The sequence below is a fragment of the Asterias rubens genome, chromosome 3 (assembly GCF_902459465.1).
Source record: "Asterias rubens chromosome 3, eAstRub1.3, whole genome shotgun sequence".
NCBI lineage: Eukaryota > Metazoa > Echinodermata > Asteroidea > Forcipulatida > Asteriidae > Asterias > Asterias rubens.
In genome coordinates this window covers 4,739,146-4,883,324 of record NC_047064.1, presented here as the reverse complement: position 1 = coordinate 4,883,324, position 144,179 = coordinate 4,739,146, and the positions used below count along the sequence as shown (strand labels likewise).

At 38.7% G+C, this 144,179-nt stretch overlaps 6 protein-coding genes across 6 annotated transcripts; 3 read left to right on the top strand and 3 right to left on the bottom strand.

The window, feature by feature from the left end:
- Window positions 1-14,587: 14,587 nt before the first annotated feature.
- On the top strand, window positions 14,588-36,310 carry LOC117288357. The gene is made up of 15 exons (XM_033769188.1): window positions 14,588-14,930; window positions 19,398-19,428; window positions 21,383-21,499; window positions 23,241-23,370; window positions 24,291-24,356; window positions 27,004-27,211; window positions 28,159-28,198; window positions 28,602-28,675; window positions 28,943-29,016; window positions 30,743-30,900; window positions 31,921-32,125; window positions 32,350-32,411; window positions 32,818-32,968; window positions 33,432-33,650; window positions 34,287-36,310. Exons 1-15 carry the CDS (start codon window positions 14,816-14,818, stop codon window positions 34,839-34,841), a joined length of 2,205 nt encoding a protein of 734 aa, XP_033625079.1. The 5' UTR covers window positions 14,588-14,815; the 3' UTR covers window positions 34,842-36,310.
- A 5,158-nt stretch (window positions 36,311-41,468) lies between these two features.
- LOC117288283 (disintegrin and metalloproteinase domain-containing protein 10-like) lies at window positions 41,469-64,910 on the top strand. Its single transcript, XM_033769076.1, has 15 exons — window positions 41,469-41,609; window positions 43,849-43,984; window positions 45,821-45,942; window positions 48,533-48,813; window positions 49,984-50,081; window positions 50,684-50,810; window positions 51,701-51,884; window positions 52,258-52,415; window positions 53,550-53,733; window positions 54,387-54,549; window positions 56,545-56,646; window positions 58,039-58,123; window positions 60,739-60,832; window positions 61,552-61,778; window positions 62,330-64,910. The coding sequence occupies exons 1-15, from the start codon at window positions 41,507-41,509 to the stop codon at window positions 62,582-62,584; spliced, it is 2,319 nt and encodes a 772-aa protein (XP_033624967.1). The 5' UTR covers window positions 41,469-41,506; the 3' UTR covers window positions 62,585-64,910.
- A 1,357-nt stretch (window positions 64,911-66,267) lies between these two features.
- On the bottom strand, window positions 66,268-69,108 carry LOC117287992 (protein PML-like). The gene is made up of 3 exons (XM_033768658.1): window positions 68,991-69,108; window positions 67,090-68,777; window positions 66,268-66,308 (listed from the first exon to the last, which is right to left on the bottom strand). The coding sequence occupies exons 2-3, from the start codon at window positions 68,750-68,752 to the stop codon at window positions 66,268-66,270; spliced, it is 1,704 nt and encodes a 567-aa protein (XP_033624549.1). The 5' UTR covers window positions 68,753-68,777; window positions 68,991-69,108.
- Window positions 69,109-70,240: 1,132 nt separating this feature from the next.
- On the bottom strand, window positions 70,241-90,803 carry LOC117288282 (disintegrin and metalloproteinase domain-containing protein 10-like). Its single transcript, XM_033769075.1, has 14 exons — window positions 90,646-90,803; window positions 89,451-89,592; window positions 84,374-84,492; window positions 83,440-83,699; window positions 82,155-82,448; window positions 81,509-81,692; window positions 81,209-81,369; window positions 79,941-80,118; window positions 78,916-79,093; window positions 78,142-78,246; window positions 77,625-77,709; window positions 76,239-76,350; window positions 75,446-75,705; window positions 70,241-75,289 (listed from the first exon to the last, which is right to left on the bottom strand). The coding sequence occupies exons 1-14, from the start codon at window positions 90,692-90,694 to the stop codon at window positions 75,101-75,103; spliced, it is 2,316 nt and encodes a 771-aa protein (XP_033624966.1). The 5' UTR covers window positions 90,695-90,803; the 3' UTR covers window positions 70,241-75,100.
- A 3,985-nt stretch (window positions 90,804-94,788) lies between these two features.
- LOC117288368 (protein disulfide-isomerase A5-like) lies at window positions 94,789-124,874 on the top strand. Its single transcript, XM_033769206.1, has 23 exons — window positions 94,789-94,940; window positions 99,567-99,693; window positions 100,509-100,596; window positions 101,816-101,881; window positions 102,801-102,846; window positions 105,078-105,170; window positions 108,733-108,793; window positions 109,297-109,364; window positions 111,245-111,336; window positions 112,078-112,146; window positions 113,373-113,509; window positions 114,488-114,555; window positions 115,052-115,146; window positions 115,634-115,699; window positions 116,262-116,401; window positions 117,100-117,305; window positions 118,143-118,332; window positions 118,893-118,960; window positions 119,624-119,705; window positions 120,489-120,501; window positions 121,513-121,578; window positions 122,449-122,702; window positions 123,291-124,874. Exons 1-23 carry the CDS (start codon window positions 94,857-94,859, stop codon window positions 123,449-123,451), a joined length of 2,340 nt encoding a protein of 779 aa, XP_033625097.1. The 5' UTR covers window positions 94,789-94,856; the 3' UTR covers window positions 123,452-124,874.
- Window positions 124,875-128,880: 4,006 nt separating this feature from the next.
- Window positions 128,881-134,014, bottom strand: LOC117287722 (trypsin inhibitor ClTI-1-like). The gene is made up of 3 exons (XM_033768223.1): window positions 133,788-134,014; window positions 131,997-132,034; window positions 128,881-130,879 (listed from the first exon to the last, which is right to left on the bottom strand). The coding sequence occupies exons 1-3, from the start codon at window positions 133,828-133,830 to the stop codon at window positions 130,715-130,717; spliced, it is 246 nt and encodes an 81-aa protein (XP_033624114.1). The 5' UTR covers window positions 133,831-134,014; the 3' UTR covers window positions 128,881-130,714.
- Window positions 134,015-144,179: the final 10,165 nt, after the last annotated feature.

Here is a 144,179-nt window from a genome sequence, read left to right as displayed (position 1 = left end):
AAGGAGCACCAGACTTAAGCTTCTGTAGTTTCTGAGAATCAGAGTGTGGGTTCGAGTCCCGGTCTTTAAATTGGTGTGCTTCGTACTTTACCATAATTTGCTTTGTCCTTCGGATCGGATAGGGCATTAGGCGTATGTTGGTAGTGCACTTAGAGAACCCAGAAAAAAAAATGGAATAGTAGGGGAAAACTTTACCTTAATTTGGTTAACAGGTAAAGTCTGTGTTCATTGCCCACGCATGCACTTTTTCACAGGTTTCCTCGGGCGTGCGAGCTGCAGTTATTAAGTTTTATCTATATTATGGCATCCTTGGTTTCTAATACCGAAAACATAATAATGCAATAGTCATGACATTTCGGTAACGGCAATAATAAGCACAGATGGTGCCGATCACTTTAATTTTTAAAGTCTCCCTTTAAAAGGGTGTAATTCAATTTCTCTGATTGTGTGGGCTAAAAAATAATAATAATTCTCAGAATGAATTGGTGTTTGACGTCTTGGGCCGTAGACAGAATGACTACACCGTCGATCCCAATAATGACTTCTTTCTGGTCGAACGAACAGCGTTAAGTATAATCAATGGATATTACACCGGGGACCTGGGATAGTTCTCCTCGAACGTTGTTAATTATTAACGGCTTCTTCGGAATTTGTAAAGGTGAGATTCTACAGCGTTGAAATTGAGTCTTGAAATTAATTTTTTCTTTGTATTACAGATTATTCCATCTCATTCTATCACGCAGAACAAACTTGGCTTTAAACACATTTTCAAAATTTGACTTTTCTCTCAAAATTGTGGGTGAGTTGGTCAAAAGAAGTAAATGAAAATCGAATTTCATTTTTTAGATGTGGGAGGAAAACTCAAACTTGGGAAAACCAAAACCAAGGGCAATGATGTATATAGCTTGGCCTAACAAATGACGAAGACAACACTCACAAACCCAGCCGGCAAATGTCGTCAATTAATGCCTGATTAAACAACAAAGTTAACTACTGATGTTGGAGCAATTTGATCTAAAATATCTGGTTCATGGTTTAAAGGCAGTGGACAATATAGGTAATTGTCAAAGACTAGCCTTCACAGTTGGTGTATATTACCATAAGCATAAAATAACCAACCTGTGAAAATTTGAGCTCAATCGGTCATCGAACTTGCGAGATAATAATGAAAGAAAAAAACACCCTTGTCACACGAAGTTGCGTGCGTTTAGATGGTTGATTTCGAGACCTCAAGTTCTAAATCTGAGGTCTCGAAATCAAATTCGTGGAAAATTACTTCTTTCTCGAAAACTATGGCACTTCAAAGGGAGCCGTTTCTCACGTTGTTTTATGCCATCAACCTCTCCCCATTACTCGTCACCAAGGAAGGTTTTATGCTAATAATTATTTTGAGTAATTACCAATAGTGTCCACTGCCTTTAACTCCAAAACAATGATGTAGGCCAAGCTATCGAACCTTTATATACCTTTTTATGACCTATCAGAGGGCTCCAAACGTTGACCCGCATTTTTCGATACAGAATATCACAGTATTTTGTTCTGAGCTGTAGAGATTATTCTCCTCATATCTTCAGAAAAATGTAGTCCGTTCCTGTCTAAAATCAAGTAAGAATTCAAAGCGTTTAATTGCAGGGAAAACAAATGACATTTATTTAACAATTTTCAGCCATTGAAATTACATTTAAAGTGACTCTCCAATTGCATGCATTGTAAACGCCACATTTGTTTTGTAAACTAATTTCTTGCTACTTTTTGAACTGTTGTGTATTTAAAAAAAAAACATATTGCTATTTTTCTCATGTTTTTTAATCCTGCATTTAAATGTTTTTCTTAACTGTACAGCGCTTTGAAACAGTGTTAAAGCGCTTTATAAATGCATTTAAGTTAAGTTAAGTTAAGTTAAGTTAAACACAATGTGATCAACTCACGAGGCAATTAGTGCCTTTAATATTCTCACTGATAGACATGACCAATGTACCCGAAGAACACGCGGTAATAAGCAACGCATCACTGGATTTCCATCCAGCGCGAAATGTTCTCTATTTATTTATAACTCCCATCCCGCAAGCTCGCGGGATCTGTATTAGCCAGATGATGTGTATTTAGTATGACGTCATACTCGAAGCCACCCCCCCCGTTCATGCTTCGCAGATTCTAGAATGAAGTACGATATGGAAAGTATTTGACGTCATAATACCAGCGTGCAATACCAGGAGAATGACATTTTGATCACTGGCACAGTGCCACAAGAAACTGTTTTCCTGTCCATTTTTGGTTCATTGAATATTTACTAATTCCAAAACCGTCCACCGGTCTCTGCTCTCTATGAAGGGTTATTGTGCCCGCAGATATAGGCTAATTTCCTCACCCCTCCCCGGTCGTTCTGCCCCCCCCCTTCCAACAGCATGTTTCTAGCCTCGAGCCAGGATATTGTGTCTCTTGTTGAAAGTTTCTGCCGGGAAAAAGTGTCTCTCACAATTACATCATGTGCATCAAGTAATTACTTGCTACCTCCCCCTGCACGTGGAAGGAAATTATGTCGCCCTATACACTCAATTTATAGGGCATACATGCCTTTCTCATGTTTGTTTCTCTTTTTGACTGTTTTCCCCTGAAAATTGCCCCTCTCATCCCGAATGAACAGATAATTGTTTTTTGCCGCATTGGAATTTTTGTTTGGGAAATTTGATTGTGGTTTAAAAGAAAAGTTAACGTAGAAGCAGTTTATGGCTAAAGAGGGTCGAAAATAAAACGTCACTCAAGATGGGTGCTGATGCTAACCCGTCTGTTGTCTATTGGAACTGCTTCAGTGGGGTTAAAAACATGATACCTTTATACCGCCCTTTTCATCCGGGTCTCTCTTCGAAAACCCACAAAATAACCTCATGCCATTTCCTTTCCCCTCCTCACCGACCGTCCTTTCACTTATAGGTCATTTGATTGAACTATCGCTTCATCGTCCTTCCCTTTACCGCTAAAATAATCCTCAACACTGGAACGATTTTCGCAGCTTCAAGTTTCTCTTCCGCGCAGTTTCATAATCTGCGCGTAAACCGTGGTGTTGCAGCTTTGTCAAGGCATGGTCAAGGGATAAGACCATGTCCGAAACGGCGACTTCGGCTACAGCTACGGCTACGGCTACGGCTAGATCAGCGCGTCTGCCAGTGTTGAAGAATAGGCAGACGCCGTCTGTAGCCAAAGTCGCCGTTTCGGACACGGCATAAGCTAAAGTCCGGAGATCAAACAGTTTCGTTCTCAGTGGATTAAGCTGGCCTTGATCCTGTTCCATCCCTGGTTCCGGAGAGCAAATACCCCGTGACCCGGACCGTCCTTCTTGGATGCGCAATTCAAACAACAAAACCGCAAAATCCGTTCTCTGAATATTGCGGTTTCAGGTGATTTGAGCTCCTTAAACTAAACACTGTCACATATAACAAAAAGGACAAGTTCTTAAAGACGAACAAGGGGATAAAAAGGACAAATGACATTGAGGGCAGAAGGTTATTCACGATGTTCCACCGCAATCGGATTTGGGTGGTAAACCCAAGTCCTTAACTTGCAAAACAACTTTTGTGAGGGGCTCACGGTTAAAATGAAGGTAAAGAAAAAATAAACAAATCTAAAAACAACCTTGACATTTCAGAGATAAGAAACAAACAGAATTCCTGTTTCTTATGTTGATTACTTGTTGTTTGTAGGGTCAGAACCGTTCCTGGAAAAATGCAACGACTGATTAAACAATACATGCATGACGGATGTTTTCGTCCATGAATAAGTAATTATTTTGTCAAAACAACAAAGATTGTGTGGTATTTATAAAGAAAGGTGTTTCTTGTTGTGAACTGATGAACGGTCATAAATACGTTTGTGTTACAACTGGATGATCATCGTATTATGTTAACTCAGGCGTGGCTCTTGTATTGTCATTAATTAAGTGCATTAATAAACATCAAACGGGTGATGTTTTTTTCTAAATATAACTCGGAACTGAAAGACGTGGTCATGACTGTTTTTAGGAACCTGTCTTAACAACCAATCTTTATAATTATAGTCAAGTTAATTTCTCTCTAGCTTTCGTGTTGTGATGTTTGACATATTTAATTACAAAACCATCATTACGGCCCTGCGGTTTCATTATTGATAAAATGCACTCTAAAAATCATAGTCGTAATTCATTTTCATTATTAATAAAGGGTGTGCACAACATTGGTATAAAAAAATGCTCAAACAAAATGCTCAACAATATTTGCACTTAAAGGCAGTGGACGCTATTGGTAATTACTCAAAATAATTATCATCGTAAAACCTTTCTTGATTACGAGTAATGGGGAGAGGTTGATAGTATAAAACATTGTGAGAAACAGCTCCCTCTGAAGTGACATAGTTTTCGAGAAAGAAGTAATTTTCCACGAATTTGATTTCGAGACCTCAAGTTTAGAACTTGAGGTCTCGAAATCAAGCATCAGAAAGCACTCAACTTTGTGAGACAAGGTGTTTTTTCTTTCATTATTATCTCGCAACTTCGACGACCGATTGAGCTCAAATTTTCACAGGTTTGTTATTTTTTGCATATATGTTGAGATACACCAACTGTGAAGACTAGTCTTTGACAATTACCAAAAGTGTCCACTGTCTTTAACTTACAAGATAAAGGTCATGGTGGACTTCCCTTGAAACCAGTTTCTCTTTCAAGTGTATGTATGCGTGCTGGTGTGGCTAGTCTTTGACATTATCAAATACTCGATGTGCTTTAGTGATTTGATTTTCTTGTGGATTTTCCACAAAATCGGGAAATTACTGAGCATACAGTGCTGAATACACATCGGTATATTAAGGGTGAAACAAACTATACTCTTTATCCCCGATGCAAAAATAACATCTATTGATGAAATTGTGTTATACCCGCCCACAGACAGTCTCATGGTTACTGTATATTTAATAACAGCGCTGCTAAATAATTAGCTTTGAGTCTCCAAATCATTGGCTCTAACGCTGGACCTATATATTAGAAGGATGCATTTCGCAACGGAGTATTGGAACTGGTATGAACGTCTTTATCAGAGAGCTTTCAGAATATAGTATCAATCATCTTTCCCCATCAGAAAGTTACCATTCTGTACTTTGTTTTAATTGACTAATGGTATTTTTAACCAAACAATGAAGAGCGACTGAGGAGTGCGTGCGCTTCGTGCACTTCTGAGCATAATAGATACCAACTCGTCCTTGATACGATCAACATAGTAAAAATAAAACTGTATATATATATACGTTTCATGGTCATGATCGTGACAGTTATCACGTCCATCTGAAGCGACTGATACCACACATTTTATTTCCATTCGTACTGTGTTTGTTTGCTCAGTAATCCCTAAAGTTAAAATCGAGGCCATGTGGTGTGTCGTGGCCGAGCGGTCTAGTTTGTCCGTCCAGTGTTATCAGCAGCAGAGTGTGGGTTCGAATCCCGGTCATGTGGGTTCTAGTCCCGGTCATGTGGGTTCTAGTCCCGGTCATGTGGGTTCTAGTCCCGGTCATGTGGGTTCTAGTCCCGGTCATGTGGGTTCTAGTCCCGGTCATGTGGGTTCTAGTCCCGGTCATGTGGGTTCTAGTCCCGGTCATGTGGGTTCTAGTCCCGGTCATGTGGGTTCGAATCCAGGTCATGACACTTGTGCCCCTGAGCAAGGTGCATTCTTCTCCCCCAGCCAGGCTCCTAGTGGATGATACCCATGCGTATACATCCTTACGGACTGTGAAAGGGGGTTACCCTGTTTCAGCCCGCCCTACCTGGTGGCATTTGATTTGTGTCGATAGCTAAAATCAGTTACAACGTGAAGTGGCCGTCCGTGGATCCATGATGTTGGGCAATGTTTGCAGGCAACTTGGAGGCAATCGACTGCCTTTGGAGATCGCCTCGAACAGGTTGCCTGTAAATTGCTCCGTGTAACATTACTTTACGGTTGCAGGCCTCGATAAAAAGTATACGTTAAGTACATCCTTTTTGGAACCAAGAGTTTTAGGCAACTGTACAACCATGTAGGTAATTAACAGAGCTATGAGCAATCACCGGTGTCTTGGCGCCTTATTAACTAAACGATTGATTGATTGATCGATTTGTTGCAATATTAATTGAACACCGTTATGATGTTAAGTGTGGGGACAGAATAGGGGAAATACCCTACTCCATGACGTCATAGCTGTTGACAAAAGGACACGAAGCTTTGAAATCTTACGAAGATGGCAGCGCGCCTAGTTTGTGTTAAAATCAACGAACGCCATGTCGACAAGAGGGTGTGTGTGCATTTAAAAACGTACTTATCCAGCAATCATGGTTTCCAATCAAGCGGCTGCAATATTGAATAGTGTAGAAAAGACGTAGTCCTACACTGTTCATCTTTCCTTAACTATGATTTATTATGAGCAGCGTAACATTTTGTTGCACGAAAATGCCGTGCCGTACCCATGGGTCACTTGTATTTAGGGCGATATTGCCTATACCCCAAAATATGTGTTACTTGTCCGGCATTAAAATACTAATAACAAAAACCGTGCACTTCCACATACTTCAGGGGCGGATCCAAGTTTTTCAGAAGGGCGGGGGTATTTTGCAGACTTTGAGGGTTAATTTAAAAGTTTGAAAATGTTGAAACGGCTGTAGGCCATAGTGTGGGATCCGGGTGTGGGATAGGGTCCTGCTGGGGAAATGCTTAAGCATGATATATCATGCAGATGCGTGTACAAACTTTGTTACCAATGTAAAAGTAGGATTTGTTAACTTCCCGAAAGAAAAACACCTCACGCATTTACGTTCGAATGTCCGCGCAATAAGTTTACACAGTATCTCTATCCTGCCACCATTGTGGTCATGTTCACTGTATCCAGTAACACCAATAGATGGTAATATTCAATGTATGCAAGAAGGACTAAAACTGGTCGCCACCGTTGAATTGATTAAATCGGTTATTGATTCAGCCTTACACAAGTCCTTTCTTAAATCAAGGACAATATCCAACCCCCTATGCTCCAAATACTTAGCTCCCAAACAAGTGTTAATTCTTTCATAAAGTTCCTCACACTTTAGCTTACCACCAACATTGTTTACTCTCCCCTCACCCACCCCCCCCCCCTAAAAAAAAAAAAAAAATCAAAAAAAAAATCTGGTAAACAACGTGGCCTCGATGGACTTACGTTTCGATCCCAAGGTCTGATTGCGATTACGCCCCCCCCCCCCATAACTCATTATCCCTGGACAGTTCTTTTATGTCGTAACATGACGGAAAGAAAATTTCTTTTGAAAGAAGAAGAAAAAAAAGTAAATAAACTAAAACCCCTCGCACTGTTGAGCAGTTTGGAGAGAGAGAGAGTTAAAGATACTGGACACTATTGGTCATTGTCAAAGACCACTCTTCTCACTTGGGGTATCTCAACAATTGCATAAAGTAACAAACTTGTGAAAATTTGAGCTCAATCGGTCGTCGCAGTTACGAGATAATAATGACAGAACAACACCCTTGTCAAACGAAGTTGTATGCTTTCAGATGCTTGATTTCGAGACCTCAAAATCTAATTCTGAGGTCTTGAAATCAAATTCGTGGAAAATAACTTCTTTCTCGAAAACTACGTAACTTCAGAGGGAGCCGTTTCTCCTAATGTTTTATACTACCAATAGCTCCCTATTACTCGTTACCAAGTAAGGTTGTATGTTAATAATGATTTTGAGTAATTACCAATAGTGTCTTCTGCCTTTAAAGGGACACGTTGCCTTGGATAGGGCGAGTTGGTCTACCGACTAACATTAATCTTCGATTCAAGGTTCGTCGTACCTTGCCCTTATTTTCTTTGGCTCATAGTTCGCCATCGCCCATTGACACTCTATAAAACTATATTTGAGGAAGAAATTTCTGCACACGGTGGTATTAATACAAGAAGAGACATAATTCTATTCACTAATGTGCAGGAATTCTATTTTGATCCGCGGTTATTAACACACAAACACACCTTTGCGGCTTGAAAACAAGTCTATAAGTGATACGTTGTGACGTCAGAGTTATAAAACCCGTTATGTTGACAACTTTGTGAGATTCGCCGGTTAGACTTCTGGTGCATTTGAACGCCTCCAACACTATTGTGTCAAAGGATCCGTGGTTTGGTGTCACGGGAACACGAGTTATAAAATAGTGTGTGTGTGTGGGGGGGGGGGGGGGGGGGGGTGGGGAGGGGGTGCGGGTAGAAATATTTCATAACGTCGTGACGTCACAAATAAGTAAGCTGTGCCAAACGTTGGGCCAGGACTTCGGGCCTGAAAGAAGTGTGCAAATAATTCTCTAACAGAACGTTTAACCTTTGACATCACATGAGCCACAGGGCCTCGACTTTCTGCAGGCCAATAGTGATAATAGTTAAATATCATTGTAATCCACATTAAATTGTTTCACTCACAACAATGTACCCGTTTCGTTATCTGGCTGGTCTCGTCCGTCAGTCTGTCCTTGTCTAGTCCTAGTCTTGTCTGTCCCAGGGTAAATTAAAAAGCACTATATATGCTTCAAATTTTCCCTGCATATTGGTAGTAACTTAACAGAGTATCTTTAACCATGTTATAATTATTTTTCAGTTGATGCTGTAGCCTTTGCTTACATTGCATTTTCATACTCTTTGTCTGATGTTACCAATATAGGAATAAATGTCTAAACCACATGGAAGAAAACATTTTATGTTATGCCGAGTGCACCTTTTCCTGACTTATCTACACGTATTTATACATAATAGATGCTTGCACCACAATAAAGATGCAACTGATTTCATAGAATTCTTAAAAAGAGACCATAATGAATGTCTCCTCAAGTTTCGCACTCGAGTTCAGTTAATCCTGGATCGAATCTAGGTTTAAACTTGACCCACTTCTGTGAGTCATGCTGGCTGCTTTTTCCCGGCATGGGTCCGCAGTGACTCGAGTTCAGTTTATCCTGGTACGAATCAGGGTCAAATTGACTCGTTCTGGGTCCGGACTGCGTCCTTTGTCTGAGAATAGACGATCCTTCCCCTTTATTGGCGTCTCCAGGTAACGCCCACATCGTACCATCGTATACACGGGTGTTATGATAAAGCTGTATAGCTTGGTGTCTATAGACCTTTATGACGGTGTGGTCATCTTGATTTTACTCCATTCCAACTCATTGTAACCAAACTGAGGCTGGACGAAATAATAGTCTGGTGCCATGCGCAACGAATGTTAGCACTCATTAAGCCTACTGTTATTGGAAACAGGGAACATGACCAAGATGGTGACAGCGTGATAAAGGTCTATAAACCTGCATCATGCTGCCTCCATTTTTGGTCATGTTCCTCGTATCGAATAACAATAATGAATCTTAATAATCATCTTGCAATTAGGAGCCAGACTATTTTGTTCTTCCAGCCTCGGTTTGGTTACATTGGTAACAATGGGAGTAATTCAATACGGCTGCACCGTGATAAAGGTCTATATCGGTTTGTCGGCAGTGCACTGCGTTGAATCATTCATTCCCGCAATAAGAATTACAATTGATCGAACGATGGCTCATTATGTTATAATCCAAACACAGGGAGGATCACATCGTAATGCGTGGTCGGTTATGTTCCGCACTGCGCTCACTGTGTTTGAAGGTGATTAGTCTCCATTTTGATATGATCGTTAACAAAAAACACAAATAAAAATGATTACTTTACTTTTTCCCTTTTTTTCAAATATAAATATTATGGATGATATCATTATTAGTACCTTTGGAAATGCTTTAGTCCGAAGCGAGAAGTGAGACACAAACATTCTTAGTTTGATTGGCATAGTAGTGTCGTTGGTTTGAAACCTCTATTGCGTTGGGATACTTTCCTCGTGGTCGTGAGTTCGAATTCCAAACGTATTTTTTTTTTTTTTTTTTTTTTTTTTGTATTATAATAGGAATGTTTTTAATGACTATTTTGTAAACTGTGCATTTCGGCTTTTTAGCCGCTGTAATACAGTGTTTTAATAAATAAACCATGAATAATATGCCTGTGATTTTTCTTCTTCACAGAACTCGGGTAAGTACTGAGTATACAGTGCTAACACACATCGGTTAATATGGGTACACAAAATATGAATATTCTTTATCCCCGATAAAAATTTAACATCATTAGATATTTTTCTCGCTGTGGGTGCGAAAAGTACTGTTGGGAAAAGACAAGAGTCCGATCATTTGGGGAGTAGGGGAATTCATCCAATGTGAATGACATTTTATTAAAACAAACAAATTGTGTTTTACAACCCCTTTCAGGTGGTGGTAGGACGATCCATAGGGAGCTAACGTGTTTGTTTGTATTTTGTTTTTGTATTCTTTTGATGGGGTTGTTTTTGTTTTTTAATTACTGTAAGTCAACAAACTCTCATTCAAAGAAAAACAATCCTCATATCATCATATCAACAACTATCGTGTTTTGTGTTGATGTCGTTTCCTAAAGGAGGTATCACACAGATTACGATTACGTCATCATCACGTCGTCGAGATATTTTTGTTCTAGATGCACGTTGACATTTCGCGCGTAATACTCGGGAAGTACGGGAAAATGTGGCAGGTGGTGGCATGCCGATTCGGTCTCACAAACAACAACATCGCGAAGAGCGAAACGAAGAGGCGACTCGACTCCTTTGACCTAAATTCTGAGGGCAGTTATGATGAGTTTGGCGGTTCGGTAAACTGACGAGATGTTGGGGTGGATGCAGGGGGGGGGGGGGGGGGGGGATGTACGAATGAGAGTTGCGCCAGGCAGCTTATGTAGGCGAAGCACTTCAGTTTCAGAATAGTGTGTTTTTGAGACATCATTTATATAGGCTTATACCGGAGGTTGTGGGTTTTAGCTTCCTTTTCTCTGCTTTTTTTTTGAAGGGATATATAATATCACTATTGACGTCATTTATAAACTATTAAAGATGGTGGCCATGAAGAAACATCACAAATCGCAAGTAGATTTGCAAAATATTTGCGATATCGCAAGTAGGCCTACAATTTATTTTCCAATAATTTGAAAAGGTATTTTGCGATATTCAAAATTTCACCACGTAGGCTATATTTATTGGCCTGATGTTTGGATCCTAGAGAATATTTAATTAAATAATCATATACAAAAAAACATGAGTGTACTTTGTGACTGTTTCAGAATCGTGTTATGGTTATTAATAATATCTGTATTACTGTATTATATATGTTCACACGAGAGGTCGTTTGCCTTCATGTTCCCACCTTCCATTCGTTGTTGTGTAGTTTTTTGTCACGTTCGACGTTTTTGTCTTTTTCCCCTCCTATCTGTCAGGGACCAAGCCGTGCGTAAAGTCAAAACAGGTGAGACGAACGATGGTGCAATTTACCGTGTCCAGTCGCTAAACTCAAAAGAGCAGCACGCCCCAGCGATAAAAACTCCTTGCGTGCCTACGTTCAACGAACCCCTCTCTCTTAATGAATGTATGACACAAAACAACACAAGGAAAAGAAAATAATATCCGACAAGGAAAAGCAAATGACCGGTTTTTTTCTCCAAGTTGCTATACGCGGAAGGGTTGGGCAGACGTTACAAAAACTAACAGGCGGGTTTTTCATTTTATTTTTAAACTGCGCAAAAAAGTGTGATTGACCTTTCTGCGTTAATTGTTTTTGTCGAGAAATTGCTATGCATATTTTTGGTTGTTGACCCTATTTTCCTTTCCTTGTAGGAAGCTCAAAAAAAAGTTGCACACGCGACAACTGGATTGATGCTGGAGCAAACCAACACATAGGCTAAGCATTCTTCTACGTTGAGCATCTATAAAAAGCACCACTGAATTTGTTAAGCGCAGATTATTTTTAGCTTTAGAAACAAAGTTAATTGTGTTATGACTCTTCTAACTCTCAACCGAAATGGAATATTTATTTAAACATGTCTTTGTCACACGTTTAAATCTTGAAACAAGAAAATGGACCGATCGAGGACAAAAAAAAAACTCCGTTCATACAATATTTTGAGCAAAGTTAACCCATATTCCAATACCATGTGTGGCAAATAAGCCAGTTCTGATACATCAATACAGAACGAAATAAATAAATAAATAATCAAACAGTTAAGTTAACAATAAATAAATAAACAAACTCTTCGTTTTTAATGATTCATGGCCAAATACCCCCTTGATGTATTGACTCGTGTCAGAGGACGGCTTGGGATTTCTTCGCGCAATAAAGGGAGTGTATACATTTAATAATCACTCTTAAGTAATGACAGTAACACTTTACTTGGCTAGACGTACAGCCGTATTCGATAGTATGCAATATTTTGAAAACTATTTCACTCCAAAGTAATGATATAAGTTTTTATCCCCAAATTTTGAATCTGATAAATTTTACTGTCGGATACGCTTCTCAGATTGTATACTCCAATGTACGGATTTTTCCCTGCGTGGACAAACACCCAGCAGGGTGGATATGTGCGCATTACAAGTCTTATTATTGTTATTGTTATTGTTATTGTTATTGTTATTGTTATTGTTATTGTTATTGTTATTGTTATTGTTATTGTTATTGTTATTTGTTATTGTTATTGTTATTGTTATTGTTATTGTTATTGTTATTGTTATTGTTATTGTTATTGTTATTGTTATTGTTATTGTTATTGTTATTGTTATTGTTATTGTTATTGTTATTGTTATTGTTATTGTTATTGTTATTGTTATTGTTATTGTTATTGTTATTGTTATTGTTATTGTTATTGTTATTGTTATTGTTATTGTTATTGTTATTGTTATTGTTATTGTTATTGTTATTGTTATTGTTATTGTTATTGTTATTGTTATTGTTATTGTTATTGTTATTGTTATTGTTGTTGTTGTTGTTGTTATTGTTGTTGTTGTTGTTATTGTTGTTGTTGTTGTTGTTGTTATTGTTATTGTTATTGTTATTGTTATTGTTATTGTTATTGTTATTGTTATTGTTATTGTTATTGTTATTGTTATTGTTATTGTTATTGTTATTGTTATTGTTACTGTTATTGTTATTGTTATTGTTATTGTTATTGTTATTGTTATTGTTATTGTTATTGTTATTGTTATTATTATTATTATTATCTACCAAACAAGGTGCCGAGTATATACAAACTTTCAGAAAGATAGGTTATTGCAGTGATGAATTCTGAGACCCCATTATTTAGCACCTTATAAGGGTTTACAAGGTGCTACGGCGCATACAGCAGCAACCCCTTCTCTTTTCGATAAGTGTATTGGGTTCTTTTACATGCGTTTCACAACACATGGGACCAACGGCTTTACGTCCCATCCGAAGGACAAAGCGATGGTTAAGTGTCTTGCTTAAGGACACAAAACTGTTCAAAAACTGGACATAACTGTTCTGGATTTTCAGCGATATAATCCCTATCTCAAAAACGCTAGAACCTCTTTAGATGAAATCCTGGTGGACATTACCGCTCCTGGTTATTTTGCGAAATCTCAAAAACGCTTCAATTTTTTGTTTAATTAAATCTTCGCAGGTATCTGATAGGCCTATTGTGACGACACCCATGGTGTCAATTTAAACAGCCATGTGTTTGCATTGTATACGGTTTAGGCACAGAGCATCTAGTCCTTGGTCTATGGTTTAGGGTCCACCCTCTGCGAGAGTCAGACAGTACTGATGTGACACTAACACTTAAAAGCCCGGAAGGGAAAGGGCTGGAAAGGGTACAACCCATTTTTACCACATTGACATTATTGTTTTGTTTTCCTAAAATAAGCTGGGCTACATAGTTTGAGTCGATTACATAAACCTCTTTTGACATGAAGAAAATTGGCTAGTCTGAGTTTGTCTATGATTTTTTTTAAATTTCGACCCTGCTAAGATGTCAATAGGCGACCCTCATTGCGTTTCTTTTGGCAAAACTAGTGACCCTGTATTGTGTAAATAAATCTCCAGCCAACTCGAGGATTGAACACTAAAGCAAGTACAGAGAGAGAGAGAGAGAGCTAAAGAAAAGAAGGAGAGAAAAACACCAATGTGTTGAGGGGGGATTAGCGCTAAAAATAATACGGTTAGAATCTCTCAGATTGATGGCCTGCCTTGAGAGACTATTGAGCTGTCAAACCATTACAAACAAGTCTCAGACATTTTAACAACACTATACAAGACCACAATACAACCCCCAACAATAGGGGACACAAAAAGGTCTGGGAGACAGTCGTTTCTATTTCCAACAGAGGGGTTTCCAAAATACACAAAGTTACTCAAAAACTGGTTCACTGCAGCAGCGTTACTTTAACAGTTGGGGTTTCCATGACGATTGACGGCAATGCGTGGTTTGATTTCTTCCGGAATACATTTTTTTTCTTTATATTACAAGTTGGACAAATTCCGAGTGACGTGTGAAATGGTGTTGCAATGCAATCATTGTAGCGTTATATCTCTCGTAAGTTCCAGAGAGAAAACAAGTCAGTCAGGCGCACGGTAGTAGGATCACCCCCACCGCGTGACGTCATTGGTCACGGGCTCTCACGAGAGAACAGCAAAGCCTCGTCGGTTATAAAGCGCGCCAGTGAAACCGACATCAGTACAGATACAAACTGGCACGCGAGTAGAAAGACCGCCAGAACCCTGAGAGCTGATTATGCTGCTCGATACCCCACGTGTGTAGTAGGCTCTGTTGACTCACTCTCGCTATACATGCATGACACCACAGCTGTTCTAGTACGCCAACCGGAAGTACTGTACTGTTCGTCGAAAAAGAGAACTCTTTTTCCACAATATCTGTTTTGAGGATTTCTAACAACCGCAAAGGAAGAAAAAAGAGAACAACAATGGAGGCTTTTAGACCAGACACCAGTAGTCCTAAACAAGCACTGCTCAGCTATGTGAACAACAATGTCGTTGGAGGAGAGGCGCAATTCCGCGGTCCGTTCGGACAGAGAAGGGGTGAGTGCCTGTTTTATTGGTCGGGAAGGGGGTGCAGTTGCACCCAGGAAGGGGATGGGTTGTTCGGTGAGGTGGGGTGAGGGAGTTGTCTTTGGGACGGGTATTCCAGACGAAAAGTAAGGCCACTGAGCACAGCCACTTATTGTACACTTTTCATTCATCACTGACACAGCGATTGTTAGTTGATATCTAAATAACAATGAGATAACTTTTACATCAGTGGTTTTCAAACTATTCATGAAATGGTCACGAAAACAAAACGTGTCACTGCGGCTGTGCACCACACTGCAACTTGCTAAGTGCGTGGTGCTGATGTTCAGTATAGATTCAAGAATTGCCATTGGCCCCAAGTGTTGCTCCTGTATAGTGTTACCAATACCTCCAAGCTTATCGGGAAACTAATTATTTCACTTTTAAACAAACAAGAGGAAGAAACGCAAAACTGTTCTCTCTTGGGCGCTTGTGATATTGGGCATTTGTTAAACCGAAGGCAAACATTTATTTTGAAACTTTCCGAGTGCGGTTCGGGGGCAAATATAATTATTGTCTAAATGTATTAACTTGTAAAGGAAATAAATGGAGTAGTTTAGGCTCGATCATAAAATGATTTCAGTCATGTTTCTGTGCAAATTTCTTTGAGGCTTAAGCAGAAATTGAGTGTTGCTGTCATTATGGTTCTATAAATTAACCCGATTGAAGATAACTTCAAACGCACGCAGAAGTTGACATTATCGTGTTATTGTATTTGAGTATCTAGTATAGACTTAACCTGTGGTTTATTTCTGGCAACTTCTCACTTGTTTTCTATCGCGAGATTAAAGGCACTTGACACATTTGATAATTGTCAAAGACCAGTCTTTTCAGTTAGCGGTTTCTCAACAATGCATAAAATAACAAACCAGTGAAATCTCAATTGAACTGGTCGTCAAGGTGTGGGGAAAATAATGAAAGAAAAAACACCCATGTCGCACAAGTTGTGTGCTTTCGGATGCCTTGAGTTTCAGACATCAGCTGAGGTCTCGAATTCAATTCAAATATTTTAGTGAGAAATTACTTCTTTCTCAAAAACTGCATTACTTCAGAGGGAGCCGTTTATCATAATGTGTTATACTAACAACAGCTCCCCATTGCCCGTGATATGCTAACAATTATTTGAGTGATAACCAATAGTGTCCAGTGGCTTTAAAGACCACACACAAGAGAAAACAAAAAGAAGTGGAAAGATTGGACTTATAGAAAAACATCATGTGTTGTAAATTATAATGTGCCATTTTAAGCAGTCATTGACATATACCGTCTCCACGCCTTTCCTAATTCGACAAGAAAGCGTGCATGTGTTTGATAAATTTATACACGGAAGACTCAATCATCCCAAAGACTGTTTGGGCGAACAAAACTTGTCAAATCTCGTGGTCTTTCTAAGATGGTGGGCAGGAGGGGGAGGGGAGTGGAGGGAGGGGGTAGGGGAATCCATGTTGCATAATTGTGACCTACATTCAGTTGGATTGGTTTAGTCATCTTGTAAAGACTTATTTAATGTTTGTAACCATAATTATGCTAATAGGTAATAAATTTGTTTTGGGGTAAAGAATATTCATTTTAGTTTTACCCGTTAAACACCGATGTGTGTCAGCTCTGTCTACACAGTTCTTTCCCGAGTTCTTTGAACAAAATCACAGGCATATTAATCGGGTGGGATTCGAGCACACGACCTTTGCAAGGTGTCTTGCTCACACTCAATGTTATACAACTCTGAGAATAGTAGTTAAAAAAAGGTTTCTGTCCTAAAAAACATCGAATCCAGCTGAGTCAGTTCCAATCGTCATTTAGGAACAGGAATAGGAAGTATGAGAAATTAAGCCATCAAACTTAAACCATTCGAAAGTGTGCCTTCCTTCTTCGCCATTTGACGCACGGCCTAGAGAGCTTAAAACTCTAATTTATTTGAAAGCGCGGCAACTTATAATCTTGTGTAATTGTTTTAGGCGTGTATTAGTCAGTGACACTTAAACCACGGCTGCTGATGCGTGTTGCGTAAATTATCCCGCCAACACCAAAAGTCGAGATTTTGGTTAATCCAGCATTATGCATCCAATATTAGGCCATTCCGGGATTTTAAGGCTTGGTCGTCTACACTGTCGGATGGACGGATACAGTTTGCCTGTCCGAATCATTGTAAATCCCCCTCCCCAAGAAGACGAGGGAGGTGTGTTGCGTATGCTAATCGGGCGGTCTTAAGTGGCATTTAGCATCTCACGCAAGCCCTAGTATAAAAGAGATGTGGCCTGTTGTATTGAGCGCGGGATTGTAAGTTTCCTTTACCGTTATATTTAAAATGTTTGCGGTGAGGCGTGGCTTGGGGCTACGGTAGAGCTCAGACGTTTGGTAATTATCAACTGTCCTCTAAGCTTCTTGCGAAATGTGGCCTACATCAGAGCATGTGCCTGTGACATCTCTATTAACCGAACTCTCAACTACTAATGATGAATCTATCACAATCCCACAGCAAAACTTCATACTGTTCCTGCAGTATATGTAATGCTGAGTCAATCAAAATCAGTGGCCTGACGTTTCGACCACAGCAGAGTCTTTCTCGGGAAAGGAAACATCGTATTCTGCTTGGGTTAGGCCATCAACTACTTTTGTGTAACTATACCATGGGCATTTTGTTTGGAAAGCAGTTTGCAATAACTTATTATGTTTGCTCAAAATCATGCAAAAGAATAAAATAATGCACAGTTTGCAATGGCGCCTTGTGAATTCACCTGTCATAACAACGTGCACTCGAACAATTTGTCCGAACACGGCTTTTATGAAGTATTAACACATTTTTTGCCGTACCCCGAGAACAGTGAGGTTTAGTTTGTGGGCCATTCCTACTCAAACCTATTCATTTCACCACATCGTACAATTAAACCTTTAAACTAACCCCTCCCAAAAGGTGCTCTATTTCTAAGAATCAATTTCCCCTTGACAACTGACGTAAGAACAATACAAATGCTGCAATATGTTGTGGACAAATGCCAAAACATGTCTTTAAAGGCAAATCGCAATATTAGTCATATGAACCGAAATGCACTTGGTCGAGCAACTGCCTTGTCTTCCGGATTATGGTGTACCAATGGGTAGGCTACTCTTTTGACGTGACATCCTAAAAATATATCTGGATTGAAGTAGAAACTGGAGAGCGAACCTTGACAGATGATTGTGTGTAACACGGCTTGTGGTTTCGGGATTGACACGCCATGAACCACACATAGCTTATTTACAAACACTTATTTACAATGCAGAACAAACAAGTAAACATACAACAGTCGTCTGTTCCCCAATGACCTCACTTGGATGGTCAAGGTTTTCTGACCAGACGTTATTGTACACATGCCATAATAACGCTGCGTCATATCTTGTATACTAAAACCCCACTTGTTTGTTACGCTCTCAACCAATGATTTAAAAACATTTCTGCACAAAGGCCGACACACAATAGGCTATTATTAGGCAAACACCGTAATACTAACAAATCTGAATACAATATTTAGAAATTGTCCGAACCGAATATTGTCACGTTTTTATTAAGGTCAAATTGTCACAACAAAATGATGCAATGAGTTCGTAATTTAGTGAACGAAAACACAAACCATACAGTAAAACTCTTCATCGGATAAAACCTATACAGTGACCTTTAAACCACTAAATCTCCCACGAGGAAAAAATGAATCCTGACAATCCTTCTCAAATCCTTCAGAAAACATCCCTGCGGTTCTTTTACACGTTGCATGGATTTTCCATCTTTTCCCCTGGCGGATGTAACGCCTCTCCAACTCGCATTGACCACGCCCACTGTGGTCAAGTTGCATCAGTGTGACTAAGAATGGGATGCATTGGGGGTAGTACATGGGTAGGCCCACGTAGGTCTACCATCTTCCCTCGTTCTTTTTCTAGCAGAAAAGCAAGTAGGCACCTACTTGGTTCCCTGCTAGGAACAAGAAGTAGGCACCTCTTGGTTTTGTTGTTAGAACAATAAGTACAGGCCCTTGGTTCTGCTGTATAAAACAAGAACGAGAGAAGTAGCGAGTTCATTTTTACCCGTTTTGATTATTTTATGGTTCTTTGTTTTACGACTTACCAAGGCGTGGAACAAATCATTTGACAGCCTCTGCTTGTGTTCACCAAGAAGTTGACAACATTTATTTCATTTTGTTTATTGATTCTGTGTGTAGCCAAGGACTCAGAAAAGCGAACTTAATCACTGTATACTAGACAAGAACCTCATCGAGAGAATCGAGCAGGGTTCATTTTATTGAAAAGATCAATGTAAACTTGAAGAAAAAAAATATGCTTAAAATAAATTTCTCATTAATTTTCTTTGGTCCAATCGCGGAAACATTCATGTTTAAGGTGGACAGGCTTCCCTCCCTGTGGTGTTTTCTAACTTCTTTGTGTTTGTTTTCTGTTTTCTCTTTCCAGTGATATACTGCGATTACACAGCTTCTGGAAGGTGAGTGAAATTAACCCCACAATACCATAACCCTGCTCTTATAAATGTTGTTGTTGTGGTTTAAAGACACACGCATATGCAGAGAGCAGGGACATTTTTTTGTGTATGCAAGCCGTCAGACACATAAGGCCTGAAGGCCACTTCAAGGTGTGGGCTATATGTTTTTTTTTCCAGAGGCCGTTGCCTACTACACCTAGGGCTGAAACAGGGTTACCCCCTTCACAGTCCATACGGATGTAGGCTTGGGTATCATCAATCCGAAGCATGGCCGGTAGAGCAGAAAGCACTACCTCCCCAATAATGGAGTAATAGCTTCAAAATTCCCAAAACCACCACCAAACGAGCCTTTTTTTATACCTGCAGAACTTTTTGAACTTTACTGAACCCCCTCCCTAATATCCAAATGATTTGATAGAAAATGTAGATACAACCATACAGGAAGGACAAAATAGAGAGGAAATATAATCGAATCTTATGTTCTTGTGAGTGAACTGTTTACTGTTTGTGTCCTGCCGTTTTACACATTATGCAATCTCTCCACTCTATTACACATAATAACACGTCTGTTTTGTTATCGGGGGAAAGTTGTTAGAAATCACTCGTTTTCACTAACTTAATATCCACATCCCCCCTTTACGTGCCTTAATATAGACAAAACTTTAACGAGCACTTGGGTGTGGCCAGTCGGTTTTATTTCATATTAATGTTGTCTTAACTATTTTATTAAAAATAACAAAAAAGACCGGGTATGGGCTCAAAACGGAACCGATAATAATCGCCGAGGCTTAGCTCCATCGAACCCTTGATCCATGGGCCTGGTCTTTGGCACAGTTGATGCCAATGCGATCCGGCACATTTTCACAAATTGGACAGAAACTGTCCTCCTATTTAATTTCCTCGTCCCCGATACCGTGTCAGTCTCCATTTGTTGGGGATTAGGGGGACGAGACGAAACAACAACAAATAAGAAACCATGGGCTCGTTTTGGTTATAGTGGCCGGACTTGCTCACTAAGGGTCGTGCCACACGAGACAAATTACTGGCATCTCCAAGAACAGAATCCATTGACATTTAAACGTTAAGATATTTTTCTTGGAGATCGTGAGATGATATTTCAAATTTTGATATTTCAAATTACTGTGCTACCAAAGTGCAGTTGGTTGCCTTTTAGTTGCCTGTAAAAGTTGCTCAACACCGGGACAGCATTGCAACCAAACCGCATGATAGAAACGCGTCTTTTAAAATAGCTGCATTGTCAAGAATTATTGCTTAAAACTTGAATAACCAATGAGAGCTCTGATAATTTTTTTTACAAATCTTTTGTTTGCGGAAATGACAAAATGTCTACAGGCCTCATCTAATTCAGTTATTCATCAACACGTTATCCAACTGCTCACAAACCGCTTCTTTGTTTAAAACTCTTCATAACTGCCCGATTACGTGCAACTGTGTTATTTTTAATTCAGTTGACATGACTGTTTAGGGTAGCCGTTATGTGTTTTCATTCAGTTTATTTTAATTCCTTAATCCAGCACATCCGATTGCTCAATGTGAGCTGACCCCCGCACAGCAACCAAAAAACAAGCCAGGAGTAAGATAAAAAGGGGGGCCACTGTGTTTTGTTGGCGCAATATCATGAGGAAACCTAGTGTTTGTTGGGAAGTTATGGGCCGTCTGGCACACGCCCTCCCTCGTCCTGCACCCCTTCTCCGTTCTGCATGTAGTCCCAACACAAATTTATTGAGTGACGAGTACAAACAAGTAGACGACCCGTTATTGTTTGAGAAAACAGTCCCTTAATCAATGATTTTTCTACTAGCAACACACTTGAGGGTTGAGTTCATTTCACTTTCGCGTGTTAGTCTCGTGTGTGAACTCCTCATTTCCTGCAATAACTTTTGATGCCTGACTGTGTTTTTCCCCCCTCTTTTTATTCTGTCTCTCTGCACGCCAGGCCTCTTCGATGTATCGAGAATTACATCACTGAGCATGTCTACACGATGTATGCCAACACACATACCACCACTACCATCACGTCCAAGCAAACAACTCAATTCAGACACGAAGCCAGGTATGAAGGATGATCAAGAACACCCCCAACGATTCTTCATGGAATCGTTTTTTGATCAATTACAGATTGTCCATTTGCCATGAGTTTCCCCCTTCAAAGATAAAAAACATAGAATTTTTAGCCAGAAATTGCTTCCAAGACGTGCCCATTCATCCCGGGGGCTGGTGGTGGTTTGAAGACCGCCCGGGGCCATAGGTGGAGGGGGAAGGGGGGGGGGGGGGGGGGGGGTGAGGGGTCAAACCATTTTCTGCTGATTCATAAGTTAGAGTTAATTAAAAGTCTGTTCACTGACACGAACTTGGGATGGACACCTGCGGTTTGCAGCCCCCCCCCCAAAAAAAAAAAAAAAATCACAGTCAAGATGTTGACCTCTATTTTCTTTAACTGGGACACTTCGAGAATATGAAAGAATCTACTGTGACTTTGCTGTTGTTGCCCTTTCATAAAAACGGACCCTTCCTCCTGAGACTAGACGGAAAATCCCGGTCCACGGAGAGAACTTAAGTTACACACACCCTTGTTTGGGAGAGGGCACCTCCATGCATAAGCCACATGGGGGTTGTGGCTGTGTGATTAGGGACGGGGAACATTATGCAGTAGGGACCAAAATAGTATAAGAGGGAATAATATGGGCTTTATAAAAACATCAGGGCCAAATTTCTTAAAGTCTGTAAGCACAAAAACTTGCTAAGCACAGAAAAGCATTGCTTGTTAGAAAACAGGATACCAAACAAAATTCCATGAATTTGACATTGTTGTGACTGCTGCCCCACTCAATTTTTGCTTAGCAAAGCCATTTTGTCGAGTAGTATTTTAATTGGGCCCAGATATAACTTGCTTCTGGAGAAAGAGGGAGAAGGAGAGGGGGGGGGGGGGTGGGTATTATGAAGGGGTTTGCCGGGTAACACACGGAAGGAATAGAAGGAGATTGGCCGAGGTGGAAGCGTGAGCTAAAAAGCAGTTCAGAACGAGAGGTGTGTTGTTACGCACGGTAGGGTGCGAAATCAAAAGGGGGAGACTGGGCGGGACGATCGTGCACGCACAGTGTAAAAAGAGTTCGAATAGAAACACAACAACTCCAACCTTGTAGGTCACTAAACTCCACTTTTTACAACCGAGTCATGGTCTCATTCCAAAATCACCATGAATGTAAACGGTCACTGTGTTTGATTATTTAAGCTCAAGTACTAGGATCGTTTCACACGAGGGAGTGCAAAAGGTTCCTTGCGAAACATTTCGTTAGCGTAAGTTTTTGTCGGAGGTCGGTACCTTCTACAAAATATTTCACAATGTTTGAGACAATTTCGTACGGAATGTGTCAGAACTGCTGTCCCCACACGAAGCTAATTTCTGTAATAAACATTGAGAATATTTCGCATAAGTTTACGTCGTATGAAAGCGGTTTTGAAGGTGGTTGAAGCATGTCCTAATGGTACTCAAGGTTAGCAGAAGTTCAGGTGTATGACCAAGCAAACATTAGAATCTGTTGGGGTTTTTCCATTCAAAACATTGATATAGCCAGGGCACCTCAGCTGATGACTAACGAATTACATGCGCTGGCGTGATAGACTGAAGAGACCCATGGGACCAGGGGGAAATACTCGCATTTTCAGGAACCTCCAGAAAACCTTAGAAATAATTTATGGCCCTAAAGTATGATGAACATGAGCACCTGTCAGCATAGGTTCCAGGACACGTTTATCAATATTCGTTTTATGTTTCTTTTTTGTTCTTTTTTCAGGGAGTTAATTCGGAGTTGTGTGAACGCCACCGAGGATGACGCTGTGATTTTCACGGGCAGCGGTTCAACGGGAGCTATCCACAAGCTTCTTAATGTGATGGAACTACACGGGGAGAAAGCTTCCAAAACTGTAAGTTTCAACCCCCCCCCCTCCTGCTAAAACGTCACGATCCAGGACTTCCATGGTGGTAGAAATCGTTTGAATTCCATAGTTCGTTTATTTTGTCCAAAATAAGTGTGCCCCTTAAAGTCACTGGAAACCATTGGTAATTACTCAAAATAACTGTTAGCATATAAAACTTACTTGGTAACGAGCAGTGGGGTGCCTTTGATAGTGTAAACCATTTTGAGAAACAGCTCCCTTTGAAGTAGCATAGTTTTTGAGAAAAGGGTAATTTCTCAAAAACTAATTTCTCACTCAAATTAAAATACTTCGGGGCTGAAGCCTTTTAATAGGCATCTGAAAGCACACAAAGTCATGCAACAAGTTTATATTTCTTTCCTTATTCTCTTTCAAAATCAATTACCAATTGAGTCAAAATGTTTACAGGTTTGTTATTTTTTGTTGGGATACACCAAGTGAGAATACTGGTCTTTGACAACTACTAAACATTTCCAGTGCGTTTAACATACTGTCAAATTCCCTTCCCAATGTTGATGGTTTGAGCACATACTTCAGCAAACTGTCAGTTATTCTGATTTGGTAAAAACAACTCTAAGTTTCTTGCCAAGTTCTCATTTACGGGGGAACATGACAGGTGCCAAAATGTGAGAACCCAATATTTTAACAGGGTGGAAGTAATCATTTGCTTTCCATAGTTCGTTTATTTTGTCCAAAACAAGGGTTTTAATGTTGTGGTGAAAAATAAGTGTGTCCCTTCAAACATAATTGCCACGTAACAAAGCATTCCGGACGAACAGGGTGTCCACGCCCTAGTGCAGAAATTAGCTCGGTCTAAATTTAGTAGTTTTTTGTAGTTTTTTGTTTGGGAGGTCTTGCAAGAAAAGAAGGTTTTTTAAGTGAAAACATTTCTGTTTACTTTTGGACAGATGGTGTTGGTCGGACCATTTGAACACCATTCCAACATCCTTCCATGGAGAGAGAGCGGTGCAAGGGTAAGTACAGCCCTATTCACATGGCAACACTTTAACTTGGGTCCCTTGCCTCATTTTAGCATGGTTGTAAAATGTTGCAATGTTCGACAATATTTTACAAGGAAACTTGGACAGTAAAAACGGTTCGTCCTTTCACACGAAGTTAAATTTTACAACCATGCTACAATTTAGCAAGGGACCCTTGCTATTTTACTCTCTTGTGAAAGGGTCTCTAGTCTAGCTTTAAGGTCACTCATTTTGTAGGTCGACAACCGAGTGTTCCCATGGGACGCCTTTTTCCGCTGGGGGTAACCGATCAGTGCTGAATGGCGGGGAAGCCCACATTGGCGCACGCTCTGCGTTTTTGCTCTCTGGATTCCCTCCTTGTATGTGTAATATTTCTTTTCCATAAAATGTCATATGTCACGACACTGTGACTTTCATTTTCACAAAGTTCATGTTGAAATCATATCAACATTTAGACTATGTGTGTTGCTCACTTATAAGGAAGATCCTCGCCGTTGCCAAAATTGCTTTTGAACCGAAAGAAACATTTCTTGAACGGCCATTTGTTATTCTCGTGGGAATACCACACAGAGTAGAAATATCGAAGACCTTAACTCAAGGCTTCTTTTTCAGGGTACGAAAGAACCATTGTTTTGAATTCTAATTAACTGGGGGAAACAAATATCTTATATCTTATATAACGGGAATTAAATGACAAGTTTTTCAAATCTGGGGAGGAATATGGGTGCATTGGATAAAACCACCAGACACTGGTGGGTGTATGGTTTCTCCAAGCCCAAACTCCAGCCCCTTGTTCTCCCCATTCTAAGGTCAACTTTAAAATTAACCCCAAATTAATAATAATCATTTTGGACGCTTTCTGTTGACGGATACTTACAATAATGTCGAGCACTTCCGTATCCATCACACGGACGTCTATTTGCGTCTAGCCCTGGCTTCTGGATATTTCTCTTCTGTGAGGACTTGTCATTATTAGCGGTAGAAACTTATTTGCTGGGTTGGAGAAATAGAGAGGGGGAGGGGGAGAGAACCTGGGAGGACGTGTTGGAGACATAATAATGCTTCCAACACAGCGCAGTTGTGAAGTTGTTTACTTCGGGCTGGCTGGCTCTCTTACGCGAAGTGTCAAATGCTTTTTTTTTAAGGCACTGGACACTTCGTAATTACTCAAAATAGTTGTTAGCATAAACTTACTTGGTATACGAGCAGTGGACAGCTGTTGGTAGTATAAAACATGCTGGGAAACGGCTCCCTCTGAAGTAATGTAGTTTTTGAAGAAGAGGTAATTTCTCACTAAAATGTTGAAAGACTTCAGCTGAAGTCTTTTATTATGCATCTGAAAGCACACAAATTGTGCAACAAGGGATTTTCTTTCTTCCATTATTCTCTTGCAACTGCGATGACCAATTGAGTCCAAATTTTCACCGGTTTGTTATGTTATGCATAATGTAACAATACCGGTCTTTGACAATGACTAAAAGGTGTCCAATGTCTTTAAGAACCAAACTCTCCTTGTTGGTTTGCAGCTCTCCGCTCTTCGTTCTCTTTCTGGTCTAATTCACTCTTGAAAAACAAGAAAACATCACACATCGATCCAAAAATGATTTTCTGTTTCTCCCTTTCTCTCTTGGCGTTTAGATTCGCGCGGTAGGTCAGTGCGGTTAATAAGGGAGGGAGGGGGGCTCTCAATGCCTGGTGTAATAATTGTTTTTATTTTATTATGTGCTGCTGAACACTGAACAAACACATCGCTAGACATACAGGCGCGGTCATCACTCTATGTTATTGTGATGTTGGGCTGGAACGTGTGTGGAGTCGCGTGGGCCATTATTGCCAAGACAATTTATTATACATAAATTGAAAAAAAAATTAAATTATCGATCAAAATCATGACTTATTATTGTTTTTGATGTAATAATAAGGAATGGATGATGGAGAGTAGCGAAGTGAAGATTATGCCCTTTATTAAAATCCTGGTAAGACGACGTGGAAAGGCATATGTGTCTGAGACTACAGATGCTGGGGCGTAATTTATAATAAGTGAATAAACCAACTTGCATTGTAAGCATAGACAACCAATCAATCCCAATAGTAACAATTATCGCACACTGTCCCGAAGAAAAAAAAAGCACACACATAAAAACCACTGAATTGCAGAGTGTTAAGAACATAACAGAATGGCGGCGTCCAGCTAGACTGGTGTTAAAATACTAGTGTTAACATAACACTTGGTGGTGTTGCCTATCATCCCAAACCAAAACCAAATAACACTAGTGGTGTCAACCAGTGTTTTTGCCTGGTGCCACGGTGTGTGTAATATTGGCCTGCAGCGTATTACTTTATTCCTAACTCTGTTTGCATAGCTACTTGGGCACAAAAACTAGCTAAGCACAACAAAAAAGTATGCTTACCGGAACAAGGTTACCAGCTAAAATACTATTTGACATAAAGCATCAGGGACTTATATCTTGCTTATTGATGCTAAGCATACATTTTAAAGCATTTTGGAAATGAAATTGAGCCCATGCCAAGACGACCCCAAAAAGTTGCTTCTCATATCAAACCAAGACTTCAAAAATAGTTTCACTCCAAATTATCAATGGTTAACGGGTTTTTTTATATCTTGATTTACCCTCCATAGGTGGAGAGAATCAAACAGACACAGGGTGGACTAGTCGACCTGGACGACTTGGAGTCGAAACTACAGGCACACTGCCAGACACACGAACTCATCCTGGGTTGCTTCTCGGCTGCGTCGAACGTCACGGGAATTATCACAGATACCAAACCGGTGGCGGCGCTATTGCATCACTACGGAGCGTTGTCGTTCTGGGACTATGCTACGGCAGGTGAGTTGACGAAGAGGATGCGAGAATACCTGATGAAAAAAAAACATGATTCAACCATTATTGGTTAGCATCTAAAGGACTAAGCAATCTTGCTGAAGGACACAAGTGCCACAAATGGGACTCGAACCCACAGTCTGCGAACCAATAATGGTTGAGTCTAAACCAGAAACAAATTTGTTTTCTTTATGAAATTACGAAAACCTTTTAAAAAAAGTACCATCATTGCACAGTGAACATATTTTTGACCGCACAGGAAATTCTCTTACATCATGATAATATAGTTTCATTTAATTTTTAACAGCCTGCAATTTTGTTTTCTTGCACCAATTACGAAATACATGGAAATGATAACAACAAAGAACAAACAGCCCGCTTCTTGTTTGAATGAATAAAAAGTCAACTTCTGATGGACCTATACTACCTGAGATGTCACTAAGAGTTTAAATGATTTGGGTACTTTTTTTAAAAATGTCCACAGATTTACATTAAACTTACAGGGTTTGAAGATAATGATAGTGGAAAGCTTCCCTTCAAATTTTACTAACTAAGGTTGTGTAGTTTTTGAGAAATGAGTAAAACAGGTCACAAAATAATTTTGGTCTCATGATACCAAAATTATTTTAGCATGTAAAATCCACTTAACCAGTTATGATATTATACCAAAACCATAGCATAACTGGTTAATGCGTTTTTACATGCTATAACTGAGACGAAAATTATTACTTTTACTCATTTCTCAAAAACTATAGCACCTCAGTAAGTAAAATTTCAAGGGAAGCTTTCTACTATCATAATCTTCAAACTGTGTAAGTTAAATGTAAATCTGTGGACATTGTGTTTTTTGTTAGGAAAAAATACATATACCCTTTAAAGAGAAAGAACACAAAATGATAAATAATCACCATAATAAAGTGTAAACCTGAACTTTATTTTTGTTTTCTTCACAGCTCCATATTTGGATATTGATATGAATCCAACAGACAGCAGGTGAGTGACAAACTAAAAATGATTATCAGTTATTAATTTTATCATCGCAGATTTACATAAAACTTACACGGTCTTATGATGATGATAGTAGAAAACATTCCTGGAAATGTTTCTGTCTGAAATGTCATATTTGATGAGAAATAAATAACCTAACTTTGAAGTTCGCGTTTGGAGTTTATCGCTCAGGGAGCGTTTCATTCATTTTTATTTTGGCATCGATGCAATTAAAAAATTGTAATCGGTCTCATTATTCTCTCGTGACCCAGATGGCAGATCAATCTCAAACGTCGACAGGTTTGTCAGTTTATTTCTGTAATGTTCCTTTAACTATGCTATTATGGCTATGACTTGGTAAACACATTTTCAAAACAATAATGCGTGAATGTTGTTTATGTTTTCCCAGACCTGACTGGGACTGTTCTAAAGATGCTGTGTTTATATCAACTCACAAGTTCGTTGGAGGAGTAGGAACACCAGGTCAGTATTTATTGTGGGTTATTTGTTGTGTGTCCAGAGTGAAAAGGAAGAAGATGTTGAGAGAACATTTTCCCCAATACTGGGTTTACATATTGATTTGGAAAACTAAATAATATTACCATAAACTTGTATTCCATTAATGACTATGTTGTCTTCGTCATAACTTATTTTATTTTTGATTGACGCTCAGTGAGATACTTTGTTTTGTACAGACTGAGTCCAATTTAGTGGTGATGGATATTTATACCTGATTTTTGTTTGTACCAGGTCTCCTCGTCGCAAAGAAGCGTCTTTTTGTCAACAAAGTTCCACACGGAGCCGGCGGAGGAACCGTTGCATACGTACGTATACTTAATACTTCGTTCTCTCTACACATATTCCACTTTTATGACCCAACAGTCGCATCATTTGGTAGTCCTTTCGTATTTCCACGGAATTGTTTTGCTTTGTTTGGAGCTAAACAACCAAGAACCAACAAGAACTTCATAAACTACAAACCCCACTTCTAAACCCGTTTCCTATGATGTGATCATACGCCCACTTGGTTGCTCGTTGTTCTTGAGGGGGGTATATGAGAGGGGGGGGGGGGGTAATGTGTCTTTCCGGAAGGTTACCCCCTTCCCTCCCTAGGCTACATTTAAGATGCACCCATCTGATTTGATGTTAAACGGTAGCTAAAAAGAGGGTATCAGTTGGTTGCAGTAGCCTACATCCCAGCCGTAATAATGTGAAGGCACCGCCTTATGTTCACCCTAGATTGTTTAGTCATCATCCGGGAGACTATGCTTGTATAAACTTGCCAGACTCATTACCTTTGGCAGTTAAAAGGGTTTCCCGAAATTCAAATTAAAGTGTGGAGAGAAACGTGAGGATTGTATCAAAGTTAATTTAAAATTGTTGGCTTAACTGCACACTTTCTAAAGCAATATTTTCTTGGGGATGAGGGGCAATTGTCTTCCAAACAGTTTCGTGTTTTAGAATAGACTACATGCTCGAAATTTGAACAGTTACTGGTGGTTGCTACTGTTGTAAACTGCTCACTAACCAGGACATAATGGTAAAAACTGTCCCGACGTTTCGATGCTAATAGCAGAGCCTTTCTCGAAGCCTTCTCAAAGCTTTGGAGAAAGACCATTAGGCCTAACTATTTTGTGTCATAAAAATGTGAACTTATTTTCGGAAGTCTTTGGTAATCTGACAGAGTTGTCTGAAACAAATTGCTATCAAAATTGAACGGGTTTGTTTTGTGCTGTTGGCAAAATATCACCCAAAGAGCATCCCGTCCAGTTAGTTCAAACTAATCGCCAAGGGAAAGAAGTTTTGGACTTTTCAACATGGAGACCTTTTAAACTGGTTGAGCATGTAGAATATAATATAGACGTGATTTATTATAAGGGAGTTTTTGAGCATGTGTGCCACACAGGAACTCGGGGGAAGGGCTAGGGTCACCCCACCCTCGTGTCTGATCCCCGGGACGGAAGCGCCCCGCAGTCCCCCCGGGTCTGCGCCTGGTGCTGATAGTAGATTAAACAACGTGTCTGTACATTACATATACCCCCTGTATACATTAACACCCATAGCTTCTGTCCCCTTAGGTTGTTAAACCAACACTTGACTACCTGTCCAAATACATCATGTTATACCAGAGACCTACACATTTCGCCTCTGGTAATTTTCATTTTTATGAAGAGGCGAATGACCGCAATTTCGTGTCGAGCACCGGGGAAAGTCATGGGGAAAGTCATACACCATTCGCCTTATCTTTGGAAAAGTGCGGAAATAAAGCTGCGTTGATATTTTTACTTAAAGGCACTAGACACCTTTGGTAATTGTTAAAGACCAGTGTTCTCACCTGGTGTATCCCAACACATGCATCAAATAACAAAAATCTGTGTAAATTTGGGCTCAATTGGTCATCGAGTTTGAGTGAGAAATTACCTCTTTCTTAAAAACTTTTCTCACAATATTTTATACTATCAACAGCTCTCCATTGCTCGTCACTAAGTAAGTTACCAATAGTGTACATGCCTTTAAAGCTATTCTCCCTCCTGTGTCTCATCACCACAGGTCTCCCGTGATATGTACCATTATCTCCGGGACATTGAAGCTAGAGAAGAGGGCGGCACACCGGCCATCGTTGAATCCATCCGTGCGGGGCTTACGTTCCAGATAAAGCAGGCCGTCGGTCCACACTTCATCGAAGAACGAGAACAGAAACTAGCAAGGTATAAACAAACAAAAAATCAACAAGTACAAACTTATTTATATTTTGTTGTGCTTTTAAACTTGTGCGAGCAATGTAATTTATTCTTCTTGGAGAGTAATACAGTATGTTATGATCTTTTGATTATGCAATAAATGATTATGTAACCAGAACTCTTATTTTGTTTATTTGGAAATTATAATCACCATTTGATTTATTAACAAATGCTAGTCTTCAATATTCGGTCAGCCGTTTTAAGCCGATGCGTGCCACCGTGTAGCCAATACATTAATCGACCAAATTTCATATGAAACTGGCAGCAGGAAATTTTGCTCAGCATTTTGTTTCTGATAAGTAAACTTGTGCATGGAACCAACCACAGACAATAATTTATTACATTACATTGGCTGGTACCCTATTCCTGCTCAGCCACATTTTCCTTGCGTAGCTGATTTAAAATGGTTAAACCGCACTATGATGAAATTGGAAACAAAATATTCTCAGCACGCAACGAGTGACTCACCGCCGCTCGCCACATTTTTTACATCAGCAATAATAATAACAAGGGTATGGAGTGTCGTGTATTCCATGTAAATCAACTCTTGCATGACGAACCCCATCCCCCTCCCGTGCCTTGCCCTTTTCAAATCCACAAATATTTGACCTGCAGCCGATTTCACGAAACGCTATAGGATTAATCCTATCTCGAGTTAGGACGAGTATTAACTCGTCCCAACTTACGATGGGTTCCTATAAAACGTCTTTACGGAACTTAACTCGTCCTAAGTCCCTTTTCGAAACCACGGCTTCGGCTCCAGATTCGGCTCAGGCTAGCTTGGCCCCGCGGTTGTTCTAACAATTGCGCGTGCTTTGCGCGCGTACGTGCTCAGGGCTTCAGACGAGAGAACGGAGCCTGAAGCCGAATCCAAAGCCGAAGCCGTGGATTCGAAAAGGGTCGATGGGAAGAGTTTGGTGACATCGACGGCTGTAACTTTGCAATGTTTTTCCTAACCGTTATTTTCACACCCCTCCATTTTTTCAGACTTGCTTTTGAACGATGGGAGCTCAACGACAATTTGGTTGTCCTAGGCAACAAGGAAGCCTCCCGTCTCCCGATCTTCTCGTTCCTTATCCGGCATCCGGAGACGGGCAAACTACTACACCACAACTTTGTCTCCGTCCTACTCAATGATCTATTCGGCATCCAGGCGAGGGGAGGATGCGCGTGCGCCGGTCCGTATGCCCATGTAAGTATTATTGGCTAACTTCGAAGCCAAAATCAATCAATGATTGCTAATTAAAACGGCTGACTACACCTTAAATAAATTTAAAAAAAATCATAAATTCTTTTCTGGTGATTGTCTTCGTTGTTTTATATGAAATGAATGAAACCCAGCCCTTTTGTTTCACGCCCGAGTTCGGCTAATCGACAATGCCTAATTATTTCTTGTAATTTTTGTCTCTTTTGCAGGATCTTCTAGGTATTTCGGAAGACAGCGCAGTCAAGTTTTACGAGCTAATCCGAGAAGACAGGTACGGATTCTCAACTTGTTTACTAAATTAGAATATAATATCATTACTTTAACAGAATCATAATATACAAATATATATTGTAGCTGCAAGAACAAAAACAAATGTTTACAAACTTAACTCTTTCATGAGCCAACCGGTCACAAAATCCCTTCAAAACATTAGTTGTCGAACAAAAGATGAAGATAGTAAGGTCACTCAGTTTTCAGAATGGGAAAAAGGGCTCATGAAGGTACTGAGGGTTTTGTGAACTGCTTTTGTGGGGGTTGCCATTTTGTTAAAAAAAACAAGTAAACAATGTTAATGTGTAGTTAATTTGAACAATTTATCGTTGAGACTAAATTGGTGAATGAAAGGGTTGAGGAGGATCTTTATACTTACCATTAATATACTATTTACTGTAACGCAGGAGAAACATGTGTAACGAGGAGCCAGCAGAGGCCGTCAGACCGGGTTTTGTTCGGATCAACCTACCGTACTTCGCCGCGGATGAGACCATCGACTACATCCTCTCGGCCATTGATCTAGTCGCCACACACGGCTGGAAACTTCTACCACAGGTGAGGCAAATCTTTTGTAAATTTAACGGTTGTGCCGAGCACTCTTCTTCTTTAGTCCATTAGGGCCGTCCCGTTGTGTTCCGAGAAGTGAATTCCTTCCACGCGTCCCTGTCCAGTGCGGTCTTCATCAGGCCATACCGACTCCCCCCATTAAGTGCACGAATGTTATCTGTCCACCTCGCCTTTGGCCTTCCTCTGCTGGCGCCAGTAACACGTCCGTCCATACATTGCTTCTCCAGGTTATCAGTAACCTTTACAAAAAAACGGTTAATGGTTTTAAAGTATAGGCACCGTATAATATGGGAATCATCTGTACGCCGATTTTTTTTAAATAGAGGAGCAGCATTTTAGCTTGGGTATTGAATACTTGTTCATCTTGTCTCATTCTTATACTCGCTATAAAGATGATTATTTTGTTAGTTCCTTTAACTAAACAACATTCTCTGATTTTGTTTCCCCGCAGTACCGATTCGACCTGAAGAGCGGCGCATGGACCCACCGTGCCGGCTTCGTCGGGCAGGGCCCAGGCTTCGAGAGCCTCTACGACATCAGCTACGACCACGGCTTCTTCGAAGTCCCATCGGAGAAGAGCACCGACCAGTGTCTTGATGGTCATACCAGGCTATCCCATCATCTTGAGGAGGCAATGACGCTGTTCGAGCAAGCTGTGGATGATGTTATGGTGAGTAATAACAGAGTTTTCTTGAAAGGGGGGGGGGCATGGAACACCATATGGGGGAGGGGAGGTTGGGGTCGATGAATGATTGTTTTTAATTTGGAATCGGATGTTTCAGAATAGAACGTATATGTGTGTGTGTTTGAAACTGTTCTTTCCTATATACCCGGAGACATATTTTGTAAACTGCTTAGCCAGAAAATATTGCTTGAAAATAATTATTTGCTGAGTCAAGACCAACAAAATGAAAAGTAGCCAGCCACAAATCATGATACACGAGGTTCGGCTGGCAACCTTTTTCTGATCAGCAATTTTTGTTTTAACTTGTGTGCAAAGTTTGTCAAAGGCTCCAGAATTATACTTTGTTGTTTACTCATTGGATTGTAAGTAGTAAGTCATCGAAAATTTCACCCAAGACCGAGGCCTGGTATATTATAGAAGCATGGGAACTATTAATTTGAATTTATTTAAATGTTGTCGATATTTAAGTGATATTGTCTTTTCAAACTCAGTCCTCGTAAACGTGCGAACAACACACAACCTATACGTCTTTCAAACTTGTGTTAATTGGAACCGTTTACAAAATAATAAGTGTCAAAAAATATTGGGACTTATCTGAGATTTATATCTTTATTGAACCAGGTATTTGATGCTCTTCAAGACCCAGAGGTCACGCTCAGTGAACGCTATCAGAATTTCCTTTGGTTCGTCCAACCACGAGAAGCTGCCTTCTGCCTCAACGACGCCTGGCAGCGAAAGCTACAGGTAGCCCTCAAGGCAGGCTACGTGTTCCAACTCGGCAACGAGGAATCTGAGAACGATCACGCCGAAGTCATCGACAGATACGAGGAGAGTTTGACCCCAGCCGAAGACGAGGAGGACTCTGCAACGGTGCCGTTCACTGTCGCAGAGGTACCCGAGGAATACTGCCAGAGCTACGGGGCCTCAGAGGACGTTGCCGTTGTCCCCGGTGACGACGACGAGCAGGGAACCATCGGGTTCTACGGGGATACCATGGAGATGTACACGGAAGCTACTGGTTCGGCATTCGAATTCAACAAGCCTGGACAGGGTGGAAACTTCATGAATGGCTTCGAGGCGTCCGGTAAACCATGGTTGAAGAACCCAAGTTATTACCGTGCCATCTCGAACGAGAGTGGGTATAGCAGTGAGGAAGAGTTTACCTATACCATGTGAGAATGGTGCTTTTTTACTTTGTCAACCCCGGGTTTTCGTATACAATTTTTTGGGAGAGTGCATAAAGTAGATTCTTATTCCTGTGAAACATTTTGTTCAATCACATTTCAGGAAAATCATTGACTCAATGGTCAATGAGTCCTACTTTATAGCAATGCCTTGACGCAAACGCTACGACCAATGTCATTTGTTTTTCGGTTTACGAAAATAAATTGCACAAAAAGTCGTCAGAACTAATAACTCTTAAGATGTATTGAGTTGTTTGCGTAACGTTGAAAAAGGCTTTGTCTTTGCACCCCAACAAAATAATTGAAAATCGTAAACAATTATTATTGTTTTGTTATCCATTTTGAATTTTGATTGTTCTATCGCAGTTTAGGAAATCGTATTTCTTGCCGTTTGTCTTTTTAATCTGAGCCAGTTTTTCGTTTTGTTTGTTTCACTCGCTGGACCATTTTTCCTCTCTGTCAAGATCAAGTTTATTCAGTTTTTCCCCCAGTATCTTCAGGGTGAACTTCTTGCAATGAAATTGCTTTAACTGGTGGTGGCTTGCATCTTGTATAGCATAATCTTTTTTGCATCAAATGTGTGTAAATTATGTATAAAATATTGACTCTATTATAATGAAACGAAACAAAAAACTGATTGTATTTGTAAATTTATTAGTAGTTTTGTTAAACACTAACTAAAACGCCAATCATAGATTGTTTATTAGGCCTAACGCTTAGATGTTTGAATCTGGACAATGCATACGCAGAAAATAAATGACATTTTTTTACTTTGCTTTTATAGACGAATTATTTGTTGGATAGCACGAATTACACGTTTGCTGTTATGTGTTTGTTCATACAATTTTGAATGACTGTTATTTCCTAGGGTATCATTTCTTTTTAAAGGGAGAAAAGCTATCTTTCTATGAAGTCTGTGTCAGGATTGGGAAGGGAATTTGTGTTTGAGTTTTCTGATAATGTTTTTGAGTTTAACAAAGCCTCGATCCCAAACTCCAGATACATTTCACTTTCACTCACCCAAACCAAAATAACAGAGAGTAATTTTATGGCAACTCTGTTGTGTAACCAATTTCAGTTCCACACACCATCAATAATCGTTCAATACCCAAACACCGTTGGTTCCGTTTAGTAGTTGTTTTATGCATCCTATTATTGTATTCAAGTTATGTATGATTTTGACTGGTATCTTTTCGTTATGTATGTATGTATTACAAGAATGGTGAATTTTATTACGTACGTGTACATAACTAATGTATAAGCAACCACGGAATATTGTTCTTAAATACAAGAAAGGCCGATGTAAATATTTGTGGTGAAAGTTAATCCAATAACATTATTGTGAAATGTATTCATATTTTATTATGATATTTACTACCACTGGGTGATGAATGATATATTATTAATAAGTGCCCGTTATTAAAAGAGAAATAATTTTTTTCATAAAATAAATAAGTTAAAACAAACAACGAAAGTGTTCTTTGAAGTTTTTATTTTCGTGGTGTAGTCGAACACGGTTTTGTTTCAAAGTTTACTGGCGTGTTGAATAGTCTCGGTAGCAGTAAAGAGTTTTCAGTGGCCTGTTTCAAAGAAAACGACTGGGTATTACGTCTACTAGCCATCGGTAAAAGCATGTGTGCACCTAACCGTTTTCCTAAGTTAAGTTCACCACAAAGCCATAAATGGCCAAGAGTTTTCTTGATTCAACAACGAAACTGCGTACATTTTATTTTGGGGAGCTTAAAATAATATGCTTTTCTAACATATGCTGCCTCAGAAAATGAACCTATGTCCAATCTATAAGCATTGCATCCGTATTTTCAAGATGGCGTCCAATGACTCTGCGGCACACACGGATTTGTTTCGAGATTGGCGCTTGTCTGGAGTCTTTATACGCTTTCGATATACTTCAATAGGGCAGCAACCTAAATCGGCGGTTTCGATTTCTGATATATACGAGGCCCATTTTCATAGAGCTGCTTAATCACAAAAAGTTGCAAAGTTGTATTCTGGTCAAATTATGCTTACCAGAATAAGGCTATCAATCAGCCAAACTACCATGTTACACAGTACTGCTTAATAAGAAGCTCTATTGAATTGGGCCCAGATCACTGCAATGCACTTTTGTCCTGCTTCCCTCAGAAAGTCCATGTCTATTCCTTTTCTGCATCAAGATTTAGAAGAGCACAGCAAATGTGGTCGGAACTGTAGGTTTGGTCGGAACAGCTTTTTTAAGGGCTTGGGTTTGGTGGGTAGCTGGTATTGGAGTAAACAGTGACCGAGAATGAGCTTGATGATAATAATATCACTTACAGTCGACTCTCATTCCAATAAGGTTGCTTGGGCTGGCAAAATAACGGTAACCTCTTTTTGGAGGAATGTTGTTACAAGACGACAGCAAAACAAAGAATCACTAACGAGATTCTGAGCTTCGGAATGTTAACGAATAGTTATAGTTGGGATTACGTAATCAAGTGAGCTAGATGCACTCGAGCATGTCGTTTCAAAACGAACAGAAATTCTACGTTACAGATTATTCAATGTTTTCATCCAGCTATAAGTCGTACCAGTCAGACACGTTCACGGTTTTCGGTGTAAACTTTGACAAAGGCCAAACTCGATTTTTTTTGAAGGCACTCCTCTGGTGTCTTGTTTAATGTTCGGTCGTGTCCGAATTGGTGGCTATTTGGCTATGGCTAGATTTCCTCGCCACTATGCTTCTTTAGCAACACCCTTAACAACAGTCGCAGCCGTAGCTGTAGCCGCCATTTTGGATACGGCTTCAACTTGTGTGCACCAAAAGCTGCAAAACTGCACCAGCTCTCTAATACAAGCGGGAGGGGAGTTTCAAAAACAATCACAGTCGAGTTTGAACTAGGGTGCAACCAGTTACCAGAAAGGACTTGATGGTTACAGCTTTGGCTATGGCTACGGCTGGATGATCACTGTGTCATCATGTGATGAGGACGATAGCTGTAGCCGCCATTTTGGATACGGTCTCAACTTGTGTGCTGCAAAAGCTGCACTCGCTCGTGACATCTTGCCAAGGAGGACGGCCGTAGCAAGTGTCACTGAATGAAAAGTGAAACGTGCTTAGGTACGTGGAGCATACTTCTAGCAACACTAGTGTACAAATATTGACTGCTTCGAGTGCTATGGTTAAAACTATGACTCCCGAGGTGATCCCCGGGAGCGTTCTATTTTCCCGAGGCGAAGCCGAGGGAAAATAGAACGCTACGGGGATCACCGAGGGAGTCATAGTTTTTAACCATTGCACGAGTAAAAGCAGTCAATATTTGTTTTATAACACCCCAAACATTTCTAAATACTGTACTATTATTATTAAGTTCAGACCTGAATGCTACAATCCACGGACGACGGGAATACAGATTGCAAACACTTTTACTGTGCTGCATGTAGTGTCGTGCAATCCGAAATGGTTACAGACTATTAATTTATCATCCTCGTACACGCAACGGACGTCTGGGTACTGCACGCCGTGTGCTAGTCTTCGGACTAGCGCATGGCAAACCGACGCACTATCACACGGCCATCGTCTAGCAAAACTAAGACATGTCATGTGACGCGCTCTAAACCAATGAGCAGGCAGAATACTTGCAAGGGGTGTTATAATCAAGAATATACAAACGAGATTACATAATAGCAAAGACTGAATTATTATTTGAAACATTTGACGTACAATGTAATACCGAGCAGTGACTGACATTTATTGTCTTATATCCACAGATTTTCTTTGTTACTAAACTTATGCGTAATGAATTTTTTTAATCGTCGACACATTGAATGTTTACATACAAGGTAACCGGTACTTCTTGTCGTCAAATTTAGTATCAGCATTTTGTGTCTATGATGAAGACCGGGTAAGTCTCTGAACCTAACTTAAACAAAAAACTGTAGTTCAAAATATAAATGTGTGACCCGTCAAACGAGGGCGCTTTTAAACTTTTTTACTAATGGAACCGAGGTCCTTTTCGAATCCACGGCTTCGGCTTTGGATTCGGCTTCAGGCTCCGTCCTCTCGTCTCTCTTTCGCAAAGCCCATAAAATTTGTCAAACCAACCGCGGGGTCACTAGCAAGCCTGAGCCAAGTTAATCTGAAGCCGAAGCCGTGGTGGTTTCGTCAAGGGCACGAGTTAACGACAGAATATTACATTCAATATTATTTTAAAAACTTCTTGCCTATCCGATAAGAAAACATGGTGCAATAAGAAGGGAAAATAATATACAAAGAGCATGTACCAGATGTTGGTGAAACACATCAAGGGAAATATATGTTGTATTATGGTAGTTCTCTCTATAAAAACGTCTGGGTAAGAACTGAACCAACATTCAGGTCCCGTGAGCTGGCCCATTTCTAAGCTACTATATAAACATATTTTAAAAATACGTGATTTTTAACTCGGTTTCTGCGGCAGTTTGACCCCTTTCTGGTCCATTTTTGAAACAGATTCCGCTCCATACCAAGAAATGAGTCAGGCCCCATAACCGAACCCAGAATCCGGTCAAATCCGAACCAGACATTTTTAGAAAAAAAATAATTGTAATGTGGTTTAATTTCTCTAAAATCGAAAATTTCATTGTAATTGATTTTGGGATAGTTTCAATTTCCCGAGCATGGTGTACAAGAAACTCTAATCCAACGATAATATTTTTTCGTGATATTATGCCTTTTTTTTTTTTTTAAGCGTTTCATCATTCGACTAAAACATGACTAAAACTATAGACTATAGACTAATATACGGATACATTTCCACCAAATACGAAAACTGAGAGTAGGGCCTATGCAAACCTAAAGGGCACACTAACAGCTTGTCAACACAATATTAAACCCTTGAAATAATTCGCATTTTGACTCCGGACGCTATCTCGTAGGCTGGGTGGAGATGGGTTGGGTCGTTAGGTGCGAAAACCCGTCCCTTCAGGCACACGAAGAGTGCAGCAAAGCCGCCATAAACAAAAACAGACCTGTTTCAAAAACATACAGAACAAACAACAACTTATAAAAAGACCAAGATGAGTCACCCACAACATTTCAATCAACTTGTCTTCATCAGATTTTGCATGATGGAGTCCAGGGTCTTTATAATAGGGTTCATGTAGAGATTATTATATTATGAGCTCTGTAGGGAATTTTAACGGATGGGAGGGAACGGCTTCCGACCAGCCCCACGTGGCTTTGGTGGGATGGTGGCCATGTTGAATTAAATCCCCAAAGACAGAAGGAGGATAAATTAGTCTTCAATTTGAACCAGCAGTAGTGACGGCTTGAAATAGTTTCATCCAAGACGACCGCTTATCACAAGTGATGCCGTCTCAAGCTGAAGCTAATCCACTAGGGAAATTTAACCATCTATTATAAAAACAATAACTGTGACATGCCCCCATTATTATGACAGATTGCTTTATGAATTTTAATATTGAGTGGTAGTATAATGGGGAGATAGGTCATTTTCCCATTGGACCCACACTCTGGAATGATTTGCCTCTTCAAATTCGCAACATTTCTAGTCTCGATACTTTCAAGACAAAGTTAAACACGTCATTGTTCAATGTCGCTTATGTGTATTGTTCTATTTCTTATTTTCCTTGCTGTGTGTGGTTCCCCTCTTGTGTGCCTTGAGCACTTTGTGGATTTTGGCGCCTTATAAATACTCTTTATTAGTGTAATTATTAGGCCTCAAACAATTCAAGTGCAGATCTGTCCGTATAGCATATTCAAGTTACGCTTCTCACATGTGCTATACTGATCATTCAAATTTACACACTATAAATGTAATTGTAAAAGAAAAAGAAATTGCGAATAAAAGTCAGAACATCATTTTGTTGGCATGGCCAGCCACCAAAGCTCAGCTTCAATTCGAAAAGATTCTGAGCTCACAAATATGCTTTTCACAGATTTTGGGACTGCCCCCCCCCCCCATAAACCACCATCGACCACAAGAAGCACTAATATATGACACAGTCATAATGACAGAGCCCCGCCCCACCGCCGGAATGTATCGGGACCCGCCGCCTGGCTGCAATTTGGTCCACAATCAAAAACGCGCCAGTGTTAAAAATAATTTTCTGCAAATAATGGCCTGACGTTTCGACCCGGCCCTAGCAGAGTCTTCTCGAAGGCTGAAATAATTTTCTACTGATTCCTCCACCTACATTGTACAAATTCACACAGCAAAATGTAAGTTCTTCCATAGAACATTGAAACGACTCTTTCTTTATGCTTGGACTGTCTCACCGGTCGCCCAACCCACTCACCATGTCGAGCCACAAAAAAACCCAGAAAATTATGATCCAAACCCTGCACGTAAACACTGTTATTTATACATGTAAGCCATGGGTTTCAGACTACAAGAATAGTCGGGCGTTTTCTCATTTTTTGCCCGAATTTGCCTTTTGTTATTTAAATGTGGTGCATGTGTCATTTCTCTCTTTGTCGATACCAAGTATTGTCACGGTGTAGTATCGAATCAAAGTGAAAGGATGATGCACGGAACGTAACACAATGAAAGGAATCGATTCTGTAGCATTAGGTAAAAGGGATTGATGAGTATTTTGGTATCGATACTGATGGGTAAACACTATTGAAAACGAAAGTTGTGTGAGGCAGTGGTAACTTCAAGTGGATTTTTCTTCAAAATGGCCACAGTGGAAGTCCATAGGTGCTGTCAAGCCATGTTTTGGGGTTACGTTATTTTGAACATAATTCTTCTCTCGTTATCAGAGATTGGAGCTCTTAAAGGTAACTATTTCCATTTTTACCGTGATTTTAGAGTTTGCGTTTCGAGTTTGGACGACGAGTTCTCTCACGCTAGATCACTCATTCCTGTGTGCACTTGGTTGGTCCAGTTTCCGGACAATGTTGAAATCTAATTCGCAAACAAAACAACTTGCCTCCTTGTGGTCTAATAAATTAGGGAAAAGTTTCCGTATGGCGCCACCACTTTTTCATTCGATATGAAATAAAATAGTACTACCTCAATCAATGAGATATCTCTTTTTTCTTAGCTTATTTAGTCATAATGACTCACTTTTAGTAGAGTGAATTCAACCCTCTCTTAGTCTTACCATGGAGGTAGAATTGTCTTACTAAGCATAATATAACTTGGGATCCTCACTAGTTGCGATAACATACCCTCCTCCCGACGGTTCGCCGTTGGGAGGAAGGTTTCCGGTTACGTTATGGCAACTGGATCCTCACATCAGTTTATCTAATGATGAATTCCAGGATTCCATATTAGAAATGGGTTAATTTTATAACGAAAGTACAGGAAACGTAGGCCTACTATAGTTTGAATTTTCAATTCTCTAAAAATCAGTCAGAGATTTAATCACTTTATCTGCACTCGCCAAAACAGGCTCCCAGCAACGTGATTGCTGGTCTTACTTTGCTCCATGTCGGTATGATTTATAAGTAAATTGTTTGTTTGAAAACCACTGCAACAACTGCGAGTTATAAAATTTACAATTTTTTTAAATTTTATTTATGCCTACTGTATGTTGTGTTAATTTTTTTTATTTAGTACTTTTGTAAATTAGTAAGTGTTTTTAAGTTTTTTTCTTAAATTAAAAAAGGCAATTATAAAAGGTAAGGGATAATTTTGGCGGCCACCTACATGTAGTCTAACTTATTAGTGTTGAGGGCAAACCTTTAAATCCACAATATCAAGAACAGTAATGTGAGACACGTATAAAACGATTTGAGCTGGAAAGTAACCTTGAAAAAAAAATGCAATAACATTCCATACAAATGGATGACACCAACAGTTTCAATAGAAACTACATTGGCCTATCGCACACAGTGTATGTTTGCCTTCATGATTAAGTTGCAACCTAAATTCTTGCACAAATAATATTTGTGTGTGTGTGTGCAACTGCCTGCTTTGTATAAAAAAGTGCGCACACTATACAGTCTGGCTTGAAATTTGGGAAAGGGTCCACAAGACTGAGGACCGTGTTTCACATCCGATAACCTGCCAAGGTACATGCCGGAATCTTGATGATTTGAAACTTGAAGATTTTGGTTAGTGAAGTATAATTATTCAGTTTAAAAGCAATAGACTGCCAGACATGCATTATATCCGGATGTGAGTTTACTGGCCCGATGCTAAAATGACTGGCCTCGAGCCTATAGTCCAATGTGAATTTTGAGACCTGCAATTAGTGTGCCTGCATATCTTACATACTGGGGTATTTTGTGCCTGACTTTGTACCTGCATGCTGTAATTATACTAAGATGTTGTGCCCGCAGCAATTTGTGTGAATGTAACTGCGTTGTGCATTCAATACTTTGCCTGTTACATGTACACTTTGTGCCTTAAAACTTACACCTTGTGCCTTAAAAGTTAGTAACTTATATTTTTACTTCAAGGTTGCACTTTGTGTGCTGCAAAATTAACATTTTGTTCAAGCACGGTTACACTTTGTGCATGCAAAGTTACATCACCTTGCTGAAAGGATACTTTGTGCCCCATAAAATTACACTTTGCAAGTGCTGCAAAGTCTGTGAACCATTTGTATGTATTTTGTCATGATGTCTTACTTTAAAGCCATTGGACACTTTCTGAACAAAACACAAATTAAAAGTTCACAGATTTAAAAATAACTTACACTTACAGGGTTTACAGAATGTAATGGTCAAAGACTTCCCTTCAAATATTATTCCATGAAATGCTTTACTTTTTGAGAGAACATTAAAACAATTATCGATTCTCGATATCGAGAATAACAGGTTTATTTTAAACACATGTCATGACACGGCGAAATGTGCGGAAACAAGGGTGGGTTTTTCTGTTATTTTCTCCCGACTCCGATGACCGATTGAGCCTAAATTTTCACAGGTTTGTGATTTTATATTTAAGTTGTGATACAAGAAGTGTGGGCCTTTGGACAATATGGACAATATACTGTTGACCGATGTTGTGCGAATGCTTTAAGAACGTTGTCAAATATGAATTTTTTAAATTTTTGTTTTTCTTTAGTACAACCATTGGGGCCCTTTATTCGCTACCATGAGACATTAAATTATGACCTTGGTGAAGTGCATCAACAACACACAAGAGCGGCGAGGTCGCTAGGAAGGCCGACTGTATCACTCTCATTTACAGCACACCAAAGGTTTGTAAACTAAATTTTTTCCACATTTCTTGCCTTTCTTTTGGGAGATAATTTGTGATTGGTAATGCTACAAAAATGTAACGTAGATTTTTATATGAGCAGATTGATGGAATCTTTAGATCTTACATATGTTCAAGTCTTAGTTTTGGATGATTTTTGTTTCTATATTAATAAAGAAATATTATAAATATTTTCTTCATTTTAGTAAATTCCAAGATGGTCACCATATTTAAATTTGTGCAAATGGAATCATTGATTTTATGATTCAGTATGATCTACAGATTCAAAAAATGTATAGTTTTGCTAATCCCCCCCCAAAAAATTTAACGAAGTTTAAAATATTTACATTGTGAACCTGACTAAGTATCAATTAAGAACACCCGCCGACTATCTGACTATTCATTCAAGTATGGTGGCATTGTTAATGCCACCATACACAACCCTTGAAGTTGAATGGTTTCGAACGGTTGGTCAACTTCACTGAGGAAAAATATGATTGATGACTGATTTCTGGGATAACATTCAAGAAGTTGTTGCGTGAACTATTTTTTGTTGTTGCTGATTTGAACTTTTACAATCAAACACAAGAGGGTGCTCTTCAAGAAACCTGACATCCAGTCAAACGCCTGTCATGACCGGATTACATTTGGCCGGAGTCCATTTGGTGTAATATATTACCTAAGTCCTTTCCATGTGACTTTTGACTAAGATTTTGGTCAGCTGAACTCTTAGAGTAAAGGAAAGGAAATGCCATTACATTTTGGACAGGTGCTAAAATTAAGACTATAGGAATCTGCTTAAAGGATTTGGACGTTCCGTAAGTGAATTAGGCTGAAGTGCAACCAAAGTCTGGATTAATTAGGTGGTGGTTTTGTTAATTGTGGTAGTTGGGAACGGGGATCGGTCAAAAGGTCAAACTTAGGGGATGAACTAATTACTAGATGATCTGGCTATGTTAACAGTATGGCTTAATGTATGGTGTTATGTGGCTTATGGTCCGTACTGAAGTTTTATGTAGGTTTAACAGCACTAATCAACCCTGTGACTTGCAAGTTTGACACTTGGAATTCAACTAAATTTGTAGAAAGACGGATAACTTCTAATTTTACTAGAGTTGAACAAAGAAAAAATGATTGGAGTGGGACTTGAACCAGGTCCTGTGGATGAATGTGCCAGCACTCTACCAACTGAGCTGTCTAGCCCCAATGTTGGCAGTGTCCTTATATTGTCAATGTGTATCTTTTTTCGGGGTGTGCCAGACAGAAGCCATACAACCTGCTGACATGTAGCCTTGGAACTCGCCCAAGCTTGCGAAAAACACATTTCAACTCTATTGAGTATTGAAGTGTAGGACAACTGAGATTTAGTATTTTTCTGTACCGTGTCATAGATAAGTGCTTGTTCACATACATGTACAAACAGTATGCATGCTTGGCCCTTCCATGGCAAAACAGCCTAATAAAAAATAAAATTTTTAAGAAAAGCAAGTTCAGAAATTATAAGCTTTTCAGCATAAAACTCCGATGAAGTGTAACAAGAGGCTGAGATATCCAATAGCATGCCTTTGAAACTTTCAAGTTCGAGCCCGGTAAGAGGATATGACTTTCTATTTCAAATATTAATTAATGAACCGCAAGGGAAACTGACTGGGCACCAAGTCAGTTTCCCCTTGTGGTTTATTACTTGAACTTTTATGTTACCAATTTTTGCTTGGTTTTTAAAGGGGTGTACATATCATTTACAGTTACAGCTCCACTTTTCATTAAACAGACCATACAACCAGTGAACCAACCTGTGAACATTTTCAAAAGATGTTGACTTTTTTTTCCCCAACAGAGATTTTAAGGTGAGGTTAACGCGGGACACCAGTGTCTTCTTGCCTGACTTTACACTTGTTACATCAGATGGGGAGGAACAGTCACCCGATGTCAGCTACTTTTACAGCGGAGACTTAGAAGGTTGGTTCTCTTTTAAAGACACTAGACACTATTGGTAATTGTCAAGGACCAGTGTTCTCACTTTGTGTATCCCATCATAAGCATAAAATAACAAGCCTGTGAAAATTTGAGCTCAATTGGTCATCGAAGTTGCGAGAAAATGATGAAAGAAAAAACACACTTGTTGGACGAATTTGTGTGCTTTCAGATGGAATAAAAGACTGCTAGCTAGAAGTCTTTTAATATTTTAGTGAGAAATTACCCCTTTCTCAAAAACTACGTTACTTCAGAGGGAGTCGTTTCCCACAATGTTTTATACTACCAATGCTCGTTACCAAGTCAGTTTTTAAGTAAATATTTGTTTTGAGTAATTACCAAACGTGTACACTTCCCTTTAACTTTCATCAGTCCCCCTTTTATTTGGCTCAGGAAATTATGGATTTTTGTTTTGTTTTAGCCCCTTGAATACACTAAATAAAGCACTTTATCTAGATAGTTCCCACTTGACAAAATTCTGGGATTTGAATGGATTTTGGGGTTCTTCCCTAACAAAAATTCAAAATGGGGGAATTTGGCTTTTTTTTTTTTTTTTTTGCCGAAACACACTGAAATGGAAAACAAGGTCTTTGGAATTTGTTGTCTACTTAGTGTTTATCTGTGTCTAAAGCCCTATTGTGCGATCTAGAGCATTCTACGGTTTTATCTTGTGATTTTCTCTTTTAACTGGTTAATTGCTCTCAATATGCATTTTTCAAGCAATATTCTCTGCTTTTAAGCATTGAAAGTGGATCCCTATAGTTTTCATCAGATTTCATGCATCCTCAAAACTGAACTTGAAAACTAAAATAACGATTAATGAGGTTACTTTCTCTTCATGTCAATTTTTCATTATTTTACATTCTGTATCCTACAGTGGAAAAAATAGTTACATACTGTAGGCCTGTTTATTCGATATCATTATTTGTTCATGTAAGTTTCCATTGTGTGATTTCATTGATTATTAACCCGGCAAAAAAACTACTATATATACGTACTAAAACCAGAACACCACGTCTATATTCTGATTTGGGTCGTCAGAATGGAATTTCCTAGCAAACAGACAGACCTGAAGGTCTGTCTATTGATTCTCGCTTGAAGTGGGTCAGCATTCCTGTCCGCTCACGCGTTAAGCTCCGGCCCTGAACTGAGATGAACGTATTCTGGTGAAACAGGAACTGGAAATTAAAGTCAAAAGCTGGCGGGGTGTGACAATGGGCGTGGGATGCTTAATGAGTTGCTTCAGGATAAATTTGATCGAGATTGGATTGGATATTATGCATTGTAAATGACGGCAATGCTTAGTAGAAATGAAATGCAGATAAAGCCAAACCCTGAAAACACGCGTTTTACTGGTGCATAGTGTTTGCAAGGAGGTGTGGGTGAGAGACAAAGATTGCGTTGTAGTTAGCATTGCGAGATTTTTTTTTCTGTTTCTGCAGGGCTCAAAAAAGCAAAAGCAATGGTTATACAGTGCTTTTTAATCATCACTTAGGACAAAACACTAAAACTACATTGGCATTTGGGCACTAATTGCCTCAGTTGCATACAATTTAAACATTTTGTTAATGCAATTTGTTATGAAAAAGTATTCTGGGTTCAGAAATGTTGAAGCATTCACATGTGAGGTATTTGATATTTGGAGGAAGTGGTAATTCTAAATACAGCGTTGACATTTTGGCAATAATCTGAATTACCGCTTGCAGACTTAAAGGCAGGTGTCTACTATTGTCTTTTTTATTCTTACATGTACAGTAAGTACATTTTCATGTACATATATATGAAAAGGATTTCCCAGAAAATGTAACAAACTGAAGTCTCAATGACTTTTGGTTTAGGATGTTAAGAATTATGTCAAAATTAAGTTATCAGTGATAAGATAGTTAAAGCAATCGCACAACAAAACCTGTGAAAATTTAGGCTCAATCGGTCTTCAGAGTCGTGAGAAAATAACGGGAAAACCCTCCCTTGTTTCCGCACGTTTCGCCGTGTCATGACATGTGTTTGAAATAAATCTGTTATTCTCGATATCGAGCATTGATAGTTGTTTTAATGTTTTCCCAAAAAGTAAAACATTTCATGAATAGTATTTCAAGGGAAGTCGTTCACCCTTACCTTTTGTAAACCTTTCTGTGAACTTTCATTTTTTCCTGTTCCGAAGGTGTATAATGGCTTAAACTGGTTAAGTGCAAATATAAGAAAAAGGCGAAGGTTTCTGGAACCATCTGATTTTTTAATTGATGTACATGTAATGTAAATATACAGTAAAAAGGTGATCGTTTTTTTTTATATATCCCCAAAAAATTCAAGCAAATTATGTCACTGAAGGAAGAATATTCCCTGATAGGAATTATACACAACCTGATCTCGGATTTATAAAAACCAATATCTTTCTACATAACAGCATTATTTCAAATAGAATGTTGCTTAAAAAACTTTTCATACTATCGAAAGCTGCTGTAGGCTTCCAGCCAAAAGTTTGTACATTTTACCAAATCTGTACCTTCCTTCAAGTCACTAAAATGTAAATTTTGAGGCTTGTAATTTTAGTGATTTTTCTTGTCACCCAACACAGATGAACCAGGAAGCTATTGCCACGGTTCCATCACGGACGGCCTCTTCCAGGGGAAGATCCACGTTGGAGACGACGTCTTCTCCGTGGAGCCTTCCACCAACTACATCGACGAGCCCGAAACACACTCCGTCATCTACAAGGCCAAGGATCTGGACTACTCCTCCTTAGAGTCCGGCGGAAGCGGCTGCGGAATGATCGGAGAAATCCAGAAGAGGATGGAAGAGAAGATGAAGAAGTTGAAAGACGAGGAGGATAAGTTGAAAGGAAAGAGCCAAGGAGAGGTATAACAACCCGTTTTTGATAAATTTGCATCAGGGATAAAGAATATTAATTTTGGTTTTTACCTATATACAACGATGTGTGTCAGCACTGTTTACCCTCAGTACTTAACCGTTTTTATTTATATTTTTTAAAAATAGAGTTTTTTTTAGTTTTTTTTACAGAACTCGGGAAAGTGCTACATAGTACATTGCTTACTTACATTGGAGTAAGGGTAAACCAAATAATATTCTTTAGTATTATCAGCCCTTGCACTAACTTTTTTCCTTAACCAGCCCGTCGGGCTAGTCAGCTGTACTTTTGACTCGGCCCGCACTTTTGACTTGGCACTCTTGACTAGTGATTGAACGCCGGGCTAGTGTCTAAATCAAGCCCTGTCCATGTAAATTTAGCATCTATGAAATTGTTGTGTGACGCGCTGCTAGAATATAGGATTCAAACTGCCTTTTGTTCCTGGCAATCTCGGCCATCTGGTTGATAAGACACTGCTCTAGATTGGCAAAGGTGGTGGGTTCAAATCCCACCCAAGATGCCTGTGAATTTTTTTAAACAAAACTTGGGAAAGTACTGTGCTGAAACGCATCAGTGTAAGAGTAAAACCCATAGAAATAGAACCCGGCGAATGCTGAGCTCGGCCGTCCTCTGTGTGGCCTGTGGACGCAAAATATTTTGACATACACGCTTACAAAAATGGTGTACGCGCGCCAATAAAAATGGTCTCACAAAAGAATCGCACGCACAATGACGCACTCAGCGTTCTCCGGGTTCTATTTCAATGGTATAACCAAATAATATTTCACAGAAAGATGAAAGATGAAATTTCCATCTTGAACTCTGACTTGTAATATCTTTTTCTGCCATTGCAGCCATTAAAAAGATTTTGAAAATTGTTGTTTTTTCTGCATGTATTTGTTCAAATTTCAAATATGTGCCGACCCTGAAGCCAAATATCTTTCTGGTAGCAGACTCTGACTGACTGTGTTAAATTCCATGCTTTATCATCAAAGGCACAATTACCCCATGTATTTGCCTAGATCTGTCCCACTAAATGCCTCCTTGTTTATGGCCATTGGCTCGGTGCCCTTCAAAATGTTCCATGGAAACTGACGTCCTCCCAATTTGCACCAGTGATTAAAGTAATCCCTCTATTTTTCTGTTGTTTTGTTTTACAGAGTGATAAATCATCGCACTCTTCTCGTCACAAGAGGGCAGCACCATCAGCGCAGACTTGCACTCTGTATATCCAGACAGACATTCAATTTTATGAAAGGTAAGGACATGACTTCTTGTGTCGCGCTTAGACCCATCATGCAGTGACGCTCACGGCGCTCGCACTTTATTTCCCCCGGCCAATGGGCCACACTTATGGTCCCATATTCATGAGACGACCCAAACAGTTTTACCATAGCGTGGTCCATTATATGCTGAGCAGTGAATCTTTTGTTTGTATTATCTAAACAAAATCTAATTCTTCTTAAATGTTGGTCTGTGATTTGTCTTGATTTTTCCTGAATGGAGAAAATCCACTTTTTTTTATCTTCCCCCCCCCCAAGAAAAAAACATTTTTAAAGATAAAAAAATAAAAATAATGAAGATATAATCATAAAATATCGCCCCAGATTGCAGAGTACGGCTTTTAAAACCAAAGATAAATGTTAAAAATTTGACTTCGTGCTCGCAAGTTTTGCGTACTCGCATACTTTCGCGCTTTGAGCTCAGAGTTCAGTTTTCTTTCTCAACAGCCCATCACAGCCCTGAAATTATGACCATGAACCAATACTGTAAATGTACGTCCAAAAATTTCAGCTGTGCTTTTAAGCTGTGGGCAACCATCTTCCTAATGATTTCTTTCATCATTTTTTATATCCAAAGGTTTGGCCGAAGTCGTTCAGCTGTGATCAAGCAGATTGGCGAGCATGTCCAGGCAGCCAGCAACATCTACTCTAGAGTAGCATTTGGTGAATACCAGAATATCAACTTTGCTGTGAAAAAAATAAGGGTAAGATCTCGTCGTTTGTTTTATGGCCATCTTAGGGTGCATTTGACTAGATTCCCTGGGTCGACCCCGGTCTGCCCCAGGTGTGTACGAATAGCTTTGACGTCATTCCACGGGCTCACCCAGGTCAGTCCCAAGTGCCCTGCTTGTGGAGCGGGTCACTTGGGGGCTGGCCCCAGGTGCATGATGTCACCATGAGAGGGTGAGTGGTCGTTCGATTAGCTCTTGTCAGGGGCTCACCCGAGTGAGCACCGCGGGGTCGACACAGGGAAGCTAATCGAACGCACCCTTAGATTAACCTTTCATTCTGAAGCACTGTAATTCAAATTGAGGCTGGAGGGGTCAAATAGTATGGCCCCTTCTGGTTTAAAGGCAGTCGACACTATTGGTTATTACTCAAACTAATTGTAAGCATAGAAACTTACTTTGAAAGATTGGAAGATTTGAGGTCGCCTGTGTGCAAGTGGGCCTACAATCCCAGTCAAAATGCTTGGGCCTCCCATTCGCAATGTTACATTTAAAACATTCCCCCCCCCCCCCTGCTCAATGTTGATTGGGAGTGGCAAAGACCCTGCAATGAGAGCCAACATTGAAATGGGGCACGGGGCCGTGGTGGGGGGGCCCAACGAGATATGGCCGGGAATGTAGGCATAAAGAAACGACTCGACAAACTCCTAAATTGAGAGGAAAGATAGCACTATAGGTACCGCTAGCTGTGAAAGCAAAGAGACAAACTTTATGGTGTGAAAAATTGAGGTTGTCTGGGTGTAAGTGGGCCTAAGGATAAATCTTAAATTGAGAGAAAAAACATACCATTAGGTACATGTACCAAATTGCTGCAGATTTTTAACGAAAAGGTGGTACACTTTTGTTGACTTGCCTAAACTTTGCAGGTCTTCACCGATGAGGATACAAACAGCGTTGATTACCTGTTCAAAGATGATTTTATTGGAGTGGAGAAATACTTGGATCTTGCCTCCGTCGGGAACCTGGAAGAGTACTGCCTGGCCTACACATTCACAAACAGGGACTTTGCTAACGGTGTCTTGGGCCTTGCATGGATTGCAACTGAATTTAGTGAGTACAGCTGGGACTCCATTTTAGATGGATTGCATAGCGTCAGCGACCGGCATATTTGATGATAAACAATGGCAAAGTGCACGCCTGTACGGTTGCACACAACTCTCGACCAATGAAAGCCTTTCACGCATTCATGTCTCATCAAAGATGGCGGTCGATGACATCATGTGCAATCCATCATTAGAGGGACAACCCAAAAAATAAAACGAAGAGGGGAATAAAAAACAACCCCTAACCTGGAAAGCAACAGCCATAAATCACCTAATGGGGTCTGCTTTATACTTTGTGGGAAATATTCCATTGAAGTCCTCCTCGCTTCAACAAATTATTTCTTAGTCTTATCTAATTTTCCCCATTCTGTTCTCTGCAGCTGGCAGTACAGGAGGTCTCTGCTCTCCCAAATTGACCAGTCGAGATTCAACGCTCAATACAGGCATTGTTACAGTCAACAACTACGGGTCGTTTGTACCACCACTGATGTCCCACAACACCTTTGCCCATGAGATTGGTCATAACTTCGGCTCAAATGTAAGGATAATGATAAAACCAAAATACATGCAATATTCTTCTTTATCGCCCTGACATGGCCCATAGATATACTGCCTTTATAGGGTGCCATAAGCACAGAATTCGTTTGCTAAGTACCGCTATGAAATTCGGTAAGGTAAGGTAACCAGTCAAAATACCATTCTACAAGTGCAATTTGTGGCTGGTATCCTGCTCATTTGTGCTTAGAATAAAATTTCTAAAAGCTGTATTACCTGCTTATAAGTAGCTCAATGAAATTGTGCCATTGAAAGCACTGAGTAAACATATTGATTTCAGGGTGAGAATAAAAAACAACATGACATTTTGAGGTGAGGTTTGCAGTAGCACCATGTGTAGCAATGTTTTGTTGAGTGTGCTGTGATCATCTGGACTCTGTTGTTAGATTACTGATTAAGTACTGCTTTGGAAAGCAAAGCCATAGGACACTTTCGGTTCAGACAAAAATTTAAAGTTCACAGATTTACAAATAACTTACAGGGTTTACAGAAGGTAATGGTGAAAGACTTCCCTTGAAATACTATTCCATGAAATGCTTTACTTTTTGAGAAAACATTAAAACAATATCAATTCCCGATATCAAGAATTGTGGATTTATTTTAAACACATGTCATGACACGGCAAAACTTGCGGAAACCAGGGTGCCTTTCCCGTTACTTTCTCCCGACGCCGATGACTGATTGAGCCTAAATTTTCACAGGTTCGTTATTTTATATAGAAGTTGTGATACACAAAGTGTGGGCCTTGGACAATACTGTTTACCGAAAGTGTCCAAAGGCTTTCACTGACAGTTGGGCTTGGCTCGATTGGGCGCAAATCAACACAACTCAAAAGACATTTCCACATGGTCCTCCCACAAACCTCCCACCAAATTTCAAATGATTTTTTTTGTTTTTTTGTGTTTTATTTTTTTTTGCAAGTAGCCAAAAACACAAGGCCGGACGGCCACTTCAAGGTGTGGGCTACAATTGTTTTATTCCAGAGGCCCTTGCCACCTACTCCTAGGACTGAAACGGGGTTACCCCTTTTACAGTCCATACGGATGTAGGCTTGGGTATCATCATGATAGATTTATCAATTGAACTATTATTCTACAATTGTCTCTCTCTCCTCCAGCATGACCCAGCGAACAACAACGTCTGCTCACCGGGCGGCAGCTCTGGTAACTATCTCATGTTTCCTCACGCCTCCTCCGGTGGCCTCCTAAATAATGCTTACTTCTCAAGCTGCAGCATCAACGAGATCACTGGGGTGCTGCAGACTGTCTTCGCTGGGACCAGCAAGAACAATTGCTTCGTCGGTAAGTTTATCTGTGAATGAGGATTCGATGAGTAGGTTGCTGGACATTGTAAAATTATTTATCATTTTTTGGTTATTGACCATTGCAGTTTATTGATCACTGTACATTATTGATCACTGGCTATTGATGTTTGGATGTTATTGATCATTGTAAAATTATTGATGAATGTAGGTTATTGATAATTGGATGTTATTGATCATTGTAAAATTGTTGATGTTTTTGTGTTATTGGTCATTGTAGGTTATTGATCATTGTAAAATTATTGATAATTTTTTGTTACTGATCATTGTAGACAATTGACCATTGTAGGCTAGTGATGATTGTAGTTAATTGATCTTTGTAGGTAGTTGATCACTGTTGGTCAATGATCATTTTAGGTAAATTGATCATTGTATGTTATGATAATTTGTTTCCCCCAACAAGCTGTACTTTAAGATAGTTGATGATGGCATGAATCTCTGAAGCCCTTTTCCTTAAAGAAAGGAATGCAGAATTAAACAATTACTTGAGATTATCCTCAAGGGTTTTGAGGTTTTTTGGGATTCAACTTTGAGTTACCGCTTTCTCAACTCTACATTTCTACCTGAACTTCCAACCCCAAGATTTATGCCGGGGTTATAATTTCTGTTTTTTATTGATCTCTCTGAACGCAGAACGCTCTTCGGTCACATTCTGCGGCAATCAGATACTGGAGGAGGGTGAGATGTGCGATTGTGGCTACGATGACACATGCCCCGAGTCGAACTGCTGCATTCCGCAGAATGCCGATAATACGAACCCTAATGCGTGCACCTTGAAACCCACCAGTGTATGCAGGTAAGATAAACAAATCTCCATCAAGGAAAGGTTTTATACCTTTAAGCCCTGTTCATACTTCTTGCGAATGCTTTGTGTGAAGCGAATTTCTCTGCGTCACAAAGGGAAATGGAGCGCGTACCAATTATTGTGTCACCAAAATTCGCTTTGTATTCGCATTTGCAGGAAGCATGCACCAGGCTATACACTGGTGTGTATTAAAGGAACACCTTGCCTTGGATCGGGCGAGTTGGTCTATAAAAAGCGTTTGTAACCGTTTTTTATAAAATGCATATGGTTGGAAAGATGTTTTGAAAGTAGTAATACAATGATCCACACAAGTTTGCCTCGAAATTGCAAGGATTTTCTTTTACTGAGCGAACTAATACGGTCAGCCATTTATGGGAGTCAAAAATGGCCTACCGTGTTAGTCGCGAGGTAAAATGAAAACCGTGCAATTTCGAGGCATGTTTGTGTGGATCATTGTATTATACTTTTACAACATCTTTCTACCCATATGCATTTTATAAAAAACGGTTACAAACGCTTTTCAAAGACCAACTCGACCGATCCAAGGCAACGTGTTCCTTTAAGCACTGTATACTCAGTACTTTTCTGAGTTCCTGTGAACAAAAATCGATAAGCAAAAAACACTTGGATTCGAACCTATGACCTTTGCATTGCTAGAGCAGATATCTTACCACTAGACCAGCCAGGTGGCTAGAGGCAGTTTGAACTCTATGTGTTAGCTGTGGATACAGCCACGATTTATAAGATGTTGTTTTACTATGTCCTCGGTCTTTCTCATTCCTTTTACTAAATCAAAATATGTTGTTGTTTGAACGATTTGTTTTATGACTTGCAAGGTTAAAATTGCTTATTGTTAATGGCAAATCTTCTGCTATCATGTCGCAAATTTTTTTCTTCAGAATATTACATTTGTCATTTATACTGTTTTGTTTAGTGTCAAGTCTTCACCATTTTCATGAGGTGACGAATGAGCAATATTTAAAAAAACCTCTCTTTTTGAACTATAAACTCTTGACTATTCATTCATCTTTTAGTCAAGAATTGTGACTTTATCCATTGGAACTCATACAAACAATAAGATATTTTTTCCCTGTTTGAATTAGCATGTGAATCCTATGAGTTTCATGTTTGCATGTTTTAATCTTGTCATATCGCTTCTTTATAACATGCTATTTGAATTGTTCTCATAATATAAACATAAGTCTTAATGTTTACGAGCATAATGAGTGCTTTTAAGTGCCTATCGGGGGCTGATAAAGTGCTGTATAAGAACTGTATATTATTATCATTTGATGTTGTCCTTTTGAGCTGCAATTTCTTCCCTCCAATCCCACCCCTAGGCTTTGTATCCCCATTCGTTATTTACTCTTTGCTTTTTCTATGTGTTTTCTGAATCTCCATCTATTCATGCATCTCCAATTTTTGTTGTTGGATTTTAGCTTTTGAGAAAGACTCTTCTAGGGTTGAAACGTCAGACCCTGTCACTATTTGTTTGCATTATTATAATCATGTTTTTATGTTTTAGTGAACACATATGTATCATTGCTTCTTCATAATGGTCTTTTAAATTTTTTTATTTTTCTCTTGATGTGGAGTTATACTACTCCGTTTATTCAACAACAAACATCAGCAACAACATACATCAATAAAACAAGCTCCAATAAATACTGCTGTTATATTTCTGTACGTAGGCCTACTTCTTGTATTTCTGTTAACTATTTATTAAAATTTAAAATTAGGTAGTAAAATTTTAAAAAATGGATTTGGTACTATATATCAATATTATTGTTATTTCATGCCACTTCGCTGCGGATATGCTTTTGGAGAATATTAGAAATGTAATTTATTCAGATAGCATGGGATGTAGGCTTACATTATTGTTATGATTTTGGTACTATTGTATTAGTGAAATTTTGTGATATTATTTTGAACCTCAAGCACAAAAACCTTCAAATGCATTTTCTATCTGATTGTTTTCCTGTATAGTGAACAGCAAGGCGACTGCTGTAATCCAGATACTTGCAACTTCTACCCATCTGGCTTCATATGCAACCAGGAAACCGATTGCAGTCAGAATGCTATGTGCAAATATCCTTTACATTAAAACTATTGATTCAATTTGAATTGGTTTATTAGGATGCATTCCTATATAGGATTTGAGGCATTGCATGGTGAGGTACCAATTTATATTTGGTGTGCGGTAACACCATGTGTGTATCTACTTGCCAGGTAGAGTTAGAACTGTCTTTTGTTTAAATTCTACTCCTGCGCAGTAGATTTGTCGGAAGTTCGGGAGACTTCTCAGTTCAGAAAAGAACTGTCTTGCTTTTTAACTGCTACCCGGGCAGAAGGTTCATGTGTATAGACAAGTTGGCTGGGACTTCTACTTTAGCTTATAGGATCGTAAATAAAACTGCACTACCGCGGAGTCAGTTCTTCAAGAGACCAAGATAGTTCTCTAAGAACAAACTCTACCTGGCAAGTAGATACACACATGGTGTTACCGCAAACCAAAAATATAAGGATACATTCCATCGCGGCCAATGGCCGAAGTGGTTTGCGGTTACACCATGTGAATAACTACTTGCCAGGTAGATTTTGTTCTTAAGAAATCTGCCTTGCTTTATATTCTGTAGAGTAACCAAACAGTCGATTTTTTCAGAATTCTTAGTTCTGAAAAGAAATGGCTGTTTGACCTTGCAAGTTAAGGCAACATCTCATTAACAAAAAATAAAAAAATTCAAGGAACTCTGAGATTAACCTGAGAGTTTGTTTTTCCCCCTCTCCCACTGGTCACCAATTGTGTAATTTTTCATGCCAACTTGTCGTGGCCTAGCGGTAAAGAGCGCCGGATTTAAGCTTTGGCGTTTGATGAGCAAGTGTGGGTCCGAGTCCCGGTTGTGACACTTGTGTCCTTAAGCAAGACAATTAACTATAAGCTTCTCTCCACCCAGGGGTAAAATGGGAACCTGTGAGGGCAGAGATGGTTCTTGTCGTTGATTTAGCCGAGTAGCACATTTGTTGCACAAGGCCGTATTACTCCCCAGGGAGCTGAGATGGTTTAAGGAATGATTTAAGGCCCAGTGGCCAGGGGTAATAAATGTGAAGCACTTTTGGATGCCCTTCGGGCGTGAAAAGTGCTATATAAAAACTTACTATTTATTATTATAGACCCATCCTCTTAAGGTGATCCCCTGGTTGCCGCTTCCCAGGTTAGGGTTAGGGTAATTTGGGTGTAATCCCTGGCTACACGGCAGTTAACGGTTGTATGGCTTCTGACTGGCACCCCCGAACAAAGATATTGACAAAATAGGGACACCACCAACATAGGGCTAGATAGCTCAGATGGTAGAGCGCCGGCATGTTAATCTGGAGGTCGTTGGATCGAATCCCATTCTAGTCAATACTTTGTTCAACCCCAAAAATTATTATTATTAATATTAACTGATAAAATCATCATTTGCCTTAACCTCATTGCACTGGGAATAGTTTTGTCTGCAGTGCCCAGGCACCCAAAGCTGACAATACTCCCTGTGATGGAGATAGGAAAGTCTGCAGCAGTGGGGTAAGTTGATCGTGTACTTAGCTAGGCCTGGAAATTGGCGTAAATTGGTGTTAATTAGCTTGCGCGCCAAACATGCAAAGCCAGCTAGTCTCAAACAGCTCAAGTCATGTCTTTATCAGCCGTTTATACACACCCCATGCAACATGCTCTCCACCAATAGCAATAGTAATGTGAACACATTCTTAAAGGTACTGGACCCTATTTGTAGTTACTAAAAACAATTGGTAAAAACTTGCTTGGTAACAAGCAATGGGGAGCTGTTGATAGTATCAAACATTGTGAGAAACGGCTCCCTCTGAAGTAAGATAGTTTTTGAGAAAGAAGTAATTTCTCTTTCAAATACTAAAATCTTACTGCTGAAGTCTTTTATCATGCATCTGAGAGCGCACAAATTTGTGCAACAAGCATGACAAGGGTGTTTTTTATTTTCGTGTTTCTCTTGCAACTTTGATGGCAAATTGAGCAAAAATTTTCACAGATTTGATATTTAAAGACACTGGACAACTTTTGTAATTGTCAAATAGCAGTCTTTTCACTTGGTGTATCTCAACATATTATGCACAAAATAACAAACCTGCGAAATTTTGAACTCAATTGGTCGACGAAGTTGTGAGATATTAATGGAAGAACTAGACATTAGGTGTTTGTGAACAAACACATAGCTGTTCCGTGTTCTTTTGCTTGGATTATGTGCTAAAATGACCAAGGAGTCTATAACTGAGAACAAGTTTGAACATGTCGAATAGTGTCTTGAGTTATGGTGCCACTTCCGGTTGACCCGGAAGTAGAGGTCGACATGGGGTAATGGTAACCTAATGCTAATCTCCAATGCCAAAGGAGTCTCTAAATGAAAAAAGTTTGAAAATTGATATTGTCCCACTTTGGGTTTACCCGGAAGTAGAGGTCAAGTTGAGGTCACGTTTTTTTGCAATTTATCTCCAATCCCCAATGAGTCTATAACTACCAACAGTCTAAAAATCGGCGGTGTACTTCTTGAGATATGGTCCCACTTCCGGTTGACCCAGAAGTAGAGGTCAACTTGAGGTCACGGTTTTTCAAAGTTTATTTTTAATGCCTTAGGGGTCTAAAACGTTAAAAAGTTTGAAAATCGGTTGTACAGTACTTGAGATATTGACCTCTACTTCCGGTTGACCCGGAAGTAGAGGTCAACTTCAGGTCACGGTTTTTCAAAATTAATCTAATCTCCAATCCCTAAGGAGTCTATAACTACAAACAGTCTGTTAAACGGCCGTGTACTTCTTGAGATATGGTGCTACAAAGATTTCCCAATTAAATATGCAAATATGGGTCACGTGGTTAATTAATTACGAATTTTAACATTTTTTTGGTCGGTGGTTTGATGTTTGATCTAGTAGGCTACAAGTTGATTTCACAGAATCAAACTTAAATATTACAAAAAGAAATATATGTTTAGTTTTGGGGGATTAAAAAAAAAAAAAATCGGACGGAAATTCGAACTCGCAATTCTCAGATGTGTAGTCGCGACTGATGACCACTAGGCTAGAAGGGCACGATGCAAAAACGGTGGGTTTTTACATGTGTGCATCAACAGAGGGGATTATGATCCGGCGAAATAATTATCGTTTCATGATTCTGTGACCATTATCACTAAATATGAACTGCTAACGCCTATAACTATTAAGTAGGGTTGAAATGTATTAGATGCCTTTAGGGTTTTTTGACGATGACGTCGATTTCGTCAAAAATCCCTATCTAATTATGCACCTTCGTTTTAACGAAAACCCATGCACAGAGTAATTGGTCCAGAACGCGGTTAGAAAAACAAGGACAAATTTAACGCACGTTCTAACGAAAATCCTAAACCTCCGTACGTTGTGCGTGTACAGAGTATATGTGTCCAGAACGCGGGTAGGAACAAAATACTATAGACTCCTCTCAAGAAGTCAACAACTCATAGAGGTACATACTGTGTTGTATTACCAAAGAGAATATTTCACAATAACATGAAAGTGACTGCATCAAGTTTACAAATTAAAAATTCAAATGAAGACCACGTGGTTAATTAATTAAGAATTTTAAAACTTTTTTTTGTTAGAGTAAAGCTTATGTTCTAAGCTTCAATTTGATATATGATTTTTAAAACTATTTTATCCTCATACTTTAGGAGACGGGGCCTGAACAAAAACGCTGTACAAACGCTATGGGGTTTTAGGCGGAAACAAAGAATAATAATATTAATAATAAAAATAATAAAAATAATAAAAATCTCAACGAAAACAACACCTGTTCCGATGGTAGGTCGGAACAGCTAAAAAACACTATTGTCACACAAAGTTGTGTGCTTTCAGATCCGATTTCAAGATCTTAAAATCTTATTCTGAGGTCTCAAAATCCAATTCAAACATTTTAGTGGAAAATTACTTCTTAAAAACTACGTTACATCAGAGGGAGCCGTTTCTCACAATGTGACTATCAACAGCTCTCCATTGCTTGTTACCAAGTAAGTTTTATGCTAACACTTATTTTGAGTAAATACCAATAGTGTCCACTGCCTATAAAGAGTAAGGCAGTAGCGGCAGCTACAATAAAAGTGTGATTTGCATTGTAATGGCTGTTCAATGTCTTATCTACAGGCGTGTACCAAATCAATCTGTGATGTCAACACCCTTGAAGAATGCCACTGTACACAGACAACTGAATTGTGTGAAATTTGCTGCCAAAACAGAGGTAAGATTCAGGTTTTGATCTAATGCAGACTATTAAAACGATGTCAAATTATTTCTTATATTTTAAACTTTTTTTCTACTGTCATAATAGTCTTTTGGATGCACATTTTTGGGGCTTGTCGTAAAAACACAAAAAAACACAACAAATATTGCCCAGAATGTGGTTATGGAAAAAGATAAAAATAAACAAATGTAATATTGAGTGATTTTATTTTAAATAATGTGTTTCAACTTATGTCCAATTTTATAATATGTCTTTGTATGTTTTTATGGTATCTAGGGACTATGGTATTCAGTGTATAATTCGGCTTTCAGTGATTGTTTTTTACTTCTTCATAGTGTCTCTTTTCCCCTCATTGTGTGAATGGGTCATCATGATCAATTTCCATGTGTATACTTTTGTTGTGTTGTATTGATGTAGGCACCTTGGGCACTGTGTGAGTGGATATTGCACCTTATAAGTTTTGCTGTTATCATTATTATAATACAACTATTCATTGGTCGTTTACTGATTTTGTTTTAATGTTTATTTTCCTGTAGTTTATTTGATGCAATCGTTTTGAGATTTTATGTAAAACTCCTTATCAAGAATCACTTATTACTATTAGTATTATTATTATTATTATTATTATTAGTATATGATGTGTATGCATTTTTTATGTGGCAGTATTCTAATAAACTCTCTCCTAATCTAATCTATTCTAATCTAATCTTCTGTAGGCCAGCCAGAGTCTTGCGTTTCAGCCTCCCAGATCAACATCCGAAGCAGATCCGGTGAAATTCTGTTCAGGGATGTCGGATCAACGTGTGACAACTTCATGGGTTACTGCGACGCTTTCAACACCTGCCGCCTGGCCGATGAGGACGGCCCAATCGCTAGCATCATTAGGAAGATCTTCTTCGGCACCGAAGCTCAGTTGACTGACGTCATTTGGACTTGGATTACGGTAAGTTAAAGGGTGGGCTGAGGTGGGCGTTTTAGACATCGAACAAAAATGAATGTGTTCCATTGCACTCAGAAAGGTTTAAAGGAAAGGTAGGCCTACACGTTAAATAATCACTCTAAAAATGAATGGCAATAATCTAACTTGGTTAGAAGTAAGCAGTTTTCAAAAGTAATAAGCATTTTGAGAATCCTGTCACTTTAAAGTTTTAATATGGTTATGGAAAAAGGTGTCAGTTCTTTCCCCCAAAATTTGACTATGAGAAAAATTACTGTCAAACGTTTTCTGTTTCTCAGATTGTGTATTCCAATTTTGGATTATTTTTCCTGGGTAGACATAACCACTCTAAATTTTTTAGTGATATCTCAACAACGCAATTACCTTTTTAAATGAAATAAATTTTCACAGGTTAATTAAATTCTTTATAGCTGTAATTATATGAGACTAAAACAATCAAACGTGTCAAAAACCAAAGGGATACTTTGCCTTTCAATGGACACACTTGCTTAAAGTGGCTCAATTCTAACGCAAAGTTGAACTTCTCTTGATTATAGAATAACTGGTGGGTGATTGTCATCATTGTCGTGGCCATCATCATCCTGATGGTCCTCATCATCTTCTTCTGCGAGCGCGTCATCCCCACCACCAACCCCTGGCACAAGGAGAAGGCGGAGCTGTCACGACGAGCCAGCGCCACCGTTAAGCTACAGAAGAAACGCAACCGCGGCAGCGCGTACTACGGCCCCGCAGACGCGCCAAATTTTCAGCAGCACCCGGATAATGCTGAAAGTAGAGCCACAAGATTCTAAAGATTCCTTTTTTTCCCCATCTAACATTTTAATATTTTTACCGAAATTCTTCCCCCACCCTTACGTCCTTCTAAGTCATTCCGGCTGATTTTCAAAAAATCTCTAAAGATTTAATGAAACAGTCAATCGAGGGCCTCGTCTTACTAGGCAATTTTTACAGGCAACTTGGTGGCATCCAACTGCACTGCGTACAAAATTTATACTTGGGTATCACACAAGACGCATTTCCAACCTTACCTTAAGAAAATTATATTACAAATTGGTATACAAATGTTTTTCTTTTCCTTCTTTAGAAATTGCCTGGAACTGGATGCTGTTACAGGCCTTGACTTTCACTCTTAAAGGGGGCCCCTTCAATTTTGCTAATGTAAGGGGCACCTGTACGATGAAACTGAATTTGTATTGTAACCTTGCAGAGGGTTCCACAGCAAAAGCACCACGGCAGTTGCTTCGGGTGATGCGGTTTCTTTTGAGACCTGCTATTATGACATGGCACTCATCTGTTGTATCGTAAGCTTTCTCCATGATGTTCCCCACCCGTAAATTCCTCAGAATTCCAAATTCTCTTCCCCATAGTCATTTCCTTCCACAATGTTATTTTAAAAATCGCTCAATATTACTGAAATCCGTTTGTTCCTTTTTACTCAAAGATCCTCTTCTTATACCACCACTCAGTTTGTACAGTCTTTTTTGATTACGAAGTTGTTTTTGCTTTGTAATCAGTGATTTATTTAGTAGGATTTTAAACTTTGCATGGTGGAAATATGATGCAGTAAAAGTTAGCGTTAACACCATGTAATGATAATCTCTAAATGAGCTGGGGTGGTTCTGAAAATAAACCATTGGTTTCAACTCGACAATTCACATTTATTTTCTAACTTCTGAGAAATTTCAAGCTCTACTCAAAAAGAGGCCAGCTTAAAAGCTGATGGTCATTGTTAGCTTTTACTTTAAATTGAAATTCACTTCTACACAGTCTTTCACTCTATAAGCACATTCCAATTAAAAGACAACTTCTTAAAATTTTTAAATTGGTAAATCTTTGAACATGAATGTATATAATTGCAAAGTAAAATGTTGCTTTTTTAACAAATTCTTTATACATATTTTCATATGACCGCGTACAATAAGTAGGAGATACAATAGAGGGGGTGGTTGTTGTAGATTTATATTGTATATTTGTGACAATTTTGTTTAGTGTTTTGCTCCTTTCTGGCTTTGGTCCGTTGTACACACACACTGTACGGACATAACATGCCACTTCTGTCTGCCCAAATGGTATGTCTTTTGTTGCAGTCAAATTTCATGGTTGAGTTTTTAAACCCAGGCAAGTCTTCTAAAAAGTAGACTGCACAGTGTAATATATAGGAAACTGACTCCCATAAAAACAGAACCAAGATTTATTTGTAGTGGTGATGTCAATCAGGCTGATCTATTAAAATAAAAATTTATACAAATAACTTGGCTTGTTAGAAAGGTTAGCGGTGTATAAATAGTGGTTTTAATTATTTATCAAATTCTATAGTATGTACTCTACTCTGATTATTTTATGTATTCTGATGATGTAGTTTTTTTTCCCCTCCAGACAGATGATGGGTGGTGAGATGATTTTAGCTTGATTTGCTGTTGTAAAATTAGGTAAAACGCAACCTCAAAACATTCCCCTTTTTTTCATGAACAAATTCAGTCGGTTGTTTGTTGTGGACGCTGAGAAAATTGTATTCCTACATCGAAGTCCGTTAATCATGATCATTCCAGGAATTTGTTTATATTTTTATATCAAGCATGGTGAGGGTAGTGATAACTTTGGACTTCACAGCATTTTGTAATTATCGGAAACCTAATAATTGTATTGAATTGTATAAAAAATTATTTAAAAAACAGAATTAACCCCGTAACCTGGGGAAGTGTTACAACAATAACAAAACTTAAACTTATAATGCAACAAAGAAAAATAGTAACGGTTTTGTGCATGCACTGGTAGAAAAAATGTGAAATATTCTTAGTCCTGGGAGCTATACTACAAGCAAGCTACATGTAAATTGACTAAATGCAACCTGTCTGAATAACGAAAGTAACAATGAAGAATCTCGTCTCCACAGCTGGTAGTCTGTGGAACTATATTTTTGTTAAGGTTGTTGGGTTTTGTAGCACAATAATAACGCGTCTCGGGTTTACTTAGCAAAGTCACTTTTCCCTGCTTTTCACATCTGTTGACCCCAGTTCCAGTCCCCCTTCATACTAAGAGCCTTGTATGTGGATTGGGTTTTCAGTCCCTACCTGATTGCAAGGGTTTCCCCATTGGGGTTTTCCCTCCCACATCCAAACTGAACATTTCTTCTCATTTGTGAGGATTCGAACTGCCTCTAGCTACCTGGCAATCTCGGTAGTCTAGTTGGTAACACACTGCTCTAGAATTGCAAGGGTCGTGGGTTCGAATCCAACCCGAGTAACATGTGATATTTTTTTCACAGGACTCGGGGGAAGTACTGAGTATACAGTGCTAACACACATCGGTGTATGGGTAAAACCAAAATTAATATTCTCATTTCTTATTCATCCAGTTATTGGCCGTTTGTGTGCTGTTGGATGTAATACATATTGTTTGTCTGAGGAAGTTGTAATACATGGTTTAGTTCAACTGTATGTTGAATATTGCTTATCACTTTTGGTAGACTGGTAGGCAGTCTAGTACAGAGCTTTGTGACTGCTCGTCCCTGTTTGTTTAGTGACGTAATGGTCCATAGACTTTATTTCATGATGGTGCAACTCATTATGAATAGCCAGCCCCGACATTCAAATTAGTACACCTTCTCGGACGGGATAATCAGAAGTAAAAAAAATATTTGGATGAACACAAAAAAAAAAAAAAAAAATGCTATATTATTTTCCGGTGCTGAAAGTAACTAAAAGCTTTACGAAAATTTAAGGTGTCTGCAAAAACTTTAAGATGTATGAATAAAGGTGTTTTTAAAAGTTTTTTTTCAAGCTCTTCTCAGGTACGCAATCTTGAATAATCAGCGATTTCTTCTTCATTCTTTAATTTAAAGCCGCAGGAAAATGGAGAAACACTGTATTCTCTTTTTTTTTGTGGCAAATCTGTAATCTCTTTAGTATTATTCCAGTTAAGGTAAAGATTGTATTGGTTTGATATCACCGTTGCTATGGTAACACGACGGTTGGTTCTTGAAGTATTAGTTAAAATTGTGTTTGAAAAAGTTAGATGTTATTTGCCGATATGTAGATGCTGCTAAGTTCTTAAGTGCCTGAAGGTGAATACAAAGTTAGGGTAGCAATGCAAAGGGCAGGTGAGGGGGAGGGGGCAATGCACCCACTTAGAAGGGGGGGGGGCACTTGGTGTTGTAGTGTTGGGGAAATGCTCACTTCTGTGTTTGGGCTACAACTCTAATTGGCAATACAGCCACATTCTAAAATTGTTTTAATCGTACTGTTTTCAAAGTGTATTCAGGTTAAAATATGTTTCTTATGGCTGTTTCTTTTTTTTTCATTCAAAATATTCCCACTGTCTTTCTAAAGTGTGTTAACTATCACTAAACTATGTATTTGTACTATTACTAAATTAGCTGAGATGTATTTTATAAGCATACAGGGTTTCTATTTGTATATTTGGCGAAGTTTTTAATATTTTCATTATGTAATAAAGGCATCGGCAGAAGACGAGTTCATATTGCATTTACAGTGTCGTCGACTTTGAGTCTGTTTTCTGTTGAGTTTATAAAAAAAATTAAAAAACTATAGCAGTAAACTTGCAGGTACATATACAACCACTTGATTGTGATTTAGTTCCCATTTGGTACTCCAACAGGGGGGTTCTGTCAACAGATTTTACTTTGTACAGTCTTGTGTAATCATTGTATCATTTCCAGTATTTGTAATGGCCGTTTTAGTTTTAGTTGCGTTTTAAAAGATGATACTTAAAGGCAGTGGACACTATTGGTAATTACTCAAAGAAATTATTAGTATAAAAACTTACTTGGTAACAAGCAATGTGGAGCTGTTGATAGTATAAACATTGTGAGAAACGGCTCCCTCTGAAGTGAAGTAGTTTTCGAGAAAGAAGTAATTTTCCAAGAATTTGATATCGAGACATCAAGTTTAGAATATGGGGTTTCGAAATCAAGCATATGAAAGCACACAACTTTGTGTGACAAGGGTGTTTTTTTCTTTCATTATTATCTCGCAACTTCGACAACCAATTGAATTCAAATTTTCACAGGTTTGTTATGTTGTGCATATGTTGAGATACAGCAGTGAGAAAACTGGTCTTTAGGTATCCACTGCCTTTAACATGGATTTAAGCTAAATCTGTTACACCCTATGATATATGTTTACAGTTCTATATGATCGGCTAACTACCATCTTGCCATTTTGAGTAAATGTTATTGGGCTACTGTGCCTCTCGTCCGAAAGAATTATTTTAACAGGCGTGCCCATTGCACCAAAAAGTTTGATACCACTATTAGAGTAAAGTAAAATGATATCACCTGCTTTATCCCAGCTTAGGCCTAATGTTGACTTTCGTCTCCACAGTTCCAGTGATTGTTCTATGATCTTATTACCATGCAAATCAATACATATGAGCTTTGAATTGTCAGTATAAATTATTCTCTGGTCACTCATGGCCATTTTCTTATCAATCCCTGGAGCAGACAGTGTTCTGATGAGGGATCCATCAGGGTTGTGTAGAGAAACCTCTCCCTTGTATTTATAACCCACTGCTATCAGATTGTTCTCGTCTACTGCAAGACATGTGGGTTTACTGTCAGACTCTTCACCTGCTGGAGTGAACTGATGAAGAAGCTGAAACTCCTTGTTCAATGTTTTGACATTAGGAGTCTCATTATAAGGACTGTCTAGAACAATAAGATGGTCTTCACTATTAACTGCCATAGCAGTCGGAGAAGATAAATCTTTACACAGAAATTGTGAAATTATGTTAATCTCCTTGCCATTTTGCCGCAATATATTTATTTGTGATTCAGATCCAACAGTTATAATGTCACCGGTGGAATAAGATGAAATTAACAGAGCATCAACTTCAACTTCACCCAATTTTCCCCATTTTTCTTCTCGCAGAAGTGTCCCAAGTTCAACCTCATTATAAACTTGGCAAAAAGCAATAAAAGAGAGGTCATAGGTCAAACATTCTGCTTGTTCCTCCTGTACTTTGATATCTCTGTAGCTGTGGAGAAGTTCTTGTCTGTTTTTCAAGAGTTCCAGACGATTCAAATCAGTCATCTTGCTGTGAGTGCGAATCGTCTTCATTGTCTGCTCTGCAAATTGCAATTCTGCCAATTTCTTATCTTTTCTTTGGTACATCAATTTGGCATTTTGTTTTATCCTTATTTCTTCTCGTCTGATGTTGTCAAGTTTCTGCTCTGTATGATAAGAAATATGATCGTTTGTTTCATGAAACAAACAGCTCAGTCTCTTGCGCATTGCAGCTAAGTGTCCTTCTGTTTCGAAATTGCTCTTGTGCATTTGTGAGACATCCTTGCTTGCTTCAGTTTGACAAATATCGAAAGCTGTTAACAAATCAGCTAGATTGTGCGTTGGTTGTTTATGCCGCAGAATGGCACAGAGTTTACAAGTGAGTTGCTCACACGTCATACAGTAGAAGCAGAGCTCTTGAATGGGGTGGATGTCACATCTTGAGATGTTCATCTTTGATTCAGTTTGGGTGTCATCAACTTCTTGCAATTCAGCCAAAGATTTGATCTCATGATTCTTCAGTGCAGCTAAACGTTGGTGTGCTTTCTGACACTCCAGACAGAGATAATGTTCACAATTCAAACATCGTGAAATTGCTGCGTTTTCCTCATCACAAGCTTGACACATGACCTTTGACTCTTCACCTTGTGGAAGCTGTTCCTGTTTGTTGACCTCCTCCACTAGGGCAATCAGAAGGTAGTTGCTTTGTAATCCAGTCACTCCATCGAGTGGTAAGATGGTTTCTTTCTGACACAGAGGACATTTTAGTTTGTTAGTGCCAGGATTTTGAGTTTTCTTAAGTTCTTGGAGACATTTGAGGCAGTAACTGTGTGAGCAATCCAGGTTTTTGGGTTGATTGTAACGAGTGCAGCAGATGGAACACTCCAAGTGTCCAAGACTGATCTTCACTGACTCTGCAGTAACGCCTTCCGCCATCTTGAAATAAAGTAAAGAGCTTTGCCTGTAAGACAAATCATAATAATAGCAAAAAATAAATAAACAAATAAGAACTCAAACCTGTTTACTACACGCTTACTACTTGCACCGTTACTGTATTTCCTAGAAGAGAAAAGGAAATAACCCAACCTGAACATTCGCAAAATTTTTTTTAACACATTATAATTGTTAACACATGTGCACACATTGTAGTCATGACAAATGAAATTAAGCTTACAAGTCGGAATTTTAACGGTGTACTGCTTGAAGTAGAAGAGCATATAACGTGATAGACCTGTATCTGTCGTCTGAAACAGCGCTTGTGGTATGTAGACGTGGCACTGCTCCTGCCTGCGAATTTCAAGATCAATAGCGGCTATTGTTATGTAAATTAGGGCTGCATCTTATTATCGTTGACCTTGCAGAAATTCATACATGTTTAATGCAGACAAAGATCGATGTACAGTACGTACATGTACATGGGTGAATGTGTGTGTCATTGCCATTGAGTTCCTTGTTGGTAGATTAGGCGCTATAGACTTGGATTGAAGTCCCATGTGTTGTGTAATGTATGGAAAAGATAGAAGAGGTTTGCCACAGTGTTTTTGACATGGATGGCTGCATAATGTAACCAAAGCTTGCTGTGTATTATAGGCCTCACAGCCGAACAAAAACACATTAAAGATCAGAATGAACGCTTTGAGAGGTCTGTACATGAAGATAAAGCTTGATATCAGAACCATTTTTTTTTTTTTTAGATTGTTTTTAAAGACACTGGACACTATTGGTAATTGTCAAAGACCAGTCTTCGCACTTGGTGTATCTCAACATATGCACAAAATAACAAACCTTTGATCATTTGAGCTTGATTGGTCGTCGGAGTTGCGAGATACATGTAACTATGAAAGAAAGAAAAACCTTGCCGCACGAAGGTGTGTGCTTTGAGATGCTTGATTTCGAGACCTCAAATTCTAAACTTGAGGTCTTGAAATCAAATTTGTGGACAATTACTTCTTTCTCGAAAACTACACCACTTCAGAGGGAGCCGTCTCTCAGAATGTTTTATACTATCAATCTCTCCCATTACTTGTTACAAAGTGAGGTTTTATGCTGATAATTATTTTGAGTAATTACCAATAGTGTCCATTGCCTTTAAGATGACGCCCAAAAACTACTGGATAAAGAAGACCTTTACAGACTCTCTACATCACCTCCAAATAGAAATCTAGAGGTTTGGTCATAAGAAAAAGGGCTCTTTGAAAGCCAAGGAAGGTTAATAGTTAACAAGCGATAGCTGAGCACAACAAAACATGCTTACCAGAAAAAAAAGTATACCAGCTAAAATACAATTTCACATATAATATGTACCATCGGTGACTGGTGTCCTGCACAGCGGCATTGTTTCTCAGCAGTGTTCGGTGCGGCAACAGCTCTATCAAATTGTACACTGAAGTCGCATTCAAATAAAAACAACAAACACTGTTGGAATTCAAATTCATATCTTCAATTCCTTTAATACTAGCTTTGAAATATTTACACTATAATTTGATAAGCTCATTTCTACATAATAATATAGTGTATACTTTACCCTTATTGGAAAAAAAGCTTGCAATCCAATCTTCACAATCTTGTAATTATTTGAGTGTTCACACAATTAAGAAAAAAACAAAAAATACAAAAATAACTTTTAAAAACAATTTTGTTTTCTTCTTCAGATGAATAAACTTGAAAATTCAATAACAATTAAGATTTTTGGAGTTTTCTCAAGATGTTAAAAGGAAACAACTGTGTAAATTTGAAGGAAAAAAAAACCCTTTAATACTGTGAGCAAAAGCAAAACCTTCCAGGAGTGTTACAAGTTGAAAGACATTTTTCCCCCTGGAAATCTAAGACCAGAACTTCTAAGTGCAGTGGTTTGGGGGAAGATGGGGGGGGTAGATCTTGTTTGTCCACAAGATCAGTGATCACAGATCTGGGACTGGTGAAAGTAAACCCCTCCCCCTAAAATAAAAATAAAATAAAAACAGGGACAAAATCAAAATTTGTTTAGTGTTATAGATCGACTTTTTGATGTTTTCACGAACATAAGATAGATTGGGCGGGGTGGGGGTGGGGGGGGGGGGGGGGGGGGGGGGGGGTTAGAAACAATAGTTTCGTATTACATGTGAAGAAAGGAAACAAAATGTGAGGTAGCCAGGAATGTGGGTAGAAAAAACTCCACCCAAAGACAGACAAGCTTTCGGGGGGGGGGGGGGGGGGGGATCACATAATGGCAGAATGAAATAAACAATCACAATCTAGATTCCAAATCATGTCCTTCAAGCTCGCACGCATCCCACATTCTACTACTGCTCCATTTTAGTGTTTTTACTACAAAAACCACCAAGATTTGTTTTGCAAGTATAAAAGACTAAGAATGATACTTAGCAATATTCACAGTCATTAAAAAAAGGCAGATTACATTTACTTTTCTGTTTCTCGTTTTACGCACACCGTGTGATACACTAACAAATTTGTACACAGATAATTCCGATAAGTAAAAGGGAAAAGGAGAGCGATTAAGACCATCATTACTCTCTGGTTATATTTCTTAAACTGATTATGCGCATAATTTTCTACTCTTCACATGCATCATGCAGTAGTATACATCACCATGGTAAACATGTGAGCATTTTAAACAGTGTTATCACAAACGGAACTATTAAGCTAAGCAGGTTTTGCGGGTCACAAGCTGGTTGGCTGTGGAGGCTTGACAGTAGCCGAAGGCGTTAACAGTCAACCTTTTTTAAATTTGGAAACCATCGACCACATGTACAAATATTGCAAGCACCTGATTTCCAAAATGTGGCTGCCAATCCTGCGAAGGGTGTTTGTGCATAGATGCGATGGGAGAACTTTCATTCTATTGCTAATCACAAGTTCTTGCTTTTATAAAACAATGTAGCAAGTGTCCCTGCTCAGTAAGCTCCCAACAAAATTATTGAGTAGATTTGGGCATGAATGCCCTTATTCTTAGGTAGTTTTCAAGTACATCTTTAAGGGTGGCGTATTACAAGTTTAACAATGAAGAAAAAACTGTGTTGGGGGAAACTGATTGGAAGTACTTTGATGATTACATTACAGCTAAGCCTGGTCTTGCCTTACATTTACCAATTTCCAAATCCGCATCTACAGTTTTCACTTTTAAACAGAACTGTTTTTTTTTTTTTAACCAGTAAAGAAACAACATGCTGCTTGTGTTAAAACCCAATAAAAAGAAGGATTTATTTTTCAAATATTCTGCATAGAAACAAAATCACAAATGCGGGAGAAAAACCACAATTGGTGCGTATTAAAGTGGCATGAACACGGAAATATAAATTTTTTAATCTTTTTCTGATTTTTGAGCAAGAATTTTCTGGGATAAACATAAACTAACTTATTATGCATTAATTTTATATAAAATTATTTAAACATTCCATTAATTTTACACTTAAAGATACTCTAATATACACATATTCAGATCGAAATATGTAAATTTTTGTTTAGAATTATAGAGACAATGGAATACAGACGAACATCCGAGATGAAAGCTATTCCTAAAAAAAAAAAAAATTCTGAGTGTAGTTTGTTAAAGTAGTTTTAAAAATACAAAATAGTCGGACCTTCCTACATACATGTACATGTACAACTTATAAACATTAATTTAATTGAGTGCATTCCTTTAAATTCATATTATCTGCATGTTGGTTTTAACAAGTACTCATTGTTGCGTTCCCAGTAGACACAGTGGCCATAACTAAGGGGCTGGAAAATCAATAAACAGTACCAGTCTATTCTTGACATGACCTTTACTTTTTTGTCTTTTATGTTTTTGTTCGAGAGAGCCCCCACAAGAGCTGTAGCCTTTTTCACTTAGACTTTGTTTTACGTTTTTTAATCTGAGCAATCTGAAACACTACCCCCAGCTGACTACCCGGTAAATGCAAGGATATTAAATATGCCAATGTTGGTTCATTTTCGCACATTTTCATTAATTTGTTCATACATTTGCAGCTACAATTACGAATAATTTGTAATTTTGATTTTCAGCCAAACACGGGTAATACCTCGGACACATTCTAAATACAAATCAACCTTTGAAACAAAAACTTTTACATAATCATCCACCGATATAGCCCCTAACTTAACCTTATAACCTACTTAAAAAAAATGCTTGACCTTTTCTTGTCCCTCTGTATAAACCAGTCTGGTTTGACTGGTACCTTCCTTAATGCTAAGCAGGATATGTGAACAGATTAATATAACCCACATGTATGAGTCATGTCGTTTCAGTGGTACATAGCTATTTGTGCATCAATACAGTGTGAGGCATGCATCAAACTCCTGATTACGGCATTCCAATTGACTAATACGTAGTTGGTTTCCGGATTTTGTAGATGTGCAGGCTTTGGCATTGGTTTGTACACAAAAGCACTGATAAAGTACACAACAAGGCATGTAAGCTATCCAGTCCATGTAGACCCCCTTGCAAAGAAACATGTCTGTGCTCGGCACGACTCTCGGCCAATGAAAGCTCATCATTAATCTCAGTGAGGGGACTGTTTTTGGCTTGTACTCGCATGTCTGTGATGACCCAATGATGTTTTACTCCAGCAAACATGCCCAACAAAGTTAATGTTTTACACAACTCTTTTATTTAGTGATTTTTTTTACCGTGTAGTAAATATCAAGTGGAACATAGCGCAATCCGAGTACAATAAATACTTTTTTAACGAAATTGAACAGGAAAAATCCCAAAATATTCTTGAAAAACATAACCCTTAGCCTAAAAGTAAGTGAACTAAATAACTAAAACAAGCCACTAACATGTGCTTGGAATATTCATTGTTAACTGTATAAAAGAATGATGGTTCAAAGAATAACTTGAAAAATTTTTCATAATCCTTCAATGGAAAACTTATTGTTATGGCCTTAGACCTGTAGCTGCATTTAGTAATTAGCACATTCAACCAGAAACCTGGTAAACAGCAGATTTTGCTTCAAATATTTTGAGCTAAAAGTCTGGTGATTAAGTTTGATGAAAAGTCACAAATTAGAGGCCTACAAATACAAGCGGACAACTACAATTGTTCATGGACGTCAACTGGAAAGAATGGAAGTGATTGAAAAACAAATTACATGCATTTTGATTTAAGATTTAAATATAGATACCTAAAATTAAATTATACTATAGTTATTTATATGGCACACAAATTAAACCTAAGTATTTTTATTTCAAAATGTTTGTAGTTGATTAGTCTTGCTATTCGACTTACACCACAATTTTTGTGAATTTTATTTGATAAATTGTGCTCTCAAAATAAATCCTTTCAGACTCTTAGAGTGAAAGTAAAACCCAAAACAATAACGAAAAACGACCCTCACACTAAAACCTAGATAAAAAAAACCCAAAGTATTTATATCACTTATATTTAAGTATGAGCCCAACAAAACCGGGGTCAATTTCATCCATGTAGCTGTTCTTCATAGAAATGTGCTACCAGCCAAATTACAACTTAACATCGTTACTTATCACTAGTTCCAAACTTAAAGTTTGGACCAGTCTCATCCAAAGTTAATAGAGCTGCTCCTTAAAAGCAGACAAAAACACTGAAAAATGTTTTGCTAAGCAAAAAATTAAGCAGGAAACCAGTTGCAAGTGTAACGTTTGATATGGTATTTTAGCCGGTAGTCTTCTTTCCTGCAAGCACATTTAATATTTGTGCACAAACAGAAAATGATGCTTCATTAAGTCTCAATGAAAATACTGAGCAGGCACCAGTCAAATCAATGTAAAGTACATATCATTTCGGAAGGTTCCCTGCTTTGGCGCAAGACATTTCTGTTTGCAGCCATTTTTCTCGTTCTTAACAAGCTTTTTTTTTTTCTTTTTTTTTTTACACTGGGTAATCGGAATTAATAATTGCATAAATAATTCTGGTGTATTCACTGAAAACAATTAAACCAACATACATGTACCATTTCAACTGTAATAAGCCCCCCTCCCCACCCAAAAAACAAAAAAACAACAACAACAACCCCAAAACACTCATTAAAAAATTACCAAACAAACAATCAAATACCCCGACAAACAAAAACCATCCCAAAATAATCATCATTATTATCTCAGACAAAACCACACCACATTGTAATCAAAACTAGACACAACATCTCAGTTGAAAACAACACAACAAAATTACCACAAACAAATATTCCTAAGTATAAAACCAAACCTTCAACTCTCTCATTTTTTAAAGTGGTTCACCAACGAGCAGAGAAAGATAGCAAGCGGTTGAGGAGGGGGGGGGATTGTGCAGGCAGAGCACATTAGGCCATCTCTATCCCACTTGATCCTCCGCCGCGCCCTCGTGAGTTCGGCCTCCTGGGGAGCGTCAGCTGTCTGTGCTTAGGCAGGTTTGGATTGCTGCTTGGGGTGTGTACGCTGCAGATCTTTATAAAGATGGCCATGAAGAGGATTAAAGCGATGCCGATCAGAACCGCTGCCCACCAGTTATCCTGTAATAATATCAAATATTTATATTTTTTAGCTTGTATAATAATAAGCTTACTTTGTCAGAAATGTATTTTCTGCAATTTCGAAGTAAGAGGGAAATCATTAAAAATAAATTTAAAAAAAAAGGAAAATTTGTTGGCTCTGGATGTTCAACTAACCTTGAGCCAGCCAGCGATGTCCTTGTACAACTGTGGATTCAGAATGGCATCTTTGAGTCTGGACAGTGGGCCGTTGGAGTCAACGTTGCGACACTTGTAGAAGACGTCACAGTAGCCCTGGAGCTCGTTGCAAGGAGCACCCGGAACCTGGAACAGGGTCTTGACTGTGGACCCGCCACTGGGTTCCAGCTCACCATAGGTAGCTGTGTGGTTGTCCATCTGGGGATACATCAGACTGCTCTTGCAAGTGGATTCATCCGCTAAAACAGTATAAAGAGGTGGAAAAAGGAACTAGTATCAGGCCTTGAACTTTGTCTCTGAAGGTGGGGGTGTATAGACCAAACCAATTTTGTATTAAAAAATATGTTACCAACTGCGACATGTCTCTGTGCATAATCTAGGCACTGAATCTGGCTCGCTGCGTGCCAGGATTGGTGTACAGGTTTACAGCTATTGGAACTTCGCTCTTGATGAGGCACAACAATTGCCCTATGCTAAGGGGGCACTTCTATGAGGAATTTTTGTATTTGTATTGGAGCTTTGCAAAGGGTATCACAGCAAAAGCACCACAACAGTTGCTGTGGGTGCCGTGGGTTATTACGAGGCCTGCCGTCGATTTCACGAAACTCTTCCTAACTTAAGACTAATCTTAGGACTTAGGACCAGTCCCAACCCTGCACTGTAGCAAGCAGACCTTAAGATTAATCATAAGTTAGGACGAGTTACTCATCCTAACTCGAGATAAGACGAGTCCTAACTCTTTGTGAAATCCACCCCTGGGTTTTAGACTTACCTCCTTCTTGGCAGCACAAGTGACAGCTAGCATCTTCTTCTTTATCGGTTGTGGGGGGTGAGCAGTAACACTCCATTAAGCCAAACAGCTGACAGATTGATCCGACGCAGTCCTGTGGATGAGGGTTAAAAACAGTGGACACTATTGGTAATTGTCAAAGACCAGTCTTCACACTTTGTGTATTTTAACATATGCACAAAATAACAAACCTGTGATAATTTGAGCTCGAAGTTGGGAGATGATAATGAAAGAAAAAAACAACCTTGTCACACTAAGTTTTGTGCCTTCAAAGGCTTGATTTTGCGACCTCAAAATCTTTATGAGTTCTCGAAATCAAATTTGTGGAAAATTACTTCTTTCTCGAAAACCAAATGACCACAGAGGGAGCTGTTTCTCACATTGTTTTATACTATCAATAGCTCCCGATTACTCGTTACCAAGTAATGTTTTATGCTAATAACTATGTTGAGTAATTACCAATAGTGAAGTTGAAGTTGCGACCTGATGAAAGTTGTTGGTGAATTTGTCAAGATGGAATATACAAACCATGTTAGCATTATAGTCAGCAACTTCATCAACCTCAAGAATTTTATCCATGGTTTGTTTTCAGGTTTTGATTTAAAACCGTCAGCCATATTAGTTTTGGGTCTTGAAATCATTGGATGAGGGTAAAACTTTTGGTGAATTTGTTAAGGTGGAAGGTATGATGGATGGTATTCAAGTTCGCAACTTCCTCGACTTCAAGAACTTTATACACTGTACCTTTTTCAGGTTTTGATATCAAACCTTCATCCATGTTGGTTTGGGGTTGAAATCGTTTGGTCTTGATATCTTCAGATCTTGAGACCTTATAATATCTTTTTGGTTCCAGTCTTCATTCTTTGGGTGTCATTTCTTCTGGTTTTGAAAAACCTATGGCACTTGTCCCTTCTAAACATAGACTTGGCACCTTATAAATGACATTGTAAAAAGTACAAAACCCATACGTTCCTTTTGGTTCCAGTCTCCTTCCTTTTGGTGCCATTCTTTCAGGTGCAACACCTTTGGGGCTTGTTCCTCTCTAACATTGACTGGGCACTTCATAAATGAACTTGTTTCTTTAAAGATGATATTTCCGTCAAAGGAACCCAATAAACTCCCACAAGGGGATATACATGCTAAGCTGACAACAGACAATCTATATCATACAAACATTGCTTTAATGTCCATGATTATGAATTACACAAATCAAGAAATAGTAATTCAGCAACTACACAATACTTATTTTAGCCATTGTGAAATCAGCAGTTAGCTTTGGGGAATTTGAACCCACAATTTTGTGACTGTAAGTCCTGCAGTCTAACCACTAGACCACAATGACCTTGTAAAGATGTACAAAACCCTTACCCCATTCTGGCACGTCTGCTTGTCACTGTTACACAGCTTGTCGTTCTCATGGGGCAGTGAGGTCGGGCACGCCGCACTATTCCCAGTGCACAGGAGTTAAGGAGAATACATGTACAATAAAAGTCAATTATATTCAAACGCTTTACGGTCACGACTATTGTCATGTACCCTGTGTGCTTTATACAAGGACTAAATATTATTTTTTGTTGTACCAAAAAGGGCTGTCTAATTTGAGTACATTCGGGGTGTCAAACGTCCTTGAGCAAGATACTTTAATGTAATTGTTTTTCACCCAGGGGTATAATTGGGTATCTGCGAGGGTAGAGGTTGATATTGTGTATGAAAAAGCCTTTGGAGCGCTAGGGTTGCCCTGGTTGAATACTCCCCAGGGAGCTGAGAAAGATTAAAGGAATGTTATTAGCCCAATGACCCAATGGCACTAATGTAAAGCACATTGAGACGGTTATTGTGCAATGCACTATAATTATAAGAACTTGTTGTTATTAAAAAAGGATATTCACAACTTGATGCCATGCTGCATTCAGTACCTGGCCGACATTCCGTTGCACTTCCAGCTGTTTGGAAAGTACACTCAGCAGTACAGCAAGGTCCTGCTGATTTACTGTTCAAAAGAAAGAAAAATAATAACCCCGAAAATGTACACGTCAGAAATGATAAACTTTGCAGAACCAACAATATTGTGCGTATCACTGATAAGACAGGGCTCTAAATACCCACTGGTCCACTTGCCAGAGTCTAGTCAGTTAAACCTTTAGACCACAGGGGCCACAAACGGCTTGTACCAAAATGCTCGTAGCCACAAAACGGCTGCAAGATCTGAACTTCTTCCACTCAACCAAAAAAGGTAAAAACAAAGGTCATGACCTAAGGTGACATTTTTCAATGTTTCTCATGTTAACATAGTATCTACGTTTCTAAAAAACAAAAACAAATGTGATAGGCGGTTGAAAAAAACCCTGAACTACATGTATGAGTGCAAAGCGTGAACATTTTGCAAGCTTAAAGTTTGCGAGTGGGAAAGCTTGCAGGTTCGAAAGCCTAATTACATGTATTTATCTTTGGTTTTGAAAGCCCCAGTCTGCAATCTGGAGTGTTGCATACGGGTTTCATCTTCATTTTCTTATGAATTTGATCCAAGTTCTTAAATCGTACACAAAAAAAGAGATGATTTTTTATTTCTTTTTTTAGGGGTAGGGGGTTTAAAAAAAATGGGTTTCCGGTTAAAACAGCGAAATTATAAACATCCCTATAATAATACAGTGATTGTTACCTGCACTCTACGCGAGCACCATTCCGTATCTTCAGCTTACAGGCTAGTGGGTCGCTATCGGGGCTTACTCCGGACTGGCGTGGGTTACAGCAGGGGTCACTGCACTGGTCATCGTAGCCACAGTCACACTCCTCGTCTGGATCCAAAATTTGGTTTCCACACACTGGGCGGTCAGATGCTGCCGGAATAGAGAGATGATGTATAGAGTTATGACAGAGTCAGGTTGGCATAGTGGTGTCTTTGCCACGCCTTCTACCTCTGGGACCCCGGATCGAGTTCTTCCGTGGGCACTTTGTGGATTAGGTTTTTCAGTCCCTACCCGACTGCGTGGGTTTTCCCTGGATTAATTCTCTGGGGTTTTCCTCCCACATCTAAAACTTAACTTAATTCATCAACTCCTCACCTTGTCCAGATGCTGAAAAGGCTTTGACACGTATTAGCGTAGAAGTAGAAGTAGACAGACAGTGCCTACGTGTACGTTTCATGTTTTCTTATACAGAATTTTTGTGGAAACACCACGTGTGAATCTACTTGCCGGATAGATTATGTTCTTTTTGAGAACTTGTCTTGCTATGTTCTACTGCTGAGTATATTTTTTTTTAATTTGGGAGACTTGTCAGGTGTAAAAAACACTGTGATGCTTATTAATATTTGCGTGCCTACGTAAAACTTTCAATGCAAATACAATCTTGTGCAAAGAAAAATACTAACCACAATATTGAGAAAACATGATTTTTTGTACAAGTATTAAAAGGGGAATAGAGGGTGGGGGGGCCAAAGATGGCAATGAAGTTTTCGGCTTTAAAATCAACATAGGAAATTTTAACAGTTTTTAGGAAAAAAATTACTGAAAATCAAGAATATGTTGTGTGGTAGTGAAAACTAAGAACATTCATAACTTTGCATGCACCAGGATAATGCCATGCCCAAAAACTTCTGATCAGTAATTATTTCTTATTGGGGGGGGGGGGGGGGGTGGTTTGATTGCGATCCTAGTTGAGGGGGTGATTCTAAGAACGACTTACAGACGAAGCATCTGCTGGCCTTAGCATTAACAACGGCCGTGATGTTGCCCACGCTGCATGATGAGAACTCCTTATTGTTTGTCTTGTCACCGGATGTGGCGCTGGCGTACATGATGTAGTTGCCCTCGCCGCGTGTGCTTGAGAAATCACCGGGTCGACACGAATTTGGGTAGTCGTGCTGAAAGTATGGAAAAAATTACACAGTCAATGATGAAGCGCTTCCTTAATCCATGCTAACAGTATCGTGGAGTGCTGTGGCCGAGCTCATTTTAGGCTTAAAGTGTTTTGGTACCTTTTGCACATCAAGTTGTTTGGCCATGACATAAATCCCTACTCACTGTGAATGAAGATGTACATGTATGTATTACAATTTACCTGAAAATCAAAGAGCATTGTCTTCAGGAGACTTGCATTAAAGCCATTGGACCCTTTCGGTTCAGAAAAAAAAAAAAAGTTCACAGATTTACAAATAACTTACAGGGCTTACAGAAGGTAGTGGTGAAAGACTTCTCTTGAAATATTATTCCATGAAATGCTTTACTTTTTGAGAAAACAGTAAAACAATATCAATTCTCGATAGCGAGAATTACAGATTTATTTTAAACACATGTCATGACACGGCCAAACGCGTGGATACAAGGGTGGGTTTTCCCGTTATTTTCTCCCGACTCCGATGACCGATTGAGCCTAAATTTTCACAGGTTTGTTATTTGATGTAGAAGTTGTGATACACGAAGTGTGGGCCTTGGACAATACTGTTTACCGAAAGGGTCCAATGGCTTTAATACACTTAAATGCTACATGGTAAAACAATTTTCTATTCCTGAGACGAACAATTATTTTTGTGGGACTGTTTTCACTCATTTCTCAAAAACCTCAGCAAGTAATATTTTAAGGTAAGCTTTTTACCATGATTATTTTAAAACTGTGTTAAGTTTAAAGTAAACCTGTGGACATTGTGCTTGTGTCCTACAAAAAGCACCCAAACCCTTTAAACAAAATACAATTTATAAGAACTGAAAATTGATTTGGTAAAAATAAAGGTTCAAGCTCGGTTCATACTTCCTGTGAATGCGAATGCGATGCGAATTTGACGTGAATTTTTCTGTCACAAACTCTGTTTTCGTTGTGATATTCGCAAGCGAGTTGAGCACAACTCAACCCCTGCGAATTATTTGTTGCGAATTTGTGACGTCAACATTTGTATCGCATACACATTCGCAGGAGGTATGAACCGGGCTTTATGATGTTCAACACAAAATTATTACCGGTGAGCCAAAGTTGTGTCCGACCTCGTGGGCGAAGGTGATTTCCGTCACTTTAGTAGGAACCTGGGAGCCATAGTTCTTGACTGTAACGATACCCGTGTTCAGACTTTGGTAGCCACTGCTGAAAAGCTTGAAGGTTTCACAGATCCCGCCAGATGTGCCTGGAGAAACGATAAGAATGTGGATTATTAGAGGTAGGGTCATACTTTGATTTAAAAAAAAAAAAGTATTCCCTTTGTGGAAAGACAAATTCCTCTCAAAATGGCTTTTACAAAAGAAAAACGTTTCTTGGGAACTCACTTCCAGAGGAGCCAACCCACGCCAGACCCAGTACACCATCGTTGAAGTCCCTGTTAGCAAACACATAGGCCAAGCAATAGTCATTGTGGTTCTGAAGAGAGTTCAGGTCCAGGAATTTCTCCACGCCGATGTTGTCGAAGCGGAAGGGGTTGGTGGAATCCTGCTTATCAGTAGTCCCGTTGATCTGTGTGTGATGAAGGGAATAAGAGCAGTTCAGATATAGACACAGGAAATCTTCACTACTCCATGAACCGCTAAGCACAAATCTACTGCAATGGTGTAATAATTGTTTTGATTTTTCACTTACTTACATGTGTACAGGGGGCATGAAGGCAAGTGCCTTTGTTGCTTCTGTGAATGAGTATCAGGTTTTTTTTTTTTTTTTTTTACAAAGCGATGGGTGGTTTTTAACTGTGGGGGGTGGGTATAAGGGGAAATTCTTTGTGGCAGGACGGCTTTGTAGAGGTGCTGGTCACCTGTTCCTCCTCGCCACTCACTGGCTTGGAATTTTAGCTATTTTGATATTTTTGTATCTTTGTGTATCGATTTGTATATTTATATTTTTATTTTAATAAAACTTAACTAAACTGTATGAGGGTCAAGGCACTGAAACCCTTTGAGAAAAATTTCCGCAACACACACTCACCCTAATCCTGTCCACCATGAATCCCACGTCCCTGAAGTTGCCGAATGTGTACTTGGTATAAATGGCATTGATCGCAGAGACGTAGTTGTTGAACTGGTTGATCACCTCCGACTCGTCATTGTTGAAGTAATCCGTGTACGTATGATCGGACTGGAGGTATAGATTGCAGGTGGATTTAGTGACAGCTTGGCGTCTAGATCGGCGATGCGCTGGGTTGGTGTAGAGATTCTCATTGAGGGGATGAGAGTACTGATTCGGGTCGCTCTGCTTGGGGTCACTCTGCTTCGTGGACTCCTGAGAGAGAAGGGAGGAAAGGGAAAGATTTAGACATCTTAAAGACACTGGACGCTATTGGTAATTGTCAAAGACCAGTCTTCTCACTTGGTGTATCTCAACATATGCATAAAATAACACACCCTGTGAAAGTTTGAGCACAATTGGTCGTCGAAGTTGCGGGATATTAATGAAAAAAAAAAAACACCTTGTCACACCAAGTTGTGTGCTTTCAGAAGCTTGATTTCTAGACCTCAAAACCTAATTCTAATACGTGGAAAATTACTTCTTTCTGGAAAACTACATTTTGTTCAGAGGGAGCAATTTCTCACAATGTTCTCTACTATCAACAGCTCCCCATTACTTGTTACTAAGTAAGGCTTTATGCTAATAATTATTTTGAGTAATTACCAATAGTGTCCACTGCCTTTAAAGGTAAGGCGTGGCCTTTAGACATCTTACAGGTAAGGCGTGGCCTTTAGACATCTTACAGGTAAGGTGTGGCCTTTAGACATCTTACAGGTAAGGTGTGGCCTTTAGACATCTTACAGGTAAGGTGTTGCCTTTAGACATCTTACAGGTAAGGAGTGGCCTTTAGACATCTTACAGGTAAGGCGTGGCCTTTAGACATCTTACAGGTAAGGCATGGCCTTTAGACATCTTACAGGTAAGGCGTGGCCTTTAGACATCTTACAGGTAAGGCATGGCCTTTAGACATCTTACAGGTAAGGTGTGGCCTTTAGACATCTTACAGGTAAGGTGTGGCCTTTAGACATCTTACAGGTAAGGCGTGGCAAATTTAACACAGGGCAACAGAGCAGCAAACAACTTATATGTGATGGAAGTTTTACTACATACATTAGTGTTTCAGTTCAAGGCAGTTCTTCAACCTTGCCAGCTTGCCAAAGAGATATTACTGGTTTCATTATCAGAAATATCTAGTAATGATTAAAGAGGCCTAATTCCGATCCTCATATGTACAATGTCCCACGACACAAAACAAATGACCTACTGCTTCCGCATGTGGCTTGTCCTCCTCCACAGCCGACTGCTGGACCTTCTGCATCCATTTGAACATCTCGTTGGTCAGGCCGCATCCCCCTTCGCTGGGATGCTCTACATCCTTCCCTCTGTAGATGATGGAGTGGAACTCGGTCGGCTCGTCGAAATGCCTGTGGGCCGGCTCCACGTGGTAGGTGTCGCTGTCTGCATAGATGGTTCCTGAGAAGTGGCCCTTCAGGATCGAGCCGTGGCACTTGGTGTCTGATTCACCTGGGGTTATAATGGAAATAACAACATTTATAGAAGTATGTTTCAGGAACTGACGGCTGTGGCTAAGGCTATGAGTAGACTCTTGTCTAAGCCAATACTTGATATTTAACTCAAGTTAAGTTGGGTGAAATATGGATGTTTTTAAGTCAATGGCCACAGTGACATGGCCTGACTTTGCAGTGCTACTTGCTACTTAGGTAGAATTTCATTTTTTTTTTAAGGGCAAGGCTATTTTACACAATACACATCCAACGGAAAGTTTTCAAGTCTATGGGCACTTTAGAATTGCACTTATTGCTACTGAGGTGGAACTTCACCTTTGAGAGGGCAAACCATTTTCCAGTACCATTGGCAAACCTTCAAGTCTCTGGGAAATATAGAAGGCCGAGCCTAATTCCTGGCCTGCTACCATACTACTAAAAATAATAATAACAGAGTGTCTTATATAGTGCACTAATCTACAATGTACATGTACTAATAAGGTACTCAAGGCGCTAAGTATATACAAACTTTCAGAAAGAAAGGTTATTGCAGTGATGGATTCTCAGACCCAATAATGTAGCACCTTACATGTATAATGGTTTGCAAAGTGCTACGGCATTCAGCAGCCACAGCCAGGAACACCGGGGCGAACCCCTTCTCTTTTCGATAAGTGCACTAGGTTCATGACATACCTTCAAGTTCTCCTATGTATAGGTAATCTGGTTGATTGTGCCTGGCTCCCTCTGAGGTCACTACGATTAGATCAGGCGACAAGAAAGGGGCACCCCTTTTCAGTCGAAGCTTGAAGTCCCTGTACACATCAACGAAAGAACAACAGCCATGGCCAATTATGAGAATTTAAGTAGATGAAAGCATTCTGTGTGGAAAGTTAACAAAGCTATCAAAAACAGGCGCAGGCCTGATACTTCACGGAGGCAACGGAGGCAATTGCCTCCGTTGCCCCTTGTCATTGCCTTGGTGCCCTTGAAATGCTCCAGTGGAAATTTACAATTTCCTCATAGGGTGCCCTTTTCCAGAGAGAAATTGCCTTGGTGCCCTTGCCCTTTCAAAAACGAAGCATACAGCCCTGCAGGCGGATTTGTTAATTTCATTTTTAATCGTTTGGCCAAACATTGGTATAAAAGAAATGAAGAAACATTTGTCAATAATTCAAATGCAGTTAAGTTGGACCTGGGTTGGGTTGGGTTGGACTACATCTTTATAGAAAGAAAATTGACACCATGGTATGACTGCTGTTACTTGGTAATCACAAGGAAGGAGCAAGGTAGGAAGACCGAAAAAACAACTTGGAGAAGGGCAGCAGAAAAATAATTTGGGTTTTTATTAAGTTTTTACCCTAACACCGATGTGTGCACATACTTTCCTGAGTTCTGTGAAAAAAATCACAGGCATATTACTCGGGTGGGATTCAAACTCACGACCTTTGCAGTGCCTTACCAACTAGACCAACGAGACTGCCCAGTAGTTAGAGGCAGTTAATTCAGAAAAGGAAGGAAATTTGCTGGATGGATGACGTGGAAATAAGCCAGGGTAATGTGCACGGGATAGACATAAATAGAAGTAGAGCATGATTGATACATGTAGGCCTGCCACCAGGGCCCAATTTCATAGAGCTGCTAAGCACAAAAACTTGCTTAGCATGAAATTTCTTCCTTGATAAAAACAGGATTACCAACCAAATTTCCATTTGCTGCATATTGCTTGTTACTGTTATTGAGCTGTTGTTTGCTTATCCTGAAAATCACAAGGAAATTTGATTGGTAATCCTGATTTTATCAAGGAAGAAATTTTATGCTAAGCACATTGTTGTGCTTAGCAGCTCTATGAAATTGGGCCCAGGGCATGTACAGGGGGCGGTGAGTGAGTTAATTATGTAGACAGCGGACAATTCAGGGCTTGCCCTTTAACTTTGTCAATGACTAGCCAGCGGGTGCAGTAAGCTTGCTATCACCAGTCTACCAGGGCCCAATTTCATAGAGCTGCTTAGCACAAAAAAAAATTGCTAAGCATGAAATTTCTTCCTTGATAAAAACAGGATTACCAACCAAATTTCCATGTGATTTCGGGATCAGCTAACAACAAGCTGAATACAACCAGCAATATGCAACATATAGAAATTTGGTTGGTAATCCTGTTTTGATTAAGGAAGAAACTTCATGCTTTTAGAAGCAAATTTTTGTTGTGCTTAGCAGCTCTATGAAATTGAGCCCTGCCATGTAGTCTCTGCCGTCCGTATTTCATAATGATTATTATTATCACTGAACTAGCCAGTCAGACCAATTGGAGAGATTTTGGACTGGTCCTGATTCGTTTTAACTGGTATTGGTCCAGCACTCATACTATTTTACCAGACATGTTGTGAAAACAGCTACTTTTCTAAGACCCTTAGTACACAATGTGTTTAATGTGTTTTCACTGACTGTTGACAATAAACATCACAGACCATGAATCCTACCTTCATGCACAGACATACACTGAAGCAAGGAACACATCACAGCACAATGTCCAGTTTGTCATGGTTGATCGAAAATGCACAGTTCAGTGAACAGTTTGAATATTGTACTTATACATGTATTGTATTGAGTTTTGTTACAATCACAAATCCTTCTACATGGAACATGCCACATGTACATGAATAATAGAGTGTATGAACAATGCCTGATGTATGACTGCCTGACATGACTGAACCATGGAAGCATTGAATGTTAACTTGTTTCTATGATGTACCTCAATGTTCATAGATAATTCAATAGTAGTAAACAATGCAAAGGGCAATGTAATTCATTCAGTCAATCCAAAGTCAATCCAGAAACTACATGTAAACAAACGTACATTGTTTGTACAGTTAGATTGTTTGTGCAATATGGTTGTGGTGTACACCCATGTGTGTTTACTTAGACAGTTGTTGACGATCCTGGGTGTGGCAATCATACTAAATGTGTTCTTTTACTTGAAACTATGATTACACAAAGTAATGTGTTCTTTTAAAATGAGCATGGAATGTATACTGTTGTACAGTCTGTTAGACCTTATTTATTAAAAACAAAACAAAAACACGGATTATGGATTTTCTAGCGACAAAACAAGAGCAGGGAGATGAAAAATACCAAAACAACAAGGCTAGGGTTACAGCATTTCCAGCTCACAAAACTGGCTGGGGTGGGTAAAAAAAAAAAGCCAAAGGCACACTGACAGGGATTGCTTTAATAAAAATGCATGTAAAAAGGACTCAATGTAATTTCAATCCGTGTCTAGCGGTTTATACATTGTGCGTTCCATAGCTACATTGTACACTGTGTGTCACAAAAGACAATACAAACTTAAATGTAGATAGTTGACCAATAGTTTTTTTCCCAAGGAAGACTTTCCACATAAGTTTGTATTAGGCAAAAAAATATATATATCAGTTGATCGTCCCCGCCCGCAGCCTTTTAAAAAATTTTTTTTACATGCTTTCAACTTGCAGTAGTTCTGAGTTGACCATCTGACAGAATGAGTAAAATGTGCTTCTATGCAGTGCAAGAATGAGTAAAATGTGCTTCTATGCACAGTGCAACACCCTGTCATATTACAGTACAATGGCATGTCTAAAGAGCATGTTGTCTGTTGTTCTGTACCTGTGCAGTACCTCAAGAATGTGATTGATATGTCGCTGACATTGTTCTTGAGCAGCAGAGTTAGTTTCAAACAAAAAAGGGGGGGGGGGGGAGTCAGTGATATTTTAGGGCATTACTAGACCAGTTAGAACTTGTGAGAGAAGCCAGTGCAAGGAATGGACCCTTCCCATGAAATATGCTAATCACATTCACGCATACGTTCAGACCCTGTTGGTTGGCAAACGCCATACATGTAGAGTTGTGCACTAAGCAGACGCGCAATCGCGTCCGCTTCATGCACCCATTAGCCGTGTACAAAACAGCGCGATGCTCCCTCATTTTGGCAACCAAAACGTTAGTGCGCGCGCGCTATGTGCAACTTACATATTTCATGGGAAAGGGTCTATTGAGCAGCTCCTGGAGTCCTGTCGACACCCTTGCGACCAACACAGACCGTGCTTTTGGTCTTGGGATAACACCAAACGGTGCAAGGCTTTTTTAATACTTTGATGAGATTGAGAGTTCTAAGGGCACTTTCATTTGAAAATCAGAATGTTTGTGGGCGAACATTTTTATCTTTAAAATAGCACCAACGCAAAAGCGACCCCTATATGGCCTCCTTGAACATCAAGGGAAGCTATGGTATTCAGTACAAGTACTATAGTATGTTTACAAGTAATTACTCATTATATGTACTATATCCTTCCAACATTTACCAAAACAATACAATTGCTCCAGACTGATTGTACAGTACAAGTGTAATTCAATAGTTTGTAATAATATGTAATTAATACAGTTGCCGTTTCCTTATAGCAGGGTGAGTTTAATACATGGTGAACTGCGCACAGTCTTTGTTTGTGCCACATATTTACATGTAGCTACGTATTATAATGTTTTAAAGACCTTGTAACACGAGGCAATTTTTACAGGCAACCAACTGCACGAGCATGTGTGAACACTTTGATACAGCAGACATTTTTTTAACACTATCTTACTGTCCCCAACCAAGACAATTATGTCAACATTTTAAAGTCACCGTGGTCAAGTGGTTAGACTGCAGGACTTGCAACCACAAGGTTGTGGGGCAAATCCCCCAGCTAACTGCTGATTTTCACAATGACTAGAATAAATATTGTTGTCTAGTTACTGAATCACAACTTGGTGTTTATATCCCCTTGTGGGAGTTTGCCGAGTTCCCTTGATGGGAAGATCATCTAAACAAACAAACAAACAAATTAACATGATGAATGTTTTTACTCCGAGGAGGTTGCCTGGAACCGGCTGCCTGTAAATTGCCTCGTGTAACATGGTTCTTTAAAATAAATGAAAATTTTCTAGAGACATGGGCTATGTCACCCCAAGCAAATTCCAGCCAATCTCTAAGACGGAAAGGTGTCATCATTCAAATGATTATATTTGTTGTCTTGGGGATCGTAAGAAATTGTGTGAAAAATGGGAAACTTTGCAACACTTGGTGGCAGCAGACTTACCAGGTATCAATTTTCATTGTTTACGTTATTCTGAGAACGCGCACATTTCCGAGAACATATTAGACCTTGTATCGCAAGTACTCGGTATATGCGCTGTAGGCGTTGAATGAGGTGAATGCTGGTCTAGCTAGCGCTCAAGTTTGATCCCTAGCTAGACCAGCATGCACCTCATTCAACAATTAGCGCTTGCGCAATGGGTATTTGCGACAAGGTCTATATTATACGTGTACCTGATAAGTCTGCTGCCACCTAGTGTCACCTAAAGACGTGGTAAGACAAGGCACGAAATTGCACCCAAGTATGAGACACCGGTGTTTGACCTACACTTAATATTGTCTGTTCATCTACTCTACAAGTTGCTTTTTCATTATATAAACCAACTGCATAGCACTCAGCGCACTCACAAGTTGTCTATCCCGTGCTATTTTGAGAGTCAAAATCACGCACAAACATTAAAAAAACATTTGACACCTAAAATGATGGAATGGTAGATGCACAGTTTACGGTCTATAGAAATCAATCTGCATTGACGCGAAACCCTACATACAAACGCTTCTACGCAACAAAAAACCAGCTTCTTGTCCAATGATCTGCCTCCTTTTGGCTCTTTTTGAGAATGTGACGGCTTATGCAACGGGGGTATATTATGAAGATTTACTCACCTTCCATGAGCATTGAAATCAAGGTGGACGCTTGTTTCTCCCGGGGCTGACCGCCTCGCCCTCTCATGCTTCAAGTGTAGCTCCTTGGAATCATAGTTTAATGTTTCATAGTGCTTGATGAATCTGTCTAAGCGTTCACCATCTGTTGATGAAGAAAATGTTGTTCAAAATTATGAATATACAATAGAATACACAGAAGAAAAATGCTGTAATAAATCAAGCGGCGCAAGTCCTCTATATTATTTATGTGAACACATGATAAAATATGGAAATAACACTTGTTGACAAGGTGTTTGAATAAAATCATTCAAAAATCAAACACTTTGTCAACAAAAAGATTGTGCTATTTCCCTATTTTATCATGTTTCTGTAATATAGCCCCAACCAAATTTGGTTCCTGTAAAAATATACACAAATTTGATCCAAAATCACACAAAGAGATGCAATGAATAGAGAAGAGAGGGAGAAAACCATTTTTGTAAATAATTTTCCTAAACTTTTCACCTTCACTTCAGTTCTTTATTCACCGTTTGAAATGCAAAGAGCTAAAATAATAGTAATAAAGTAATATGCAGATCTTGGTGTACGTAGGCCCTACTTGTTTACTAGACCCAGTAACTGGGGCGCTGTACTCCTTTTTTCAGAATGTTGACATTCTCTACTCCTTTTTTCAAATTTTTGACATTCTCTGAGTCTGAGAGAATGTCAAAATTTCGAAAAAAGGAGTACAGCGCCCCAGTTACTGGGTCTACTTGTTTACCAGTACTACTATTAGTATTTTTAACTTATAAAAGTTAATAAGTTATTATTTAGTGCCAATTGCATGAATTTAGTCAAGTGTAAAGTGGCAATTGTATTGATGAACATAAATTTTTATTGAATTTTGAATGCACAATTCACAAATAAACAAATTTATTCCCAAATTTATCTTCATTCATTGTCACTGTCAGTGTTTAATACTTGACAAAAACGGTAACACTAACTGCAAAATAAATATATTATTATTATTAATACATGCTTGAATTCTAAGGTTGCCTTAGATCATAGACAGAAACACCTGTGACTCTTTGTTATTGTTGAAGAGAAAACAACAACAAAACTTCACGAAACTGGTGCAACAGTGCAGAACCTCTCTATAACCAAGCAAAAAGAGACGGACGTCCAGTTGATAAAGTGATTCAGAAGATTTACTTACACAACACGGCGGGAAGTACCACAGCGAATAAAAGGCACCGAAGTAACATGATTTTCTCTACAAAATGAAGTAAAAAAATAATTTAAAATAAATGTTTAGTACAAAGAAATAACTGCTTTGCCACCGTAAAAAATGTTCTAGGCGTAGGCCATTACTAAAATTCGACATGGGTGAGTCAACATTCAAGGTAACCGCTACGTCATAGGGGTGCTCCTCTTGTGTTTAAACACGAGGTTCCAACTCAAAAATTATTTTTATGAAATCGTGTTAATTCCCGTAGCAAAAATATCTTTATTTGTCCTTTTTGCAAATAGAGTTCTAATGTTTTACATGATAGTCTCTTTAGTGTTAACTGTTGCTTTTAACAATTAGTATAACGGTTTGTTTATCCCGTGCTTTTGCAGAGTGTAGCCCCATACTATGTCCATACACAGTACACCATGTACACAGGACGTAACGCTAGATATTGTTTTGTCAACAGAAAAGTCCGGGTCCTGTGGAATTAGACAGGCTTATAAAAAAAGAGTCAAGTGCATCTCGTGGTTGATGTTCAGCTCAATCTCGAACGAGCAGCAACTAAGTATCAGAATTTTTGCCCGTGTTTTTCATTTCCCGGGCAAAGCACGAAATATGCTGACAATGACAAAGTTCTTATAATATATCATGGGGGCTCGCTAGGGAAATTCTTCGCCCATGATGCCGCGCCCATCACACCCCATACTGTGGCGGCCTATAGTTGCGAAAGGGGCGGGTCATAGGCCCTACACTTCGGCGGGATAAGAGGAGAAGTTTTTTGGGTCCCCCGTAATGCCACACACACCCCCCTTCCGCGGGCAAGACAATGTTTTTGTGGGCCCTATTTTGTGTTGAGATGACAAAATAAATGTACCAACCACTTTAACATGAAATTATTTAAAGGCAGTGGACACTATTGGTAATTGCCAAAGACTAGCTTTCACAGTTGGCGTATCTCAACATATGCATAAAATAACAAACCTGTGAAAATTTGAGCTCAATCGGTCATCGAACTTGCGAGATAATAATGAAAGAAAAGAACACCCATGTGTGCGTTTAGATGGTTGATTTCGAGACCTCAAGTTCTAAATCTGAGGTCTCAAAATCAAATTCATGGAAAATTACTTCTTTCTCGAAAACTATGGCACTTCAGAGGGTGCCGTTTCTCACAATGTTTTATACTATCAACCTCTCCCCATTACTCGTTACCAAGTGAGGTTTTATGCTATTAATTATTTTGAGTAACCATGGTGTCCACTGCCTCAAAGGCAGTGGACACTATTGGTAACTACTCAAAACATTGTGAGAAACGGCTCCCTCTGAATTAGTGACATAGTTTTCGAAAAAGAGGTAATTTTCCACGAATTTGATTTCGAGACCTCAAGTTTAGAATTTGAGGTCTCGAAATCAAACATCTAAAAGCACACAACTTCGTGTGACAAGGTTTGTTTTTCTTCTTTCATATTTTATCGCGCAACTCCGACGACCAGTCGAGCTCAAATTTTCACAGTTTTGTTATTTTATGCATATGCTGATATACACCAAGTGAGAAGACTGGTCTTTGACAATTGCCAATAGTGTCCACTGTCTTTAAGTTTCAATCACGAAATCGTCCGTGAGCAACGGCGTGGAAATTATTTTTACTAAAATTAATTAGCAGTTGTATTCCACGAGTTCAAAGAACTTGTTGTTTTTAGTTAAAACACGAAACACGGGGTTTTACCTTCGTGACTCTGATGACCGAATGAGCTTTTATAAGACTTTATATTTTCCCCCCATTTTTATACACCTCTGAAAAATTAGAACACAATAAAAAGAACAGAGGAAAAACAGGAATGCAATGATATCATAGGGAACGATCGCGATCGGGATTGCTACAGCGGCCACAAAATGTCACATAAAAGGATGTAGCCCCTGCAACATGTCAATTTAAAACTAAAAGCATACCCCCCCCCCCGTTAAACCCATTCCCTATGCCCCCCCCCCCCCTCCGGTGCCCCCTGAAAAAAAATGCGTTCTTCATAGTTCATTATTTGCATTCGAGATGCTCTGTGGTGAAATCATAGGCCACTATTTTGAGGGGGGCATTTATTTCATAACAGTGTCCCCCACCCTTTCAAAAAGTGGTGTCATCCGTTGAATTGATTGGTGCCGAGGGTTTGGCTTTACACAGTACAACACTTGAGCTTCACTTCATCATTATTATAAAAGTGGTCAAAAACATGGGGGACATTTTTAAAAGTGTGCTAATGCTGGATAACTTCACCAACTGCTCTAGATGTAAAGTATTTTTGTAAAATAATATGAATCGATAGTGTACGACCAAAGATGAAGCTGTGACAAACTTGATTTGTTGGGACGGGCCTTTTACAGTAATTATTCACAGAGAAGAATGTTGTTTTATTTTATGTTTACACTCACACTCGCAAAAATTCTAGAACAGCTTCAGACGATAATTTCGCCTTACCTCAAATTAATTTGATTTGTGTAACACTATCTTTCCATCAGACGAGCCCTATCTATCACATTTTTATTCGAAAGAGTATACAGAATATCACATTTTGTTTGATTTTGTCGTAATGGAAGTCTCTGCTCTTTTCTATCAGTAATGCGAGAGAGAGAGAGACTCTGATCTGAGAAATTCGTCTAAGTAATAGCGCCCTCTTCTGACCCAACTGAACTTTTTTATTATTTTTATTAAAGGATTTGGGTACCTTTTCAAAATGTCCATACATGTACGTTAAACTTACAGGGTTAATTTTTTTGAAGATAATGATAGTGGAAAGCTTCCCTTCAAATATTACTTACTGATGTGCTGTAGTTTTTGAGAAATGAGTAAAACAATGTAATGTAATGTAAATGATTAAAACAATTTTCGTCTCATGAGACGAAAATTATTTTCATGACATTGTTTTACTCATTTCCCAAAAACCACAGCACCTCAGCACCTAATATTTTCAGCAGCTTTCTAATATAATTATCTTCAAACTGTGTAAGTTTAGTGTAAATCTGTGGGCATTGTGTTTTTTGTCCTAAAAAAGTTACATAGACCCTTTAAACGACAAAATTAATTAATGACACCTGTGTGGCATGCGGATTCTCAGTGCCCCCCCACCCCCGAGAACTGAGAACAACTCTCTTTTGCTAGCGTCATCTTTTAATTAAAAACAAAGAAGGAGAAACAACTGAAATCTCTACCGCCTATACTTTTGATATTAACAGGGTTAATTGAAAACTAGTAGAGATAAGAATGGACAAAATATTTGTCTTCCAAAATAACAACTTTAGTTAGGGTGTGCTCTAATCAATGTTAGACATGACTCGATAAAACAAAGTTTTAAAGGAACACGTTGCCTTGGATCGGTCGAGTTAGTCTTTGAAAAACGTTTGGAACCTTAACCATGGTCACACAAAGTTGTGTGCTTTCAGATGCTTGATTTCGATACCTCAGATTTAGAATCTGAGGTCTCGAAATCAATTCGTAAAAAATTACTTCTTTCTCGAAAATTATAATTATGTCACTTCATTACACTTTCAACTTCATTACACTATCAATAGAGCTGCTAAGCACAAACATTTGCTTAGCATGAAATTTCTTCCCGAGTTGATAAAAACAAGATTAACAACAAAATTTCCTCATGACTGTCAGAATAAGCAAACAACACCTGAATACCAGTAACAAGCAATATGCAACAAATGGAAATTTGGTTGATAATCCTGTTTCTATCAAGGAAGAGACTTCATGCTAAGCAAGCTTTTGTACTTAGCAGCTCTATGAAATTGGGCCCTGGTAACCTAGCTCTGTGCTCAGCTACTTTTTATAAATTGAGCCCAGGCCGTCAGGTACGGCTTTGGCTAGTTGAAGGCTAAACATCAACCCCACGATATTTCTTCATTCACACAATCGCTATAGCTGAGTAGTTTATGAGGACGAGGTTGACATGCCTCGGAAGCCACAGTGTTAGGTACCCAGGCTTATCGTACAATAGATACAGTGATTTACGAGTGCAGGATTGCTGGATGCCTATCTACTTCATGCATAACACACGTGTGATTGGATTGCCCTTGGTTTTGGGGGCTTGGCTTTTATTCACTGTACGTGGTTGGACCATTGGACATGCGTAAAAGATACGTGGCACACTAGGGGATCTCTTTCTGACCTTACTTTTTAGAATTCACCTCGACAACACTCGCCGATGGTACCTCTTCTTTCAAGCATGGACACGTTACGGCGAGAACCTGCTTGGAAAAGCTTGCTATTTGGACTGATCCTTTATGTGGTGAGTCTCCTTATCTACTTTGTACTCTGTGTAAACTAAAACTGCTATCGACAGTAAAATACAACTTTTGGGGTCTGCATTTATTTTTCTTCAAAAGTTTACGGACCTAGCTAGTCTGGCCCATCCGCCCTCCTATAAATGGCCGCCTTAATAAGTAACAAGATCTCTAGGTACCGGGCCAAACTCTGCCAGGGGGGTTTGGTCAGTATTTAAAAAAAAATTTACAAAATAATGTTGAACAGAGGGTTGAGAAAAATGCGGTACACACCACTTTCATTTTGTGTGTATATAGTTATGTATATTCTTAAATGACAGACAATATGTATGGCAATTCGCCAGTTTTCACTTATTTCACTAAAAGTTTATGGTAGGCCTATCGGATAACTTTCCGTATGGCGCCACCACTTTTTCACTCATTTTTACAAAAAGGGATATATCAATGAGGTAAATTAGATACTATATTATTTCATATCGAATGAAAAAGTGGTGGCGCCATGCGGAAACTTTTCCGGCCTATCTTGCAGATGAAATGAAAGGGAAAGTCGACTGAGAGTTGACATGGCATGGTTGGTCATGGTCATTGATTTGAACTATACAGTTAAGTGTACACATCCATGGACGGTTGAAATTGAAATTAAAACTAACAAAGGAAAGCAAGCTACAATTATTAACACCATGCATAGTTGATGTTGCCTCATGGTAAACACAAACTAAAGATGAACATTTTAATATGTAAAAACTGTCTGCACATCGTTTTGAGATTTTGGAATTGGATGTAGACCCTACTTCCTAACGACCTAAACTAAGTAAACTTCCCAAGTAAGACTGAGTCTTATTCTTAATAAGAGTTAAGATGCTATACTAAAAATATTTATTATTATTTTATAGTTAATTAGATGATTGTCTGTCAAATAAAATAGTTTTTGAGTTAGTAATGCTATTTAATTTAGGAAAAATTTCTGTATGGTGTCACCACTTTTTCATTCGATATGAAACAATAGGCCTATAGTATCTAATTTACCTCAATGAGATATCCCTTTTTGTAAAAATGAGTGAAAAAGTGGTTGCGCCATACGGAAAGTTATCCTTGATTTATTTAAAACAACCGTAAAAAGATGATTACTTACAAAATTTAACCAAAAGCTCCTTTAATTTTTTATTCAAACATTACTTTGTTTGTAAACTTGCCATGGTATACGTATGTATCAGAGTCTGCTGCATGCTTGTTATTCACTAACAGTAACAGTAACACTAGCACCCTGAGGTGACATTTATTCCTTGGATTAGTTGCGATGATCGTAACACTCGATCCTCCTGACGACGGTTGTCCACTGCCAGAGCACCTCCTGATGACGGTTGTCCACTGCCAGAGCATCAAATTTAAATACATTAAAAGTTCAGTACTAGTTTACTGGTCACTAATAACCCCAACAACAGAGCAAGTCTTGCATTCCATTGTTTTTCATACACAGACTATAATAAATATTGTGCAAGGCTTGTTAGAATTTCTTGAGCTTCTAGGACCAACTTGGTCCCAACAATTGAGTTTTATGTTTTGCACGATTTTGTTTCTTCAAATACTGCAGTTTATAACAGTTTTTAATGTAAAAAATAATGCTGTTAAAAAGTATTTTGGAGAAGTAAAATTTAGCCTTAAAATATACATGTATGAAAGTAGAATATATTTATCAAATCCAGCAAGATTACCCGAGAATAAGACTTGACCCTGTTTCATAGGTGACAGGTTAGCAAGGAAATGTTTGTTGTGCGCACACGCACGTGGTCTCCCTTTTGCTAAGCATTTTTTACTTACATTACACTACAATTTGGTGTTTGCCCTGTTATTTAAAGGCAGTGGACACTATTGGTAATTACTCAAGATAATTATTGGCATAAAACCTTGGTAACGAGTAATGGGGAGAGGTTGATAGTATTAGTATAAACATAGAGTAAGGAAAAACACTTTGAGAAATGGCTCCCTCTGAAGTGGAGTTTTTTCTTTCATTATTATCTCGCAACTTAGATGACCAACTAAGCTAAAATTTTCACAGGTTTGTTATTTATGCATATGATGAGATACACCAAGTGAGAAGACTGGTTTTTGACAATTACCAACAGTGTCCAGTGTCTTTAAGTGAAGAAGGACCACCCTAAGCGCAGAATTCCGCCCAAAGTTCAGTCTTGAAATTTGGTCTAGATCCCACGCCTACACATTGGTGCATACGTATTTGATGGGTTGATAGATTTAGTTGTTTACTCAACCTCTGATGATGATGAGATTTAGTTTCAAACATTGATTTATTTAAATTTTAACACTAGCTGTACTAGTTGGCAATTACTGAGCCAGAACCATGCCATATGGTTCCTAGTGTGTTTCATATTTTGAAGTGTTTGAATTAACCAACCAGCTGGCACACTTGTACACACTCTAGGATGTACATGTTGAGCGTACACACTATCAACATGTGGTGATAATGTGCAATGTGTAAGGATCAATCATTTTCCAAAGATCCATGCGTAATTTTGAATTTGTTTTTGTATCTGTTATGCTCTGAATCAGTGGTGAAAGTAGGATAGGGATTAACTGCGGCAGGTACCATGTTTACTCAACCTCGGGTGCTTCTTTTCATAAAAGCCTGTAAAAGTAAGCACACAATCTTGCTAAACATAGAAAAATGCTGCTTAGCAGAACTAGGTTTCCATTAGCCAACATTTCCTAAGGTTTAAGGCCTCCAGTGCCACACTCGTGCTGAGCAGCATTTTCTGCTTTTAAAACAGCTTTATAAATGCTTTGCCCAATTTCATTGAGCTGTTTTAGAATTGATTTTATGCGACTGACCAAGTTTCTATTTTAATACATGTAGCTCATGAAAAGGCATGCTAACCTTCCGCTGCTTGCTGTTGAAAATGTATGAAGTAACAAAACAAATCCATGGCAAACAAGCAAGCCTATTCTTTTTCTATTCAAGATGTTAATTTTTAGTGAACACTTTATTGGTGCAGTTAAAATGACAAAGCCCAATTGTTTCTTGCTGGATAGTGTTTGCTGACACGGCTTTGTTATCAATAATTTCTGAATGGGGCGTCTGGGGCACACAGACATTGTTTCTGAATTGATAAATCGTTAATGGCCATTTTTGTTTTATTTGGTAATTGATTTTTACCTCCCAACTGCAGCTCCATAGACCCTGTAATAAAAAATGCCTTTTGGCCATTGATATGCGCTGCTGTGCACAGTCTGTAGAATTGATTTGGTGTAATTAACTACACATGTAGGTGCCTGGTGGTTTTAAAGGAATTCTATTCAAGTAGCATCTTAACAAGACAGTTCATCCAATGCCACAATTTTTTAAGAGGGGCTCTCCCCAGAATTTTAAAACTTTCGGGAGTTTTGGACACACATTTTGCCTGGAACACGCTGAGTTGAAAAAAAGGTCCACACTGTTAAAATTTAAATAAGGTACTCAGGCTATTTTTTCTTGGCATTTATCATTGGTTGTAAAAGCTCTCCACTGTGAATTTTCACTTGAGAAAGTTTGAATGGTTTTACTCTAATTGGTGAATTTCATCAGAGGTTAAAAAATAAACACCCTCAAACCATAGGTTCTTCAATTTGTTTTGGCCTGTCAGTTCGGTCTGGCTGTATTGGCCCCCACTTTGCGCGAGCTTAGTGCATGGGAATTAGCGGTTAAATATGATGAGTTTAATTCACATGGAGAAAACCTCATAAAAAAATTACATGAGCTTGAGTCTCATACTGTAGTGTGCTCGACTGCCCAGCCACACCTGCAAACTGTAAACAATAAACCTTTTAAATCACTGGTAATTATCTTCAAAATATGACAATGTGCGTGTAAAAGATGTTTTACAGCAGAGCCATGAAATTGGTCATTAAAGTCAATTTGAGAATTTAATTAGGGATGAGTCACATTCGATGCCATTGCAAGGTTACTATATAAATCCGTTGTAAATTAATTTGACTTTAAATTGTTAATATTGCCAACTGTTTTTAGTGGTCTGTTGACTCTGTTCGTTGCAGTGAACGAATCCCCCTTGTATAGAATAGCAAAATGCAACAATAAATTTATTAGACTTCAGGCCTGTATGCTTCGTTTGTGGAGGGCAAGGGCACCAAGGCATTTTCTCCTTGATAAGCCCCTCCCCCCGCGAGGAAATTGTAAGACTTTGCTAACTCAAAGAATCATGATTTCTACTCCATTAGCATTCAGTGCATACAAAATATGTTTAGTCTAAAAACTGTCATATCCGAAATTGCTGGACATAAAACAAAATTATTGTTCCCTGCACTGGAATGATAATGCGTAAATATTTTCATTCCGAATGGTTGTGTGAAAGTTTTTCAAAAGTCAGAATTAGGTCAAAACAAAGGGGTCATCATGGTACAATTGCTTTTCAAACAATATCTTACAAATGTTCGGGTCTCCCCACTATCTTTTTTGTAAAACAAATGTTTTTGATATTTTGCCAAAGCAGGTTGGTCTTTGGAATGATTTCTATTTGGTTCTTATCTTGAACCAATGCAATCTGGTATTTCAAACAGTCAGTCACAAAAACGTTTGTGTTCTAGTTCTCACTGAGACTGTTTCTTTTCTTCGTATCTTATAGTTCGTCCTTGGACTTACGGATGCCAAGAAGGCCAAACTGCAGGACATCATGGCTGTTGAAGACATGAAGGAATTCAAGAAAATACTCCGCACACGCAATAATGTGCTAGTAATGTTTTCAAAAACAGGTGAGTAGTTAGTTCAAGATGGAATTGAATTGAGGCCATTTGCAGTTAACCAATGATATTGCTTAAGCTGGCTCCGGCTTAGACTGTGTCTCACACTGTGGCTTAGGCTTAGGCGTAGGCTCTGGATTAGGCTCCTCACACTCCAGGAATTTCCAAAAGTTGCCAGCAGACAATCTTTAGAGATTCAAATTTCTTAAACAATTTGTAACATTTTACACACAAAGTAAACTTTTCAGTATATACAAAATGTATGTACATGTATGTACGTGTTCAACCCCAAATTAATTAAAATTTCCTTAGTAAAGCCCGGTTCATACTTCATGCGAATGCGAATGTGAAGCGAATTTGATGTGAATTTGACGTCACAACCCTCCTTTCGCAGTGATATGCGCAAGTGAGTTGAGCAGAGTTGAACTGCTGCAAACTTTCGTTGCGAATTTGTGACGTCAACATTCGTATCGCATTCGCAGGAAGTATGAACCGGGCGTAAGACTCCCTTGTGGTGTATTACTTGAAATTTGTGGATGGTGCTTGAATTAGATGAAATATATATATTTTTTTTCTGATTGCAAAACAGCAGTGGCTTGTATTTTTAGTACATTTAAACATTAACTCCATTTTCATTAAGAGCTGCTTTTCAGCTGAAAATGTTGCTTAACAATTTTTGTGCTTAGTATGGCAGCATTATTTTGGGCTGGTAACCTTAGTCTGGTAAGCAAAATTGGTTTGTGCTTAAATACTTTTGTGCTGAAGCATGCAGCTCTATAAAACAGGGCCCTGGATTTAAACACTGTTTTTCTTGACCTTTGACACAGCCAATGATGCCAGCTCATGGATGAATGTGTATGGGGAAGTGGCGAGTGAAATGAAAGGCTTGGCAACGCTGCTCACAGTGGACTGCAGGTACAGATAAATCTAACCACTCTCATTTCATTGTGCAATTAATTTTTTATTAAGTTCACTGAAAATGAAAGTCAAAGACCAGAATCCATACTTTATGTATGTTGCCCAACTTATAATGAAATAACAAACATCTGAAAGTTTAAGCTCAATCAGCCATCGGAGTCGCTAGAAAATAGTGGACAAAATGGTATGTTTCCACAGTTTTCAACCATTATGTTTTGGACTCCTTAATTATGCAGAGTTTTCCATCATTACCATCTTTATACTATGCAAGTCATTTGCAAATCTGCGAATACTACGCCCCACACATACAGGTATTCATAAGCAATAAAAAGAATTATAATTGGTTCAACTGGTCTTACATGTATGTGACGGGTTGGCTGCATACTGTCAAGTTTTCATATTGCACATCAATATGGAAAATGAAATCGCCATACAACTCATTCTGACAACTTCCGTGGGAACAAAAATGCGATGCACTTGTGAGGTTACTGTTGTCAAGGGCAACAAATGGAGACTGCATGAGATAGAGCAAGATGCTTATCTTGATCACTTTAAGGTGGATGATGTTTCCACCCTCTTTGTCGTGTACCCTGGATGTAAATGTTAATGTTAATATCCGTTAAAACAAATTGGGGTCTGAATATTCAACCCTTTCATCCCCAGTTTGGTCTTTTTCATTTAAAGGAACGTTACAGAATTGGTAAGAAACAAAAATCGTGAAGATCACAGATTTAAATAAAACTTACACGGTCTAATGATGATGATAGTTGACAACATCCCCTGAAATATTTCTGTCTGAAATGTCATTTTTGATGAGAAATAAACAACTAACTTCGCGTTTGGAGTTTATCGCTCAGTGAGCGTTTTATTCATTTTTATTTTGGCATCGATGCAATACAAAATTTGAAATCGTTTTTTTTTTACGATTCTCTCGTGACCCAGATGGCCGATCGAGCTCAAACTACTACAGGTTTGTCAGTTTATGTATATGGTGGATTACATAAAGTGCTTACACTGCCAGCAACTGTTTTGTTAGCAAAAACCAATTCTGTAATTTTCCTTTAAAGGGGAAAACAATATTTAGTGTAAGAAATCTGGGGATTTGCAAACTGAAACTGTTCTTTTTGTTTGGTTTGAGATGTGTTCAGAACAAATTTAAAGATATTATCTTTGTGTTGTTTTTAAAAATGTGTTTTTGCCTTTTCATTTTGTACAGTGACGCTAAAAAGCTCTGCAAGAAGTTGAAAGTCTCTCCCAGCAACTTAGTTTTAAAACATTACCAGTGAGTTGATTTTAAAATACTTTTCTAAAAAAAAGCTACCTTTGGGTCCAATTTCATAACCATGCTTATGTCTTGTCTTAGGGCTTGCACTGTGCCCCGTAAAGCACACAATCATCTGTGGGACGTAAGCACAGAACCATGGTAAGCACAGAACCATGGTAAGCACAGAACCATGGTAAGCACAGAACCATGGTAAGCACAGAACAATGAAAATGGGGATAACTGATTACTTTTTTTAGAGGGAGACATTTTTAGTTATCAAATAATAAACCACAAGGAAAACTGACTGGGATTTAAAAAAACAAATAATTTGGGGTTGAACAAAGAACATTTTGACTAGAGTGGGATTTGAACCAAAAAACCCCTGGTTTGAATGCCGGTGCTCTACTAACTCAGCTATGTGAATAGATACATGTAGCTCAGTTGGTATAGTGCTTGGATGTTAATCCGGAGGTCAGGCCTGATATTTCACGGAGGCAACGAAGGCGACTGCCTCCGTGTCCCTTGGTCATTGCCTTGGTGCCCTTGAAATGCTCCAGTACAAATTTGCAATTTCATCATAGGGTGCCCTATACCAAGATAAAAATGCCTTGGTGCCCTTGCCCTTTCAAAAACGAACCATACAGCCCTGACCACTCTGGTCAACTTTTCTTTTGTTTGACCCAATTGAGGTTGACATTTTTATCAAGAAAAAAAAAATTACCTTCAATTCTGTTTTGTGTTTGAAAGAATGTAAACAAAAAAAGCAATGTGTAATGAAGAAAACCCCAATACAGTAATATCATTTCTTTGTTATTCTTTTTAAGTCACCCGCAGGCGGGAAACATCTTTTGACAAATCAATCTTCTCTTTTCCTTATGCAGGCATCACACCTCAGTGAAAATGGCTAACCGTTTGTTTGTTGTTTGTTTCCTTGAAGGGATGGTGAATTCAACAAAGATTACGACAGAAGGAAAAATAAAAAGGTACAACAAAAAGAAGAAAAAGAAAATTCTATCGTATGAAAATTCTGATACAGTTAGATTTAATGTGTCCATATGATAAAATTTTCACTAAAATAAATGGTGCATGAAGGGTTAACGTGGTTAAGGGAGAACACTTTGATCAATTTCCCTTGCATCTTCATCAAGTGGTTTTATGGCTTGCGATTACGCCTGTACTCCTGTCAAATCCCTCTTGCCCATGGATTAACCAATCTGATGCACTTTCTAAATTCCCTGCCGTATTCACGATTCATCACTCACTTGGGAATTTTCCTTCCATCCTTCACGTCTTAGACTTTCGTCTTCTTAAGTGCGGAGCTCGGTCCTGGTAAAAGATTTATAAAGTAATTATTAATCGAATCACAGAGATTGTATTTGTACTTTGGGGGCATTCTGAGTAACAAGAAACAGCCCCCTGTGATATTGATGATGTATATACATCCATAATTAAAAAAGATATGCCAAGGAAATATAAGGATGTCTCTTCAGTGAATTTCGTTTGCCCTCTTGACAATATACTTGAGTAAAAAAAAGAAAATAGAATTAGATGTTGCAAACAACTTGCCAACCAAAAGGGTCGACGGTATAAATGCAAAAAAATAATAAATTGCCTAACGTACCGACCCTAGCAGAGTCTTTCTCAAAGAAACAACACATAAAATGTGCACAGCCATGAATGCACATTTTGTGTGTGTCCATTTTATCCTTAAAAGTGTGATAACCACTGACGAAATTCAGTTTTTTGATGGACTTATTTTTTGATAGATCAAGTAGTTTATGATAGTGGGAGCATTACAGACAGTATCCGAATTTAATGGACACCACACAGTCCCAAAGCAGATTATAATGATTAATATACAACGGTACGAGGGCCCTTCACTCAGACTTGTTGCCACTTCCTCCCTGGTTCTGTGGAAAGTTCCCAGAAAATAATCCACTCTTTCCATCTTCTGATAAATTTGTAAAAATATTCCTGATTGTGGAAAGCTTTCCCACATTATGTTAAATATTTTAAATTATATCTCCCTAATTGCAAGATATTAATGTTATTAAATATTATTACATACATCATTTATGAGATTCTTCCCGTTTTAATCTGATTTTCAATTTGTTTTCCACTGAAAAGGCAGTAAAATTGTTCTTAAATATTGCCTGCAAATTCAACAAACGCCCATATTATTACATACTGTACATACATCATGTTTAATATTCTTCCCATTTTAATATTCTTCCCATTTTAATCCAAAAAGCAGTAAAATTGTTCTTAAAAATGGCCTGCAAGTTTTACAAATGCCTATTGCATAGGCATGTAGATCATTGGACTTTCTCTACTTTTTTCCCAAGTGCCAAATAATGCCCGATACATGTGTACATGTGTTGGTTTGGTGAGCAATGTATGAGGGTCGTTTTAGTAGAAGGATAATCTTGTCAGCTTTCACGCAGATAAGGTCCCGATGATTTATCATTACATCCCGGTACTCTGTAATTTGAAAGCGCTGACAAACTAACCTAGTATTGGGATCCGTTGAGGGATGTGGATTTGCATGCATGGGCTGATGGGGAGTCATTGGGAAATTAGATGTTTGTTGACTTTTTACCAAGTATGTAGCTCAGACGAGCCTTGCTCATGTGCAGGGCTCGGAAATACTGAGTGTAGAAAACTAAATCATATTGTTCTGAATCATCGATGCAATAATTAATGCAGCTGCATTTTGTTTTCCTCAAAAATTGGCCCAAGTTCTGAAGTAGTGTACCTGATCACGGTGTCAAAGTTGCCTATTACTCTTCTACATGTTAAGACTGATAGGTTCAGCATTTGTTAAACAGGAACTAGTGTTCTCGTGTGGCGTGGCCAAGCGGTCAAGCGGATCAAACTCAAGCGTTGGTCAGCAGACTAGAACCCAGTACACTTATCGTGAAGAGAAGAGGAGGGCAAATGTTGTGCCTGTTTTAAAGAAACATTGAAAAACCTCATGGGCCTCCAAACGTTCATGGTTGCAAGAAGAACTGTCTTATTGGGGGGGGGGGGGGGGGGGGGGGGGGGGTTAGAATTAATTGTGTGCAAATATGTTGCGGGGAAAAATTACCTGTAAATTTAGCAGGCTTGTTATGCCTGCTTCTCTGTATAACACATTGAGACACCAATTTCACCAAGATGATTGTGATTTTCAGAAAATAACGTGAACTAATTTTTTTTGTTTCTTTTTCTTTAGTCGCTGTCATATTTTCTCACCAACCCATCCGGTGAGGCACCGTGGGAAGAGGACGCCTCGTCATCCGATGTGAAACACATTATGTCTGGAAAGGTAAATTAATATTTTTTTTTTTACCACAGTTTTTTACGCTGGTGATAACATTTCAAGCACAACTTCAAACAAAAACACCTACGCACATGTAGAAGTTCACGTTGGTTCCAACATACAAATTTCAAGAATTATTATTTTTGTTGTATATATGAAGTTTAATAAAGGGGCTATGTCGTCATGATCGAAGGTGTGTGGCCCTACCTGAAATTAAAAACTCTTTGTCTTACGGGCTTGCTCTTCATTGAATTGATGTGGAGGGAGGGTGCGCTTGTGAGTTAAAGTTCATAATTCCAAGTACAGCCACAGACCTGCTTTGATCATGATGATACTGTGTGTGTAAAAACGTTGTAAAATTTAATACAAAAAAATGGTTAATGGCCTGACGTTTCGACCCTAGCAGAGTCTTTCTCGAATACTAAATGGCAACACAACAAACATGAACAGGTAACTAAGTGAAACATAAGCAGTGAAGTGGAAATACACGAATGGGGTTAGAAAGCATACAGAAAAAAGCAAGGGGGTAAACAATGATTATAGGGGGACAAAAGGGGGGGGGGGGGGGGTTGTAGGGAAGGGACTGGCTTGACCACAAGAAGATGGAAACACAAAGGACAATATCAAGGGTGGGGAGGTGGGGGAAAAAAAGTAATTAATTAGTGAATGAGGCTCAGGCTAAAAGGCTGTGGGGAAAAAGGAGACGGCAAAACAAAAGGTTTGTTAGTCGTTTCCTTCTTGGATGTTCAGACCATGGAAAATTAATAATCAGATTATTTGTTTGGACCCACCCACAATTTAAAAAAACCAACATCCCCAAACAGGAGCTGCTTTTTCAGAAAATGCCTCTGTATTATCTGTAAGACATTGTATTATCTAATTACAAATGTTGAAACAATTAATGTTACTTTGAAATTAAAGTTGACTTTGAAAACAAACAAAGAAACAACCAAACAAAAACAACAACAACAACAACAGTCTTTTAAAGCAGTGATTGTTATTCTGAAATGCGAGTAAGGTTTTAACATCTGTTATCTTCAATGCAAAGTTAATGGAGTATCTTGTAACCATTTGGCAGTCTGCAAATCCCATTAGTATTATACTTTTAAATGCGACAGAACATTATGTTAGGAACCCGAACACCCTCGGGCGTCTTGGGGGCTGCTGGCAGCTGCAAATCAGCCTCGGCATTCTGCGTAGTCCAATTACGGGTATTTTTGGAAAGATAAATTAATAGATATGCCTCAAGGTTTTCAATAAGCACATTCTCAAACTGATAAGTGAAATGTGAACAGTTTCATGGAATTAGGTTAAGTTTGATTTGAAGGGAAAACAACAACAAAAATGGTCTGTCAGTGAGTTCTGCCGATAAATCTAGATTGACTTCCCCAATTATTATCAGTAAGTCAATGGTTCTTGCTCATTCAAATCTGCTACTGCTCATATATGGAACAAACTTACAAAAATGTCAAACAGGCCGAAACATGACATTTAAAAAGTTAGGTCAAAGCATTTCTGTTCAATGTGGCACAACTGTTTCAGCCGTTGGTCTCGACCAATAGGAATGAAGAAACTGTCTTATAAGCACAGGTACAAGCTCGCGTATCACGCCCATGTTTCAACACTTTTTACTGGTCATAAACAAAGGTTTATACACATCCACGTGACGCACTCTCCACCAATACGAATAGCGAAACTGTCCGAAGTATTTATGAATAGTTACATGTACTTATAATGACAAAGACTTGTAATGCTGCTGGGTCTTTGTGTACATTTTGTAATAAATGAACTCCCAACATTCCCCCCCCCTTACACACATAAAATAATCAAGCCGATTAAAAAGTATATCTTTTAATGTACAGCTGTCAATTTCTACTTCCTTTTTCCACCCAATTTGAAAGACAATTTCAGACTACACGCAAAACACTTCCATTCGTTTTTTGTACTGGGGCTATTTTGTTAGTGGCTATTCGGGCGAAAGTAATATGTTGTCAAAGTCAGAAATTATGCTCGATTTAGCTTTCCAGCCCTGGCAGTAATCCTAATGCCATGAGACGGTACTGCAACGATAATTATTAAACGTGTGTTCAACACGCACACAATTTTGTCAAGCTGGAAAGCTGACCTAATTTTATAAACTGCTCAATTTGATTAAAAGAGGCTATTGTCCTGGGAGACAGCCGTAAAGGTGTGTATTAATTCCCATCAGGCGTCTAGTTTTCAATAAACACAACCATATTAAGTGATCCCGTTCTTAGTGAAATCCTGTAGTTTGGCCTCCGAGGATCATGTACCATTTTGAAGAAGTTGATTCGTTTTGAGAAAATTATATCAAGTTATAAACCGATAGTCAGTTTCCCTAGTGGTGTATTGATATTTTGAAATCAAAAGTCCACACCCCTTGTGCCTAAGGTGACCCCTCTCCTGTACATGTACATGTACATACATAGACCTTATCGCAAATACCAATGCGCAAGCGCAGACTGTTGAATGAGGTGCATTGTGGGATATATATGGATCAAATTTGGATACCAGCTAGACCACAATGCACCTAATTCCAAGCTTTACGCGCGCGCCCCGGTATTTGCGAAAAGGTATATGTACATGTACCTACCCAGGTTGGATCATAAACTTCAATGTGATTGTGATCCCTCAGAAGTGGTACCTTAGAACATGATTTATTTAACACATGTAACATGATTTGGCAAACAAGCCTTGTTGCGCATTTTATAAAAGTCGTACTCTTTTTTTAATTAGCATGTGTAATCTAAGAAAAGCTAGAGGACAGTATCACTTCGTAATCAAAACCTTTAGGACACTGCATGACAGACTCTTTGGAGCCTCATTATACTCAGTTTTCACATTGAACTCGGTTATTATCTCGTTGGATAAATAAGAAATAATAATAATTTATTGTTAATATAGCGTCTTACATAAAAACAGAATTTTACTTAATTATTATAAACATTAAGCTAAAAAAAGTAAGCAAAACACAGCAAAATTACATTTTAGTAGACATAGCCTTTCCGTACAGTTTAGAGACAGATTACTGGTAATAATCATAAAAAGAAAGTTTCAATCTGAAATCATCAATTATACACGTGAGTAAGTGGGTGTCATGGCTGAGTGGTTAAGAGCATCGAATTCAAGTTCTGTTGGTTAAGTCACCGGAGTGTGGGTTCGAATCGCGGTTGTTACACTTGTGTCCTTGAGCAAGATACTTTACTATAATTGCTTCTATTCACCCAGTGGTATAAATGGGTATCTGCGAGGGTAGAGGTTGATATTGTGTATGAAATAGCCTTTGGAGCGCTACGGTTGCACAGGTTGCATACTCCCCAGGGGGTTGAGAAAGATTAAAGGAATGTTATTGGCCCAATGACTAGGGCACTAATGTCAAGCGCATTGAGACGGTTATTGTGAACTGTGCTATATAAGAATTTGTTATCTATTGTTGTTATAAAGTTCTCACCAGTACCTATCCTCCAGGGAAGTATTGCTGAAAATTTGTTTTGGAAAACATTTCACTTGCTGATAATTCTTCTTTTCTCTCTCTTCCGGTTTACAGGATCTGGGAAAGCTGTTATCGAAGGAGAAGAAACCAATCCTGGTCATGTTTTATGCACCATGTAAGTCATCACCAATACGTAATTTGTATTTGGAGCTTTTTGATTTTTTTTTTTTTAAATGAGTTTTTAACTTGTTATTATCATCATGATTTTAATGAGTCAATGCGTTATAGGGTGGGTGAGGGAGGCTACATAATTACTTAACTATTCTCCTGAAGATGAGCAGAGTATACTTTTCAAAACGTCACAACCAAACCGGCTCTTCTCAGAGCCGTCAGTCACACAAAAGAGATTTACACATGGTTGTACCCGCAAATTCACTTTTTATTTATAGCTTCTTCCTATAATTACTTTTGTAATAAAAATGAAAATTTTTGTTAATTTTTACAAGCCTAAGGTGTTGGTTCCAGTTCAAAGATTATTTCAGAATTATCTTTTTATAAAACTTTTTTTTTTTTTTTCCACTTTGAAAAAAAAGAATTTTAAAGGAAAAAAACAAACAAAAAACATAAAGATGTCAGGAAGTTTTTAATCCAAGTTTGTTTTTCTCCTTTTCTATCCAGGGTGTGGCCATTGCAAAAAGATGAAGCCAGAATTTGCCGGTGCAGCAACAGAATTAAAAAAGTCAGCGGTAAGATCAAAGATAAACAATGCCGCTACAATTTAAAGCCATTATACACTTTCGGTACATAACAAAAAAAAAAAATCACAGATTTACAAATAACTTACAGTGTTTACAGAAAGTAATGGTGAAAGACTTCTCTGAAATATTATTCCACGAAATGCTTTACTTTTTGAGAAAACATTAAAACAATATCAATTCTCGATAGCTAGAATTACAAATTTATTTTGAATACATGTCATGACACAAGGAAACGTGCGGAAACAAGGGTGGGTTTTCCCGTTATTTTCTCCCGACTCCAAAGACCGATTGAGCCTAAATTTTCACAGGTTTGTTATTTTATATTGAAGTTGTGGTACACAAAGTGTGGGCCTTGGCCCATACTGTTTACCGAAAGTGTCCAATGGCTTTAAACAGTAAATATTAGCTTTAAAAATAAAGAGAGGAGATGACATAAAATCATTTTTAGCAATGATTGGAAGATTACTCCAGGCAATGTACCTCGTAAAGTTGGATCCTCACATCTGATTTATGTAGGTCAGTCCATCTCGTTGTAAATTCTTTGATATAGTGAAGTGTTCCCCACAAGGTCATCTTAAACCCTTCAACCTGAGGTCACCATCTGATATTTCAATTTTGCTTGGATGTTTCAAAAGTCGTGAAAAATGATTCCAGTGTTCCGGATGATCGTCCATTTGTTTTTAATTACTTCACTGACGCCATTGGCCCATGCCGTGAAGTCGCTGTCCTCGTTACGCAGGCTGGCTCCTGTCCACGGTCTAGTGACCAGACTCTGCAGTCATGAGAGCACAATTAACGTGGATTTAAAGATGATTGATGGGATGGAAGTGTATTTGAAACATTGAGGGCTCGAATGGATTCGTGTGAGTTGTGCACTGCAAGCACAATATAGAAGTAAAAGAATCGATTGCTGAATACGATGACCGCGTTGTTTGCCTTAAACCTTTGCAGCGATTAGCCTGTGATACCAGCCAACATGTCATTTCACTTGCCCACCAGATTTTCTCTGGTCATTATACATTTAAAACAAAATTATTGTGGAAATTCACCCCAATCAAAGCTGAAAGCCACTCAATGCATCTTGTTCTTACCTTGTAACATTATCATTTGTATGTTTTTGAAAAAGCATTTTTAATGAACAATCTATGTAGGCAGTGGTTTTACATGTTGCTTTTACATTATGCTGTTAACAGTATAAAACACTGTGAGAAACGGCTCCCTCTGAAGTAGCATAAATTTTGAGAAAGAGGTAATTTCTCACTAAAATAATAAAAGACTTCTAGCCAGAAGTCGTTTATTCCTATCTGAAAGCACACAAGTTCGTCCAACAAGGGTGTTTTTTCTCTCATCATTTTCTCGCAACCTCGATGACCAATTTAGCTAAATTTTCACAGGTTTGTTATTTTATGCTTATGTTAGGATACACCAAGTGAGAAGACTGGTCTTTGACAATACCAAATGTGTACCTTCCCTTTAAAAAGAAATGTTGTGTTTAGTACTTGACTGTCTGAGTAAAGGGTATAGTATTGGTGGTTAGATTGATGTACCCCACTTCCTTTGATGATTGCAAAAACCTCTAATGAGATTCTCATCGCTGGGCCAGTGAGCTTGGTAATCTAGCAATCCAAGACATCTGGGCCCATTTTCAGGGTGCTGTTATAAAAATGACCTTGAATGAAAATTGGTGATTACTTGGTAGGAAATGTTTTGCTTATAAATAATAATAATATGGACATCAACAAATTCAAGAACATATTCTTTGTCATGCTTTGGGCTTCAGCTTCGGTTTTTTTTCATTGGCTTTGGCTTACGATCCGGCTTACATTTGATTCTCCATTTATTTCTTTTTAATTGTTGTTTCCTCCCAGGTTTTAGCCGGTCTTGATGTCGATCTACCCACAAACTACGAAGTCCGAAATGCTTTCAATATCACTGGATTCCCAACAATTTTATATTTTGAGTAAGTAGGATCTACATTCAAAGTAACTAGCTCCATTATATCCTTGCAGTTAACGACCATAAAAACTAATGAGTCTTTTTTTAAATATGGCGGACACAATGCTACAACACTGTGTCATTCTGTGTCAAATCACCTAATGGGTTAAAACCTACCCTCTTTAAATTTGGTCAAATTTGGTTTATGGGGTAATCTTGGCTCAACAAGCTCAAATTTTAAAATTATTTTGAGCTCCATCTGATAAACGGTTTTCACGCTACACACGCTCTTTCTTATTGATTTCGGTCAAAATGCGCCTGACCTTCGACATTTAAATGACCATAAATCGGTAACCATTGGGTCAAATTAGTTGAAATTGATGTCTTTGGAAAGGAAACTGCATAAGCTTTCCAAATCTGCCATTACTTTTTTTTGTAGGAACATGTTAGATTGGATAACCTTATGGCCTGTACTTTGACCTTGAATTGGACCTTTTTGATTACAAGATCTTGTGATGAACTTTGGTGCAAATTTATATTATGTAAATAATTATTTTTTTTTCAACTTCGGAAGAACAGTATGTCTTTAGAAGATTGGTACTTTTGTGAACTTTATAGTCAGTGGTGTGCTTTAAAATTTACACTACATGTACGTACACCAAAAATTTGATAATTCCAACTCTGACAAAATTTGTCTCCAAACTTCTTATGCTTTTAAGATCAAGGGGTTCGAAATATTCATTGCTTGATTTTTTTATCTCGACAGGGAAGGGCAGAGGAAATACGACTTTGGAGGTGAGAGGGACAAGAACGGCATCGTTGAATGGATGAAGAAGTAAGAAACTTTTTAGTCTTATCTCAAGAGGTTACAATCATTACACTCTTACAATCTTGGTCCTTGGAAATTAAACGTGAATGTTTAACAAAATATTTTGATATCGCATGGAACTGTCTGCCTGTAAATTTCCTTATATGATGTGGCTCTGTGGTTATTGAAGTTATTCAATGCACAATATTAAACCCATCAATTGTGAGACTACTTTTTTGGGGAAATTGCTAAACAAGACGACAATCCAAGCAAATTGATAGAGTTGCTAGTGTTGAGTAATTGGGCTTTAAAGGGAAGGTACACGTTTGGTAGTTACTCAAAACAAATATTAACTTAAAAACTGACTTGGTAACGAGCATTGGAGAGCTGTTGATAGTATAAACCATTGTGGGAAACGGCTCCCTCTGAAGTAACGTAGTTTTTGAGAAAGAGGTAATTTCTCACTAAAATAATAAAAGACTTCTAGCTAGAAGTCTTTTATTCCTATCTGAAAGCACACAAATTCGTCCTACAAGGGTGTTTTTTCTTTCATCATTTTCTCAACTTCGATGACCGATTGAGCCCAAATTTTCATACAGGTTTGTTATTATTATGCTTATGATGGGCTACACCAAGTGAGAAGACTGGTCTTTGACAATTCCCAAAGTTGTACCTTCCCTTTAAAGTTTTTGTTCAGATTCACAAAGAGATATTTAAATATTGCTTTTACAAAAACAAGTGTTGTAGCTCGCTGCCAAAATATAGGATTGAAACTGCCTCAAGCTACCAGGCAATCATGGTGGTCTAGTCAGTAACACATCTGGGCCCAATTTCATGGCTCTGCTTACCGCTGAATTCTGCGCTTACCGATCACGATTCCCCGCTTACGTGCAAGCGCCGAATTTCTGCGCTAGCCTTGTAAGTGTAGAATACCTAGTAACGTGGAGTACGCGGGCGCAGACGCCAACATTTGCCACTAACCCGTGAAATAGTCTTGCCGTAAGCACAGAATTCCCTGCCTCCGGTAAGCAGAGCCATGAAATTGGGCCCAGCATCAAAATGTCATGGGTTTGAATTTCACCTTTTCATAGGACTCAAGAAAAGTATCGACTATACAGTGCTTTACACAAATTGGTGTAAGGGTCAAACTAAATAATATTCAATACTTTTTAGTTTGAACAAGATGGGTTATACAAGAAAAGAAAAAAAAAACATGTTGTCTGGAGAAAATAATGTTGTTATTATTTGTTCAGCCCTCAGCCACCCAAGGAGCCTGAGCAGGAGTCCCAGTGGAGTGATGAGGAATCGGAGGTTATTCATCTACTAGACGATAGCTTCGATAGCTACATCGAGAGCCATGAGTCTGTCCTGGTCATGTTCTATGCACCATGTAAGTAAAGATGATATAGCTTATTTAACAAAAACTTTTTTAATGAGGTATCTCCCAACTCACAAGGCTGGAATGGCACTTCAAGGTGAGGGCCACATTTAACTGATTTTTGCTGTCGACCCGGATTAACTGCCACCAGGGGCACGTTGCCACCTACTCCTTGGGCTGAAACAGGGTTACCCCCCTTCACAGTCCTTAGGGAAGTAGGCAAGGGTGTCGTCCACTAGGAGTCTGCTGTCGATTTCACAAAACTCTTCCTTACTTAAGACTAATCTTAGGACTTAGGACGAGTCCCAACCCTGCACTGTAGCATGCAGGCCCTAAGATTAATCCTAAGTTAAGACAAGTTACTCGTTCTAACTCGAGATAAGACGAGTCCTAACTCTTTGTGAAATCGACAGCTGGTTGGTAGAGAGGAATGCTCTACCTTCCAAACTTTTTTTTAAAGCAATTATGGTCAAGTGCCTTGCTAAAGGCTAAAGGGCAATAGTGTCATGGCCAGGATTCTAAACCCACACTCTGCTGCTGACCACACCAGAGCTTGGGTTTGGTGAACAGAACCACTCAGCCACGACACGGCACAAAATGATGTCGCAGGTTTCATGGAGGAACCCTAGAGCCATGACTGGATCTAACAAAGGGATAAGGGTTATCATATTGTTATCAGGATTATTGCCCAAATCAATTTCAATTCAATTCAAAATTTTTTTTTTTATTATATAAAAATACAACACCAAATAAAAAGTCACAGACTTATCACAGACTAGTGGCATTTGGTTAACAACAAAATGACATCAAAAACATTTGTGCAAGTATTTATGTTAAATCATGCGCTTTACATGGCGCCATAAGCGCAGAATGTTGAAAGTGGCACCATGATGAAGTCGATTTGGTTGTATTGATGATTAAGAATGGTCAGACAACATGAAATTACGGTATCACTAATTGTGCTTTGTTGTTTTGTTTGACGCTTTTCAGGGTGTGGTCACTGTAAGAAGATGAAGCCAGAGTACACAGTTGCTGCTCAAGAATTAAAAGATGAAGGGGTGAGTTGATCAACTTGTCATTGATGCAAAGTTGGAAGTATATCCCTCAGTAAGATTTCACACTCAATTTCAGCCCCATTTGTTTCAACGCCATAATTTTAGATTAATAGTTCATCAATGACCGTGTCTGACAAATATTTTTAAATTAATAGAAGGTTTTGATGGGAATCTAGAAAGGAAAGGCACGGTCTGATCAATTGGACAGCATTTTGGTTTCGGTGAAGCCTAGCTTTTATTGACAGTCAAGAAACAGTCAAGAGACTAAAGGGCAGATGAATAAAGGGAAATATGAACAGTGGGGACAAAAACTGGTCATAACTAAATTTGTGAATAAGTTATTTATTGACTCCAGACCAGCGTACGCCACATCGTCAATAAAAAGCTATGCTTCACCAAAACAAACACGATGTCCGTAATTGCCTTGCAAGTGCTATCTCTGAACTGCTGTAGTATGTTGGATACTTTTCAATTAATTTCCCTCGCTCTCATTGTACAGAAAGAAGGAGTGCTTGCAGCGGTGGATGCCACGCTCGCCAAAGACTTGGCTAAACGTTTTGAAATCAAGGGCTTCCCTACCCTCAAGTACTTCAGGTAAGCAGAGAACTTAAGTTTCAACTTAAGATTTCAACAAAGGCGTGTTGTGGCCGAGAGGTTACAAGCACTGGACTTAAGCTCTGGTGTTTCTGATCTGCAGATCGTGGGTTCGAGTCCCGGTCGTGACACTTAAGCAAGACACTTTACAATTATTGTTTCGTCCTTCTGTAAGGATGAAAAGCCGTTGTAATGTACGTAAACAAATCCAGTACACTGATCGTAAGGAGAAGGTGTTTGCAGACCGTAGACCCTTAAAAGAGAAGATAACTTCAAGATGTAAAAAAACCCAAAAAACTGGGTCTTAGTTTGTGGAAACAGCACACTTTTTTTGTGACTGTCTGCAACAGCTGTCCCTGCAGATTAGTTGTGTCATTTGAATAGCATTGAGCTGGCAAGGTCAATTGAGGATGCTAGCAGATTGATTCAGATAGAATTACCATTTTGTCGTCTACTTTCTAATTTCTATCAATATTTTTTTTTACAGTAATGGCGAGTTTGCTTGGGATTTGAATGAAAGAACCGGTGAAAAAATCAAGGAGTTTATGCAAGAGTAAGTGGCAACTTCAGTCTTGTTTTTATCTGGTTTAAAAACAAGTTTTTATAAATAAGAAAAAAAAGACACTTCTTAACTGCAGGTGTGCTTTGAAACACCAATCTGACTTGTGTCTGCCTCACATAAGAAAGCTCTGTGGAACCATTTTACGCCCAGCTGCGAGCATGCCAGAAACGAGAATGATTTGAATCATGCGCCCTCTTTGTTCACCGTGGTGTAAATAGGCATATTATAATCGGTGTACCTTTTACTCAGTGGAGACTGAACTTTCATTCACCTTTTGATGTTCCAATTTAGATTCAAGAACTGTTTGTACCTTTCACTTGAAACATTTTTTCCTGAAAACCCAATCCACATGCAAGGCTATGAGGTGGCACTCGAACCAGGGTCCACTGGGGCCAACCTGATCACCACTTCTAAAGAATGTAAATAACCCAATTTTCTTCTTGTAGCCCCTTGCCTATAGTGGCTTTTAGCCTTGTTTTGGGGTGAACTTGCATTAATATAAAAAAAAAATAATAATAAAAATTACCTATGATCCTCAATCCCTCTCGGTTAGTCCATCTCAACCACCTCCTCCACCACCCCCTGAGCCTAAATGGAGTGACGAGGAGTCCAACGTTCTCCATCTCAACGGAGATAACTTCAAGTCAGTCACCAAGAAGAAGAAGCACAGTCTTGTCATGTTCTACGCTCCATGTAAGTCTCCATGCAGATTGGTTGTTAAATCTTCCAGGGTTTGACGGTGGAAATACAATACAGAAAGGTTTGCGGTAACACCATGTTATGACTATCTCTAAATGAGTTTGGTTGGTTGTAAAAGGAACTGTTGGTTTCAACTCGATAATTCGATCAGTATGCTCTGATCGTCTTGGTAGCCAAATTCAGAATACAAGCTAAAATACCATGTCACCAGTGGCACATGTGACTGGTATTCTGCTAGTTTGTGCGTAGCAGAACACTTGGGGCCCAAGTAATAAGTCTCTAAAATCCCTAAAGCTGTTAGGCAAACAAATTTGACCTCAGTATATCATATTCACAGAAACTCGTTGGAGTAGGGCATCCTAAAGACAGTTTCAAAATTATTTTTTCTTTGTTCAAGAGCCTTGAGCATGTACCGTACAAATTTGACTTCAGTATAACGTATTCACAGAAACTCATTGGAGTAGGGCATCCTAAAAACAGTTTCAAAATTAATTTCTCTTCGTTCAAGTGCCTTGAGTACATGTACCGTATTGGTGGATACTTGAGCTGTAACAAACTCTGGTGTTTCCATTATTTTTATTTAGAAGATTTTACTCTTGTTTTTGTTTTGTTTTATGCTTAAATTCAGAGATCCATAGATAGCGAGTTATAAATAATCACACCAATTTTACCCTCTCTCTTTCCACGACTAGGGTGTGGTCACTGCAAGAAGGCCAAACCTGAGTTCAGCGCCGCTGCTGAGCAGCTGAAAGATGAAGTCAAAGTAGCGTATGTTGCCGTGGATTGCACAGAGGAAACAAGCAAGGACATGTGTCAATCGTTTGGCGTGAGCGGCTACCCAACAATAAAGTACTTTATGTATGGCAAGGATCCGACTCAGTATAACGGTGGACGAGAAGTAAGTGTAGACATTTTTGTAGATTGTTTTGAACCAGTGGGTCTTACTTCATAAAAACTTTTAACTTGTCCTTACCATAGAAACTGGAGTGGAAAGATCTTTGCAAAAATAATGCTGAACAGCTCTATGGAATTGTGCTCAGCGTTAAACAGCGGCTACAGAATGCTCAGAAATATATAGTCGTAACATTTTTGTAATAGATGTACTGTAGTCCACAGGAAACAGAAAAAACATATAACGAGTCTCGTACCTCACGTAAAAAACATGGTAAAAATGGTTTTCCCCGAAACACTCTAAGCCAAAATTCTGAAAAGCGTGAGGTCAAACAAACCCGCACAACAAAGGAATCGTGATGTCATTGGCGGCTATTTGATGTGGAAAATAGCGCCCTCAGTTTGCCAAAGCTGGAGATTTGTGTTCAAACCCAATTGGGGAAAATCGCCACTGACGTCAAGGGGTCATTATACATGTAATAAATAAGACGTTTTTGACTCTCGGCTGAAAAAGCCGCGCGGAGAGGTGCTTTTTTGACTTGACTTATTTATTACCAAATGCAAATTTTAAGCGTAAAATGTTTATAAATCGGTATCCACGATGTCTGTTTAGCCAAAAAAGGGTAATAGTTAAAATATTGAGATTATCCTGTAGACGCTGTTTCAAATGTAAACCAATTTTAGCCATCACAATTTGCATTTATTGATAAAAGTTCCCTGATAAAAGTTTCTAGTTATTTGGAATGTTTCTGAAAAGAGATATTTGAAGAAGTGTCCTCTTCTACAAATGTTGCGGGTCTCAATCCTAAAATCTTTGTTGTTTGTTTGTCTGTTTACTTTACAGGAGATTGACTTTGTCCGTTTCATGATGCTCCTGGTGAACCCAGACGCAGCCCCCGCTATCCCGGAGCCACCCGTGGTAGACTTCTGGTCGGAGCTTGACGGAGGAGAGAATGTCGTCCAACTCTCGGACGCCACATTCGATGACGTCATTCAGAATGAGGAGTCGGCCCTGGTGATGTTCTTTGCTCCTTGTGAGTAACAAGCATGATATCTTATTAGGGACTTCAATGTCAAGTTCTGGTTTGTGATGCGCTCATTATTGAACAGGTGGAGTCCTCATGAAAGTTGGGGAAAAAAATTAAAATACCATTCAAATCTCTATTAAAATCCCACCTGTATCCTAAGTTAGGCTAATTTGTTCTATTGTTAATTGCATTGTTATTGTTTGTGAAATGTGTAGTTTTTTGTACTTTGGTTGTTCTGGTTGTATTTTTTCTTTGGTTGATTTTGTATTTTGTAAGCGCTTTGTATAAAATTATATATAATCATAAGATTAATATTATTAACTTTTCTATTCTTAGAGATGTTCTACCTGGTTTAAACTAAGCACCAGTACTCTTAGTATGCTGTTTATGAATACATGTTTGTTTAATAAGCATCAATAATAATATTCATCTTGTATTTATAGTAAAGGGTTACGGTGACACGGTATTGTGTTACAGTAAACCTTTACTATATCGTGTTCCCACCATGCAAAGTTTCAAATCCTACTCATCTTGTAATATTATTGTTCCTGACTTTTTGTCTTCAGGGTGTGGTCATTGTAAGAAGATGAAGCCAGCCTACTCAGAGGCGGCAACAGTTCTAAAGGAAGGAGGGGTGAGTAACAATCATCCACGGGGTTGAAGGGGGGGTTAAAGACACTGGACACTATTGGTAATCGTCAAAGACTAGTCTTCTCACTTGGTGTATCTCAACATATGCATAAAATAACAAACCTGTGAAAATTTGAGCTCAATCGGTCATCAAAGTTGCGAGATAATAATGAAAGAAAAAACACCCTTGTCACACGGAGTTGTGTGCTTTCAGATGCTTGATTTCGAGACCTCAAGTTCTAAATCTGAGGTCTCGAAATGAAATTCGTGGAAAATTACTTCTTCTCGAAAACTATTCCACTTCAGAGGGAGTCGTTTCTCACAATGTTTGATACTACCAACCTCTCCCCATTACTCCGTACGAAGTAAGGTTTTATGCTAATAATTATTTTGAGTAATTGCCAATAGTGTCCACTGCCCTTAAAGGTAGAGGTATTAAAATGTGCTTAATTTGCTTTTGAGGAAGACTTTGCTCGGGTCAAAACATCATGCCATCTGTTAGCCTTTTTGAGATATGACAGACACCATAGAAGTGCACTGTTTGGTTTGGGTGTCTACAGACAAGTTTACCCAAATCAAATAGTGCAAATGCAATGTGTCCACCGTCTATATCTCAAAATATCTTAGAATTCATATTTCTGTTTGTGTATCTGTTGTTACTTTGTAGAGTTCCGGAGTGATTGCAGCAGTAGATGCCACTGTTCACAAAGCAACTGCTGCCAAGTATGACATCAGGGGATATCCAATGTGTAAGTATATCAAGTGTTAGCCTTCTGTCAAGGCTGTAGTAACCAAGGGAGGGTAATGGGGGCAGTGTGACCCCTCCGTCCCCCTCCCCGAACGCTTCTCTCAACTGGAATAGACCGATCCATTAAGCTCCGCCCCATTGCGTATTGACCAATCACAATGAAACGAAGGTCCGACACTAAGGTCCGACACGCGTGCGCGTATACTTGGCGCGCGCGGCAGAGTTGTGCTCACACGTGCGTCGTCGGCGGAGCCTACTGGATTCGGTCTATTTTGAGCCTCACTTGCCATATGAATTTCTAACACCCGGTTCAGACAGTCACTCCAGAGTCGCACATAATAAATTATATTAGGAGCCACTCTAGGTCGACCCAAATAGCTTTTTGTTCAGACAGACGAACTTATTATAACATTCACATTGGCTCGACTAATTAATGACAAGTTCGACGTCTGAAACCAAGGGCACTCCAGAGCCATTCCGAACGACTGCAACAGTTGATCCTTTGACTTCTAGAGTGCCAGTCGCTCCTAACTGTTTCAGACGTCAAACTTTTCATGTACTTGATTCAGAATTTGGTTCGGCGCGACTCTGGAGCGCCTGTCTGAAACTGGTGCAACTCATCTTGAAAAAGAGAATATTTTTGTGATTGCCACGAAATATCACCAATATTAAGCTCGCCAGTTATATAAAATAATATTTGTTTATGGCTTTTAACTTTTCCTTGTATTTTTGTTTTCCTTTTCATGAACGTGAATTTCGCAAACTTTACATGATGGATTCACAGTAAAGTACTTTAAGTAAGTATTAATTTATTTAGAAAATCAGCAGCAAATTTTGTATCGAATCTTGTTATGTTATAACTCTTAGCTCTGCCTATATCTGTTGCTTTGCTTCACCCATACTCAAAATGATGAATTTAAAACTTCATCAAACACATCTTCAGAAAATGTGTTTGAGAAATCCAGCTGTGATTAGTTACCAGTCTGATGAAGCCACAAGTGTAGTTGGGAAACATCACTGACAAATTTGTGAGCAGTTTAAGCTCTACTTTTTATCTATAAATTGGAATTGTTAAAGTGAACACCTTTACTAAAGTTTGAATAGACATTTCTAATGAATCTATTCAAGAATTCATCATACATTATTATGTGGTGATTTTGGGAAGCATGCAGTTGTATAGTAAGGAAACACAAGATGATGTGTACCAGGCCTAAACTAGGATTCACTTAGTTATTTCTTAATTATTTTGTTATGCGCTTGTGTAGTTTTATGGAATGAGCACAATATAAATCAGTAAATTATTAACTATTATTATTATAGGCCCCTTGAGTAGCCTCATTGTTATTTTTCTGTTGAAAAGTGTCGGTTTCCATTTGTTTATTTTAAAGGGAGGGTATATGTTTGGTAATTACTCCACAAGTTATTGACCATAAAAACTTACTTTACTACTTACTGTAGTTTAGAGAAAGGCTTCAGGTTTGAGGCATGATGTAATGTATTGTTTTTTTTTGTAAATGTTTTTTGTAATTTAGTATAGTCGTGCAGATGATTTTTTGTTTGAGTGAAATACTATCCAACCAAACTCTTTTTTACAGATATCGTTGGTACCATTAATATCTGTAAATGAAACAGTTTCAAGAAAAAAAAAAAAATAAATCAAGGACTTTTTAGAATAAAACATCGGCCCCCAAAATGAAAAAATCATCGTCCAAGTTAGGCTTAGTAGTAAGATGATGTGAAATAAGAATAACATTTTTTAATGCCTCCTAAATTAGATAATTTCTAACATTATTGATTTGTCTACTTAGAAATGGAGTTGCCCGTGACTACGTGGCAGGCCGTTCAACAGATGAGCTGGTGCAGTTCATGCAAAAGTAAGAATTGAATTTCCTCTTTTTTGAATCTTGGTTTTATAACCATGTGGTCCAGTGAACTTCCTTCCCATCTTGAAGCCCGGTTCATACTTCCTGCGAATGTGAGCGCGATCTGAATTTTGACGTCACAAATTCGCAACAAACAGTTCGGAGAAGTTGAGCTGTGTTCAACTCTTGCGAAATATTTGTAGCGAAAACGAAGCTGTGACGACAACATATGTATTGCAATCGCATTTGCTGGAAGTATGAAGCAGGCTTAAGGCTTAAGCGCCTGCTTCCTCTGTGGGTCCATTGCGCCTTAATCTTGTTGCCATCATCTTGGTCATGTTGCCTGGAGCCAATTCCAGCAATGATTAATAACATACATTGTACAAAAAGGAACCAGACTGTTTCTCCTATCAGCCTCTAGTCACACCCATGCTGATTTCTGAGAAGGTTGAATGTGTCAGTCAGCTAAGCACGGCTTGTTTGCTGCCGTGTAAATATGTTCAGGACACTCCACTGTTAATAGGGAATTCGTTTTGGGTATACAAGGTTCTGCCCACAGTGGTTGGTGCCGGAAAACTCACTCGACACTCGGGATTCTCCCACTGGAAAAAATTCCCTGTTTCTCCCACCAACACTGGAAGAAATTCCCCTGTTTCCGGCCACCACAAACTTTTTATACATTTGTATGTTAAACTTGAAAAGTCCTTCAATGTAAAACCTAATATTTACAAGTGAAACAAATGGTATCCAAAGCCATAATTTCGAGTACTTCTTTGGTTCGAGTGTATTTTTGTGATCTCGGGAAAAGGTTTTTCCGCCACTAAAGAAATCCTGGGCCCAACTCTGGGTAATTAAACATCCATCTGTTTTTTATTGTTTCAGTCCGGAAGCCGCAGCGACCCCCGCCCCACCAGCTGAAGAGTTACATTGGAGTGACACACCGAGCGAGGTCAACCACCTGACGCAGGAAACCTTTAAGACATTCACAGCAACCAACAAGCATGTACTGACCATGTTCTACGCACCGTGGTGCGGCCACTGCAAGCTCGCCAAGCCGGCCTTCCAGGAGACAGCCGCAGCCATCAAGGAGGAGGAAGGAATGAAATTGGCCGCTGTTGACTGCACAATCGAAAGAGGTGAGGTGATAAATAGTATTATCAGTCATGGTTGATCCTTAAAAAAAATAGTGGTTGTAAGTGGATTGTAGCAAGGTGCCAACAGTGGCCGCAAGATTTGACTCGACCAAAAAGGTTTCCCAACAGTTCATGAATTGACACTGTTGTACCTATTGTCTTTATGTTAATGCATTTTTGCTGTTTTGGAAGTCCTGTAAGAGTCTTGTGTTTTTTAATTTTTTATTGTGGTATTTCCTTGCTTTTACTAGTTATTATTTTGTTTTTAAATCGTTGTCTAAATATTTTGTTATGCGCTTGTATACAATTTATGGAACAGGCGCAATATAAATCACTAAATTATGTAGGATTCGAACTGCCTCTAGCTACCGGGCAATCTTGGTAGTCTAGTTGGTAAGACACTACTCTAGAATTGCAAGGGTCGTGGGTTCGAATCTCATGCTTGTTATATATTTTTTCACTCGACTCGGGAAAGTACTGAGTATACAGTGCTGACACACATCGGTGTATGGGTAAAACCAAAATTAATACACTCAATTATGATTAAATTGTTATTATTATTTTCATTTTTCTCCTTTTTATTTGCCTCAGATATTTGCAGAGAGAACGAAGTCAAGGGATTCCCAACTTTCATAATATTTTCAGACGGGATCACCCAGGAATACAAAGGTGGCCGAACGAAAGGCGAATTTTATTCCTTTATGCAAGGTCTTAAGACCCTGAACAGCGACCAGGCTAAAGAAGAACTCTGATGAAGGTCGTTGAACCCCTTTTAGGTGAAATTAGCCGGGCATAAAGTCATTCAATCTAAAAATCAGGATGATACTTTTTTTTTTTTTCCAAACCAAAGTTTTATTGCTATTGTAAGGAGTAATCTAAAGCATTTTACTTCATAATATAGAGAAAAATAAATTCATAAAACAAAACAAAACAAAACAAAAGTGGAATAATTCTCAGGATTTGAACTAACAGTGCCAATATATCAATGAGCCTGTGCACTAGTTCCATATATTGAAAACTATGCCTCCCTTTTTTGTAACTTCTCTGCTAAGTAGGCTTTTTATACCAGTGTGTTTAGATACAGCCGAATACCGCATGATTTTGTTCAGGTTTTGGTGTTATTTTTATTATTTTATTTAGGTGTTCTGGCAATAAATTTGGTTGAGTATCAGATGACATCAAAGGAAACAAAATGGAAGTTACAGTCAAAAGGAAGTGTAGTTAGCACAATTTAGAAGGCATGTGTTTTCCCCTAAGGACTAATATTATTCCACTGCCTTTAACAGCCAAATATACCTTTCAGTTTTATAATAAGGAACCAAATAATATACACAAATTATTATGATCTGGCTTGTTATGTTGATGCTGACTCTTTGATGGGACTCAAAGTTCCATAGGTTTGTGTGTTCCCAAATAGTTTATGTGTGTTTTGTCACAAACACAAAAACATTTTTTGTTCTGTTATTATTATTATTATTTAATTATCTACTGCCCCCCCCCCACTCCCCGTACAATTATATACGTTTTTTGGAGGGAATCATTTTATAGGAAACTTTTTCACTGTCATTCAATTTATGATAATTAACAGATCTATTTTTCAGATCTGTGTTGTAAACAGTTGTTTTGTTCTTTCAGAAGGCATTCATTTGAGTTCATTTTGTTTGTTTGTTTTTGACTATTATACTGTGTAGTGTAATGTTATTTTCCCATTCTGTATTTGAATGTGTATATTGTTTCATTTGAAGGTTATGGCATATTCGGGTGATTTTATTTTGTGTGCATGCTTAGGGAATACCTTTTTAAAATATGTCTTCCTTTTTGACTGATCTGCACTGTTGCTTGTGCACAATTGTAGATGCTCCATGTTAAACCCAGGCACTCCCTGCCAAAACTCAAAACTGGGTTTATTCACTCATCAATAAGATAAGTATAGGAGGTTTCAAATACGCAAAATTAGGAAAGATAATGGAACATCCTGAATGCTTTAAAGATATCACATCAGGTGTTCGATTGACTTCACTTTTCTCTTTTTTCTGGGAAGTGCTTGAGTTTGACTTGATGTATCATATATGTCAGAAGAAATATTAACCTCATATTGGTATCTACCAAACAAGGTACTCAAGGCGCTGAGTATATACAAACTTTCAGAAAGATAGGTAATTGCAGTGATGAGTTTGAGACCCAATTGTTTAGCACCTTATAAGGGTCAGGTGCTACGGCGCATACAGCAGCCACAGCCAGGAACACCAGGGCGAACCCCTTCTCTTTTCGAAAAGTGTACTGGGTTCTTTTACACGCGTTACACAACACATGGGAACCATCCGAAGGACAAAGCAATGGTTAAGTGTCTTGCTTTTAAGGACACAAGTGTCACGGCTGGGGATTCGAACCCACACTCTGCTGATCAGAAACACCAGAGTTTGAATTCGATGCTCTTAACCGCTCGGCCACAACACTTCCACAGATATTATTAGTATATTATGCAATAAGGTCATATTTGATTTTTACACCGAGGTTGTGTCTTAATCAGTCAGTGAGGTCATATCATAATAACGTCATATCTTAACTTCGCACTGAGATCATAATTTCCGTGCAGTAATTTTTTAATTGATCGATGCGGTCATATCCGAGTATCATTTGTATGGTATTGAATGATAGATGCACTATGCTGAGCTGCAGTATGGTGAATGCATCTTCACAGCACATGAAGACCTATCATATGATAGTTGTACATAGCGCTAATGCACGTTTCTTTGTTTGACAACAAAGCTGGCAGCCTCTACAGATGGGTCTATACCCAAACAACTTACTTGATCAGTTTCATCGGCTTCATCAAATCATTCCTTTTTTTTCAATGCAAGTCGCCGACCAGTGACTTCTAACGTTTGCTTTTTCATACCCCAAATTCTCACAATTTGCATTTTTTATTTCAACATTTGTGTAGTGACCAAAGTAGAAATAGCTGTTAGTGTTGCATCACTAGTTTCGGAATTTAAAATCAGAATGAAATCTCTGATGTCAGAACTCTAAAAACTGAAATGTAGCCTAACGCTGAAGATAATCAGGATGATTTGATTTGTAAGTCAAGTTTGGTTAGTTCATCAAATTCGATTATTAGTCGGGACGGTTTGATATGCATACCAATTTTAGACCTTAGTTTTAAGAGCCGAAAAACTTGCTATGCCTTTACAAATTTTGCGTACAGGTAGCATTATACTTTTCATCCAAAATGAGTTTTGGGTTCTGTTTATGGCTGGTTTCTTCGGTCAATGCGCTTAGTAGCAAACAATTTCGAACGATTGTTCTTTCACAGCAGGGTCAACTTATATCAGGGATGTGATTTTGTCTGTTTTTAAAGGATTTGGGTACAATGTCGACATATCATTACATTAAACTTACACCGTTTGAAGATATTGATAGTAGAAAGCATACCTTTAAATTTTAGTCGCTGAGGTGCTGTCGTGTTCTTTTAGAAATGAGTCAAACAATGTCATGAAAATACGTTTTTACATGCTAAAATAATTTTCGTCTCCATGACATTGTTTTACTCATTCCTAAAAAAATACAGCACCTCAGCAAGTAATATTTTCAGGGAAGCTTTCTACTATCATTATCTCCAAACTGTAGGTTTTAATAGTGTAAATCTGTGGACATTGTGTTTTTTGTCCTACAAAAATTTGGGCTTCATGCTCGCAAGTTTTTGAGCTCGTACATGCTCACGCGCTTTGCGCTCAGATTTCAGTTTTTTTCTCAACAGCCTATCACATCCCTGTTATATAAAGCTGGCAATCACAAACAGTTAATTAGCTTTAAAGCACAAACAATCTTGCTCAGCAGGAGCAGATTACCAGCATACTGTACGGTATGTAAAAACTACATTATATTGAGCAAGTTCGGGTGGCGACCAGTTCCATGGTTACCTATGCATTGAATACATCATGGGTACCAGGCAAAATCAACCTATAGTCGACCGTAGCGCCTCACTCGAACTTGCTCATGATTGTGCACTTAAGCTTTTTCGAAGACACTATTTTTGAATCATTAGATCTGCTCAGTTTGAATCTTGATGCATTTTAATAATCATGTACATTTGTTGTTGAAGTGAATATCAATCATGGATGTATACATAGCAATAAATGACGATAACTTTTCTATTGAAGGCTGGATTGCAGAACATTGTGTACAGTTTTTGTTCTTGGAGTTTGCAGCGGGAATAAAGAATAATAAACCCTATTTTTGTTTTACCAGACACCAATTATGTGGGTGTGACATACACACTGCACTTTATGTTTTACCTGGGTCAAGCGTAGGCACACTCCCGGTGGTCTTGGTGGTGAGAATTAGCATTTAAAAAGAAAAGAAAAATTCAACAAGGCTATTTCGAATATAGACGCAACCTAAATATAGCCCGACCCATAAACGTAGTCCGACGAAAATTGTAACCTATGGGTTTTTTTTTTTTTAACATTAATTTATGCTGAATATTTTGTTGTTGACAATTTGGTTGGATAGTAGGTCTACGCGTAGGTTTAAAGGAGACTGATTTAAAGTACTAAGACATACATAAATGTACATCAGAACAAAACAATGCTGAAATTATACTTTGATGTAAAAAAAAAAATTAACAAAACAGATTAAAAAACCCAAGGCCCCATTATCTGTTCTATGTCGCATTTTTAATTAATTCATACAAGGGTTTCTATTTTCCCCGCTTTCAGCTGTGTGCCATGAAAAAAAAAAAAAAAACATGACGGATTGCTCAATATCCTGTATATTGTTGTTGCCAAACTGCAGTTGCAAATCTGATATTGACCGCTGCCGCAGTCACGTTGCGGGAAGACCACAATAATATTACGAAAAACTCATTAGTGAATTGAAATAAAAACCAATTATTGTATGCCTTTTATCTGCATTCTCTCATATAGCAGAAATAAAAGTAGAGCATAGTTTGTTTACGGAAGGGAAAGAAAATATTCTGATGGTTTTCCAGAAATTAATTGCATGAAATCATAAAGTACATTTTTGTCCGACGTTTCGTACATTTTTGTTTAAGGATCGACATGACGTACATGTAGATTGGTGATCGATCACTTGGCCACACCGGTCTCACTTAAGTAGAAACCTGTGTTAACAATTCCTGCTTAGCAGAAATGAGCATGTGGCATGCGATTTTGGCTGGTAACCTTATCAGGTAAGCATAATGTTGATGTGCTTCAAATTCTTGCTCAGGATGTGTTCCGCCCAAACTCGATTATGATTTAGAAGTATTGTACCGCATTCTGATTTCTGACCAGGTTTTTTTTTCTTCTTTAGAGTTTTTTTTACCATTTTGCTCGCGTTTATCAAGGCAGAATTTTGTCTAAACAGATCTATAAGACGAGAACGAAAAACATTTAGTTATTGGCCAACGCAATGCATACCAATTCGACACCATAGTCTGCAGTCTTTGTATTGTCAAAGAGGTATAACTAATTGGTGCGTGGAAGGCCCTCTAGTCCAGAAAAGGCCTATTGTTTTCCAACCTCGTGTTGTTTTAAGCTTTTATTTGCGTGATCAATAATACGAAACTCTTACTAATTAAAAAAATGGAACAACAAAATGAGGGCATGTGTCCAAAGTACACGTCATTATCTTGTTAATATTTCGCAATAATTAATATTTGTCAAACCAACGCGTGGTGTACGGCGGAAACCGCGCAACCCTTTTGGCATATGAATGCCATCAAGATATTGCACAATTACCTTAAAGGGAAAGTATTACGTTTGTTATCACTCTTAAAACTCTTGGGATTATTATTCATGCGTGGACATAAAAACGCACTGGATCTTCGGCGATTTCTTAAAAATCCAACCACCTTTTTACAGAATGAGGGTTCGAATCCTGGCCTGGTCAGTCCGACACTTGTGTTCTTAAGCAAGGCACTTTATCATGATTGCTTCTCTCCACACTGGAGAACAAATGGGTTCCAGCGAGAGCTTGATGGGGAGTATAGTCCGATGGACTGTCACCCTGTCTATAAGGGGGGAATATTCACAGCCATTTTGGTGCCAATGAACTCCCAAAAATATCGGCCCCGACGAGCTAAATTGGCTGGGGCAGACTTCCTTTTTTTTTTTTTTTTTACTTACAAAGGGGATCAAAATGATGAAAATAACCAAGTTTAAATGTGCACTAATATTTATTTCATAATGAAATCATTTTACAGCAAATTGAAACAAAACAAATTTTTGTTTGTGCAAAATCAATAAAAAATTTCCTCGTCAGAAGTTGTTTTGGTGAAGCATCGATGCAATTAAATTTATTGAGTGAGAAATACATTCACAGTCAACCAATAGTCTTAAATACGGGAAGTGGGGAACACAACTTGATAAATGATATTTAAAAGACAATTAGAATGTTCCGAATTAGTTGTTGAGTACAATACATTCAAGCAATTATAAATAATAGTTCTTAACACACCTTTGTCTTAACCTTTCTCCCTCCCTCCCCTTTATCCCTCTATTTATACCCTTCATCTTCTGCTGGCCCTTTAAACATAGATTTACTATTTACCCTAAAACTAACCCTCTGCGCCTTATCCCACAAACTTTTGCACGTACCATTATTTTCCTGCACCCCTTTATACCCTTTACCTGAACCCTTCGCCTTCTTAACCCTTTGCTTCACTCTTGCCTTTACGCCCACTATTTCCTTCACTCCGTATACCTTTCATTTACCCTTTACTTTAGCCTTCCTAACCTTGCCCCTACACTGCACTTGACTTTACCCTTTCCTTTAACCTTACCCTTAAAATTTCCTCCACCCAGTACCCTTTAAAGGATTTACCCTATACTCTTAATCTTTCCTCCACCCAGTATGCCCTTCATCCTACCCTTAATCTTTTCTCCACCCAGTACCCTTTACCTTACCCCACTTTAGCCTTATACATATTGACCGTACCCTGGCTTTATCTTTAACCTCAATCTTACCTTAACATTGCCAATACCACTACCCGTTCCTTTCCCTTAGCCTTGTCCTTATCGGATAACCTTATCATAATAGCATTTTTTCTCCAGAAGACGATCAGAGCATTCTGATCGAAACAATAAGTTGAAAACGTCAAGTTGAAGCCAACGGTTCTTTTTAGAACCATGCACCCTTACCCAAAGAGATGGTCATTACGTGGTGTTACCACAAACCTTTCCATATCGGTTTTCCACCATGAAACGTTTCAAATCCTTAACACCAAAATCCCACCCTAAATTCAACACCAGTAATAATGCACACGGAAACCAACGGATACCAACAAGAACAACAGTGCCCAACTTCATAAAGCCGTTTAGCAGAAAATAATGCTTAACAAATTAATAATGCCAAGCGAAAAATGAGTGGGACACCAGTCACAACAACGTAAATTTATTGGAATGCGGGCCGGCAACCTGTTTTTGATAAGCAATATTTTCATGTGCTTAGCAAGGTTTTTTTTGTGCTTACAGGCTTTATACAATTGGGCACAGGTTACCGCCCGTCGCAGGGCCTTCTTAATGTATTGTAATTTGAATGTGGGAGAAAACATTGTAAGATGGCTTCACTAAAATAATGGAGAGGGTCAAACTCTACGTAGGAAGAATCCGAAACAGTATGGCTCTCCAAGGAAATCCATTTCAATATTCTGAGAACATGAGTCGATTTACTTCATGTGATAGACTCTTACTGCTGATCATGCCCAGTGCTCTGTTCTGCACGAAGCAATTTGATATACATGTTGTATATATATATTTTATTTTAAATACAAATACATTGTGTTGACCCTTCACACGAGAGCAATTTAGCAAGGGTCTCTTGCTAAATTGTAGCATGGTTGTGCTATTTTACAATATGTACCTCGTGTGAAAGGACTAACTATTGTGTACTTATATCCAAGGCCCCTTGTAAAATCTTGTCAATAATTGCTAGATTTTAAATCTGCTTAAATTAAGCAAGGGACCACTGTTTATTGCTGCCGTGTGAATAACTTATAAGTCGACCTTTGGAGTCTAGCATGGCCCATCCGTGTACGAGGTGATGTTGAGTCTTTCTTCTTTTATCTTTTTGCACATGACGCAGTCAGTGGGGAACTGTCGATTGCCGTCCGCACAGACCGGGGAATAAATTCTTGGGCATCCTGTCCTATCCTCCCATTTCTCACAGAAATTAGGTAACTATACCGGAAAAATAAGAAACAGAGAACAATATTGTAATTTCTTCTTTTCCCCTATCATTGGACTGTGGAAGTATTCCTCGAGAGCGTATGTTTTTTTTGTGTGCAAGAATCTGGACTTTCGGGCAGCCAAAGCGTGTGACAGTGACAACTAATTTTTTTTTCATTGTGATGTTTTGATCAACTTAATCCACCAACTATGGTTTGACAAAAATAAATAAAATACAATAAAAACGTTTTGCAATGCAATGTGATCGTCGTCGTCGTCGTCGTCGATCACCAAGATAATTATGAGCAAGTTCGGGTGGCGACCATTTGCCAACCACTGGTCAATATTCCATGGTTACCTATGCATTCAATACATCCTGGGTACCAGGCAAAATCAACCTATGGTCGACTATAGTCGACTATAGTGCCGCACTCGAACTTGCTTATATATGATGTAGAAAGGTTTGTGGAATGATAATCTCAAAATGAAGTGGGGTGGTTCTGAAAAGAACCGTTGGTTTCAACTCTTTGAAACCAACGGTTCTTTTCAGAACCACCCCATCTCATTTTCAGTTTATCATATTACATGTTTTTGTCGCAAACCTTTCTATATCGTATGTCCGCCATGCAAAGTGTCAAATCCTACCATATAAATTATATTGTTTTAATAAACTATTGGCTATCATTTTCGAATGTCCCATATGCTTGGTATTAAAGGGAAGGTACACCTTTGGCAATTGACCAGTCTTGGTGTATCCCAACATAAGCAAAAAAAAAACAAAACAAAAAAACAAGTCTGTGAAAATTTGAGCTCAATTGGTCATCGGAGTTGCGAGAAAATGATGACAGAAAAAACACCCTTTTTGGACGAATTTGTGTGCGTTCAGATAGGAATAAAAGACTTCTAGCTAGAAGTCTGTTATTATTTTAGCGAGAAATTACCTCTTTCTCAAAATCTATGCTACTTCAGAGTGAGCTGTTGGTCACAATGTTTTATACCACCAACAGCTCTCCAATGCTAGTTACCGAGTCAGTTTTTAATTTAATATTTGTTTTGAGTAATTACCAAACGTGTACCTTCCCTCTAAGCTATGGTTCAATCAGCGCCCAAGTGGTTTAGAGTAACTCACCTGCCATTCGGTGTTGCACCCATCAGCCAGAAGGACAACTACAATGGAGAATTGAAAAAAATAATAAAAAATACTATAACTGCATCGTGGTCTGACATGGTCTTGCCATGGTCTTGCTAAGTCCATTATTCAATGGTTGCGTTGACGGGTATTACATTAAATAAATATTTGTCTAATTAGAATGATGATCTTTCCGCCAAGGGAATACAATTTCATGTATTGTTTATAAATAAAACAATTCAATTCAATCAAACTCAATTCATTTCAAGGGAACTCGCAAACCCCCGCAAGGGAACAACCCATCTGGCAACAGCCGATCTCCCTCATAATATCATTGGTCTATGATTAATATGCATAGCACGGGTCAAGACAATTGTGACTCAGCAACTAAAACAACATGTCTAGTCGTTGTGAAATCAGCAATGAGCTTGGTAGGATTCGAACCCCCGACCTGAGATTGCAAGTCCTGCAGCCTAACCACTATATGCTACGGTATTCGTAAATACTTGTACACACCACCCAAGGCTCCACAACAGGTTTCACCACGCATCATCGAGTTCAGTTCCCGCCTCTATTTCCCGCCTTCATGCATCACTGATGATCCACCGCCCAGTACATAAGCAGCATGCAGCATCAGAGTCCAGCATTCTCCAGAAGACGATCAGAGCATACTGATCGAAACGTCGAGTTAATCCAACGGTTCTTTTCAGAACCACCCCAACTCATTTAGAGATTGTTATTACATGGTGTTACCGCAAACTTTTCTATATATAAATACTTGTCGTTTCCCCAAAGTGTCCACAATAAAACTAAAGCGTAACAAAACGTTCAATGGTCTCCACTGGTATAACAATCCTCTACTCTGGAATGTGGTCAGGGTTCCCGAGTTATGGACAAACCCTTAGATTTTGATTTGTCCACAATGCATGCTCGGAAAAGTGTAGGCCTACTCGCTAGTGCTTTTACACGTCGCTGTTGGGTAATAAGACATCCGTCACCTGATAAGGCTGCATACTCCCCACCAGGGAGCTGAGATGGTTTAAGGAGTGATTGAAGGCCCAGTGACCAGGGGTAATAATGTGAAGCGCTTTGGGACGCCCTCCGGGTGTGAAAAGTGCTATATAAAAACGGGTTATTATTACTATTATTATTATTATTATTATTAGTGCAGTTAAAAGGCAGTGGACACTATTGGTATTCAAAATAACTATCATTATAAAACCTTTCTTGGTAAAAGTAATGGGGAGAGGTTGATTTTGAGAAAGAAATAATTTTCAACGAATTAGATTTCGAGACCTCAGATTTAGAATTTGAGGTCTCGAAATCAAGCATCTGAAAGCACACAACTTCGTGTGACCATGATGCGACACGGTACCGTGTTTTTTTTTTTTTTCATTGATATCTCGCAACTTCGACGACCGATTGAGCCCAAATTTTCACAGGTTTGTTATTTACTGCATATGTTGAGATACACTAACTGTGAAAACTAGTCTTTGACAATTACCAATAGTGTCCAGTGTCTTTAATAACGATCCTATAATGCCAAGTAGTTCGGGCCGATTTTATACCTTCCGCCAAGGTAGTATATAGTTACAAGACAGTCCTTTTCAGAACTGGGAAGTCTCCCGAAAAATCTGCTTCACGGTAGTAGAGTATAACAGCAAGACAGTTCTCTAAAGAGCAAACTCTACCTGGCAAATATATACACACATGGTGTTCCCGCAAACCATTGATACCTCACCATGCAATGCCTCAAATTCCAAATAATAACTAAGTTGTTGTTGAGCTTACCTCCAATGGCGAACAACCACAACAGAACATAAACTGATCTCATGGTGTTGTTTGTAGCCCAGTTACGACACCTTGTTGTGATGTTGAGAGAAAATTCTATTCTGTACTCTGGAAATAGTGTTGTTACTGTTTTATATAGCTTTGATAGTCTATAGAGTCTCGTTTATTTACACTTCAATTGCTAAGAAGAATATAGCAATCTGTAGAGTATCGGGAACTAATTTGCATAGTGATCACATGCCCGTGTGCCTGCTGGTAGAATAAGTGGTGGTGTAAACCATGGGGGAGAAATAGGCCCTTTTCGAAACTACGGCTTCGGCTCCAGATTCGGCTCAGGCTAGCTTGACCCCGCAGTTGTTTTACAATATTGCGTGTGTTTTTTTGCGTACCCGCTCAGGGCTTCATACGGGAGGACGGGGCCTGAAGCCGAATCCAAAGTCAAAGCCGTGGTTTCGAAAAGGTCCATAGTGTGCAAACGTTGCATGAGAAGCCAGACTGCATGCAATCTAAAATCGACCTTTACTCAAACGATTATGATTTTTTTTTTGACGGTGAGGACGTGGGTTCGTATCGCTAAAACTGATAACATGTGGAATGTTATGGCACAAGGTTGCACAAATTTATTGTATACACAAAAAGATGTTTCAGGCGGTCCTTCCTCCATGCATTAACAATCGAACAGTTTGTGATAGTTGTAAGTTTCATCACCGTCATTCAGTCAATGACTCCAACTGTTTGTTTCTTTGTTGTTGTTTACCTTAGTATTGTTTAGTAGACTAGGCAATCGATTACCGACATTTAATTTGTGACCAACCGTTCCCGTTAGGTGTAGACTTGTGTACAAGTCGTTGAAATGTCTGTCGTGATGATAGCACAACGGCTCTCCCGCAACTAAATTATCCCTATAGTTGCGACAGACATTTAACGATTTGTCCGCAAGTCTACGGCATGATGTTCTACCACGTTCTCGTTATCTTTAATATAATCTTGTTGACTTCGTTTAATGGTTAACTAACATTGATGTCGGTGTTGTTTTTATTTTGTTTTACACGTCAGCAAACGGGGAATGTAAATATAGGATAGTTTGACCTTTTATTTTATTATGCAAATATAATCAGATACCCAGATTGATAGCGAATACATTAAAAACATAGGCCCAATTATTGTTGGAAAGTATCTTGTAATCGAAAAGATAGCAACAATTTCACTTTATCTTACTAAACTAAAGTGCGTGTGTGTCCCCATTACGGTAAATTGACATAGAGTTGATTCAAAAGAGGGCGCCATCAATTTCTACACATTTTGCCGTAAAGATCTTTTCGCAAATATTGCGCAAGCGCTAACTTGGTTGCTATAGCTACAGACCACCTTGCACCTAATTACATTACCCTTTTTGCAGTGCAAGCTTTTTAAACAAAACGTTTCAACGTTTCCGCCTTGGAATTCTACAAATCATGAACAATTTTCAGATTTGTCATAAATGAGATATTCTGTCCTGAAAAAAAAAAAAAAAAAAAAAAAAAAAAACTAGACATTAAGTGTTTGTGAACAAACACGAAGCTGTTCCGTAATGTTTTGCTTGGATTATGTGCTTCATTACCCAAGGAATATATAACTGGAAAAAAAAAGTTTCAAAAAAGATGTGTAGCTCTTGGTATAAGGTCACACTTCCCGGTTGACCCACAAGTAAAGGTCAAAATGGGCCCACAGCTACCAAAGACTAATCTGCAATGCCAAGGAGTCTATAACTGAAAAAGTTTAAGCAATCGGTTGTGAAGATCTTGATATATAGTCCCACTTCCGGTTGCCCAGAAGTAGAGGTCAACATAGGGTCACAGTTTTTCAAAGTTAATATTTATTGCCTTAGAGTCTATAACTGAAGTTTGAACATTGGCTTTGTACTTCTTGAGATATTGGCCAACTACCGGTCGACCCGGAAGTAAAGGTCAACATGGGGTCAAATGTGTTTCAAACTAATCTTGAATGTCCAAGGAGTCTTTAACTGAAAAAAGTTTGAAAATCGGTTGTATATTTCTTGAGATATGGTCCCACTTCCGGTTGACCCGGAAGTAGAGGTCAACTTGAGGTCACGGTTTGTCAAAAGTTATATTTTCATGCCTAAGGAGTTTATAACTGAAAAAAGTTTTATAACCTGATGAATAGTTCTTGAGATATGGCCCCACTTCCGGCCGACCCGGAAGTAGGGGTCAACTTGAGGTCACGATTTTTCAAAATTAATTTCCAATCCCCAAAGAGTCTTTAGCAACAAACAGTCTTAAAATCGGCTGTATACTTCTTGAGATATGGTGCTGCAAAGATTTTCTGATTGAATATGCAAATAAGGGTCATGTGGTTAATTAGTTACTAGTTGCCATTTTTCAAAAACAAATTAAAGATGCAAACATCACGACATCGTCTTCTCAGACTCTCCCCAAGAGTCCTCAACCCATACAGGTTCGCAGTGTGTTGCAAGAGCCATAGAGATGTCTAAATACTGAAATGAAAGTGACTGCCCCAATTTATGAAGTACTACGTTGTACCCATGATGCCAAGATCCTAATTGATTAATTAATTAATAGACGAACATTGATTGCTTTTATGGACTGAAACAAATCTTATTAGAATCAGTGTATTTTTCTACACATATGATATTTAGGAAACTAACAAATAAACTATTTAGAAGTTATTGTGTTTTTGACCAGTTTAAAGTATAGATTTGAAGAGCCATTGTGTTTGTGCACAGACACAAAACGTGCATTACATGACGTCATGGTGACGTCGTCCAGAATTTTATGTCGGAAATCACATTAACAGGACCTGACTAGTGTATAGCTGAAAAAAGTTTCAGGATCGGCGGTCTAATTTTTGAGATATGGTGTTAACTAGGTTTGCTAATTAAATATTCACAAGCTTAATTAAGGCTTATTAATTAATTTTTTTTACATTTTTTACGATAAGAATTAAGCTTATGTTCTAAGCTTCAATTTGGTATAATAAACTCACTCTTTCGTATTATGGTTTAGGAGATTAGGCTGCCGCAAAAACGTGTACAAACACTATGGGATTTAGGGAGAAACAAAGAATAATAATAACAAGGCATTAAGTGTTTGGGAACAAACACGAAGCTGTTCCTTCTTGTTTTGCTTGGATTATGTGCTTCATTGCCCAAGGAATATATAACTGAACAAAGGTTTCAAAAAAGTTGTGTAGCTCTTGTTATAAGGTTTTACTTCCCGGTTGACCCGTAAGTAAAGGTCAACATGGGCCCACAGCTACCAAAGATTAATCTGCAATGCCAATGAGTCTATAAAATCGGTTGTGTAGATCTTGATATATAGTCCCACTTCCGGTTGACCCAGAAGTAGAGGTCAACTTGGGGTCACAGTTTTCCAAAGCTAATATTTATTGCCTAAGAGTCTACAACTGAAGTTGAACATTAGCTTTGTACTTTTTTAGATAAGGGTTCACTTCCGGTTGACCCGGAAATAAAGGTCAACATGGGGTCAAAGTTGTTTCAAACTAATCTTGAATGCCGAAGGAGTCTATAACTGAACCAAAATTGATAATCTGTTGTATAGTTCTTGAGATATGGTCCCACTTCCGGTTGATCAGGAAGTAGGGGTCAACTTGAGGTCACGGTTTTTTAAAGTTAATATTTTATGCCTAAGGAGTTTATACCTAAAAATATTTTGAAAATCTGCTGTATAGTTCTTGAGATATGGTGACACTTCCGGTTGACGCGGAAGTAGAGGTCAACTTGAGGTCACAGTTTTTTCAAATTAATCTCCAACCCCCAAGGAGTCTTTAAAAACAAACAGTTGAAAAGTCGGCCGTGAAGTTCTTGAGATATGATGCTGCAAAGATTTCCTAATTAATATGCATGTGCCACTTCGAAACCAGTATTGGCCCAGAAAAAGTTTTCTATACCATTAATTTTGTCAAAATGGCGTGGCGCTAAAAAAAAGTATTGGCCCAGAAAAGATTGTCTATGGTACAGCTACAAAACCAGTGATGGCACAATAGAGGTTTTCTACCATTTTGCCAAAATGGTGTGCCGCCAACAAACCAGTAGACAGATAACTTTCATTTCACAGTAAACTTTCATTATCAGACGAAAATTCAACCAGCATTTTAACTCGAAAGTTTTTATTATAAAATAAAAATGCAAAAAGTATATCAAATATATTAAATTTAAATGAAATTACTTTGCAATAAAAAAGTTCATTACAATAAAGTGTAGTTGTCCATGATAAACACAAAACATAAAAAATGAAAAAAACAGCAGCAATGAATAAATCAAATTAAAAATGCTATGTAAAAACCAATAAAATAATAAAGGAGGTATACATTTTAGAATTTTGTTTTATTAACAGTATTCGGTTTCTCAAAATGCCGGTACCATCAGGGGTCGATTTCACAGAGAGTTAGGCCTAGTCCTAACTTAGGACATAGTCCTTGGAGATATAAGAAACGTATGGCTAGTCCTAAGTTAGGACGATTAACTCTTCCTAACTCGAGATAAGACTAGTCTTAACTCTTTGTGAAATCCACCCCAGCTTCAATAACTTGCATGGGCTAATTCCTTTTTAAATATCACTAGCAAATCAGTAATGATGTTTTGTAGGGTTGGGGAAGGTGGCTAACTGTATTGTGCATTAACATAAATTATTATTATTTATTGCCGAGTACAGCGTGTTAACACAAAAGTACACACACAGGCAACTTTTGTATTTTATCTGTCTTTTGAGAAGGGGGGGGGGGGGGGGTTGCACCATTAGGCCCGTATTATGTTGGCAGGATTCACAAGTAATAGGTAAAATAGTAGTATAAAAAATGCACTTGGAAAATGAAAGAATGGGTATAAGCGATTAATATTAATTGTATGGCGAGTTAAGCTGATACAAATAAGATTGAACAAAATTCTGCTTTCACCATCCTGGAGTCATTTTAGCTTCAACTATGCTTTGTTAAGCGTATCTCTTAGTTATTACACCATGGAGTCGCATACAAACTCAAGCACAGTGATGCTCAGCGTCCATAGACTTGATTTCAAGTCTGAGGTGGCTGTTATTCCTCTGTGTTAGCTGTCATGGGACAAGGTAACAATAGGGCGCTATTTGGGGCAATACTGTATTTGCTATCAAGTTGACTGGAAGAAACGATTGCAGGCTTGAATCAAGTTTACACGGTTCACCGTAGTAAAGTAAATAAGGAAGTTAATGAATTTTCTTTTCTATTTGGTATAAAGGGTTAACCGTTTGAGTTTGTGTAAAAAAAACGAAAGAGGTGGTTGAATAATAATAACAACAGGTTATGTGTTGTTTGTGGACTGTAATGGCATTTTCGTGTTGAAAAAAAGACATTTCCCGGTAAGTTAGCAGTCAAAATGTAATGGTTAACCGTGTGGTGAACCGACAGACATGAACGCAACACTGTGCTTTTCCCATTCACATTCAAATTCAAAACACTTGACCCCCCCCCCCCGCCCCCGCTCAATGTTGACTGTAATTCGGAACACAGTCGGCAAATCGAACAGTCGGCAAATGGAACCAACATTGAAAGGGGGTAGGGGTGGCCCAATGAGGTATGGCCGGGATTGTCTGAGTTAATTTCGTATTTTTTTTCTTGTTTTTAAGTTACGAGATAATGCTTTTACAGGACTGATAATATCAAAAGACATTGGATATGCGTTTATAACTGAGTAGGGCATTAAAAAACACATGTCTTCATTTATATTATTTTATGGACTTTATACCGAACAACAACAGATGCAAGCCAAGTTACATAATTAATTTAGGTGTAACCCATGAATATAGTTATGTTTTATTTGTGAAAGCGAGTAAAGCAAAGTCATGTCAAGGAGTCCATTTCAGCGAGCATGAATATGCAGTGTGAGAAAAGCCAAAATGGTGTGCCGCCAACAAACCAGTAGACAGATGACAGAAAGTAAAACTTTCATTATCAGACGAAAATTCAACCAGCATTTTAACTCGTAAGTTTTTATTGATAAAATAAAAATGCAAAAAGTATAACAAATATATTAAATTTAAATGAAATTACTTTGCAATAAAAAAGTTCATTACAATAAAGTGTAGTTGTCCATGATAAACACAAAACATAAAAAATGAAAAAACGGCAGCAATGAATAAATCAAATTAAAAATGCTATGTAAAAACCATCAAAATAACAAAGGAGGTATACATTTTAGAACTTTGTTTTATTAATAGTATTCGGTTTCTCAAAATGCCGGTACCATCAGGGGTCGATTTCACAGAGAGTTAGGCCTAGTCCTAACTTAGGACATAGTCCTTGGAGATATAAGAAACGTATGGCTAGTCCTAAGTTAGGACGATTAACTCTTCCTAACTCGAGATAAGACTAGTCCTAACTCTTTGTGAAATCCACCCCAGCTTCAATAACTTGCATGGGCTAATTCCTTTTTAAATATCAAGTCGGTTTAGTAATTAGAAAATATTTCTTTACCGTTTTGCCAAAGCCAGTATTGGCATGATTGACCCCGAAAAGGTTTTCTATATGACACCGAGGTTTTCTGCCTGTTTTCCCAAATGGTGTGCCACAAAACCAGTATTGGACCACTGCAGGTTTTCTACTACTTTCTCAAAATGGTGCACCGCTACAAAACCAGCGTTGTCCCATTAAAGGTTCATCATTTTGCCGAAACGGTGTGCCGCACAAAACCAATATTGGCCAAGACAGGCAAACCTCCGTCCTAACTAAAATAGTTTGCCTCTATAAAACCGACATTGGCCAAGTGTGGGCACTTTACTAGCAAGGACATGACGCTTGACCGGAAGAAGGCCAGCACTGGCCCAATTCTGGCTCAATATCATCATCATAATTAACGGCACCGTATCGAAACTCGACGCCGGTACATGCCACCATTGGCTCGATACTGTACTGTTTGTTAGGCTATAACTGAAAAAAGGTTTGAACATAGGTTGTGAAGTTCTTGGGATATTGTCCTACTTCCGGTTGACCTGGAAGTATAGAGCTCGGTCAATATGGGGGCCAAATTCTGTTAAGGTTAATCCTTAATGCTCAAAGAGTCTCTAAGTAAAAAAGGGTTTGGAAATTAGTTGTGTAGTTTTTGAGGTATGGTCCCACTTCCGGTTGACCCTGTAGTAGAGGTCAACAAGGGGACACATTTTTCAAAGTTAATATTTAACACAAAGGAGTGTGCAACTGAAAAAAGGTTTGAAAATCGGTCGTATAGTTCTTGAGATATGGTCCCACTTCCGGTTGACCCGGAAGTAGAGGTCAACATGGGGTCGCGGAAACTGGAACAAGTTTGAAATAGGTTGTATAGGTCTTGAGATCTGGTCCCAATTCAGGTTGACCCGAAAATAAAGGTCAACATGGGGTCACGGTTTTCCAAAGTAAAAATTTAAAAGGAGTCTATAACTGAAACAAAAAATGAAGATTGATTGTGTAGTATAACTGAAACAAAAAATGGGCCAACTTCCGGTTGACCCGGAAGTATACTTCTTGAGATATGGCGCTCTATTAAGATTTACTAATTAAATATGCAAATGAAGATCACAAGGTTAATTTATTAATAATTTAAAACAAAATTACGTTTAGAGTAAAGCTTATTTTCAAGCTTCAATTTTATATAAGATTTAACTATTTTATCTTTATACTTTATTCACCCCCCTAAATTAAGAACTTTATATAGTACGTTTTTCGCTTTGGATTCAATTAATACGTGCCTCTCCGTTTATTACAAGGAAATATTTGTATAATACTTTACCTATAGCCTTTTATAAAACGTTTTGAGTGCGTCCCGGTCTCTGTTTGTCCATCACATTCATGATGCACATAATAATATGTGTTTTCCATCAAAACGGTTTTTGTGTGGTCATAATGTTCTCACCACCTCCGGGTCTGTTTACACAGGGCTACTTATATGATTTCAGATTTCCCCTTACACACAAAACTATCGGTAGAGACTCTTGTTCAAAATCATTTCCCTTCACTGAATATAAATATTTGTATTTCCCCGGCATACACTATTTCCGGAAGACGACAGCCAATTGTGGGACATAGATAAACCTTCCACACCCTCTCCTACCCATTTGTTATTATTATTATTATCTTTTTAGAAATAGCTGATTAATTTGATGTTTGTTGCGTTCCCCCTTACATAGCTATAAAATGGTACTCTTCTAAAAATGTTTGGCAAGTCAGTCAACCCGCTGGTGAATGTAATATTTATTCCTCCATGGTGGTGTTAACTAGAAAATAACAACAACTTATATCCACAATCTACACAATCATAGGTTTTGAAGTAGGCATGCACCGACCGGACGCAAAATTCGGATATCCCAACATCCCATCACCGGTTGCATAAGTTGACCGATTGCAAAAAGCCACCACCGATCCCTAAAGTTGACTGATTGCAAAAGCCACCACCGATCCCTTAAGTTGACCGATTGCAAAAAGCCATCACCGATCCCTAAAGTTGACCGATTGCAAAAAGCCACCACCGATCACTAGAGTTGACCGATTGCAAAAAGCCACCACCGATCACTAAAGTTGACCGCATGCAAAAAGCCATCACCGATCCCTGAAGTTGACCGATTGCAAAAAGCCACCACCGATCCCTAAAGTTGACCAACTGCAAAAAGCCACCACCGATCCCTAACGTTGACCGATTGCAAAAAGCCACCACCGATCACTAAAGTTGACCGATTGCAAAAAGCCACCACCGATCACTAAAGTTGACCGATTGCAAAAAGCCACCACCGATCACTAAAGTTGACCACCGATTGCAAAAAGCCATCAACGGTCGTGAATATGCATGACCGATCGCTATATACCATCACCGATCATGAACATGCATGACCGATCGCTAAAATGGACCACCGATCGAGTTTTATCACCGCTCGCTAAAGTTGATCACCGATCGCATAGGACCACCACCGATGACAAATTTGATCACCGGTTGCAAAAGACCATCACCGATGATTAAATGCCTCTTTGGCGTTCCATAGTGTTTGGGGTCCCCAATCGGTGTGCACTTGTCTCGTGCGGAAGCGGAGAGTAAATACTCCCAATTCTGTGTGGCTGATGCAGATAAATATAACCGCAGTCTCAGACTTGAAGTCAAGCCTAGTCGTGGAAGGAAGTTGCGTCACGGATCACACACTGTTGAATTCTAAATCGGACCTTAATTCTTACTCGACCATAAAGCGATTTTATGAATTCGGAATTGGGACATTCTTCGAACTTCGAACACGGGGCGGACGTCGGAGGGTCGTGGGTCGTGGGTCGTGGGGGTCTGGGGGGTTTTAGAACAACCCCTTTTTAAACACAAAAAGCAGCTTAACCATGCCTCATGTTCAAGTTGTGAATCCAGGTGTTCTGCTCAATTTCTGCAATTTTGTAAAGCAAAATGTTTTGCCTGTTTATTATAAGCAGCTATAAAACTGAGCCACTCAACCACCAGAGAAACGATCAGCATAATCAAATCTCTGCTTTTGTATTCCTGTCAAAGAGTTTTTGTTTGTCGATCATGGTCTAATTTCCGAAAGTAACGCGAAACACTGGAATTAGTTTAGGCAATTGGTCCTCGGCGCAAACAAGGTGACTTTACCCGTAAATCATTCCAAATCCCGGGCGGTCTATTTTCGTCGTCTACGCTCGTCGCCTGAAACGAGCCCGGTCAAAGACGCGCCATGCTCAGAGCTTAATACGTTTTTACATGCTTTGCTAAAACCATGTGCTATTTCTACCTCCATGCTAAAACTAAGACTAAAATAGTTTTCGTGACATTTATTTTTACTCCTTTCTCAAAAACCTCAACAACACGGCAAGCTTTCAACTATCATTATCTTCCCTCCATGCTTTGTAACGTATAACCATGTACATGTTTGTAGACTCTCCTCCATACAAGAACGTACACCAAAGATCGTGCTGCGCGAAGACAAAATCAGGACCGTTTTATTTTCCAGGAAAGAAGCTTCTCATGAGCCAAAAATTGGGGAAAAAAGAACATGTTGTACAGATCGTTTTAATGTAGGTACATATTTCTGATTGTAAAAAAAATGTAAAATGTATGCCTCTATATATTGATTTCGTCGAAATTCGAAGAGGATTCGAACTCAGATCATCTAGGTAATAGCACCCGCGTTTAACCGCGGCCCCATTGGATCTATCAACACAGATAACGCGATTTTATTCCTTATATAATAACTGTAAACATTTAATAAAAATAATTACAAGATGACGTGAGATATAAAATTATTTCATTTTGCACATCTTCAATACCCAGAGAATCAATATATGAAGAATTTTTGAAAATCGGACGTTTATTTTGGGAGATATGCTGTTAACAAGATTGCCTAATTAAATATTCATATCTTTAATAAC

Coding starts and splice junctions, on each gene's coding strand:
- LOC117288357 (XM_033769188.1), top strand. CDS start 14,816: ATGGAGGCTTTTAGACCAGACACCAGTAGTCCTAAACAAGCACTGCTC. Junction 23,371..24,290: donor GGGAGAAAGCTTCCAAAACT/GTAAGTTTCAAC, acceptor ACTTTTGGACAG/ATGGTGTTGGTCGGACCATT. Junction 32,412..32,817: donor GAGCTAATCCGAGAAGACAG/GTACGGATTCTC, acceptor ACTGTAACGCAG/GAGAAACATGTGTAACGAGG.
- LOC117288283 (XM_033769076.1), top strand. CDS start 41,507: ATGGCCACAGTGGAAGTCCATAGGTGCTGTCAAGCCATGTTTTGGGGT. Junction 52,416..53,549: donor GTCATAACTTCGGCTCAAAT/GTAAGGATAATG, acceptor TCTCTCCTCCAG/CATGACCCAGCGAACAACAA. Junction 61,779..62,329: donor TCATTTGGACTTGGATTACG/GTAAGTTAAAGG, acceptor TCTTGATTATAG/AATAACTGGTGGGTGATTGT.
- LOC117287992 (XM_033768658.1), bottom strand. CDS start 68,752: ATGGCGGAAGGCGTTACTGCAGAGTCAGTGAAGATCAGTCTTGGACAC. Junction 66,309..67,089: donor CCTAAGCTGGGATAAAGCAG/GTGATATCATTT, acceptor TAAACTCAACAG/AAAACAGACTCAAAGTCGAC.
- LOC117288282 (XM_033769075.1), bottom strand. CDS start 90,694: ATGTTACTTCGGTGCCTTTTATTCGCTGTGGTACTTCCCGCCGTGTTG. Junction 81,693..82,154: donor TCATGGTGGACAGGATTAGG/GTGAGTGTGTGT, acceptor CATCACACACAG/ATCAACGGGACTACTGATAA. Junction 75,706..76,238: donor CTTGTGCTGCCAAGAAGGAG/GTAAGTCTAAAA, acceptor ATACTGTTTTAG/CGGATGAATCCACTTGCAAG.
- LOC117288368 (XM_033769206.1), top strand. CDS start 94,857: ATGGTACCTCTTCTTTCAAGCATGGACACGTTACGGCGAGAACCTGCT. Junction 105,171..108,732: donor AACACATTATGTCTGGAAAG/GTAAATTAATAT, acceptor TCCGGTTTACAG/GATCTGGGAAAGCTGTTATC. Junction 111,337..112,077: donor CCAACAATTTTATATTTTGA/GTAAGTAGGATC, acceptor TTATCTCGACAG/GGAAGGGCAGAGGAAATACG.
- LOC117287722 (XM_033768223.1), bottom strand. CDS start 133,830: ATGAGATCAGTTTATGTTCTGTTGTGGTTGTTCGCCATTGGAG. Junction 132,035..133,787: donor GTGGTTGTTCGCCATTGGAG/GTAAGCTCAACA, acceptor TCTCCATTGTAG/TTGTCCTTCTGGCTGATGGG. Junction 130,880..131,996: donor GGTGCAACACCGAATGGCAG/GTGAGTTACTCT, acceptor TTTCCGGTATAG/TTACCTAATTTCTGTGAGAA.